Source organism: Malania oleifera, chromosome 12 (genome assembly GCF_029873635.1).
Source record: "Malania oleifera isolate guangnan ecotype guangnan chromosome 12, ASM2987363v1, whole genome shotgun sequence".
NCBI classification, from domain to species: Eukaryota; Viridiplantae; Streptophyta; class Magnoliopsida; order Santalales; family Ximeniaceae; genus Malania; species Malania oleifera.
In genome coordinates, this window is record NC_080428.1 from 54997876 (window position 1) to 55142054 (window position 144179).

At 37.4% G+C, this 144179-nt stretch overlaps 5 protein-coding genes across 14 annotated transcripts; 1 reads left to right on the forward strand and 4 right to left on the reverse strand.

Moving 5' to 3' along the window:
• Positions 1 to 12800: 12800 nt before the first annotated feature.
• LOC131145056 (cyanidin 3-O-galactoside 2''-O-xylosyltransferase FGGT1-like) lies at positions 12801 to 15027 on the reverse strand. Its single transcript, XM_058094096.1, has 2 exons — positions 13983 to 15027; positions 12801 to 13420 (listed from the first exon to the last, which is right to left on the reverse strand). Exons 1-2 carry the CDS (start codon positions 14866 to 14868, stop codon positions 12927 to 12929), a joined length of 1380 nt encoding a protein of 459 aa, XP_057950079.1. The 5' UTR covers positions 14869 to 15027; the 3' UTR covers positions 12801 to 12926.
• A 19174-nt stretch (positions 15028 to 34201) lies between these two features.
• Positions 34202 to 64670, reverse strand: LOC131145057 (uncharacterized). Of its 7 annotated transcripts, none has more exons than XM_058094099.1 (8): positions 64122 to 64670; positions 54751 to 54954; positions 54117 to 54611; positions 43420 to 43530; positions 42904 to 43092; positions 35073 to 35300; positions 34715 to 34835; positions 34202 to 34624 (listed from the first exon to the last, which is right to left on the reverse strand). In XM_058094099.1, exons 1-8 carry the CDS (start codon positions 64524 to 64526, stop codon positions 34512 to 34514), a joined length of 1866 nt encoding a protein of 621 aa, XP_057950082.1. In that variant the 5' UTR covers positions 64527 to 64670; the 3' UTR covers positions 34202 to 34511. The 7 variants fall into 7 exon arrangements, with proteins under 7 accessions (XP_057950082.1, XP_057950083.1, XP_057950081.1 ...); XM_058094100.1 differs by having other exon boundaries at positions 54117 to 54608; positions 64122 to 64654; XM_058094098.1 differs by having other exon boundaries at positions 43402 to 43530; positions 54117 to 54608; positions 64122 to 64654.
• An 11649-nt stretch (positions 64671 to 76319) lies between these two features.
• Positions 76320 to 79054, reverse strand: LOC131143933 (auxin-responsive protein IAA13-like). The gene is made up of 2 exons (XM_058092287.1): positions 78807 to 79054; positions 76320 to 76437 (listed from the first exon to the last, which is right to left on the reverse strand). Exons 1-2 carry the CDS (start codon positions 79052 to 79054, stop codon positions 76320 to 76322), a joined length of 366 nt encoding a protein of 121 aa, XP_057948270.1.
• Positions 79055 to 108681: 29627 nt separating this feature from the next.
• Positions 108682 to 123613, reverse strand: LOC131144204 (transcription factor VOZ1). 4 transcript variants are annotated; one of them, XM_058092679.1, is made up of 6 exons: positions 123444 to 123613; positions 122849 to 123095; positions 122162 to 122320; positions 109769 to 110288; positions 109163 to 109650; positions 108682 to 109069 (listed from the first exon to the last, which is right to left on the reverse strand). In XM_058092679.1, the coding sequence occupies exons 2-6, from the start codon at positions 123071 to 123073 to the stop codon at positions 109031 to 109033; spliced, it is 1431 nt and encodes a 476-aa protein (XP_057948662.1). In that variant the 5' UTR covers positions 123074 to 123095; positions 123444 to 123613; the 3' UTR covers positions 108682 to 109030. The 4 variants fall into 4 exon arrangements, with proteins under 4 accessions (XP_057948662.1, XP_057948659.1, XP_057948661.1 ...); XM_058092676.1 differs by having other exon boundaries at positions 108682 to 109062; positions 123444 to 123612; XM_058092678.1 differs by having other exon boundaries at positions 123191 to 123505.
• Positions 123614 to 139171: 15558 nt separating this feature from the next.
• On the forward strand, positions 139172 to 139822 carry LOC131143934 (uncharacterized). The gene has a single exon (XM_058092288.1). It carries the CDS (start codon positions 139172 to 139174, stop codon positions 139820 to 139822), a length of 651 nt encoding a protein of 216 aa, XP_057948271.1.
• Positions 139823 to 144179: the final 4357 nt, after the last annotated feature.

Consider the following 144179-nt stretch of genomic DNA (forward strand, 5'->3'; position numbering starts at 1 on the left):
CCGTACAAATTCTGCTATCTCGCTCTTCATACCACTCCACCAGAAATAATCTCGTAGATCCCTATGCATTTTCGTACTGCCAGGATGAAGTGTATAGAGATCTGTGTGCCTCCTCTAAATCTTCCTCTTGATGCTATCATCTGCAGGCACACACAATCTGGTGCGGAATCTCATAGTCCCATCATCAAAAATACTGAATTCTTCCCCCTGACCATCCCGTACTCTGGTTATCACCTCCACTAACTCTGGATCATCTCTCTGAGCAGCTTTAATTTTTTCATACAATGTGAGCTATACAACCAAACTGGTAATAAGCGCCTGAGGATCATCCCCCACTAATTCCACACTGAGTCTTTCTAAGTCCATCTGAATCAGATGTTGAACTACTGTTGCTAATTGTGCTGTGTCTCCTGATTTACGGCTCAGAGCATCAGCCACCAAATTTGCTTTACGTGGGTGGTAACTGATGGTACGGTCATGATCCTTAATGAGTTCCAACCACCTCCTTTGCCGCATATTCAACTCTTTTTGTGTAGAGAAATACTTGAGGCTCTTATGATCAGAGAATATCTCACACCTCTCACCATTAAGGTAATGCCTCCAGATCTTTAGTGCGTGTACAACCGCAGCCAATTCCATATCGTGAGTAGGGTAGTTTTTTTCATACTCTTTCAACTTCTTGGACGTTTATGCTATCACCCTACCATGCTGCATCAGTACACAACCAAACCCTTTCAAAACGCGTCACTGTAAATAACATAACCATCGCCTCCCGATGGAATCATCAGAACGGGTGCAGTAATGAGTCGCTGTTTTAATTCCTAGAAGCTCTGCTCACATTCTTCATCCCACACAAATCTGGCATTTTTCTTAGTCAATCGCGTGAGAGGTCCTGATAAAGCTGAAAATCCCTCAACGAAACGACGATAATAACCTGCCAGCCTTAAGAAACTCCCAACTTCCTGCACATTTCTTGGCCTAGACCAGTTTACCACCACGTCAATCTTGCTGGGATCCACTAAATACCGTCCCCTGAGATCACATGGCCTAAAAATGCTACCTTCTCAAGCCAGAACTCACACTTGCTAAACTTAGCATAAAGCTTCTCTTCCCTAAGAGTCTGCAACACCTGCCTCAAATGCACCTCATGCTCCTCAAAACTCCTCGAGTACACCAGTATATCATCAATGAAAACTACTACAAACTGATCTAGATACTGGTGAAAAACTCTGCTCATCAAGTCCATGAACACGACTAAGGCATTCGTCAGACCAAACGGCATAACGAGAAATTCATAGTACCCGTACCTGGTCTTGAAGGTTGTCTTCGCGACGTCCTCCGCTTTTACTCTCACTTGATGATACCCGGATCTAAGGTCGATCTTGGAATATACCCGTGTACCCTAGAGTTAATCAAATAAATCATCTATACGGGGTAGAGAATATTTATTCTTAATAGTAACCTTATTTATCTCCCTATAATCAATGCACATCCTCATGGACCCATCTTTCTTCTTTACGAACAACACTGGAGCTCCCCATGGCGATACACTGGGTCGTACAAACCCATTGTTCAACAAATCCTGCAACTGATTTTTCAATTCTCCCAACTCAGCTGGAGCCATACGATACGAAACCTTAGAGATCGGAGTAGTCCCTGAAGGTAAATCTATAGGAAAATGTACCTTGCGCACAGGAGGCAACCCTGGTAACTCCTCTGAAAAAACATCTAGAAATTCTCGTACTACTGGAGTGCTATCAATCTTCGATTCATTTTTATATGCTTCTTACACAAATGCTATAAACCCCTAACCTCCATCCAAGAGTAATCCACTCGCCTGCACGACTAACACTAACTGTGTTGAAGCACGTACCCGTGAACCAAAGAATCTGAATTCCTACTCTCCAGGAGGTGAAAATTACTTCTTTCTGGAAACAATCGATGCTAGCATGATTGACAGCCAACCAGTCCATAGCCAGTATTATATCTAACCCACACATATCAAACACAATAAGATCTGTTGGTAGTACTTTCTCCTGAATTTCTATCGGATAGCCCCTAAGTACCCTTTGACATATGATTACTGATCCTGATGGTGTAGCTACCAACAGTGCTATATCTAATGATTGGGTCTCACTCTTATATAATTTAACATAAGATGTAGAAATAAAGGAATGAGTAGCACCCGAGTCAAAAAGAACAATAGCTGCATGCGATAAAATAGTAAATGTACCTATCACCACATCCGTAGTAGCCTCTGCATCACCTGGTGTTAACACATAAACTCGTGCTAGGGCCACATTCCTCTGCTGGCCACCCTGAGGCGCCTAGTATCCTCCCCGAGCTGCCTGATGTCCTCCCTAATAGGGCCTGGGTGTTGGGACGTGCTTTTGCTGACTTGGGCATTCATGTATCACGTGACCGGTTCTCTCACAACGATAACATACACCTCTGCTTACTCGGCACTCTCCTGCATGTTTGACACACTGGGTACGTCGGTGCACCCTGGTTCCCACGAGGTCCTACCATCTGCCTCTGGTCTTCTCTATCGTGACCTCCTCTCCATGCACCCCTACTGGTGCTAGCCTGAAAACCCTGAGGCGTAGGCCTCATCCTCTTCTGACTCTGAACTGCTACACCCCTCTGAATGCCACTCTCAATAATCGCAGCTCTGTGTACAACCTCTGTGAATGTCTGAGCCCTGAAACCAATCACCTACTCAAATAGATTTTGCTTCAATCCTTCTTCAAATTTCCTTGCCTTTTTTCTTTATCGGGTGCTAGATGTGGAGCAAAAAGCGACAACTCGACAAATCGAGCCGCGTACTAGGTACAATCATCTACCCCTATGCCAAATGTAGAAACTCTGCTACCTTCGCACTCCAAACGATAGCAAGGAAATACCGCTCGAAGAACAGATCCTTAAATTGGTCCCACGTCACTGGAACTGGAACCGGCCTCTGCTCCTCTATTAGACACACTACCCTCCACCAGCACTTCGCCTCCCCAGTCAACTTAAATGCTGCAAATACTACCTTCTGCTCATCCGTACAGGGCAGCACAACCAACGTCTCCTCGATATCCTGAACTCAATTCTCATCGACAATCGGGTCATCTCCTCCAGCGAAGGATGGGGGCTTCATACGCGTAAACTTCTCAATTGAATAGCCACGCTCCCCAGAACTCCTAGCCATCTCAGCCATCACCTGCTAAGTGACGCTGTGCAACACAACATCTGTATCTCCTCCGCCTATGCTGGAAGGTCCTGGCCTATCCTCCCTAGCATTCGTGCCACTATTTCCTGGGTCCATCTTGAAACAAGAAACACGCTTAAGCACTTTATCTCCTATACAGACCTATCTTGTACTAACCTAAAATTAATTACCTTCCCTAACCTTAACTCAATATCCAGTTCTATCACCCAGACACACGACCCGACAATATTTTACTATGGTTTCCCTGAAATCGTCACCCCAGGAAAAACACAGAAACCACAACGGAAATCCTGTACCCAAACATAGAACAAACCTCAAATCATTATTCCTATACTTTGGTATTGCTTTTGCTGCACTCTATAGTCTACAGAACCTAACAACCTAAGCTCTGATACCAAATTGTAACGACCTGCTTAATAAACTGGGGTTTTTTTTTTATATATATACTATGATAATCTACATGCTCTGATACCATACTAGGGTAAACCCAATCATTAACCTAAGCAGCGAGAAGCAGAAATCAAATAAACATAACCATAGGTAAATATATATACAATACCAATACCAGAGTACTAACATGTTTCCCCAAAATATACATATATATCTGTTTCCCAAAATACCCTAAACTATACTGGAATATACAAAAATCCTCCACAATACTCACTTCACTGACAAGGCACTACTGAACCCCTCTATTTGTGAGCCTGGTCTGCTCGCCTACCTAGACCAAGTGAAAAATGATTCAACACTGGGATGAGCCAACGCTCAGTAAGACGAAATATGCTATTACTAGTGTGTGGCATATGAGTTACAATATTATGAAAATATGTTTCTACATAATCATGTATAACTGGATATATAATTACAGTACAAGTAATAAAATCTACCACCCTTACCATGTTGCTTAACATAACAGTATTGTAGGTTACTATTCAAAATACTTCTAATGTACATAAGTATGTTCCCTGTTTCTGTAAATCTGTATATACGTAATAGTAACTGAAAACTTTCCCTGTGGATAATTGTGTGTCATGATTTAACCCCTCATGACAGGGTTGTGGGCCCGTAGGCGGGATCTACATTGGCTGGCCAACCAGGGTAAATCACTATACTCTATCGGTCTGATCTGCCCACCTCAACTCATATCTGATGGGGAGCCTGTCCACGTCAAGGGCCTAGGTGATCGACCAACTACCACGTATTATCTAAATAGGTGGTTGCGCTCATAACATAACATAATATCTGTAGCAGTGGTACTGTGCTCTGTAACTTCATAGTCCAACAGGGTTGATACTATATAATATATCTTTATATACAACTATCTGATTTACCATGATTCTGAAATAACTGTAACAACCATGATACTGAATAAACTGTAACTGTAATTCATACATCATAATATTGAGAATTGTATAATCATAACATTGAAACTACATAATCATAATACTGAAATTCGTATAATCATGGTACTAGGATTCATATAATCATGGTATGGAAATTCATAAAGTCATGATACTGGAATTCGTAAACATATCTCTATACTATATTCATATTCTCAAGCCACACCATAATTTAATACATAATATTCATAATTTAATAAACTGTATAATATTTTAAAAATACCTAGCATAGCATATTTACCTTACCTGACTACTAGAAAGCCCCTACGATTTACTGGCCTAACACCCGCAGGGCCTTCTACATAACACCTTGAAAACAACGTTTGCCAGAACAAAATATCAGTATTTCTCCGCTTACATCAATCCTATAACTGTCATAAGGCCAAAAGTAGACTAAAAGGCCTTACCCTGAATTTGGGATGAAATCCAACTTCGTTTCACCAACGATCCGCTCCGCCGGACTTGCATAGAACTTCGCCAGGAGCGTCATGGTAGCTTTAGACAATCGATCTGGCAACTAGTGGGGCCAAAATTCAAAAGAGAAGTGAGAGAGTCCGTAGGAGAGAGAGAGAGAGAGAGAGAGAGAGAGAGAGAGAGAGAGAGAGAGAGAGAGAGAGAGAGAGTGGAGATTGAAATTTGAATAAAAATCCGAGTTTGCTCTATGTATAGAGCCATATTCGTCTACAAGACACATCACCTCGTCGACGAAATTCAGAGTAGCCTAAATTTGTCTCTCGGTATTTTATCGTCAACGAAATCTTGCCTTCGTCGACGAGGTCCTGAAGACCTTCGTCGAAGAAACCATGTATTCGTCGACGAATTTCCTTATACACTCGTTGACGAACCCCTGTATTTGTCGACGAGTCCTGGCAATTCCATGAAATTATTATTATTATTATTATCTCCAAAATGCGATGTCGTCGATGAAGTCTACTGCCTCCTTCTGTTCCTGTTTCCATTTTCCTCCCTCTTTATTATTAAAATAATATTATTTTTCAGGTCGCTACACCCTAACATTTCTCTAGATGAGACCGAAGAGTTTGTGGAGGAAGGCGAGGAAGGAAGTAATGCTGGTGATTGAAGATTCTAGCTCAATATTTTATTACTTCTGAGATTGTACTCTCACTTTGAAGCCTTTTAACTCGATTGTACAACTTTTGCAATAAAATTTTAAGAGTAGTACTTTTTCAACATATCAAAGTTCCATGTGTTTTTTTATCTCTCTTCCCCCTAAATCCTCTAAGGTGCATGTCCTCGGTTTGATTTCTGACGCCACTCGATTTGGTCCCTCCCAATTCGACTTCAGCTTGTTCACTCCAGGCTCTGTTGGATTGGTTCACATATTTTTGAGGACCAATTCTCCTGGGCGGAACGTTTGTGCTCTAACACTAGTGTTGTAGTACATGGCCACTTTTTGTTGGTATGTGGTGATTCTCATATGTGCTTGTTCTTGTCTCTCCTATAGGAGGTCTAATTTTGCCCTTAGTTCTTCATTGTTCTTTTCATCAAAATGTTGCCTTCTCCAGGAAGGGAATCTAACCTTAGAAGGAATAACTGCCTCTGCTCTAAAAGCGAGCATAAATGGGGTTTAACCTATTGCTGCTCATTGGGTCACGTGGTAAGCCCAGATTATGGACGGGAGCTCTTCCACCCATCTACTTTGTGAAGTTTTGAGTTGCGTTCTCAAGGTGTGCAGTATCGTATGGTTTATGTTCTCCACCTGGCCATTGCTCTAGGGATGTGCAACTGATGCGAATAGAAGTTTTATGGATAGGTCGGCGCAAAATTTCTTGAAGCGCTCATTGTCAAACTGTCTCCCGTGGTCCATGACTATGGCCTATGGGATTCCGAACCTACAAACAATTGAAGCCCATACGAATTGGGTGATGTCACATTCTATTATGTGAGCCATGGCTTCTACTTCTATCTACTTGGTGAAGTAGTCAATCGCCACCAACAAAAACTTCCTTTGTCCCGTCGCTTGAGGTAGCAGTTCAAAGATCTCCAGTCCCCATTGGGCGAAAGGACAAGGACTGGTCAGGGGGAGAGAAGGTTGGATGGCATGTGTGGGATTCCCGCGCACCACTGGAACTTATCGCACCATTTGACTATTTCAATTGCATCTTTCATCATTGTGGGCCAGTAGAACCCTTGTCGTAGGGCCTTGTGGGCTAAGGCTCTACTGGCCAAGTGATTTTTTCTTATTCTTTCGTGAATTTCCCTTAGCACATATTCTCTCTCTTCGGTACTTAGCTACCGTAGGTATGGTAGTGTCAGGGATGGCCTGTACAACTCTTTTTCTATGAGTGTGTACTTCGCCGCCCTTCTTCTTACCTTTATAGATTATTTCTTATCCTCTAGTAAGGATCCGTCGCGAAGGTACTTGTTGACCTTATAGGTCACACCCGGTTTTGATAATGACAAATAATTGTTATATTTAATGGGTGTTTGAGATTATGTACAGGAACTCGAATTGACAGATCATAATGCACAAAGTGAGATTGAAGTTGAAGACTTAAATTTCTGTTGTATTGTATTTCATTTTTATGCAAAGGGTTTGTAATAGTAAATAGGGATTGGTTTGTAATAATCACACACACATCATATGCATGATCTAATAAGTAAGCTTAAACCAAACTCAAACTAAAAAGGATAAGCTCAAGATCATAGTTGGACCTTAGGGAACAGTCGACCGACACCAGATTTTTTCGGTGTCCTAAAGAAGACCTTAAAATGACCCTAGGACACTCACTCATGCATACACATGTTTGATTATTTGAAATGGAGTGCTTGTTGAGTGAAATAGGATCGAAATGCACAAAATGTGCATCTTCGGTCGACCAACCTTTCAAGTATATTTTCAGCCCAGTCGACCGATCCGGGTCTGGGTCAACCGGTTGACTACAGTCTAGTCGACCGAACTACTATAGTTCAAATGATCCCAGTTGACCGAACCTCCGTGAAGTCAACATTTTGACTTCCTGATTTACCGAGAGAAAATTGTATACCACCAACCTGGTTGATTAAGTTCCCACGTGTGGGAACCCAACTGTCTGGTCAACCAACCAGTCTAGTTCATTTTCACCCTAGTCGACCGAACCTTGGACATACTGAAAAATTGCCTTGGGCATACATATCCGGTCTACCGAACGGGCAGTTCATTTTTGGCCCGGTCAACCGAACCCCAAGAACTTGGGTCGACCAAACTTGTCCTAGTCGACCAGAGCTCTCGGGTTGGACTTATTTTTTACCATGGTTAACTCAGTAAAACAGGGTTAAAATAATTAAAAATCATTAAATATTTTCTAATTATTCCACCGATGTCCTTAACGGTTATATTTCAGGGGAAGTTTATAAATACCCCCTCATTTGGAATAATTAGAAAAGGATTAGAAATTTTAATTAGGAGAAATTCTCTGAAATTCTCAAAATCCATCATACACATCTCTGAGCTCCATTCACTCATACTTACCTTCTACTACTGCCAAAATCCTTCGTAAGCTTGTTTTGAGTGGTTGTTTGTTCTAAAGGATTGCTCTCCTTTAGTTTATGCTTGATTGATTCGATTTTATTTTAGAGCAAAACCTTGAGTATTCTTAGAAGACTTTATTAATAAGTCTTTCCTAAGAAGACCTCGTTTGATCTTCTGAGATTGCATATTCACTACAACATCTTGAGAAGCACGTATTTTATCTTGGTTGCAAAATCTTTTCAAAATCATTTACAAATATCTATTGTGTTTTATCTTGAAGAATATTTGAAGAGATATTTGTTTATGAGTTAAAAATCTTTGTGGCAATATTCATTGAGTTATATCTTTTGCTGATTACAAAGATTCAAATTCTTTTTGCAAACCCAATTTATACTTTGCTCAAGCTTTATACTATTGAGAAGATCTGCTAGTTATAATATATATAAGTATTGGCTGACATCTTTGTTTGAGCACTTTGATTGAATACATCTTGTGATACAAAGATTATACTGATTGCACTCTTACGCACTGATTACATCGATAACAAATATTTATTTGAGAGTTGAAATATTAAACCACATTGAGCTTACATATGAAATCATTTGGTGGTGTATGTGATTGAGCTTAACTAGGTACATATCTACTTTACATGAAAGTATAATCACTGTACCATTTCATTGATTGAGCAAATCTGTTGTATTTCCAGACACAGACCTGAAGAGGGAGACTAGTCCTGTGAAATAGTCCCGGATTGGCTTTGACTCGGTTAGGAAAACTAGGTGCACAATCCTATTAAGATGTAGGTTGAGGTCAGCCCTGCTAATTGACTTGGTTGTAAAGGTTGAGGTCAGTCTTGTGCTAATTGACCTGGTTGTAATCGGTGCCGCTCCACCTGTTAAGTGAGCCTTTAGTGGAATCCTCGGGCTTGCGAGCTAGAGACGAGGACGTAGGCACAGTTGGTCGAACCCTGATAACATATCATGTGCCTTGTTTATATTTTCACACTTTATATTTACCGCACATGTATGTTATGATGTGAATGATGCGCTTAATTTAAATTTCCACACATTATATTATTGACGTATTTGGAATTGCATAAAAAGACCCTAGGTTGTATTATACGAGTATTTCATTTAACCTAGGAGATAAATTTTAAAATTCCAATTCACCCCCCTCTTTGGAATACACCAATTCTAACAATACTGCATCAAAAGGGGTTCTCCAATCCCCTTCGTTAACTTCAACTACCATCAAGTTGACACTGGCCTCCTCATAATAGGTTTCTCCAACTCACTCCAAGTAGATTGCATTATTCCAGTTTGGCTTTGTAGCTGAGACTAATTTTGCCAACGCATCAGCCTTTGCGTTCTTCGTTTGTGGCACGTGCTCTATCTCAAACTTAGCGAAAGCTTTGATGTGTTCTTGGGTTTTGGCTAGGTATTTCTTCATTTTCTGATCCTTAGCCTGAAACTCTCCCTTCACCTGTTCCACCACTAGCTAGGAATTGCTCGTTACATGAATTCGCGCTACCCTAAGTGCCTCAGCCAAGTGTAGCCCTACTAGTAGGGCTTCATATTCGACGTCATTGTTGGTCGTCGCGAACTCTAACTTTAGTGCGTATAATGTCTTCGAACTGTGTATTGCAGTGAGGATTAATCCTGCTCCTCCTTCGGCTACATTAGACAATCCGTCCACATGTAATGTCTGTAGAAACACTACCTCACAAAAGAAACACCAACCAATCAGCTAAATACAAAGGAACCAAATCATTAGGTGCATCTTCCCAATTTACTTTTCATCATTTCTCCCATGTCCCATCTTTATCCTAAGTTTGTCGAGAGTCAACACATTGATTACCTTTTTTAAGAACAGTGTCAGTAGTTGACTTAGAGAATTCTAGTCAATTAGATGTAACACCTCAAAAAATTACGATTCTAAGATAACTTGACATAAATCTTTTCTTCAAACTAGTCGAAGCCCGTATCTAACTACTACAAGTTGTGCTATTATATTTGAAGTTATTCTGTCGGTTCCAAAGAATCCGTACTCTAACTATCAGTTAATTTCATCTCAAATGAGTCACCTTATTCTAGTAATTATTTTCTGTAATTATGCTTACAATATGTTAATATATGACATTAAAAATGCTTTTAAGTTTGCATTGAAAGTTTCATTTGTACGCGTAAAGATTACATTATTTGCAAAAATTATTTTTGCAATTACTAATAACCTCCTTAGTTGGAATGGTTTGAAACAAATCTATGATCTTGTAACTATCATGTGATGACTTAAAAATATACAAATACAACAAATCAATAATTTGAACAAGTACATAATTGTTCTAGCACCATTAGGTTAATAGCATCTTTTGCTTGCAACATTGGTGTAATTTATGCTAGCTAATCAAGTATACTAAAATTATTCTATCAATGACTAGTAACCTAATAAATGATCGCTTGAAACTTACACTACAATGAGTTATAATCACTCTTGTCACTATAAATTAGAACAAAAAATCATGGAATAATTAAAATATCATTAAATTCATATTCGGGATAATTCAAAACTACTTGATGACTCGACTCTCTATGTCCCCAGTGGAGTCGCCAAACTGTCACGACGTCCCGCAGGCGAGCGAATGAAATATAATTTTTGAATATTTTGAATTTGAGTTGCTACTAACTTATTTTTTTTTCTTTAAATTTGGTGTAGTGAAAACACCTAATTACTAATTTGATTGGTCACTCGACTAATCATAGGCCCAGAATCAGTAGTGTCGGTCTGCGTATATCAGGATTAGGATCGAGAGTTCAGTTATGCGAGGGAAAGGTATTCGCACCCCTCCACATCCATTCTATGGACGGTACCTAATTAATTAAGAATTATCCATAAATTGAATTTGATGGTCTTTAATTAATTCCTTTTAATTAAAATAAGCAAACAAATAAATAATAAATGTACAAATTTAATATATGTGTGTATATATATATATATTTTCTACCATCGACTCTTACGGTTGTAATTGCTCACAGTACGTGCTGGCCCAGACCCATGCACGTGTGTCTCCATCTCCCCCTGTGTTATTTTTACTGCCCATTTTTATTATTTTGCCAATAACCCCGCCTAGTATTTTATAAAATACCCTGAATTAATCATAAGTGCTCATAAACTTAAAGGTAAAAATTAGAATAATAGTTTTAGGGGTGCGTGTCACATGTGTTGTACTTATATTTTAATTTTTTTTGCATGTGGTAATAAAAATTCCTTGTGTTATAATTGATCCGAACAAAATGAGGTGTCAACATAATGACTGATAACCTAATTAATGACCATTTGAAACTTACACTACAATGAGTTATAATTACTCATCACTATAACTTAGAACAAAACGAGATTTATTAATTATGTAATATGACCTACAACTATTTACAAAGTAAATTTATAATTTTGTCTTGGTTTCCTTAAGATCCCACGTAATCAGATAATTCAAGAAAAATAAGAATTACTTCAAACATAAGAAAAATAGTTATCCATTGACAAGAGCGCATAATCTATTTTTACATTGTCGTAAACCTGAATTAAGATAATTTTAATCCAAAAGGATAACCTTGAACCATCTTGCATTTTAAAGTAATAATTTTACCACAAATTCAAATTTAAAAATTATTTGTTATTTTTTGTAGAAAAATAAATAATGTATTCATAGAATATGACTTATTTAATTTTTGATCGGTGAATTTCAAAATGATATGGTGCTTGTTACTTGTAGCTAGAAAGAGGGCAAAAAATTATTGATAAATATAAGGAAAAAATTTATTAAAAATAATATGCATAAAGTAGAAAAGAAAAATTAAAAGACAAAATTACTGGCTTCATAGTGTGTAACAATTTTTAATTTTCTTCTAAAACACTCTATAGTGTTTTATTGTAAATATTTTTTACATACTTCACATAGACTATTGAAATGTACGAGAATGCCAATAATATGATGATAGCGAAATTGATTTATTATATAGTTAATATAGTATTAACATTTAAAATTTATTGATTTCAAAAATTTTTTATTATTGTTATAATTACAAATAAAAAATATTTACAATAAAACACTAGTGTTTTAGAAGAAAATTAAAAATTGTTACACACTATGAAGCAAGTACTTTTGTCTTAAACTGATACAATAAATTGTTACACAAAGAAAATCATTTATTGCTTTCTTATTAAACTTAGCACTACTAAGTTTTGATCGACTTTATTCTTAAAATGAAGGGAAAAAAACAGCCCACAAAAAGAAAAACTTAATAAAGGCGATTGACTCACATGATTTATCAATCTTCTTTCTTTTAATTTTGTAATTTAATGATTATGGGTATACGTCAAATCAACTCACAAGAAATGTTTCTTTACTTTCTTTATTGGAATGCTCTTTGAGCCTAACGCCCTAACTATACAACATGAATAATAGATCCCTATACAACATGAATAATACATCCCTCAATAAATCTTTCATCCTTTTTAGTGTTATAATTTCAAAATCTACAATATAAAAGTTTCTTAGATACTCTAATCAATATGGTAGAGTTTAAGATTTGAAAATCTATAATATAAAAGCTTCTTATATACTCCAATCAATATGATAAGAGTTTAAAATTTCAAAACCTACAATATAAAAGTTTTGTATATACTCTAATCAATATTGAAATCTCCCATTAAGATATGACAAAGGACAATGATTTATTTCTAACTAAATATGTCATCACATGAAATCAAAAGGCCAATGAAAATTTCGTTTATTAGTTATTCTATGACTTACCCTTGCACTTCCCCTAGAACTAGAAGCCAATCACTCCAAAAGGCCATGCAGCTTCTGAACAAAACTATCGATGTATGATTTCTCAAACCCGTCGCTCAACAAGAACGCCCTCAGCTTGGCATGGTTGGCCCTCGCCTCCTTCCCCACCTCGCTGCCTTCATCCATCACAGCCCTCACTGCGTCGCACACGCCATCTCTCTTGAACAACCCATCTTCTTCCCCTTTCACCACCTCCACCCCGACCCTCAGATCTCCGCCCATCAGCCTTGCGTTGATAATTTGGTCACCCACATGAGGCAGAAGCACCAGCTGGCACTCGTTCACCATGGCCTCCGACAGCGACCCGCTGCCGCAGTGAGTCACGAAACACCCCACCGAAGGGTGCGCCAATATCAGCTGCTGCTGAATCCACCCTCCGCAGACAATCCCTCTTCCTTTCACCCTCTCCTCGAACCCTTCCGGCAATGCCGACTCCATCGTCTGCGCCCCCGCCGGCGGCTTCAAGGCAACCAAGAAGGGCATACCTGTAGAAAATAAAATCAGGGCGCGCTTTCGAAGTTGTATAAAAAATTAACAGAAGACAATACTTACTGTAATAGACTATGCATGTGAGAGTGAGGTTTGGAGGTAAGAATTAATATTAGTTCGGTTTTTGATAAGACCTGGATAATTACTCTCTCGAATTATTCAAACTGGACTCGAGTTTAAATTATTTGAATATGATCTTAGTGTACTGTTACTTAAGTGTCTAATTAAACTTTTTAATTTTATTATTTTTATATTATATAAGTCATATAATATTAATATATAATCGATCCAGTTTAGTTGAATCAACTCAAGTTTGAAACAAGTTTTGAGGTTTGAATCAAATCAAGTTTGACATTGCATGCATTGAATATGACTCAAATATGCTCCTACTCTTGGAGATTATGGGTAGTAGAGAATTAAAATTTGTAATGTAATCTTTTGAAGCCGGATAACTTCATATTGAGACAAAGTTCTTGCACCGTACTCGGTATGGTATCAAATATAAAAGAAAACAGTTAAATTTTTATATATAAGCTGTATACAACTATATACGTATACCTGTAAGTTCAAAACCCAAAACCAACTCCTGAAACTGATCCATTTTCAGAACGCACTCGCTCCCAAACGCACAAAAAATCACAGACCCACCGCCAAACCCGTCAAGATATTTTCTCCACCGCTCCTCCAAAACCGAAGTGGGCGGCTCCGGTACCACCGGTCCGGCCAGAATCACCGGCTTTCCGAATTGCTTCTCCACATAATCACAGTACGCACCTTCGATCTCCCTGCAAGTCTTGAACCCAATTGCGTCACACTCGCTTAACGAGGTCAACTGCCGCTGCACGAAAGTCACACCGCGACCGTACTCCTTCACCGTAACCGCCGCCAGTCCACGTGCTTCGTGCGCCCGGAGCTTGATAACCGAATTGGGAAATCCCGGCGGAGGTTTCATCAAATCAGCCGCCGTCAACTTTTTCTCGAGCATTTTCCGTTCCGGGCTGAGAAGGTAACCGACGGTGGCGGAGCTGATGGTGCAGTAGTGGACGGTCTTGATGCCGAGCCGGCGGGCCGTAGCCGGCAACCAGTGAGTGAAGTCGAAGAAGACCAAGTTGGGTTTGAGGTCGCGGAGGGAGGCTTCGATGGCGGGCTCCGTGAGGTCCATGGCGGTCATGATGAGGGAGTGCAGGGGGAAGGGGACGTCGGCGGTGGTTTCGGCGCCGGGAGGGAGGCCATCAACTGCGGGGAGGGCGACGGGGAAGAAGGTGATGAAGTGGGGGTGGAGATTGAAAGGAGCTAATTTGGGTTGGGTGTTGGTTGGGAGGAAGAAGGAGACTCTGTGGCCTTTCTCTGCGAGTTTGTTGGAGATGTGGAGGAAGGAGGTGAGGTGGCCCATGGCGAACCATGGATACATGGCTATGTGTAAGGTTTTCTGATCGCCGGCCATTTGGGTTTTCTGCTAGCTACCTGTTTAGTCTGATGATGTTGACGACGACAGAGTGGTGCAGAGCAAGCTCTGCGTTTGGAAATTGGGAAGTAGCATGCAGAAGAAGTTGGATCAGAGCAATGGCGGTTTATGGATCAAAAGGGAATAGGAATTAATGGGGTTGATTAATAATTACTAGTGTGTCTGTTTATACTAATGTGGGTTTAAGTAGTTTAAAGCTTTGGGATCATGAATGCAGCAGCGGAAGCAATTAGCATGGGGTATTTAACTTTTAAGAAAGGGGAGTGAAGGAAGAAGGAGGAGGTAAGAGGTAAGAGAAAAGACGGAAAGAGATGAGAAATATTGGTGCAGTTGGAGAATGAAACGGGCTCGTGAATAATGAACAGAACTACAAAAGACTTTGACAAGTTCTTATTGGTACCTCTTCTTTGATTTCCTCAAAATAAGAGAGTAGTTAACACCTGGTGATTATTATTATTATTATTATTTTGTCATTTTGTGAAAAAAAATTAACAAAAAGGGTGACGTGAAATATTTTTATTTATTATATTGGATGATTGAGTAAATTGTAATTGTTATTTATTAATTATTTAAGCAATTCAAAGAATCCAAAGAAGAATTAAAATTTGATCTTGATCCGTGTGAGTCACTTAGGTATGCTGCATTAAGGAGATTAGAATCCTCACTATGCTCCATATTCCATATTCTTTTTTTTTTTAAGTGACGTTCTGGGTGTCCACGTCCGTTTTAACGGTCCGCGACTAATCCCACGCCCCATGGAGTGGCCCCACAACATATTTCATATTCTTTTTTTTTTTTTTTGGAATACGTACCGGGTATCCACGCGTCCATTTTACGATCCACGTGACTAATCCTGTGACCCTTGAAGTTGACCCCACAACTCTAAAGGGAGGGTAAATTCAGGAGTCCAGGGGCGAAAACGAGCTCGGAAGAGTTTGAACACCTGACCTCATGAAAGGCACTCTCGCAGCCCGCACTACCACCTGAACCACACCCTGGAGATAACATATTTCATATTCTTGATTCAACATTAACTTGTCACGTGTAATTATTTTTAGGATTTGTGTTAGAAATTTAAACATTTTGAGTAAATGTTGTTCAGGTAGTCTTGTTGGATGAATAATATAATTAAGCATTTTCTTACGTATGTATTTCGGTGGTTGTTTATTGTATATATTGATGCTCAATACATATTTGCACGCTTATCACTCTTTCTACTCTAAATTTGTGGTTTTGTAGAATCTAGTTTCGGTATGCATATGATGTCGTATATATAAGTTTTGAATAAATGAATGTTGGCTAACTTGGTTAGGCGACAACTCTAAACAAGTGCCACATGACCCTTCCTATCAGCTCTAATATTTCATTAATTTAGTTTTAAGAATAACAAAACATTTTGGTTTAAGAGTTAATGCGTCAACAGGTTTTTTAAACCATTAAAGTTGGATTACTAAGAGAACTTGAACCTTTTATTTGTTGTTATGTACTTCTCTCTCTCTCTCTCTCTCTAAATTTTAATTTGACCTCAAATTTAATGAAAAAGATTTTAGGTTTAAAAGGAATTTGAGATGAGGTAAGGATATTGTCCCATGCATAGTGTTAAGAGATAAGTCGTCTCTCTCTCTCTCTCTCTCTCTCTCTCTCTCTCTCTCTCTCTCTCTCTCTCTCTCCGACACACTAAATTGCTGTTTTATCTACTTAACTCCATACTTTCTATCATCTTATGTCACAAGGAAACCATTTTTAAACCTCAAATTTAAGTTTAAAAGGAATTTGAGATGAGCTCAGGATATTGTCTCATGCATATGCAAAGTGTTAAGAGATAAGTCCTCTCTCTCTCTCTCTCTCTCTCTCTCTCTCTCTCTCTCTCTCTCTCTCTCAATTGTAATTTTATGTACTTAAACTCCATACTCTCTATCATCTTATGTCACAAGGAAACCATTTTTAAACCTCAAATTTAATGAAAATTTTTTAGGTTTAAAAGGAATTTTAGATGAAGTAAGGATATTGTCTCATGCATAGTGTTAAGAGATAAGTCCTCTCTCTCTCTCTCTCTCTCTCTCTCTCTCTCTCTCTCTCTAAATTGTAATTTTATGTACTTTAACTCCATACTTTCTATCATCTTATGCCACAAGGAAAACATTTTAAACCTCAAATTTATTGGAAAAGTTTTTAGGTTGAATAGGAAATTGAGATGAGGTAAGGATATTGTCCCATGCATAGTATTAAGAGATAAGTCGACTGATCCTAGGGATAAGTCAATTAGTTCAACTAGAAAGTTGAATTCTTAACCAATCCAAGTGATGGATTAATTAGTGATGTTAGTAATTGCATAACAACTAGTGAAGGGTTGACTAGTTGTAGACATCAAATTTCGTCTGGGGTGTTGAAAAAAGGGCAAGGTGGTCCCGAAATGAGAGGATTGAAAAAAAAGGTAAAACAATGAATCACATGACATGGAGTCACCACTTTTTTTTTATTTTTCAAGAAAACACAGGGAAATTAAACAAAAACCTTGAAAAGGTTTGCGAAAATCAGACTTTTGAGTTCGAGAGCATATTTGTGTGTAAGAAAGGTGATTGACCAACCATCTTAATGATGATTAGTCTTTCAACACCTCTATCGACACTCATTCAAGGAATGGTAAGAGTACTTGTGTGTGTGTGTGTGTGTCCCAAAAAAAATGACATTTCCTGAGACTTATATGTGGACTAAACTCCATGGAGACCCCACCACCCATCCTTTTTGAAAACGAGTTGAAAAGAAGGAAGGAAAAAATGTATTCGGCCAGACATACAGTTTTCAGATAAGTTGCCTATGTACCTAAGGCTTGGGATTGTTAAAGACTTATCCACAGCAACAACCGGCGGATCTTCACAAAGCAGTTACACGAAGATCAGTTCAAATATTTCCCAGGATTTTTTATATGCAGTTACACGAAGATGAGTTCAAATATTTTTCCCAGATTCTTGATATGTTTGTTTAGATATGTAATCTTTTTCAATTCAAATGTTTAAATTCAAATGTATTCCTCTGTTCCTATCTTTCCATGATTCAGTTGTAACAAGAATATATTTTACATATCTATAAATACACGCCTATACCTGTGTTTAAGGTAAGGCAGCAATTCTCCAAATATTTGAGATTTTACATGGTATCAGAGACTAAGTGACCAACGTCTGATCCCAATGGCCTCCTCCTCCTCTGCTCTTGTTCCATCCCCACCCACCTCTCCTACTCCTCACTCCTTTATCACCGTCAAGCTAAGTCGAGACAACTACTTACTTTGGTGTGCCCAAATTGTTCCCTACCTTAAAGGCACTTGTCCATTCGGCTATGTTGATGGCTCACTATCGGCACCACCTACTCATATTTCTGAAAGTGACAACTCAACCCAAATCATTCCAAATCCTGCCTTCCACTCTTGGCACCTTCAAGATCAACTCATCCCGAGTGTTCTTACCTCCTCCCTCACGGAAAAAATTCTATCTCATGTAGTTGAGTGCACCACCTCGCGCGAAATATGGCTTGCACTAGAACGCATGTTTTCCTCCACCTCTCATGCCCGGATCTCACCAATATACACTTTTAGCTCGCTACTCTAAAAAAAGCCAACCTCTCAATTGCTAATTATTTCCAGCAATTTACCAACCTCGTCAATACCCTTGCTACTGTTGATCAACCATTAAACAATTATGAGCTTATTTCTTTTCTTCTTGGAGACCTTGGACCGGATTATAACTCCTTTGTCACATCTGTTACCACTAGAACTGAACCTCTATCCATTGAAGACCTCTATGGTCTACTCCTTACTCATGAAAAGCGATTGGAGCAGCATCAAACCACGGTTGATTTAACTGTCGCCAATGCCAATTTCACATCCTGCAACACCACAAATTGTGGTGTCGTGGCAATCGTCGCAGCTCTCCAAGCCACAATGGACGAGACAATTATCACAACTCACCATCTCGGAACAACCGAGGCAGGTGGCGTGGTCGAAGTTCTTCATCCTCTTCCAACAACTCTCGTCCCATTTGCCAAGTTTGCAACAAAACGAGTCATGTGGCGTCGGAGTATTATTACAGGTATGATGAATTGTACTAACGGGATTCCTCTCAAGGTCAAGCATATGTATCAACTTCCAAAAATTCGACTGATGCAACTTGGTACCCGGACTCAGGTGCTACACATCATCTTACTTTGGAACTTGCCAATCTGAATATTAAAGCTGAAGAATACTCAAGATCTGACACAATTCGTGTAGGCAATAGTACTGATCTTCCTATTCATCATATTGGAACCACTCAAATTTCCACTCCCTCACTTAAAATTCAACTCAATAATGTGTTACATGTTCCCCATATTTGCAAAAATCTGCTCTCTGTCCAGCGCTTCACCAAAGATACTAATACATTTTTTTGAATTCCACCCATCTTATTTTTCTTTTGATGGATCGAGCTACGGGGAAGTTGCTGCTCCAAGGCCCGAGTAACCATGAACTTTATCAAATTTCAGCCACCAAAAATAAAAGTGTTTTGTCCGCTTTCTCAAGTGAATACTCCACTCTCTCCTTATAGCATGCTCATATGGGTCATCCTTCGTTTCAAATTGTTCATTGCATCCTTCGTCAAATGCAAGTCCCAGTACATCGCCCCTCCATCTCTAAAAAATGTTCTGCTTGCTTGCATTCAAAGAGTCAACAATTACCCTTTTCCGCTTCTTTAACTCAAGTTACATAACCTTTAGCATTGATCTATACCGATGTATGGGGCCCTGCTCCTATTTGTTCGAACACTGGCAATAAATATTATGTTTCTTTTTTGGATGCATTTAGCAAGTATTCATGGCTTTATCCCATTCCTTTAAAAAGTGATGTTAGTCGTATTTTTCTCAAATTTCAATCATATGTTGAAGGATATTTTAATACCAAAATCAAAGCTGTGCAATCTGATTGGGGTGGCGAATATCGCTCGATTCATAAAATTTTTCAAGATCAAGGTATCGCTCATCGTATTTCTTGCCCTCATATGCACCAACAAAATGGTGCTATTGAGTGCAAACATCGGCACATAGTGGAGACAGGTCTTGCCTTATTGTCCCAAGCAAACGTTCCTTAACATTTTTTGGGACGATGCTTTTGTCACAACCTGTTACTTAATTAATCGAATGCCCACTCCCACACTTCAAAATCATAATCCATATGAGGTTCTTTTCCCTCTCGCTATCTTTATCTCTCGTGATGTGCAATTTGATGAATTTAATTTCCTTTTCAAAAATAGCACAGTGTGCCACTCTCCTCCATCTCAATTCCATCATGGTCATCTTTGAGTCTATCAGATACAAGGGTCTCGACAGCTGCAGCTCCTCAAAGTCATCCCTCAATGGACCATACAGACACTCCTCACCATAGCCAGCTCCCAAGCAAAGCAAATGCACCCAGTCCAGAGCTCTTCGTAACCTCACCTCATGCCACCGACCCAACCTCTTCTCTGCACTCAGAAAACTCATAAAAGTCCGACAATTTTATTTTAGAAAACCCAACCTCTTCTTTGCACTCAGACAACTCTCCTCCGTCCACCATTGATGCCCAAATATCCTCAATACACCCAATGACCACCCCGTCCAAAAATAATATCCAAAAACCCAAACATCTTCCTGAAGACGTGATTTGATACCCAATCCCAAGAGCTCTCTTTACCGAATCATTCCAACAGCCTACCGAACCTACCTTCTATACCACAACCATCAAAGATCCACTATGGCGCCAAGCAATGAAAGTTGAATTTGATGCATTGCTTCATAATCAAACATGGACACTAGTTCCTCTTGATTCAGCTTCTAACATAATTGGCTCCAAATGGGTGTTTCAAATCAAAAGAAATGCGGATGGTACTATCGAACGCTATAAAGCGCATCTTGTCGCCAAAGACTATCACCAACAACCAGGTATTGATTTTGGTGAAACATTTAGCCTTGTTGTCAAGTCTACAACGGTACGTACTATTCTTTCCTTAGCTATATCGGCTGGTTGGGCTATTCATGAAATCGATATTCAAAATGCCTTCTTACATGAGAATTTATCAGAGGAAGTATATATGTATCGGTTTTCTTCATTCCCATTACCTAAATCATGTATGTAAATTACAAAAGGTTTTGTATAGTCTCAAACAAGCCCCCAGGGCTTGCTTTGCTAGACTCAACAACAAGCTTCTTGATCTTGATTTTAAAGGTACTCGGTCCGACACTTCCTTGTTTGTTTATACATCCTCCACAGTCAGAATATTTATGCTTATATATGTGGACGATATTTTCATCACAAGTAATAAACGGTCAACTGCTGATGATTTGCTATCAGCTTTACATAATGACTTTACTGTTAAAAATCTGGGTCCTCTACATTTTTCTCTTGGGGTTGAAATGATTCAAAATTCCAAAGGCTTCATTCTATCGCAGCATCGATATATCATGGATATCCTGAAACGTACCAATATGCTAGAAGCAAAACCGATTCAGACTCCTATGGCCATAGCAACAACACTCTCGGCTTATGAAGGTGAAGCATTTTCGAACCCAACACTTTACAGAAGCACTATTGGTGCTCTTCAATATCTCTTAATCACCATACCAGATATAGCATTCACGATTAACAAGCTCTCTCAGTTTCTTCACAAGCCCACAATCCTCCATTGGCAGTCAACCAAGCGCTTGCTGCGCTACCTCAAGCACACCGTGGATTTTGGTCTCCAATTTCACAAGTCACACTCCCTTTCACTACAAGCCTACTCCGATGCAGACTGGGCTGGAAGTAGGGATGATCGACGCTCCACAGGTGGTTACTGTGTTTTTCTTGTGGGCAATCTAATTTCTTAGAGTTGTAAGAAGCAAGCTACTATAGCCTGCTCAAGCAAAAGGAGCTAAATATAAAACATTAGCAAATACCGCAACTGAGATCACATGGTTATGTTCTCTTCTGACTGAACTTGATATCCTTCCCTCTACAACTCCAATTCTTTGGTGTGACAATATTGGTGTCACATATTTATCCTCAAATCCGGTTTTTCATGCTCGAACCAAACATGTTAAGATAGATTTTCATTTTGTTCGAGATATGGTTTCTTGTGGTACATTAGACATCTACTTCATTTCTACCAGAGATCAGATCACTGATATCTTTACCAAGCCACTATCTTCCTCTCGGTTCTCTCTTCTTCGTGGCAAGCTGAACATTGCATCTGCATAGTTAACATTGAGGGGGCGTGTTAGAGACTTATCCACAACAACAACCAGTGAATCTTCACAAAGCAGTTACACAAAGATCAGTTCAAATATTTCCTAGGATTCTTGATATGCAGCTTTCCATGATTCAGTTGTAACAAGAATATATTTTACATCTCTATAAATATACGCCTATACCTGTGTTTAAGGTAAGGCAACAATTCTCCAAATATATATATTCTCGTGTTTTCTTTTTCAAAATGGTAACCCTTGAGGAATTCCTTTTAAAAATGTCAAAACATATTTGGAGAATTGCTGCCTTACCTTAAACACAGGTATAGGCGTGTATTTATAGAGATTTAAAATATATTCTTGTTACAACTAAATCATGGAAAGATAGGAACAGAGGAATACATTTGAATTTAAACATTTGAATTGAAACCGATTACATATCTAAACAAACATATCAAGAATCCTAGGAAATATTTAAACTGATCTTCGTGTAACTGCATATCAAGAATCCTGGGAAATATTTGAATTGATCTTCGTGTAACTGCTTTGTGAAGATCCGTTGGTTGTTGCTGTGGATAAGTCTCTAACACGCCCCCTCAAGCTTAACTATGCAGATGCAAAGTTCAGCTTGTCACGAAGAAGAGAGAACCGAGAGGAAGATAGTGGCTTGGTAAAGATATCATCGATCTGATCTATGGTAGAAATGAAGCGGATGTCTAATGTACCATGAGCAACCATATCTCGAACAAAATGAAAATCTATCTTAACATGTTTGGTTCGAGCATGAAAAATCGGATTTGAGGATAAATATGTGGCACCAATATTGTCACACCAAAGAATTGGAATTGTAGAGGGAAGCATCTCAAGTTCAGTCAAAAGAGAACATAACCATGTGATCTTAGCTGCAATATTTGCTAATGCTTTATATTCAACTCCTTTTGCTTGAGTGGGCTACAGTAGCTTGCTTCTTACAACTCCAAGAAATTAGATTGCCCCCAAGAAAAACATAGTAGTCATGTGTGGAGTTTCGATCATCCCTACTTCCAGCTCAATCCGTATCGGAGTAGGCTTGTAGTGAAAGGGAGTGCAACTTGTGAAATTGGAGACCAAAATCCACGGTGTGCTTGAGGTAGCGCAGCAAGCGCTTGGTTGACTGCCAATGGAGGATTGTGGGCTTGTGAAGAAACTGAGAGAGCTTGTTAACCGTGAATGCTATATCTGGTATGGTGATTAAGAGATATTGAAGAGCACCAATAGTGCTTATATAAAGTGTTGGGTCCAAAAATGCTTCACCTTCATAAGCCAGAGTGTTGCTGCTATGGCCATAGGAGTCTGAACCAATTTTGCTTCTAGCATATTGGTACGTTTCAGGATATCCATGATATATCGATGCTGAGATAGAATGAAATGAAGCCCTTGGAATTTTGAATCATTTCAACACCAAGAAAAAAATGTAGAGGACCTAGATTTTTAACAGCAAAGTCATTGTGTAAAGCTAATAGCAAATCATCAACAGTTGATCGTTTATTGCTTGTGATGAGAATATTGTCCACATATATAAGCATAAATATTCTGACCGTGGAGGATGTATAAACAAATAAAGAAGTGTCGGACCGAATACCTTTAAAATCAAGATCAAGAAGCTTGTTGCTGAGTCTAGCAAAGCAAGCTCGGGGGCTTGTTTGAGACCATACAAAGCTTTTTGTAATTTACATACATGGTTTGAGTACTAGGGATGAAGAAAACTAGGGGGCTGAGACATATATACTTCCTCTGATAAATTCCCATGTAAGAAGGCATTTTGAATATCGATTTGATGAATAGCCCAACCAGCCGAGATAGCTAAGGAAAGAACAGTACGTACCGTTGTAGGCTTGACAACAGGTCTGAATGTTTCACCAAAATCAATACCTGGTTGTTGGTGATAGCCTTTGGTGACAAGACGCACTTTATAGCGTCCAATAGTACCATTCGCATTTCTTTTGATTCGAAACACCCATTTGGAGCAAATTATGTTAGAAGCTGAATCAAGAGGAATCAATGTCCATGTTTGATTATAAAGCAATGCATCAAACTCAACGTTCATTGCTTGGCGCCATAGTGGATCTTTGATGGCTGTGGTATAACACGTAGGTTCGGTAAGCTGTTGGGATGATTCGGTAAGGAGAGCTCTTGGGATTGGGTATCGGATCATGTCTTTAGGAAGATGTTTGGTTTTTTTGATATTATTTTTTGACCGGGTGATCATTGGGTGTATTAAGGATATTTGGGCATCAGTGGTGGACGGAGGAGAGTTGTTTGAGTGCAAAGAAGAGGTTGGGTTTTCTAAAATAAAATTGTCGGACTTTTCTGAGTTTTCTGAGTGCAGAGAAGAGGTTGGGTCGGTGGCATGAGGTGAGGTTACGGAGAGCTCTGGACTAGGTACACTTGTTTCGCTTGGGAGCTGGTTGTGGTGAGGAGTGTTTGTATGGTCCATTGAGGGATGACTTTGAGGAGCCGCTGCTGTTGAGACCCTTGTATCCGATAGACTCAAAAGATGACCATAATGGAATTGAGATGGAGGAGAGTGGCATGGAGGAGAGTGGCACACTATGCTATTTTTGAAAGGAAAATTAAATTCATCAAATTGCACATCACGGAAGATATAAACATGGCGAGAGGGAACATGGGGACACTTATATCCTTTGTGTAAAGGACTATATCCGAGGAAGACACACGTGAGAGAACGAGGTTGGAATTTGTTTGCATTGTATGGTCGGAGGTTAGGCCAACAAATGCAACCAAATATCTTGAGAAAAGTGTAGTCGGGTGGCGATTTGAAAATAACCTCATATGGATTATGATTTTGAAGTGTGGAGTGGGCATTTGATTAATTAAGTAACAGACCGTGACAAAAGCATCGTCCCAAAAATGTTGAGGAATGTTTGCTTGGGATAATAAGGCAAGATCTGTCTCCACTATGTGGCGATGTTTGCGCTCAATAGCACCATTTCATTGATGCGTATGAGGGCAAGAAATACGATGAATGATACCTTGGATCTTGAAAAATTTTATGAAGCGAGCGATATTCACCGCCCCAATCAGATTCCACAGCTTTGATTTTGGTATTAAAATATCATTCAACATATGATTAAAATTTGAGAAAAATACGACTAACATCACTTTTTAAAGAAATGGAATAAAGCCATGAATACTTGCTAAATGCATCCAAAAAAGAAACATAATATTTATTGTCAGTGTTCGAACAAATAGGAGCAGGGCCCTATACATCGGTATAGATCAATGCTAAAGGTTCTATAACTTGAGTTAAAGAAGCGGAAAAGGGTAATTGTCGACTCTTTGAACGCAAGCAAGCAAAGCATTTTTGAGAGATTGAGGGGCGATGTACTGGGACTTGCATTTAACGAAGGATGCGATGAACAATTTGAAACGAAGGATGACCCATACGAGCATGCCATAAGGAGAGAGTGGAGTGTTCACTTGAGAAAGCGGACGAAACACTTTTATTTTTGGTGGCTAAAATTTGATAGAGTCCATGGTTACTCGGGCCTTGGAGCAGCAACTTCCCCGTAGCTCGATCCTTCAAAAGAAAAATAAGATGGGTGGAATTCAAAAAATGTATTAGTATCTTTGGTGAAGCGCTGGACAAAGAACAGATTTTTGCAAATATGGGGAACATGTAACACATTATTGAGTTGAATTTTAAGTGAGGGAGTGGAAATTTGAGTGGTTCCAATATAATGAATAGGAAGATCATTACCATTGCCTACACGAATTGTATCAGATCTTGAGTATTCTTCGGCTTTAATATTCAGATTGGCAAGTTCCGAAGTAAGATGATGTGTAGCACCTGAGTCCGGGTACCAAGTTGCATCAGTCGAATTTTGGGAAGTTGATACATATGCTTGGCCTTGAGAGGAATCCCGCTGGTACGATTCATCATACCTATAATAACAGTCCAACGCCACATGACCCGTTTTGTTGCAAACTTGGCAAACAAGACGAGAGTTGATGGAAGAGGATGAAAAACTTCGACCATGCCCCCTGCCTCGGTTGTTCCAAGATGGTGAGTTGTGATAATTGCCTCGTCCATTGTGGCTTGGAGAGCCGCGACGATTGCCACAACCACCACGATTTGTGGTGTTGCAGGATGTGAAATTGGCATTGGCGACAGTTAGATCAATTGTGGCTTGATGTTGCTCCATTCGCTTTTCATGAGCAAGGAGATGACCATAGAGGTCTTCAATGGATAGAGGTTCAACTCTAGTGGTAACAGATGTGACAAAGGAGTCATAATCCAGTCCAAGGCCTGCAAGAAGAAAAGAAACAAGCTCATAACTGTTTAATGGTTGATCAACAGCAGCAAGGGTATCGATGAGGTTGGTGAATTGCTTAAAATAATCAGCAATTGAGAGGTTGGCTTTTTTTAGAGTAGCGAGATGAAAGTGTATATTGGTGATCCGGGTATGAGAGGTGGAGGAAAACATGCGTTCTAGTGCAAGCCATATTTCGCGCAAGGTGGTGCACTTAACTACATGAGATAGAATTTTTTCCGTAAGGGAGGAGGTAAGATCACTCAGGATGAGTTGATCTTGAATGTGCCAAGAGTGGAAGGCAGGATTTGGAATGATTTGGGTTGAGTTGTCACTTTCAGAAATATGAGTAGGTGGTGCCAGTAGTAAGCCATCAACATAGCCGAATAGACGAGTGCCTTTAAGGTAGGGAACAATTTGGGCACGCCAGAGTAAGTAGTTGTCACGACTTAGCTTGACGGTGATAAAGGAGTGAGGAGTAAGAGAGGTGGGTGGGGATGGAACAAGAGCAGAGGAGGAGGAGGCCATTGGGATCATATGTTGGTCACTTAGGCTCTGATACCATGTAAAATCTCAAATATTTGGAGAATTGCTGCTTTACCTTAAACACAGGTATAGGCGTGAATTTATAGAGATGTAAAATATATTCTTGTTACAACTGAATTGTGGAAAGATAGGAACAGAGAAATACATTTGAATTTAAACATTTGAATTGAAACCGATTACATATCTATACAAACATATCAAGAATCCTAGGAAATATTTGAATTGATCTTCGTGTAACTGCATATAAAAAAACATGGGAAATATTTGAACTGATCTTCGTGTAACTGCTTTGTGAAGATCCGCTGGTTGTTGCTGTGGATAAGTCTCTAATAGTAAGAAAAAAATGACATTTTTCATGTAAAAATAGAATTTTCTTATGCTAACGAAAGATGACGTGGGAGAGGAGGAAATTGTATTTACCAGGGCATGTTGATTTTCCAAAAGAGCCTAGAGGATGAGATGGGGATGAGAGAAAGAATGAGAGTGTGAGAGAGAGATAATGAGCTAGGGAGAGATGGACGTGAGAGATAATGAGGGAGAGAGAGATAAGGGGATAAAGAGAGAGATTAGCTAGGGGGGAAATTTGGGAGAGACCTCCCTAAAAATGCAACCCCCCAAAAGGGTCTTATAGAGCAAGAGAAAGAGGGATTAGTGGGAGAGGAAATGGGGGAGGGTGGAAGAGAGGAGGGATTTGGAAATTAGAAGAGAGTGGGGGAGCATTTAAGGGAAAAGTTTAGGGATATGAGACTAGTTTTTAGGGATTAGAAAGTTAGAAAAGGGTGGAAGAGGATTTCATGGAGAAATTAGAAGATATGTGACTAGTTTTTAAGAATTAGGAAGTTAAAAGAGAGTGAGGTGGTCAAATAAGAATAATGAGATTAGTTAAGGATCATGGGAGAGTGGCTAAAACTAATGGAAGGTTAGAATGGATATGAGACATGTGGGGTCCATGGATGGGTGCATGTGCACACATACCTGCCCTTTTCATTTTAAAAAAGAGTCGCATCAAAACGACATCATTTTGTGCATGCGTGTTTGCACAGTGTGTGTGGGTTGGCACACGCTAGCGTGTGCAATCACTAGGAAGTTAAAAGAGAGTGAGGGGGTCAAATATGAATAATGAGATTAGTTAAGGATCATGGGAGAGTGGCTAAAACTAATGGAAGGTTAGAATGGATATGAGACATGTGAGGTCCATGCATGGGTGCAATGTGCACACACCCGCCCTTTTCACTTTAAAAAAGAGTCGCATCAAAACGACATCGTTTTGCACATGTGTGTTTGCACAGTGCACATGGCTTGGCATACGCTAGTGTGTGCAGTCACATTAGTGTGATTGATTATTGACCATTGACTATTCAACCAAACCATGCATGTTCGCACACACTTTCTTTTTTTCTTAATATTATTTTAAATAATTCAAAATATTCTACTTTTTAAAAAATTTATAATTCACTAAAATGGGAAGATAATACTGACAAAGTCCAAAAAAATTAATTAAACAATCCAAAAAATATAGAAAAACACGAAGAAGGGGAAAAACTCTAGAGTAGAAATTTTCTTGATTTTTGTGTGGAAAACTCGAAATTTGCTCTCAAGTTGCTGCTACTTTTTTTGGACAATTTCAAATCACGCGAGATGGTTAAAATTGGTCAAAACAGAGCAAAAACACTTAAAATGGATTGGGTGATTTTCTTAGTTCTCGCGCCGAAAACCTGAAACCTGCATGAATCACTCGTAACCCTTTCAAACTATTTCAAATCACTCGATATGATCAAAATTAGTAAAAAAGGAACAGAAAGCACTTGAAATGAGCTAATGGACTAGGATCAATCTCTAGTGTGAGATCTTATCGCTTGGTTTTGATAGCCTGATCAAGAAATGACTATTAACGACTGCTATTCTTTTGTCCACCACTTTGAATGAAGAGGTAGAGAAAAGATAGAGATGTCATTTTTACACACTTTCCAAAAAAAAAATATTCAAAAAGAAATGTTTTCTTGAGACACATATTTTAGAATAGCCATTGATGAAATGCATGCTAATGTGGCACATAACGAGTTAATTCTCTACTTTATGGTATCAACTGATTTCCTTCCTTATTTACAAATATAATTATAAACTCAAATCTTTTTAAAAAAAATTCTTTTACCTTTTTTAAAAAAATAATAATATGACAACTCTGTTTTGAATCGATTTGCCAATTTTATTTACTTAGCCTTGTTTCTAGATTATTGGCTAAGTGTCAACAAGTTTCATACCTTATTAGCTCTTATGTTCTCTGCTCTTCTTTTACTCATATCTATCTTGAATAACAATAACAATAACAACAACAACAAAACCAAGCCTTAGTCCCACTAAGTGAGGTTGGTTATATGAATCAATTTCCGCCAATTTATGCGATCATAGACCATTTCCTTTGATAGATTCAAGGATATTAAATTCTTACTCACTATCTTCTCCCAAGTTATTTTAGGTTTACCCCTATCCCTTCTACTGCCCCCCACAGTAACTAAGTCACTCTTCTTCACAAGTGCACTATAAGGCCGACGTTGCAAGTGTTCATACCATCTGACTCCCTTATCTTATCTTTTATAAGAGCTACACCTAACTTACCACGAATATGTTCATTCCTTAATTTACCTTTCAATGTTATACCACTCATCCATCTAAACATTCTCATCGGCAACTTTTACTTTTTCGATATTATGTTTCTTCGTCGCCCAACATTCCGATCCATACAGCATAACTGGTCTTATAGCTATCCTATAAAACTTCCCTTTCAATTTTAAGGGTATTCTACAATCACGTAGCACACTTGAAGCACTTCTCCATTTTACCCAACTTACTTTAACTCTATGCATTACATCATCTTCAATTTCTCGTTCAACTTGCATAATAGATCTAAGGTATCGAAATCTACAAGTGTTATTTATTTCTTCATCATCAAGTTTAACTTTGTCTCCAATATCCCTCCTATCATTACTAAAATTACATTTTATATATTCTGTTTTATTTCTACTTATCCTAAAACCTTTAGATTCCAAAGCTTCTCTCCATAATTCTAATTAATACAATATCATCTGCAAACATACATTATGGAACCTCCTTTTGAATACTATTAGTCAATTTATCTATCACTAAAGCAAAAAGATAAGGACTCAAAGCAGATCATTGATGTGCATCTATGGTAATTGGAAATTCTCTAGTTTCTCTATCTATAGTATTTACACTAGTCATTACTCCATCGTACATATCCTTAATGACATCGGTATACCTACAACATACACCTTTTTTTTTCTAAAACCCACCATAGAACTTCCCTAAGTATCCTATCATATGCTTTCTCAATGTCAATAAATATCATATGTAAGTCCCTCTTCTTTTTCCTAAACTTTTCCATTAATCTTCTTAAAAGATAAATAACTTCTATGGTATATCTCTCAAGCATAAAACCAAATAGATTAACTGAGATTTTCGTTTCTAACCTTAATCTTTGTTCAACTACCATTTTCCATAGTTTCATCGTATGACTCATAAGTTTAATTCCACCATAGTTATTACAATTTTGAAAATCTCCTTTATTTTTGTACATAGGTATTAAAGTACTTTTCCTCCATTCATCTGACATTTTCTTAGTTTTTACAAATTGTATTAAATAAATTAGTTAACCATATAATTCTGTTATCACCCAAACATTTCCAAACTTCAATTGGGATGTTATCTGGTCCCATAATTTTCTCATTTTTCATCCTTTTTAGTGCAAACTTAACTTCGTTAACTCTTGCGAATAAATCTTATATTTTTAGTTTTTTTCCTCATTTGACAATTTTAAGTTTAAGTCTTTTATTTGGTTTTCGTTAAACAACATACTAAAGTAACTTCGCCATCTTTCTTTAATTTTTTTGTCCTTAACCAAGACAATATCATCCTTACTTTTTATACATTTTACATTTCCTAAGTTCTCGCTCTTCCTTTCTCTAAATTTAAAAAGTTTAAATATATCTTTTTCCCCTTCTTTTGTACCTAATCTATCATACAAATTATTAAATGATCTATATTTAACTTCACTAACGGCCTTTTTTGCATTTTTCTTGCCTCCTTATATTTTTCAAAATTATCTCTATTTTTACATTTTTGCCACGTTTTGCCACCAACTCTCTTTACTATTCGAGAATCTTCCCCTTGATTCACCTAAAATCTCTTTTACTATCTTTTTAATAAAGCTAACTAATCTATTCCAAAGAGTATTTGTATCTATCTCATCCTCTAAGATTCAATCCCCATCTTTGATCATTTTATCTTTAAATTTTATTATATTTTCTCTTTTTAGGTTCCACCATCTAGTTCTCCTACACTGATTTATTTTATCTTTTTTCTTCCATTTTTTAATACATATATCTAACACTAAAACTCTATATTGTGTGATTAGACTTTCACCTCGAATAACTTTACAATTCTTGCATGATAAACAATATACCCTCCTAATTAAAAAAAAAAAAAATTTATTTGACTTCTATTTTGTCCACTTTTAAAGGTTATTAAGTGTTCTTCTCTCTTCTTAAAGCAAGTATTCATTATACTAAAATCATATGACACAGCAAAGTCTAAGGTCATCTCCCCAGACTCATTTTTGTCTCCATATTCATATCCTCTATGTATCCTCTCATAATTTTTATTATCTCTTCCAATGTGTCCATTCAGATTTCTTCCTATAAATATTTTTTCAATCCCTAATATGCCTTATATAATAATATCCATATCTTTCCAAAATTATCTCTTAAGATTTCCTGCTAAGCCAACTTAAGGAGCATAAGCACTGATGATATTTATTATTTTTTATCCTAATACCATCTTGATTTTTTATAATTCTATCTCTTACTCTACTTACAACCACAACGCTATCTTTTAAGTTTTTGTTTATAATAATGTCTACTCTATTCTTATATTTTTCTTTTCCAGTGTACCAAAGTTTAAATCCTGATTTATCGAATTCTTTAGCTTTCTCCCCCACCCACTTAGTTTCTTAAAGGCATATTATATTAATTCTTCTTCTAATCATTGTATCTACAATTTTCATGTTTTTACCCGTAAGTGTCCCTATATTCCAAGTTGCTAACATAATCCTAATTTCCTGAACTAACATCTTTACCTGCCCACGTCCAAAATGATGCAGGAACCCTCATATATTTGACAGCGTACTTGAGTGACGACCTAGCCCACCCTCGCTTACTTTTCGCCACCTAGGTGGTTCAAGTGCAACGCGTCACTCGTTAAGGACACCCCAGCAAATATTCGATAAGGATTCATATCATAGTGATTTGATAAATTTTACGTTAGCTATTAGCTACCTAACGCAACCCTCCTCCTTAACCCGGGTTTGGGACCGACTGTGTGTGAATGCCTATCTTAATTTTGGATTCCAATTTTCTAACCATCAATTTCACCTGTGCATTTGGACCATCAAATTATTATCCACTCCAAAAAGGATTCTATCCTTGCGATAAAGGAGACAATCAAGACAAGCTCTTTGTATTTATAAATAAGAGCTTTATTTGTTTTTAGGATAAAAAAAAAGTGTAATGAATGTATTAAGACTTATTTAGTTTGACAAAATACATACTTTTGAAATAAGATTAAAAATATATAATTTAAATTTTAAGACTTTAGGGAATAACTATTCCTTATATATTCCTAATCATTTCATTCAAGATGTAATGTCAAAGGAATAAATGAGACAACCCCATGGCAAAATTTGAAATAATTATTCATTATATATTTCATACTATAGACTTATAAAAAGTTTCACATTGTGATCTATTTTATAATAACAATACAATTTCTTGTATAAATAATTAAAACAAATCTATTAACACTAATCTATTCTTGAGAATAGACATTCCGCAAACCAAAACTAACCTTAGATTGTTGTTCAAAGTATAAGGCTAGTTAATTTTTTTTTATAAGCTAGCAGTGGCTAAAGATGCACCAATTTTTTTTCTCTCCTAGTTTTTGTTATGTTGTTAGCAATCTTGTATTTGAGAGCATGAATCTTGAATTTTAAATGTGAATTTATGAAAATTTGAACAAACACAGTATAAATTGTATTAAATTTCTAAACCCGCACAAATCTAAATTCAAAACTCGAAATTCATGCTCCCAAACACTACCCAATTCATTAGTACTTATCCTCGTCTTGAGTAGGAAATCAAATCCACAGCAGTTCAAAATTCATATAAAGAGGAAAGCATAAATACCAAACATATATGCACAAAATCAAAAAGAACATGAATTCATGATGTAACCAACGCAGCCATCGTAGCAATACAAGGAATGGCACATCAAGATTATAATAACAGTAAACTAAATCCTTGTCAAACTTCTACACATTAATCAAATAAATCAAAAAATCAAACGCCCAACAGTGTAACTCTGATAAAAGAAAAGGGCTTATAAAAAGAGATCCATCCAACCAGCTTAACAACTTCAACTTTGTAGCCTTTAACAGTAGGATTCTAGTAGAGTTCAGCTATTGATGATTCTATTATTTTGTTCACTGTAAATGATTATCCAAAAGCACTACCCCAGATCCCTATCTTATGGGCAAACAAAGACCAAAAACATAAGGTAAGCACAAGAAGAAGAATACTGTTGACACCCAGGTGAATCATCCCTTGTTTTTGGCTTTCAATTTCATTTCAATTTAATCCAAAATCACACTTTTCTTTGGCAAGCTCATTCAAGAATAGGTTTAAATTGTGTTCTTTCATTCATTTTATATCAAAGACACCTTTATAAAGTGAATTCAGTGACAAAAATAAACACTTCCACACCATAACTAAAGTTGCATTTGGCTCAATGAATGTCTATTCTAAGGAATAAACACTAGTCCATGTGTTTCATTAATCATAGACAGTTGAAGATCCAAGTGGCAAGGCAAGCTATCTAAAAGAAGCAGGCACTCCCTTTGGCTGCATTCTAAATGACATTTTCATGCATATATACCAACTAAAACAAGTGTGTTAACAGCAAACACCACCAGAAGTACTTCCCATCTTCAGATAGTTGTGCCAGAAGCCACCTAATTCTCATCATTATATTTCTTGACCCATATTCCTAGAGAACTAACATATTTGCATCACTGACAATATCCACAATTAAAACCATTCAACAAAAACACACCAGTTTAGACCAATCAGAACTAGCAACACAATATGCACTAGATGTAAAGTTGGTAATGAGAGATGAAAATAAATAAATTTTGTTGAATATGTCACAACAAATGTATTTAACATCCTCTATACACATTTCAAAAACCAAAATTTTCATATGTAAGACTTGGAGAAAGTTTCAACAATCTGTTTGGGAGTTTTAAATAACGGAATGTCAAAGCTAGAGGGAACAAAAGAAAAGGCAAGTTTAGGGATTCACAGAGGAGAACTCTGTGGTAGGATATAATCTAAATTTAACTTAGCTTTGTTAGTTTCAAACCTCTCAACAGCATGAACTAGTTTTCACCGTATCACCGAACAGCAATCATTGGGCAGGCCGAGCCAGTGCAAAGCGTGCATCGGGATTTATCGAAATCAACAACTCTATTACGATAACCTCCTTTGGACATTGGGTTTTGAGACCAGTTTCTATAAAACCTAAACCACCTCAAAATAAATAAATAAATGAAAAAGTGAACCCAACAAGCAATACCAACACAACCTCTAATTAAAACATATGATTCTTACCAGGAGAAAGCTTTCTCCCACCATATAGCTCCTTTGATAAGGGATTAGCTGCCCAGTGATTAACAGCTACTCGGCTTGTTGGCTGGAATCCCACTATCCTACCATTAGTTGACAAAACCACCTGTTGTGACAAGGAAAGGAAGCAAGCCAATTAACAATGTGATTTCCCCCTTTTCTGTAACAACGAGAACTCTTGTGCAAGCATGATTATCAACGAAAGGAGCAGCATATAATCACAACTGTGTTAAACCAAACATTATGCCAAAACATATAGGAATAACAGTCACATATAAAAGTTTAGAGGTTCACATCAACCAAAGATTGCATCGAAGAAAAAATGGCAGAAAAATAAAAGTACCTGATAACTAGCAATATCCTGTGCAGTTGCTTTCATGTCTGCTTTACTTTTCTCTAATGAAGTGGAACCAGTTAAAATGTCTTCACTGCAAAAGCCGCTTTCACTCACCCTCAAGTAAATGGGGACTTCCCCAATCCACGCACCAACATTTATGTCTGTCCTTATATCACCAGGCCAACCTAAAGCATCCTTGATCTTTTTGACAATTGAAACACAAAACACTTCCAACTACATTTGTAAGAAGATCCAAGCATTAGAGTACCACACAAAACGAACAAATGAGACTTCCATGAAAGCTACAAAAGAAAATTAATGGCTTCCAAAACACTATTTGGGCATGAGCTCACATGCAAAACATAAGTGTGCTGGTGGTGCAAGATTTTTGCAGCAGGTCAAGTGACAAGTGTCAAATTTTATGCCAATTTTTATTTTCTACAACAAATCAAAGCTTAATTAAGTCACACACATCATAAATTAAAATAACATATATCATGGTAATGCTAATTGTCTCTTCTACACAATTTACAAAGGCTAAGTGTCACAGCCTCACATTCTTACATCCTTGATGAGCCAGAAAGCTGTAAGGCGGCCTTGGAGGGGCACAAGAGCATACAAATGTGTCAAAAAAACTCTTGTAAAACATGGATTCAATTAGGAGATGTCATAGATGCATTTTGAGTATTGCTATGAGTCTACTGTGAGTCTATGTCTATAGAGAAATCGGACGGATACCCAAGTGGTATTGTTGGTAATAAGAGTCGTATGATTCTTGAGAGTAGTGCTTGAGACCTATGGATGGTTCCTCATGCTAAGATTAAGAGCGAGAATGGTATGGAAAGCTTCTTTATTTCTGGGGTGGGGATCACTTTTTGAACATCCTAAAGGGAACTAAGTAAGCACCCTAAGGCACACTTGTAGGCAGGCTATTAACATCCTTGACGGGTGTCTTGGGCTTTTGTGAGGCATTGGAAGCCCCACTACACTACGGACTATGACGTTGCATGTAACTCTTGACATAAAGGTTCGGATGGGTAGCCCTTGGGTTTACACTAGGGTGGCGCTGTCTTAAACTAATTGGGCCACCAAAAGATACACCTTTGTGTGCCTATGTAGTGCAGGATGCCGCTACCACCAACTCTGGCTTATGGATGTTTGCTGGCAGGTACGCTCACCCAAGGATTGTGCTGGGGAGGCAAGTCACCCTCAGTGCTTGTGGGATGTTAGTACAACACCCTTATGTTTGAACCATGACTCCTTAGCAACCATCCTAGTAAGACAAGGGCTGTCATGCCAACAATACGACTGGATCCTTAGTGTTTTCATGTATTTGGATGAGTGGGACGAGACTTGATGTAGCCTTATCGGCGCACGGGCGTGCTTCCCTCAAATATTTAGCAAATCAAGGTAAAGGTGATTCTTTTGGTCATGGGGAATTCTGCCACCCTGTGACACTAGCAATATCAATCAATCACAACAATGCATACCAAAGGGATTGCAAACAAGTTTAGTCCAAGCAAGACAGCCTCATATGCAGAGTGCACACTTATTTTTCTTACTAATCAACCCAAATACCCAATTGCATGAAATGCAATACAGGCATAACAAGAATCAGTTAAATTCTGTCAATCGAATGCACGAATCTTCAACTTCAACTTCCCAAGAAGGAAGAATCCAAGTAAAAATACTCCATATTTCACCAAGAGGTTGTTCAAAGTAAGAAAACAAAAAATGCAGTTATTTTCCTGTGGTTTGAAAACTAAAATAGTCAATGTTCATTTAGGATTAGTGATCATTGACGAAAGAGCACATCAAAAGTAGGGTAACTACACGGTAAGCAGAAAATAAGTTATGCTAGACCTGCCAAGAAACCCTGCAAAAGACTCCATGAAATAGTCGACTAAACAAGTTTTCATATCTGACATGTATAGCAATAGGCTAACTTATCCTTCAGCACCTCTTCAGTATTTTTGTTTTTCTTTTTTTGGATAAACAAAGAAATTTATTAGAGACAAGAAGAAAAGAGTAAAACAAGAATAAAGGAGAACAATAGGGAGGATAAAATAATCCTCCTAAAACAACAGAAAAAAGAACAAACTAGAACACCCGAAAACAAAGATTACAAAACAGATCTACTCAAGCAAAGCAACCCATTCCCATTTGCTGAAACCCACAGCAACACAAGAAAAACCAATCAATTCCAAAGTTAAAAATATCAAAGTCCTTAAAATTCTGGAATTTTTCTCCAATCAAATACACCTGAAGATAGCCAAAATCAAGCACTGCCATTAAGATTTAAACCTCTCTTTCTTCCCCTTTCCAAACCCCTTAACCAAGAATTTAAAACGCCTCCAAGGAGGAAGAGACACCCAACGCTCTCCAAAAAATGCCAAACAATTTACTCCAGAGGGTCCAAAAGAATGAAAAAAGTAAAAACAAATGCAAACAGGTATTTCCAGTCCTAAATAGAGAGCACACAAATCAGGCAAGAAAAACTTGTTAGGTCTCTCTTTCTGAAGCAAATCATTGGTATTATTTTCCAAGATCGCTGACCACAAAAGGCCCTTAACCTTTAAAAGGGACATTGACTTTCCAAATGAAAGAGTGAGGGGTTAAAGGAAGTAGCATTAGGAGCATGAGTCCAATAAGAAAAGAAGGATTTATGAGAAAATTCCAGAGAAGAACTGAACGCCAAACCTGCCTGTCACTCCCTAATTGGGGTAGAAATGACCCACATAGAGCAAAAGAGCAAGCTCGCTGTTGAGATAGGGAATCATGAAGAGAAGATAAACAGAGACAAAGATACGTATTAGCCAAAGGAGCCTCCCCTAATCAATGATCCTCCTGAGAAACAGATTTTCTCCCCGTTACCAACGCTTTACCGAACATGAGAGGAAAGAAAAGAATAATAAATCTAAGGCATAAACTTCCAAGAAAACAAACCGGTGATATTAACCCCAACTTTACCATCCCATCCGTTTTGAATTATTGCAAATTACCATGTGCCTAAGAGAGTCAAGTTGTAAAGGGAAACACCACAAGCAGTATCCCCCACCAAGAAAATGTTTTTGGACACCAAATTACCTAGATCCAGACCTCCCTCCTTTCACAGTTGCCCAGCTAACAAGATGATCTCTACCACACTCAACCAACTCGTGACACAAGAAGTCGTCACTCATAAGAATTTTGAAAAGGGACATGCAGTACAATGTGGTAGAAGAAAGGAAGGCATGAATAAAAGTAATGCAGCCCCCAAGAATGAAAAGGCCTCATTTCCAACCATCCAACCTTCTGGAAACTCTCTCAAAAACCAAGTCCCAAAAAGAATTAGCAGTAGGCCTACCACCTAAGGGGTCACTATATAAGTGATAAGCCAACTCAGTACCCCACAAACAGCTAACCTAGAAAAAGGACTCAGGTTGATTCCAATACCCACAGATTCACTCTTACAGAAATTAATCCTTAGGCCTGACACTTTTTCCAAATGCTTGCAATATAATTAAATATTGGAAAAGCTACCCATATCCTGTGAAAGAAAGAGAATGATGTCATCAACAAATAGCAAATGCAATATGGGTAAGTGTCTATTTATTTTTTCATTTTTTTATTAGTAGAGAGAAATATATATTAGCAAGCCATCAAGGGGATGCCAACCTGTGGAACAAAACATAAACCACACTGTAGAGTGTCACAAAAAGCAAGGATTACTTTATGATCATTAACAATCTGCCCACTAAGTCAGCTGGAAACAAAAATCCACTTCTCTTTGCAAATCTGAAGCAGAGTAGTTGTATCTTTAAAGGCTCTCCTATTGCTTTCTTTCCAAGCACACCTAAAGATGGTGAGAGGGATGAGGTTCAAAGCCTTTTGCTTCTCCTTGGTGGCTCTGATGCCTTTCCAAGCACAAATCTCCCCTCCAACTGAATTTTCTGTAACTGACTGCTGTCTACTCAAGGATAGAACCAAACAAGTTCCTTGTCCAGGGGCAGTGGATAAGAATGGCTATATGGGTAAGTTTCTATCTCATCCCCCTGGTGCCTTTTCACCAAGCCTCTATCAATCATTCTACTCATAGCCAACCACAATAGCAAAAAGGAAGGGGAAAAAAGGATCACCCTGCCTTGGATATAACCGAACAAGTTCCTTGTCCAGGGGCAGTGGAGAAGAATGGCAATATGAGTAAGTTTCTATCTCCTCTCCCCCCTGGTCCCTTTCACCAAGCCTCTATCAATCAATCTACTCATAGCCAACCACAATAGCAAAAAGGAAGGGAAAAAGAGGATCACCCTGCCTTGGACCCCTAGAGGTGCTAAACTAAGGTTCAGCATACCTGTTTACCATGATAGAGAAGTCAATGAAAGGCAGCCCTGAAACATATTTCTCCATCTAGCTCCAACACCTTTTCCCTCCAGCAATCTATCCAAGAAATCCCAGCTAACACAGTCATAAGCTTTTTCAAAACCAGGCCCCTCTTATTGCTTCTAAGAGCATCTTCAACAACCTTATTAGCAACGGAAGCCGCATCTAAAATCTGTCAAAACCATTTTCAAAACCAGACTCCTCTTATTGCTTCTAAGAGCATTTTCAAAAACCTCATTAGCTATCAGAGCTGCATCCAAAATCTGTCTATCACATGAAGACGCACTCTGACTATGGGAAATAGTTTCCAATAAGACACTAGGCAGTCTCTTAGATAACACTTTGACAAGGATCTCATACAAACTGAACACCATACTAATTGGCCTAAAATCCTTGACTCTAGTGGCAAAATCCTTTTTATGCACCAGGGAAAAGAAGCAGAATTATCCTACCAACAATCCCACTGTGGATAACTCATGAAAAAAAGCTCTAAGAAGATCGTCCTTTAAAAAAACTCCAAACAGGAAGAAAGCCATTGTGAATCCATTCAGCCTAGAGCCCTCTCTCTTTCCAAATCAAATACAACACTTTCAATTTCCTCCTTAAAAGGCCTCTCAATCCACACTGCTTTCTATATGGAAATAGGGTAACAATTCAATCCCTCAATCATAACCTTACCTCATTGAAAAAAAAGAAAGGATTCCTGTAAAAATCAGTAATAGTACTTGCAAAGCAAAGAGAGTCCCTATTAATCATGCCCCTATCATCCTCAAATTCTTTTATAAAATTCCTCTGTCTCCCCTACTCGCCACCCAATGAAAGAGTCATGTACTACAGTCTCCCCCCTCAACCTAATTCAATCTAGACTTCTACCACCAGTTAAACCCTTCCCTCAAATAAACCTGCTCAAACTAATTAGACAAATAAACCCTTCTACCCACTTATAAGTCTCATTAGAGAGGCCCCTCCTCGTATAGCCAATCTATAGCACCACCTCATATAGCCAATCTATAGCACCAAGTTACTGAAAATGTCTTCTTCGACAATGCACATCGCCAAAAACTTCCAAGCATAGTTGTCAGAATCTTACGATTCACGATTCGATTCATACAATTCGAATCACTTCTACACCAAATCAATTTGAATCGTACTAGTGAATCTAAACACAACTGAATCATTGCTGAATCTATCGATTCACCTCGTGAATCTAATTTGATCCGAATCTATCGTTTCACATGATTTTGGACCTATCATTTCCTGACAAGCCCAACTAGTTTTAAACCTCCAAAACAAATTTTCTTTCTCTTTTCATTGCTTTTATTTTTACACAATTACCTTAACCATTCCTTGTCTATGTTAGTTTGGTACTAAAAAAGAGGAGAAAAGAGAATTTTAGGTCTCATGTTGTCTTCACAAAATCATTCTTCACTCTAGGAGTATGAGTGTTCTTCCATTGAGAAGAAGCAGCAGAACACTCACCGGCTATGGTGGTACTCTTGTTTTGTCGTGTTGTTAATATTTAGTTGGTTTTTCAATAGTTTGTTCAATTATTATCATTTTTTGGTTAATTTTTTTTCCTTTTAATCCGAGAAAGAATACGCATGCGATATTATTATTTTTTAATTGAAAATTTAATTATTTTTTTCTTGATTCCTTTCTTTAAACAACACTAAGTTCAATTTTTTTATTAATATTTCCTGACTCATTCTCTTACTTCTCATTTGTTAAAGGAAAGCATACAAATGAAATATGATTTTTTTTGTTCTCAAATTTTAAATATATTTTACTATTTTTCTTGTTTGTATATCAATATATGTATGTCATTTAGAATTAATTTTAGAAATTTATACCGAATCTTACGATTTAATTCGATTCTCGATTCTCGATTCCTAAAATTGAAATTTCGATTCATGATTCAAATTTCAATTTGACAACTATGCCTCCAAGTTCCAAATTCTAAGTTTATCTTTCAAAAACTTCAATCCTCTAAAGCAAAAGCTTTCCCATCCCTCCACATTACACTCTCCCCACCATTTTCTAGCTAATGTCCAAAAATCATGCTGTGTCAACCACATGTTCATAATGAAACAGAGTTGGGCTGCACTTTGTATGATTTGATTCAAGTACTAAGGGGCAATGATCAGAAATCAATCTAGGAAGCACTACTTGAGTAAGGTTAAGAAAGGCATCTTCCCAATATGTAGAAAACCAGATTCTAACAATCCTAGTAGGTATTGGCATATTACCAGCAACAAATCAAGTCAACTGAGCATTAGCAAGAGGAATATTCCCAAGATCACAATCCCTAATAAAGAATCAAAGCCTCACATGCTAGAAGTAATCCTAGAATCCTGCAATTTTTCATTAGTGGATCTCATGGCATTAAAGTCATCTGCAAAGCATTAATTATGAGAACACAAAACAAAAACAGAAGCAAGCTCATCCCATAAAAACCCCCTCAATCAAGGACATTTGGGACCATAAACCAAGGTAAGCCACCTCTATCCCTCACCCTTACTGTCTAAAGAAACAGCGCAAAAAGGAACCAGGCAGAATATCCAACTTGCAAGCAAACCTAGTATCCCAAATAATCAATATAGCACCCAAAGAACCAGAAGATGCTAGAAACACCCAATCCTTGAACTTGGAATCCCAAAGACTTCTAACAGGATACCCATCCACACGCTCTAACTTAGACTTGCAACATGACAATATCAGAAGCTTTACAGATAATTTACTTGATCTTCAAAAATGTTTCCTCAAACAACCCAACCCCCTAATATTCCAACTCAACAGCTTCATCTAGACACCTTACTAGCTCCACCTCTATGGCCATTCCTACCTCCATAATTGACTGAGGAGGCCAATTTAAGCAATTCTCTCTCCACTCTCTTCCTTTTCTCCTCTCATAGGTTCTGGAGGACACAATAGCTTTCAAAGGAAGGGTTAACCAACTTACACTGGATTTTAACCAACACCCCCTGGGTGTTCCAGCGGCCCCTCTCAACGCCCAGCAGATCCAAGCTCATGACCCTCCCTTCAATTTCTCTTTAGCACAACGAACCTTTTCAATAGAGACATTAACAAAAGCAGGCAGAATACATTAATCAAGGTTAACAGACTTATACTGACTGACAAGGGATTCATGCCCAGAAATAGGAGCAAAAACAGTTGATGAAAGAGGAGTGAAAAGAATCAGAATTTCTCCTAGAGTGAAACAGTAATTGACATTTCAACAGGCACTGTGTGCACAGAGGCAGGATAAACTGCCAATCATATGAGCATAATTCCTTTTGAGAACTTGTATGACAGCCTACCCTAACATTTCCCATGTGCCAGTAAGACTTCCTAAACCAGCCCCTCACTATTTGTTGACCAACTGCCAGTGTGTATTTTATGTACGCAAGTTATGCGTTAAAGGAAATGCAAAATAGTATGCACATATAATATTATCACTGCATGTCTAGTTCTCTACCTCAGTAGCCTCCAAAGACTGAAACCGTGGAGAGTCAATTTCTGATGATACAAATAAAGTAGGTTCCCTGAGAGATGATCTTCCCCTGTGTAGATGAGGCAGACAATGTTGACACAGAACATTGATGGCAAGGAGAAAAATTCCACTTGCAAAGATGACAGACAGCATTTTCAACAAGGAAGAGCTTCTCTGTAACAAACAAAATGAAAAAAACAAAACTTAGTAAACTCAAGAAAAACAGTTTTCCTGCATAGCGCCCCCCCCCCCCCCAAAAAATAATAATAATAATAATAAAAGGGACTTTAAATTTATGAGTAGTTGCACCAAAGAGATTTCCCAATTTTAGGAAACATTTGCCAATGTATGCTTCTTTGTTCTCAATTAAGTGCATAAATTTCCTCCCACTCAAATTCATTTCCAAATTTTTCAAGCATTGCCAGAGGTAACACCATCAAGTCATCAACTTATCTAAATGTGAAAGTAGATAAAGCACGGCACCTTGAACCTCTCGAGTACCTTGCCCTTAGAAAAGTTGGTAAATTTTGCAACCATGTCACATGAGAATTCTTTATCAGGCAGTGTGTATACATCTTCATAGAAGATGTCTAGAATGTTAGCCAGTCCAACCTGCAAATATCTTGAATTAGAGACAACCCAGCCACAGTCAAAGCATCGATTCAGGAAAGCCCTATAGCAACTCTGAAAGTTTCATATGAAAACAATCCTCATAAAGACACATCCATCAAGCAGGTTTCATTAATTTCAAATTTTACACTCATGCACTGAAAAAAAAAGACATGGAAATGGACGTCACCACTCTTGCTTCAGAAAACCTCTTCACAACCCTGTTAATTAAGACAAATATTTTTTAGCTTGTCTCCAAGGCTATATGATCTTGAACTTGATGGCATCTGATAAGTTACTGCACCAGCACAAAATAAAAAAGGAGCAGGAATGGAGAGAAAATTAAGTAATGAATAGGACTCCCAAAATTATATATGGCACATGATAGATTAAACACGAAGATGTTTTGGTGGCAATAACATTACACCCCTCGTAGCTAGAGAGCAAATGCCCTCAGAACAGCACTCATAGAATTTGTTGCAACTTGAAGCCTTTGAGAATACATTTCTCCAAAGAATTGGGCATTCTATCATGTTGAGACATTCTGACCCAGCAAGAGAAACTCTTTCAAACAACAACAATACTACAATTAGGCCTTCATCCAAACTATTTGAGATCAACTACATGATTCCTTTTGTCATCTTTTTCTGCATTTAGCTCAGTTTAAGACTCTCCCCTTTGATAAATTAAGTTTTTATTATTTCTTTTTTCTCTCTATCTCTCTATTAGCTCAGTCTAACACTCCACCTTTTGATAAATTAAGCTTTTATGCTTTTTTTCCTCACTATATGAACCCTACAATTCATTGAAAGAAGTAAGAATAAAAAATTTAAAAAAAAAGAGAAATGTGTAGATACCTAATTTTGTCCAGATTGAAATTAATTGGAGAATAGGAGAGGCTAATTGAAATCTCTCTCCTCTTGCCCTAGACTATTCTTGGTAAATTTGAATTTGGGTCTTTAATTGCACTTTTTAAGCCTTAATTGGGCTTTAATTGGGAGTTATCCTATATAAGGATAAGCTTCTAGCCTTGGAAGAGCTAATTTTTGTTGCCAAATGCTCATTTAGGACAAGGAAGGGTTTCCCTTGTTTTAAAAGGGAATTTTTGGAATTTTGAGGTTAGTGCAAGCTCCCTTACTTCTTTATAAGAAGGAAGCTATAGCCCTTGCAAAAGGGGGAAACATACAGTAAAAACAAGGGGGGGAGGACACATATGTTGAATCACAAAAAGGGGTTTTACATTCAGTTGAAGTAGAGACTCCAAGGGGACAGCTTGGGAGCAAGAGAAGATAGAAAGAGAAGGAAAGCAAAGAAGACTCCATTAAAGAGAGAGAGTTTAAAGCTTGAAGAAGGAATAGTTGAGAAAAAGACCAAAGCTTGCTCAAGGCTTTCGAAGATCCAAAATCTTAAAGAAGAATAAGGTAAATCTACTATCTTCATACACCTTTACATGATTTCACAAACTTGGGTTTGAGATTAATGGTATGCATAGGTGAATGGTTGGAAAAATCCTTTTCATTACATGCCAAAGTTAAAATTTTTTATGATGTTCTTCATGTATGAAGCAAAGATTTAATTTTTACTACATATGCGGTGTGAAAGTTCCAATCTTTTAAAGAATGTTCACAAAAAATAAGCCATTGAGAGCAAGTATGTGGTTACTTGATGTTCATGAATGTGACCTAAGTCGATTCATGTTAGGGTTTTGAAAAAAGGAGAACAAACTCAGCTCGATTAATTTTTTAAAAATTATTTTTCTTATTTTTTATTATTTATTACTTTATAAATATTTTTTAAATAAAAAATTGTAAAAATCCAAAAATTAGCTAAAAATTTTTATTTTCTATTATTATCATTATTATGCTTTTTTGTGCATTATTTTTTTTATAAAAAATTTAAAATAAAAAGAAAATTGAAGAAAATATTCCTAGAAATTATATGGTTGATTTTCATATTCTAGGGTTTTCTTTTATGTTTTTAACCTATTAGGGTTTTCTATTTGACCAATAAAAGAAATTAAAAATCAAGAAGGAAAGGTTTCCTTTCATACATAAAGAGTTGATTTGGTATATTTATTTTCTTTCTTTCTTTCTTATTTTAGTAAGATTAGAATCTTAAAATTTAGGAAAATTGTATTTTAACTTTACGTAGTATCTTTTATATTATAGTAACTTGATATAGATCTTGGTTTCCTTATTTTCATTATTTTAAAAGTCATAAAAATCATAACTACTCTAATTGCTTTTTAATAATTTAAAATTCCAAACATTCATAAAATTGTAGGAAGGGTATTTAAAATTTCTAGGTTATTTTCCTAGGTTTTTTAGAGTTTTGAGGGCCTTCTTTTCTTAAATTAGGATTTCCAACCTTGGCAAAAATCAGAAAAAAATAAAAATAAAAAATGAAAAAAAAAAGAAAAATGAAAAAAAAAAATCAATTTCCTTGTACATTAAGCTTGGACTTTTTTTGCTTTCTTAATTTAGAAAGGTAGAATTATCTACCTTAGGTAAGTTCTTTATTTCTTTAGATGACTTTTTTTTTTATTTTAAAAATTTTGATTTATCTTCTTTACTTCAGGTAATATTTGATTTTCAATTCTAGCAATACTTGCCTTTGAGGCTTCTTTGGAATGCTTAGGTAAGTTAATTTACATGAGATAATTTACTTACTTTACATATCTTATTTCCTATGTGAATATTTTCTTGTATAGTTGTATCTCAATTGTATTTAAAGAAATCCTAGAGTATTTTAATGAATCCGATGATGGATGTCATACGGGGGCGCAATAGCACTCCTTATTGGTTTTCTTGAGGTGAGGAAGGCCTTGCATTCTAAATCAGGATACCGTGGGAATGCAAAGTGCATAGGAGGTGTTAGTATCTTTCCCTCGCATAAATGTACTCACGAAGTTAGACTTTGGTTCATAGACCTTCGACCATCGGTTATTTGGACCTCAAGATAGCTAGTTGACCAAAATAATGGCTAGTAATTAAATAGATGTTCTAACCTCACCTATAACAAAATAAGTTAGTGGCGACTCCATTGACATATTTTTTACCCATATATCATCCCTCAAATACCAATTTCAAAATTCAACTTCTCTATTCATGTCGATGCAATTCGAAGATCACCCTAGTAGAGGTGAGCCTTTGGAATGTGTAGACAAAATGTACACACAAAAAGAAAACCTAAGGAAAAACAACATCAAGAAACAACTAGCCAGGCACCCTACACTCCGCCCCAAAACCTAAATACAGCCTCTCCCACTAAGGCTAGCCAAGAAAAAAGGGGTACTGTCTTTACTCCCTATCCTATTTGAAGAAAGAACACTAAGTAAACATGAGCAAGTTCCACGAACAGCTCCCTTTCAAGCCTCCATATTTGTTCGAGCTATAAGATTAACCCAGAGCAATGTTACCTTAAACATGTAACATGTAACAGTTTGTGCAGTGGGATGAGATCGCAGTGTGGTGCATACTCTAAATGCAGTAAGCTGGGGGTATACTTTCATAAATATATTGGTGAAAAAATGTGTAGTGCACTTGTATATTCTGGAGATGATGTTGAGGTGCTTCAAAGCCTATAAGAGATTTTCTTCTGAAAAAATAGATTATTGAGGACTGCAAATTAAATTATAACCCAATAAATCTCCATTTTCAGTAATAAAATGTCGTGGAAAATATTGAATTAAAATTCTGGATCACTGGATTTAATATTCTGGAATGTGCCATGTTTCGAACGTTCATATCAATGCATAGTTCACAATGTCAGCTTTTTTCTGGTAAATATGACCCAAATATAAATCAAACCTTAACTTAAGATCATTTAAACTCAAAACTCGAGAAACATTAATTCCACAACCAACAAACGCTGTGTTCAAAACAACCGACAAAGGCTGTGTTCAATCCAATCATCATAAAAAGGTTCAATCTCTACAATCAACTCTTTCAACAGACCAAACAAAAGAAACCCAAATGAGACTATGCCAACCTATCATTCCTCATGGGGATAGGGGTTTTAAAATTCTGGTTCATTTGGTTTTCTTTTATGAAGAAATAAAATCTCCCTCTCATCAATCATCAAAGATTTCAACCAAAATATCAAGATATCCTTAACCTAAGTACATCAAGTGAGCTACAAGGATCCTTCTTCATTTGCATATAGTCTAAGGTCATAATATCATAGACCATCCACCTTAAACACAACCTAGAACTCTCCCAAACCTTTTAAATTCTTGATGGCATTTTGATTCTTGTATATAACCAAAATCTTGCAACTTGGTAGTCCTACAGCAAGGCCCACATGTTATTAAATCATGGTTTTCTATGGAACCATCGACAAATTAGCCTAGTAAGTCAATTTTTTATATATATAGAAAAAGATTCATTGATATAGATAGGAGAAAATAACAGATCCTAAAAACAACCAAAGCAAAGAAACAAAATCAATTACTTCAGAGCCCCTTTCCAATCCCACTGAAGATCCAACAACAGAATTCCTTGAAAGAAACCTAAAAAATAAGTCCATAAGAAGCTAGGGAAGTAACTCTATCCAAATAAAATGCAAGGGATTTGTTTTGCATTGAAGATCCCCACTTTCCTTTCAGTCCACAAGGTCCAAAATGCCAAAAACTGCACATCTCCATTTAACTATTCCCCTCTTACTCCACCCAAAGCGTCAACACCGCAACAAGAAGCAAACATCAAAAGTCTGTGACAGCACCAAAGTCTCCTCAAAGCACTACCCATTTGAGGAACAAAATATTCTGGCACTCGCAAAAACATAATCATATCCTCAATCTCTCTTTCTGAAAAAATAAAAATGAAAATCTCAAGAAAGAGAGCCCCCCTCAAAAGAATAAAAAGCAATGATTGAGCCATTATGCAAGAGAGACAATATGAAAATATAAAGGAACAAAGATTCCAATGAAACCTCATCCACCCAAACATCTTCAAAAAACTGAATATGAATCCCATTCCCAAAACGAAAATAGGTAAGAGAATAGAAGAAATGAGCAACCTAAGAAATAAATTTTCTAGGACTAGCATAAGAAACATTATCATTACCATTACCCCTAGTACCACAATAGTTCTTGTGGAATCCATACTTGCTTCTAGTAACCATGTGCCATAAGAAATCAACCCCCAAGGGCCAATTAGCGAGATGTTTTCACACACCAAATTCAAAAGGCCCAAACCCTTTAAACTTAGGTCTCCTAAGCTTCTCCCAACTAACTGGACGATCAAGAAGGTTTTGAGCCTCCCAGTTGCCCCTCTCATCACGTAGAAGATCCACAATATGGAATTCGCCCTTTCGATTGACTCCCTATGTCACAAATAAGATTTAAAAGAAGTAATAAAATGCTTAGGAGTGGGAATAATACCTTCAAAATTGGCAACATTTATCAAGTAGGCCCCAAGAGATTCATTACTATATTGTGAGCTTCATTCATACAAGGCTCAATATTGAATGTGAGACAATTGAAATAGATGCACTCAGTCTTAATTTTCTCGAAATTATCAAAATTTCCATCAAATTTTTTTCTTTTCATCGCCCCCGAAATTGAAATGGCAATCGATTTCCATCTTACATAATTTTTGTCAAATTTTCAAAGGTTCATCTAAAATTCATCAAAATGCCAAAATTTTATTAAGACTTGTCAAAATTTTAACTATAGAATGAAATTTCCTTAGAAATCAAATGTAAGATTTAGACACAATGTGAAATTTCTCTCTTAATTTATCTCTTTTTTTCTAAAACAAAAGATTATTACAAGGGCTTTTGAAATTACATGAAAAATTAAACTTTCAGCAACATTTTATTTAATCATTCATATATAATTTATCTTTGTTTTTTTTAATAAATATTATTTAATTGATTTATGAATTTCATTTCTCTTAGCCTAACACGTTTAATACACATATTATATTACAAATATGTTTAACACACTTTATGCTATGAATATATTTAAAACGCATATTATATTACAACTATTGCACCTCATACATGACATAGATGTATTTAATTTGAAATATGTTAGTCCTAAAACTTACATTGTTACGTAGTATTAACCATTTGTAAAGTTTCATAAAAATAATTCCATGCTTTACTACTAATTTTCATCATTTTTTCAAATCGAAATTGAAATTGACATCAAAATCAAAATTTCCGTACTTTTGGAGCTTAGAAATTTTAATCAAAATCGAAATTTAAGACCTTGTGCACTAAAATTAAACCCACATGAAGCTGACTATGTTCATCTAGATTCCAAGCTTAAGCTTCCTTTACAGCTTTAAAACCAACAATTCGCTGCTTTGAGGATTCAAATTTGAGTCCAAACCCACCCTTCTCCACCTCCTTAAAATCCACTTGACATCAGACATCCTATTGCAAAGACTCCCCATCTACAAAGCTGGAAATATTTGTATGTCGCAAATGATCCAATAACAACCCCTCCTCCTTAGAATCGTAAGATTGTTATGATTTCGTTTACCTCATCAATTTCTTTTAGGGATAGAGGTTAAAATTGATTACAAATTAGGACCTCCTTCCCTATGCTCTTCGTCTTTTCATCCTCTACCATCACTATTTCCGCTACCCTCCTTCCCTTTCCTCTTTGTCTCTTCATCCCCTACCATCACTATTTCCATTGCCCTTGCGTGAAGCTCTGAAAGGCGATGTAACACCAGTCTGGTCCAACAAAGCTTCTCCATTTTTGCCATCTTCATCGCTCTCTTTGCCGCCATAACTCTCGTCTCTGATTTCCCAATTCCCTGAACAAAACAATTCTGTAAGTGCCCTGCCCACTGCTAATGAGTTCCAGTGAAAGAGAGGATTCTCTTATATTTTCCATGGACCCCTGGAAAAAAAAAAAAAGCAGCTGGTGCACAAAGCTCCTGCATATGCAGAGTCCGGGGAAGGGTCAGATCACAATGGGTCTACAGAACACAGACTTACCATGCATTTTTTGCAAGAGGTTGTTTCCATGCCTCTAACCCGTGACCTCTATCCAGGTCACACAGCGACAACTACACCATTGCATCAAGGTTCCCCTTCTATAGACCCATGGGAACTTGTATCTAAAGGAATTATCAGTGGCCTACCTGCAAAAGCCCCCATAGGCTGAGAGCTTCTCAAGTGGGCCATAGCTTATTAAGGCCTCATGTTCAAGCTGAATGAATTAGGCCCTTTACTTATTGACTCTAGCCTGATCTTATTATTAAATAAGATATGGGCCTTACCATGATAACTGAGCTGACACCCCATGAAAACTTTCCCATCACTAAGCCAAGCTCTCATTGGGCTCTTATGCTATTTTGCTACGGTTCCTCCACTACTTCTAAAAATTCCCCTTAATTAGCATGATCTGCTGGCATCATACCTTGATTTGTTTTATTTTTTTATTTTTGGTGAATATACCAACCAAAATTGTGATGTTGCCATCATTTCCTCCATTCGTTGGAAGAACTCCACCACCACCAAGGAACCCTGAACGGCTGAAAATTGTTCACCAATGGTTCAAACACTAGTCAAATACGGCGATTCTAACCCATAAGACACAACCCCAATCCATGCATCTAGCTTCTCTCATCTTAAACCTTCTTTTCCTCATTTATTTCTGTCTGTTTTAGCTAGTTTTGCTTGCGTTTATGCACCCCTCCAACATTTCAAGAATGTTCTTCCACCTTGAGGCTTCCTTACAGCCTGGCTCACAAATCATTTGGATGGTCCCCTTATTCTTCTTTAGAGAAACAAAACAACCAAATCCATTTGCTCTTAACTGAGCCAATTAAAGGTGGCTTGATGACATAAGAGATTTCACCCAAGGAGATGGAGTTTTGGTGAATAAAAAATCACAAAGCTCCTTCGCATGCTATCTCCACCTCCTCTAATGAGATGATGATGGAAGAAAGGCCCTGTGTCACGGACCCCCAAGTTAAACTCAATTAAGGGGCCGCGCGGCACTCGTCGAGGCTCTCCCTCAACAAGGTCAGCCAACAACTACACATTCAAAACTACAGTCATGAGCACCAGATAGGTTTCGAAAGCCATTCGTAATCATGAAATATTAGTTCCAACAATATTGAATCATGAAGGCAAGCAACATTCATGCTCAATGATAAGTGGAACTATTTGTTTTATTTTTATCAATAAGACAACCATACAAGTCATCATCCGAGTAATTCGACATCCAGTATAAAAATCCCTGGAAAATATAGGTGACACCATCTCTCCTCTTCATCTAACCCATATCACACTGTCAACCCCTAACACTCCCCCACTCACTCTATCGACGTCCTCGTCAATGTACTGAAAGAAGTCTTCCCACTATTGTTGTTGGTGACCTTCGCCATTGACTACTTGTCTACAAGACTATACTCTACATAGTTAGTCTCTACTCTGTATGACTCATCCACTGTGTGAGGTAACTATGACTACTGACTTGTAAAAAGCTAAAAAGGTATACGACTCATTCATTGTGTGAGGTAACTACAACTACTGATTGGTAAAGAGCTGAAAAAGGGATACAACTCATCCACTGTGTGAGGTCACTATGACAACTGACTTGTGAAGGGATGAAAAGATATACGACTCATCCACTATGTGAGGTAATTATGAAAAGGTACTCTAGTTGGTTGTCTTTTGGGTATTGAAATAAACCAAATCTCTCATCATACCATCATTCAAGTCATCAGACGCTTCCAAGTCCTTCTCAATATTAACTGGCCAGAACGTGCAGCGCTCACCCTACCTACCCTTTTTAGCACTTGGCGTGACACCCTGCCAACTATCTTGGGTGCTTGACGTGAACTAGTACCCTTTCTTTGCCATGTTGACTTACCAGAGCATGCAACGTTCACCCTGCCTACCTTTGAGCCCTTGGCATGACAACCTGCCTACTTTCCTAGGTGCGTGGCGTGAACCATTATCCTCTCTCAGTCTCTTTGTAGTCTTACTAGAAGTCCTCTACCCACTTACCCATCAAATTGTCATGGATTCTTTTACATTCTCTACCCGCACAAAAATGAGCAATGATCTCAATTAACTCATGTAGGAAGGCCTCAAGCTCTATTGGCTCCACCCCTTGGGATTATGGATGGCATCATGCCCTCGATGTGTTTCAGCCTATTCAAGGCTTCCAACAGCTCAATACTCTCTGGCAGACCTCAAGCTCTATTGGTCTGCTTCCCTTAGGGAGGCCTCAAGCTCTATTGGCTCTCTCCCTTGGGATAATGGATGGCATCATGCTCTCAATATGTTTCAGTCTATTCTCAAGGCTTCCAATTGCTCAATACTCCTCTTGAAGACCTCAAGCTCTATTGGTCTTTTTCCCGCATAAGATGGAAGAGATGGCATCATGCCCTCAATGCATTTCAACCTATTCTTAAGGCTTTCAACTACTCCATACCAGGGATTTTCATACATGGAGTGAATTATTCAAGTTCCACAATTCTATTTTCAAAATCAATTACACTATAGAGGTTCTCTCTCAGTGTTTTCTCTTCGGTGGCCTCAAATTATATTGGCACGCCTTTCTCATTTGTCATCCCTTGCCTCGCATGCTTCAACATTGTCTGTCTATACAAAAAAATTTAAATTCTCATTTTACAACTCATGGTGCTCAGAATAACCATGCTTTGATACCAACTGTCACAAACCCCCAAGTTAAACTCAATTAAGGGGCCACATGGCACTTGTCGAGGCTCTCCCTCAACAAAGTCAACCAACAACTACACGTTCAAACCTGCAGTCATGAGCTCCAAAGAGGTTTCAAAAGCCATTCATAATCATGAAATATTAGTTCCAACAATATTAAATCATGAAGGCAAGCGACGTTCTTGCTCAATGATAAGTGGAACTATTTGTTTTATTCAATCAAATAGACAACCATACAAGTCATCATCCGAGTAATTCGACATCCAGTATAAAATCCCTAGAAAATATGGGTGACACCATCTCTCCTCCCCATTTAACCCAGATCACACTGTCAACCCCTAACACCCTGCTTGTTTGTCCCAATGATGTTGAGCAAGCTACTTTTCTTGTTGATTAAAATGCTGAAATCACCCATAAAATCCTTATAATATATATATTGAAAAGAGAATTTTGAAAAAAATCAAAAGCAGTGCTGAAAATTAAACGCAAGTTTTCTGGAACCCATCATCAGAAAAAGATGGATCAACAGTTATGGCTCATGAGAGAAAACACCATCTCCCAAGAAGCTGATTCCTGACTTTTAGCATCAAGCTACAGCAAGCACAATATGTGCTCCATGTGCACCTATGAATGCATGCAACAAAAATAACAAATTAATTTCATATGATTACTCACACAAAGCATGCACAGTATAAATTAACAAGGATAGCCTCATGATTAACTAATTTTATTCTATTTCACTGATAAAATACTAATATAGCAGCATACTAAAAGAAAGCCCCAATTATGCAAAAGAATTATAGATCTAATCCATACAGCATGTTACTCTTAAAAACCGAACTGACTTCACTGACATGGACAGAATGTTATATTAATTGTAGGGTTTACAACTATGGATTGACATCCAAAAACAAGAGGAAAGAATGAAGTACCATTTGGTAGTGAGTCAAAATAACTTCCCACCTATTCTCCGCAGATTTCTTCCAGCCTTCAAACTTTACGTGTTTAATTTTATCAGCATCAATTTGCAGCATGTATGCAGGAACATACTCGCTTGCCCAATTACTGAACTTGGGGCCACCAATCTTTTCCAATTTAGAGTATTCTGATGAAGTCCACCAAAAGTACTTTGGTTTTGTTTCCAAAGGCTTATAATTTGCTTTTATTGAATTAAAACTGTCTAGCAGACTCTGCATATTTTTTACAACCACATCTTCAAATAATTTATACAAGACAACAGAGGAATCTTTTGATACAATTCTCTTGGGCTTGTTAAGCCAATGGAAGACATTGATTGAAGCTTGGCCTAATGGGATATCATAGAAATTTCTTTTAGTGCTTTCAAGAGCAAAAACGCAAACAACTTCTGCAATTTGAGCAATGACACGTTCATCTGAGGAGCTGAGGGAGAAATATATGGAAACCTGCTGTTAGGAAAGGCACAAGAGAACTGAACCTATCAGTACCAAGTGGCACCTGCAGGAAAGACACATTAATATGGCATTACAGCATGAGTATCATTACTGTTAAAATCCAAAAGCAGCAGAGATAAGGAGTGCAACAAACCTCTCTTGGGTTTTCAAGATCTTCTATATTTCTTTCAGTTCCAGGCCTAAACAGCATCAATTCAAAGTTCCAAAGCTGTTGTAGAACTACTTGCCTAAATGTCATGGCAAGTATATTTCTAGATGTGGTGCTGGACAAAATATCATCAGTGAGTGAACTTTTGAGCTTCTTGGCTCTCTCTTTTACTTTTCTAGCAGGCAGAAACTGGCAAAACAACAAACTTTAAAATAGTTAATTTAAATAAAATAATTCCACCATATTTCAAATAATAAACTTAGCAGAGTTCATGGTCGCTTGTCTCAACCAAAGAAAGATGGATAGGTAGTCTAAACATAAAGACCCCACAAATGGTTACTAACATCACATGCTTTCTATTATAATTGATCAAAAACTTTCCAAATGATGCTATTTTGAAGCTAAAAGACAGAAATTTCATATTTTTCACTGACCATCAACAAATATGTGAAATAAGGACAAGCAATAGCCAATTAGCCACCAACTTATTTAAGACAAAAGACAGTCCAAGGCTAATCATATTTGAATCAACCAATGAAGTTAAAAACACACAATCAGGTAAACTACGCCATATTCATTGCACAAGGCTTCCATGTAACATCAAGGGACAAGGATCTGGGAAAGGCATGATGTATGTAGCACCTTTATCTTTGCATCTTGAAGTGGATATTTTTGTGATTCAAACAAGTAACCTCCAGGTTTTGGTGTAGTACCCTTACCATAGCCAAGGTAGGCTTGCCCTTCAATATAGCAAATTAGCAATTACAAAGTTCTTATGTGTGTAGTGATGACAATTATAACCCATAACCATTAACCCACCCAACCCACCATAAATGGGTTACAGTACACCCATATCATTATGCAGTCATAAATGGGTCATTTGGACCCAAAAATTAAATGGGTGAAATGGGCGTAACCGCTTAACCCATCAATTCATTTAAATTTCCAACCTAGTTAATTGTAATAATAATTGGTTTAGCACACCACATTTAAAACTATACAAAGATTATGTAATTAATATTGTAATGTGGATATCTATGTATGTAATTACATAATTGTAGACAACACATTAACATAATTAATACCAAAATTCAGAAATATATGTACATGTTTTTAAATTATGGACATTTAGTTCGAATACGTACGTAATTACAAAATTACGTATGTACATAATTGATTTGGTTCAGCTTGCCACAGTAATTAATATGCATGCATGTATGTGATCACGAAATTTGTTTAGTTTTGATATGTCCTTAATTATGTATATATGTAATTATAGTACTGGTTACCCCTATCATTTGAAATTAAACAACACAATTACATAATTAATACTATAATTCAAAAACCTATGGGCATTATTTTATAATTATGGACAATTCCTTTCGGATATGTACATAATCATGCAATTATGTATGTACGTAATTGGTTTGGTTCAATTTTCCATACCAATAAATATGCATGCATGTACATAACTACACAATTAGTTCAGTTTAAATATGTCTGTAACTTTGTAGATATGGAATTATAGTAATGGTTACACCTATCACTCAAAATTAAACAACACAATTACATAATTTTTTATAGTAAATATGGCTTTGGTTACACCTATCATTTGAAATTAAACAACACAATTACGTAATTAATACTATAATTCGAAAATCCATGGACATAATTTTATAATTATGGACAATTCAATTTGAATATGTATGTAATTACGCAATTATGTGTATACATAATTTGTTTGATTCGGTTTTCCAAACCAATTAATATGCATACATGTACATATTATATAATTAGTTAATCATAGTATTGGCTACATCTAGCATTTGAAATTAAGATGCATAATTGCATAATTAATTCTATAATTTAGATATTTATGGAGTATGGACATAATTTTGTAATTATTGATAGTTTGGTTTGAATATGTAAGTAATTACATAATTATATATATGCATAATTGGTTTGTTTCAATTATTCAAACCAATTAATATATATTTGTGGAATTACATAATTGGTTCGGTTTATATATATACATAATTATATAGGTACACTAGTTATAATATTGACAGCACCTATCATTTAAAATTAAAATATGTAATTACATAATTTTGTAATTACTACTATAATTTGAATATTTTTTAATCAAACAACAAAATAACACTTAAGGATGGCAGGAAGATGTGCAACAATAATGTTTGAAGTTAAGAGTTTGACCTAGTACCTAGCAATTGGCATCACATGTTTAAAATTAAATGGGTAAATAGGTTGACTTGTGTGTAAATAAGTAGTGTCATAAATGGGCCAAGATATTTTATGTAAGTGGATTATAAAATGGGTAAATGGATTACTAATGGCCCAACCCATTTTGACCTGACTTTGACTCATACCCAACCATTTAACATGTCTAGATGTTTGCAAATACACATAAGAGAGATAGATAGAGAACTTAAGATGAGCTAATTGCTCAACGCACATGTAATTTTTTTATATAGATAAACCTCGTTCAACCTAATCATCTTAAAAGAAGAAGCATGTGTCTACCCCAACTCAAGGCCATACCCAACCAACAAAGCAAATTCCATTTGTTGCAATGTCTTCAGCTCCTTAATCTCAAGCCCAATAGTAGATGGCCCTTTCCTATGCTAATGTAGCGGAGAAAAGTATAGCCTAGCATGGGAATGGGCTCAACATGATTCTTTCATTTTGTTTACACTTTGTCAAGTTGGACACGGCCAATAGGTTAAAAATCTAGGGTCCTAAAATATACTTCGTTATTTTGGGGTGGCCAATTCTAGTACTACCCAAGGTGGGTTGGGATGGAGAATTTGTAATCTCTAGTTTGACATAGTGGATCCCTTGCACCAACTTAGCTCATGGACGTAGGTCCATTAACCGAACCATGTAAATTTGTGTGTTCTTGTTTTAATGCATTTGTTATTTCTTCTTTTTGTGTGAGCATCCGAACAAGTGGCATCAGCCATCAAGGCCTCAATTTCATTGAAGGTTTCTTGATGTCAACCACATTATTCAAAGTTTTGATGTTCAATGGTGCCAACGAATTCAAAAGCTGATGGCTTAGGATGCAAGCCATCCTAGTTCAACAAGGTTAGTAAGCATTGGAAGATAAGGATAAGTTTCCAGCATACGCAGAGAAAGAAGCTTTGTTGTGCCCCCTAGAACATGGCCAATGGTTAGGGCTGAGGATTTCCATGTTGGAGATCTCGAGTTCAAAACTTGGGAGAGGATGGGAAGAGACATGGGATGGAAGATGGGCTAGCATTACCTATAGTTGTTAAAAGTGCGCCTCAAGGAGCGGGGCACAGACAATCGAGGAGGCCAACGCCTCATACCATGCGAGGCAAGGCGACTTGCAAGAGGCGCGATGAGGCACAGAGGGGCATCAGGCGACGTGAGGTGCGCCTTGAAATTTGAGCATGTTTAAATAAAGAAAGGCCAAAGCCCTACCCTCATTCAATTCGAACCAACAGAGCCCTAGACCTCTTTGACCCTTCGAAGCCCCAAGACCCATCGCAAGTTCGTCTTGCACTATTGCACATTTCGAACCAGCAGGAGCCTTCGCGAGCCTTCGAACCAGCAGCGCGAATTCGTCTTCGAGCCTTTGAACTAGCAGGAACCTTTGCGAGCTCATCTTCGAGCCTTTGAACCTTCATCCTCAACATTTCGAACCAGCACAACCCTTCGCAAGTGTGTATTCCACATTTCGAAGCAGCAGGAGCCTTCGCGAGTTTGTCTGCGAGCCTTCAAACCAGCAACGTGAGTTCGTCTTCGACATTTCGAACCAGCAGCGCGTCTTCAAGCCTTCAAACCTTCGTAAGTCATCTACTTCCTTTTCTTCTTCTTCAATTCTTCTTCTTCTTCTTCTTCTTTCACTTCTTATTTTTCTTCTTTTTCAGTTCTTCTTCTTCTTTCTGCTGCCTGCTACTTCTTCTTGTAATATTATATAGAGAAGGTTGTTTGAGCAACACAACTTAAGAATTCACTAGTATTGAATTAAACTTAAGCTGATATTTAGATTTTAGACTTTGAAAACATTTATTGTACTCTTTTATTTTGATGTTGAATTATGTTGAATTGTTGATGCTTTTGGCCTTGGCAATTTCATTTAAATTTCCAATTTTTCCATTGAATGATTTGGCATTTTAAATTCTAATATTACTAGATATTTATTTGTTCATATATCAATTACCCCAAATAGGCATTTTACAGCATTTTAATAGTTGTTCGCCTCGCGCCTCGGCTTCAAATACCCTTTGCGCCTCGGCTCGCCTCGCGCCTTTGACTACTACGGCATTACCTCCCATTGCTCGAGCCTCGAATGGACCCAAAAGAAAAGGTAGAAAGAAGCTACACAATAGAAGGAGCAACTCAATTATGTTTATTAGATGAGGAGCTTTGCCAACAAAAGGAGCACATCCTAGCTGGGTTATGGAAGAAATTGGAGGAATGGTACATATCTAAGTTTCTCACTAACCATCCCTTGCATGAAAGAAGATGAGCCAATTGAGGATCATGCAAATGAGGTTTATACGGTTATCCCTGGTTTAAAGAGCATTGGTATTAAGATTGAGGATGAGATCCTGCCCTTATTGTGTTCTTGATCTCCCTCCCATAAACTAGGTGTGAATAGTGGATACCACATTATATGGAAGGGAGACTATATTTGCTGGTGATGTTAAGGTTACCCCATGATCTAAGGAGATGCAGAAGAAAGTCTCAAACAGTTATATTGAAGAACAACTAGACAAATTGGTTGCCAAAGGAAGAGTGTAAAAGAAAGGGTCTAGCAATAGAGGCAAGCCAAGGTTGAAGTCCAAACACCAAACACACAAAATTCAAGGGTATTTATTTGATCTGAATGGCCTCTGAATAGAGGCTATGTCTGAACCGGTTCACTAATTAAGGGAACTGGTTAGGCATCAAAGCATTTGGTGGCAACTCTTAATTTTCCTAAAATTCCTCTAATAGAACCAGATATTGAAACATGTCTAATTCGGATTCAGAGGTATCTTTTCCAATTTTATCTCTTATAAAAAATGAATATGACAAAAAAATTCAATACCAAGTGATTAAATTTTTAAAATAATAAATTTTATTTTTGTGAGTACAATATTTTTCTTTATAATTACTAATTAATTATATCACAAGAAAAAAATTATTTATGTTAATTGAAAATTTTAGCATATGTAATTTTCTTATTAATTTTATCAAATAGTTATGCTCCTAAGTGTTGAGAAGATTAAAATTGAAAAACAACACATATTCAGATATTAGATATCAACAGTTAAAATAATTCAGATTTTGGATTTAGTGACTGGTTCAAGCTCAAATCAGAACTGGTTCATAAGGTCATACTCGAATTCAGTATTCAGCACTTAACACTTAATTTTACCAAACACCCTTCATTTGTCAAAAGGGAGACACAAGAAAGAACTGTCCAAAGAGGAAAAGAAAGAACGAGACTATTTCAGAAGTAAATGCTACCATTGTGCAGGAGAATTCTAATGATGGTGAGATGCTGTCAATCAGTGTCAGTAGCTCAGACAGCATGCATCTTGATTCTAGTTGTTTGTTTCACATGACACTGGAAAGAAGACATTTTCTACCTCAGAAAAGGCACGGAGACATGCTTTTCTACCTGGCATGTTACAGGACTGAAAAAGAGTCTTATTTTTGGGCACTCCCAACATATGTGTGAAGGTAGCATAATTGAATCCTGTGAGCACTATGATGCTGTGTGAAGGTAGCAGAACTGGATTCTGTGAGCACTATGTATACGACAGACAGCATTGGGTGAAATTCAGTACTGCACATCACAATTCCAAGGGTGAGCTCATATTCATTCAGACTTCAACTTGTTTCTGGCAAGGCGGGATCAGTATATCATGACATTTGATGGCAATTATTCCAGGAAGATCTGGGTGCATTTTGGGGATCATAAAAATGAAGTTGTTTTTGTTAAAATCAAATAGTGGAAATATAGTTGAGGATCAGATCAGGAAAAAGATTAAAACATTCAGAACTGAAAGTGGTTTGGAGTACCATTCCATATTGTAAGACACCACAATATACAGAAGATGCCACAACAGCTGCAGCGGATGAATAGACTTCTCACTGAGAAAGCTCATCATGTTTGGGAGTCGGGCAGTAAATACAAAATGCTACATGGTGAATGAGTCCCCAACTGCAATTGAATTCAATAAGAGGTATGGTGAGACATCCTGTTAATTATTCTGGTTTATGAATCCTTTCTTCTTCTGTTCACGCTCATGTACATGACAGTAAACTTCAGCACAGGACAAGAAAATACATATTTCCAGGGTATGCAGATAGAGTGAAAGGTATAAGTTCTTGTGCAGGTCCCTGTCCACCCAAATTATTTAATACCAAAGAAGTAATGCTCAATGAACCTACAATATTAAACCAGAAAAAGGAGTCTTTGACAGTTGAAGAAAAGACCACAAAACCAGCAAGTAGGCGGAGCCTGATGTTGAAGCTCCAATCAGAGTGTCTAAAAACTTATACATTCAATCTAGAATTCCAGAATAGAGGACTCTGTACAATACATGAGCAAGCATCACAACAACAGCAGTATAAATGTATAATATAGCTACAAGCAGGAAGTGGGGCCAGTTACCACTTACCATCTCAGTGGTATGGATATGTAGATATGGTTAACTATGCCTTATGGTCCTTTCCAGTGCCTGATAGTGTTACAGATGGTGAACCTACCACATAGCAGAGTTCAGCTAACAGCATTGAGTATGAGGAATCTCTTATATCAATGAGTGAAGAGATGGAGTCACTTCAGAAAATCCCACTTTGGAGTTGCTGCAATTGCCAAAGTGAACGAGCACTGTTGGGTGAAAATGGGTCTTCAAACATAAAGGAAGGAATCTCAGGGTTTGAGCTGACACAGTTCAGACATGATTAGTGACAAAATATCACACAGAAGAAGATGAAAACTTCTATGAAAGTATTTTCCCTCATGGTGAAGCATGGTTCCATTCATGTTTTACTTGCCATGATTTGTGCCTTTGATTATTTGCTTGAGTAGTTGGATGTGAAAAGAGTGCCCCTGCCTGGTGAGTTGGAAGAAGAAATTGTACATCTCAGCCAGAGGATTGATGGTTCCTGATAAGGAAGATCATGTGTGTGCTTCCAGAAGAGGTCCCTGAATGGCTTGATGGAGTCTCCTTGGAAATGGCATAAAAAAGGTTTGATGCTTCCATAATGAATGGTGGTTATTTCTTTCTGATAACTGTGATTATTACTGCAAGCTTCCAGATGATTCTGGTGTCCTTGTTGACATGCTAATTGTAGCTTGAGATAAATATGAATTAGCACGTTGAAGGCTCAGTTGAATTGGGACTTTGAAATGAAAGGTGCAGGTACAGTTAAGGAGATATTATGAATGAACGTCAACAGAGACAAAACTAAAGGATGAGACATGCAGGCAAGTGGTATTTGTTTCAATAGCAATATATTGAGGAATATCTTGAGTGTTTTGGCATGTATGACAGTAAATACTCCTTTGGATACACAGTTTAAATCACAATCTTCTTCATCACCACAAATCAATGTTACTTCTGCTAATGCAGTTTGTAACTTTATTTATGCTATTTGCACATTAGACCTACTATTTCACATGTTGTCAGTGTGGCGAATCGTATATGAGTAAATGAGTAATCCTGAGACGGCCATTGGCAAGCTGTGAAGTGGGTAAAGACTATTTAAAGAGATATCTTAGAGGCTCTAGAAATGTTGGTTTGGTCAATGACTGGAATAGGTTCAGTACAATTCAGATTTCACTGGTTTAACGGCGGTTCATTACGTGTGTATTTTTTATATTTCTGGATGCGCTATCGGTTGGAAAGCTACATTTCAGCCTACAGTGTTGTATACCACTGAGGTAGAGTACTACATGGCATTGAAAGAAGTTGTATAGGATGTTGGTGGTTGTTTTGGTATGATTGGCAGTTTGGGTTTACAGCAGGAGTCGTTGTATACTGTGACCAAGTGAGATTCACCTTGTCCAGAATCCAATCAACATGCATGGCCAAGCTCTGTGATGTTGTGATTAGAAGCTAGCTACTGCAGATAATTTGACTGGTCAGTACAGTTTTGGGCTTGGTTGGCGTCAATAGATGTTGAGAGTTGAGATACCCTTGTTGGGTAGTTAGAGGAGATTATATTTAAATTCTCAATTTGGTGGAATTCAAGAAAGGTGGAGATTTTTGTGTAATCTAAAGCTCAATGTGGCTCTTTCATTTTGTCTGCCGCTTCGCAAAGTTGAACCGGGGGTGCATGGCGGCTCCAAGGTATATACCCTACCTGATAAGGTAAAACCTTAGGGTTGTATATTTGTTTTTTGCCAGCCAACTAGTTAGGGAGCTACAGTGTTTGGAGTCTGGGGGTATTTACTCTCCAATTTGACATAGTGAATCACTTGTGTCATCTCTGCGTGCAAATGGACATAATGAACCACATAAATTTTCATATGCTTATTTGTTCATGTTTGGTCTTCATTCTTGCGTGCCCGTATCGTGACAATATCAAAACAAGAAGTTCAGGCTACAGACACATTATATCTTGGCTCCTCCCTATTTCATTTTTATACAAAACGCATTGATCGTTACTGTTTTACTACTTACAAAATAGTTAACCTCCAAATCCTAGGCCCCAGAAAAAGGGGTGGGGGGAACATCAGGCTTCTGGATTTTCGGCATAGATCGATTATCATAATGGCAGCATACCAAATAACAATGTCCCGTAGGAGATGCAATGACCAACCAGGTAGTGAATGTTACTCTATTTGACGAGTATAATTCAATCTCAACTCAGCCAACAACCTCTTATGATTCCACTCAAGTGATTGCTAAGTTTGTCAAGCAAAAACAATTGCACTGGTATGCTACAACCTGAACTCAGCTCTTCAATCAACGCTACAGAAGATGCATGAAAAATTATAATATCTTTTAACGTTTCAGAAAAGTATTTCTCTGCTTAGTATTTGCCTATTTGGTACCATTGTTTGGTCAACATTCCTCAGAGTGGTCTCTGAGAAAATATAAGAAACGGTGAAAATATAGGAAGTTCGAGGATACTACTTCCAATGTTTTGAGAGAATAAACAAACAACGTTTCAGCGTCCAGAAGATTATAGTCTCGGCTGAACTTAGCCAATTCGTTGCAATTTGTTTAGCAAAGCAGATACCACTTGTGAGCCTCAACCCTATATTTTTCCATTCCCAATTTTCAACTTCTTTTGTTTTCTTCACTTCCTCAGCAACAAAACATTCTAAAGAAGGACTCAGGAAACCATAAAACAGAACTGACCAGCCGCGTCGAGACAGTGCTGTGCTCATCGGAAGGACCAGGGAAAACAGTCTCGACCACCATGGCCGGCATATCAGCGTCAATATGCTCAGCCGCAGCCTCACCACCGTCGGCGGCAGCTGCCGTCAGAGCCTGCTCAAAATCTACGGCTCCGACCAACGTGAGCCGAGCCAAGTCGTTCTCGTACGACCTCACACAGGGCAGGCTTTTGTCTTCGGATTCTGACACCGCCTTGAGGAACTCTTGCTCGGTGGTAAGCAGAGTCTTCGGAGAGGTACAAGTGACGACCTGGAGGGGTTTTCTAGGGTTTATGAAGGGTAGGGAAGAGCGATTTATGGGAGGTAGAGAACGAGGTTTAGAGAGGAACGTAGGGCCATGGAGAGAAATGGTGTCAAGGAACGCCATCGATGGAAGTTCTGAGGTCTCCAGTCGGGCGGGAAGGTGTTTCAGGTGTGCAACATTTTATTAGGGTTTTGCATTTTCCGAACGTTGGCAGGCAGAGGTCCGGAATGACGAGGGAATCCGGACGGAGCAATTTGACGCCGTTTTTGGGTAAACAAACACACGTGCAGTAGTTTTAAAAAGAACCGACCAACCCCGTTCCAATCGCGTACAACCAAAGATTTTTAAAAGTATTATCCCCCGGAGTGTGGTTGATGTAGTAGTGCGAGTTGTAAGAGTGTCTCTCATGAGATCAGGTGTTTAAACTCTCTTGAATTTATTTTCACCCCTAGATTCTTGAAATTTACCTCCCTTTGAAGTTGTGGGGTCGGCTTAAAGGGGTGCGGAATTAATCACGTGGACCGTAAAACGGACACATGAAAACTCGGTACGTAATCCAAAAAAAAAAAAGATTTTAGAAGTATTTGAATTTTATAAATTATGATTTTTTATTTTTTTAAAGCCTTAGTAACCAATTGAAGGTGCAAGCCACAGTTTCAACCTAACAATTCAAAATATGGGTTTGAAGGTGCAAGCCATCTAATCCAACCCAACCCATATATAATAATTGTAAAAAAGTTGAAGAAACAAAAAAAAAAAAAAATTAGAGGAAGGTAGGTTAAAGGTTACATATCCTCCTATTTTAAGGCTAAATTTTTTGAAGAAATTCTTTTTAATTTCGTCTATATATTTGGAGCCACTAGGAACTTAAGTTACTTGCATATCTTCCGAAAATTTCAATTCTACCTATACTATTTTTGTGCTATTTGGTTATTAAAAAAATAAAACTGAATTGTCTATTTGACCCAATTTATCGAGCATCAAATCAATTCAAAACAATCACGTCCAATATTGTTCAATTTTATCAATGGTCATTTTTGGACTGGACTAGCATCGTAATGCAAAATTTTTCTTTTTATTTCTGGAGTCCATCATCCTCTTTGCTTTCATTTCATACACAAGGAAAGACCCAAGCAACACCTCCAAGAGAGTTCTTGTAGGTCCTTTGAATTTACAATTGCGGTCTTCTTGGCCTCTCATTCTTTTGGCAAGCACCTAAGTATTCTATGCACAAGCTCAAATTTGTATAATTCTTGCCAAGAGATTTTAAAGCATTAATAATATTAGTAAACTTTGTAAAAATATAATTAATTTTCTCATTTGGATGTGTTGTTATATGGATAGGATAAATAGGATACACAGGGGAATAAAAATGCAACAAGCAAATGAAACACAACCAGAAAATAATAAACAATAAGAACAATAACAAAATTTACGTGGTTCGGCAAAATCTACATCTACGAAAGTAATGGCACAAAATTTTCACTAAAGAAATCTTAAAGTACACAATACACTTCTCAAATGATCACTCGCACTCAATACATGCCCAGAATAACATATATAACAGTCTCTCGGAGATTTCCCCCCAATTACCCAACCACCCCAACGTTCAAATTCAAAAAAAAAAAATTGCTCACAGCCTAGACGCACTCGTCGACGAATACAGGGGATTTGTCGACGATCCAAAGAAAAACACTCGTCGACAAGAATAGGGCATTCGTCAACAAGCCCATTTTCTGCTCCTAGTATCTCCAAAACTCTAAGATTCTTCTGCTCTCGGGATCTACTCATTGACAAGCATAGGACACTCGTCGACAAGTCCCTGTTGTGCTACCCCCTTATGTTTTCCTTCCTTCTTTGTTTATGAAATCTAAAGTATAAAAATCACACCATAAACAACAATATCCACCTTGATGATTATACGCCCTTTAGGAGAATCCCGAAAAACTGCTCCACCTTGAACTTGAACCACTCAGTGGGTTTGCCTCCCTTCCATCAATTGGAGACATGGAGTAAGTCCAAGCAATGCTTGAATTTCTTAGAAGTAACTGATTTTGTCAAAATATCTGCTGCATTTTCAAACATATGAACTTTCTTCAACACAAGCTCACCCAAAGCAATCAATTCCCAAACCCTGTGGAATTTCACATCAATGTACTTGGTTCTAGCATGGTATATATGATTTTTGGCCAAGTGAATGACACTTTGACTATCACAATGCAACACCACTCCATCTTACTGTAACCCCAGCTCTCTAACTAAATCGGTAAGCCATAAGGCTTCCTTTGCAGTTTCGGCAACTGCCATATATTTCACCTCAGTCGTGGATAATGCTACCAGAGACTGTACCATGGATCTCCAACATATTGGTCCTTTTACAATGGTAAATACATATCCTGTTGTAGACCTTTTGTTATCCATATATCCAGCATAATTAGCATTTACAAACCCCATAACTAAATGACAACCCTGTTGGTCGTCGAACATAATGCCATATCCCAATATACCCTGTAAGTATCTGAGTATCCATTTGACGGCTTCCTAATATTGCCTTCCTGGATTAGAGAGAAACTTACTTTCCACGCTCGCAGCATAAGCCAAATCTGGCCACGTACATACCATGGCATACAGTAAGCTCCCCCACAACACTAACATAGGAGACCTTTGACATGTCCTGGATTTCCTCATTCGTACTTGGGCAATCTGCAGTAGATAACTTAAAATGATTCACTAGAGGTGTACTCACCAGACTTACATCAATCATGCTAAACCTCTCCAACACCTTATGCACATAACCACCCTGAGATAGTCGTAATCTCGTTGCAATTCTATCATGGTGAATCTCCATCCCAAGTATTTTCTTGGCCGAACCAAGATCCTTCATGTCAAATTCCTTATACAACAGGTCCTTTAACTAATTTACCTTAGTTAAATCTTTTGCAGCTATCAACTTTTCATTGACGTACAATAACAAGAAAATAAGAGAACCATCCTTAAGCATGTTCACATATACGCAATAGTCATACTCACACCTTTTATAGCCAATCTCGATCATGTAAGAATCAAAACATTTATACCATTGCCTTGGAGACTGTTTCAGCCCATAAAGAGATCTTTTCAACTTGCAAACTAAATTTTCTTTTCCCGGTTCAATGAATCCCTTCGGCTATACCATGTAAATTTGTTCCTCCAAGTCATCATGAAGAAACGCCATCTTCACATCCATTTGTTTCAAATGAAAATCATAATGGGCTACCAACCCTAACACAATTCTGATAGAAGTTTGTCGGACCACTGGAGAAATGATCTCATCATAATCTATCATCTTCTTCTGTGAGTATCCTTTTGTCACCAACTGTGCCTAGAATTTCTCTCATTCTTTTTCTAAAACTGTCTCATTCTTCATATATACCCATTTGCAACCTATCGGTCTCTTCCCATCTGAAAGCTCTACCAAATCTCAAGTTTGGTTCTTATGTAGTGATTCCATATCCTCAATCATCACACCCACCCACCTATCTTTCTCCTGGTCGTGCATTGCCTCTTGAAATGTAGTTGGATCATTGCAACTAGTAAGGAAAGCATAAGATACTAACTCTTCAAATCCATACCTTGGTGGAGGTATGATAGTGCGTATGGATCTCCGTATAGGAATATCATTGACTTGTTGTTTCCCGATCTAGAGCTCCCTGCAACCATAGTGTAGCGACCCAAAAATTATACTGCTATAAATTTAAAAATAATAAATATGATATGATATCAAACTGTAATGACCCTGTGAATTCTGCTAAAAATATGTTTCGATGCCAACAATAATAATATCTACAATGTCAATCCGGACTCAAAGTGGGGTACCGGGGGTATTCCTGTTCTTAAGTACATATTATTCATACAGCAAAAAACATAATATACCTAAACCTCATATACAATACCAGAATTCTACTATCTCCATAAATATACATACACGTCCCGAAAAATCCACAACATATCCTAGGGATTACACAGACATATACCCCAACTCAAAACACTTGCCCTGATACTATAGTACCAAGGCCTCCTCTACCTCGGAGCTCGCTCTACACGGCTGTCTGGGTTTCCTGAAATGTTTAAATTCTTGAGTGAGACACCTCTCAGTAAGATGGGATAGATTATCATTAGTGTATGGCAACATGAGTTCAATTGTGTTATAAACGTACACTGTACATAATTAACTGTATTTGATAAATCAAGTAAATTTGTACTCATACTTATATAAGTTTGGTGAAATCATATTTTCAACATAAACATACTGTGTCATAATAAATTTATATATACATGTAAATCATCTCCTATATCTACATAATACTGAAATTTTCCCCTAGATGGATAGCTAGCTGATATCATGTTTTACCCCCACATGATTGGGTTGTGCAACCCATAGGCAGGACCTAGCAGTGGTTGGTCTACTATGCTAAGCCAAAACTAACTCGTCTGTAAGTACGATTGGCCTACCCAACCTGGTCTGGATTGTCAGGGGGGCACACTACTCTCCTTTGGGCTTAATCGACTATCCAATCACCAACACTTTATCTGAGACGTATGATGGCACTAATATGACATAATAGCTATGGTGTCGTACTATGAATCTAAACTAATCCATCAGGGTCATGCTATCATATAATACATTTCATATAATATAACTATAACATATCTCATTTTCACATTTCTTGTTAGAATTTGTGTATTCCCAAGAGGGGGGGTGAATTGGAATTTTAAACTTTTTCTCCTAGGTTAATGTATTCAACAACAGTATATGCACAACCTAGGGCCTGTCTATGCAATTTCCAAATGTGTAGATAAATATAATATGAGAATTAAGTTATACGCATCATTCACCCATAACATACTTGTGCGGTAAATGTAAAGTGCGAAAATGTAAGCAAACACACGATATGTTATCGAGGTTCGGCCAACTGTGCCTACGTCCCCGCCTCAAGCTCGCAAGCTTGAGGATTCCACTAGTAGCTCACTTAAGGGTGGAGCGACACCATTTACAACCAGGTGAAATTAACACAGGGCTGACCTCAACCTTAACCAAGTCAATTAGCGGGGCTGACCTCAACCTACACGCCTTAACAGGACGATGCACCTAGCTTTCCTAACCGGGTCTAAGCCAATCTGGGACTATTCCAGGGCTAGTCTCCCTCTTCAGGCCCGTGCTTGGAAATACAACCAAAGTGTATTATAATGAAATGGTACAGTGATTGTGCTTTCAAGTAAAGCAGATATGTACCCAAATTCGCGCAATTACAAACATCACAGTATGATTCAATATGTAAGCTCAATGTGGTCTAAGATGTCAACTCTCAAATAGATTTACTATCGTTGTAATGAGTGTGTGAGAGTGCCAAACAAACAATCTTTGTATCACAAGATATTCAACAAATAGGTTCACACAAAGATGTCAAGTCTTATGTATTTCAATCATTAAGATACCTCAAGCATGTAAATATTAAACGATGTATATGCTTGGTTTGCAAAAGACGTGTAATCTCTGTATTCAGCAAACAATATATGAGTGAGAATATTGCAACAAAGATCACAATCACACAAACAAATATCTCTTCAAAATATTTTGCAATATAAAAGTATAATAGATATTTGGAAGTGTTTGAAAAGTTTTTGCAAGCAAAAACAAATACACTCTTCTCAAGATCTTGCAATGAAGGTGCAAGCTTAGAAGATCTAACAAGGTTTTCTTAGGAAATGCTTATTAGCAAAACCCTCCTAAGAATCCTTAGGTTTAGCTCTTAATGAAGATAAATCAATCAACTATGAATGGGAGAGCAAACCTATTGAATATAAACACTCAATCGACTTACAGAGGATTTAGGAGATTAAAGAAGGTAAGCATGAGTGAATAGGGATTGAATATGAGTATTATAGGGTTTTGATTTTTCAAAGAATTTTTCCTAATCAAGGTGGCTAATCTGCTCTTAATTTTTGCAAATGAACACATATATATAGCCATGGAAGGAAATATGATCGTTGGGGACCTATAGGGTATTATTAGAAAAGTTTAATGATGTTTAAGGCATTTTAACCCTGTTTAGAAAAATATTAACCACGGTAAAAATGGGACCAACCCGAGAGGTCCGGTCGACCAAAAAGTGGTTCGGTCTACCAGGACTCAAGTGGCTCGGTCGACCAAGGGCATTTTGAACTGAGTGGTCGGTCGACCGGGTAAGGGCGATTTTCCAAAACTCCGAGGTTCAATCGACTGGCCCCTTTTTGAGCTGCATGGCTCGGTCGACCATACCGTTGGGAATCCTCCCAAGACCCCTCGGTCGACCAGATAGTTGGAGTACAAATCTGGTCGGTCAACTGGGAGGTTAAAATGTTGACTCCCAAATGGTTCGGTCGACTGGGGCCAAATGAACTGTAATGTCTCAGTCGACCGGGCCTTGGTCAAACAGTTGACCCAGAGCCGGTTCGGTCGACCAGGCCAAGAATGAACTGTTTTGGCCAGTCGACTGAAAGTGCACCAAGTGTGCATTTCGGTCCCTTCTTGCAACATATAAACCCTATTTAAGTGCCTATCACATACAAGTGCAAAGGTGAGTGTCCTAAGGTCACTTGGGGTCCAATTTGAAATTACCGAAAAAGTCCGGTGTCAAGGTTCACCCTAAGGTCTTTCTATGGTTCGGTTTGAGCTTACAAATTAAATCATTCATGTGATGTGTGTGAGCTTATTACAAACCGAAAACCCTAATTACTATTACAGACAACTTCACTGAAAATTATTACAATTAAGAGTTATGAAATTGTCTTCAAGCCTTTCTTGCTTTGTGCACATCTTGATCTTATCATTCTTGATTCCTGCACAAAACTTAACCACTCATTAGATACAATGAGTATTTGTCATAATCAAAATCGGGCGTGACCAATAAGGTCAACATTTCTGCGTAAAGTCTTTCATATCATAATTTCTGAAAAATGTTGTTATATCATAACTGATCACAACATAAAGTCAACTGAGATGTCATAGCACTGGGCTGGCTAAACTGTCACAGCACTGGGACAACTGAACTGTCACGACATTTGGCCGATTAATTTGTCACGACACTAAGCAGGCTGAAACTGAACTGTCATGGCACTAGGCCAGTTGATCTGTCATATTTTACTGAGCACTATCATAATTTCTGTAAGGTTTATAACATTTTCTAAAAATCATTATCTAGCTACACATGTTCTGCATAATGATAAAATATTCTAGTCTGCTGATATATATATATATATATATATAGAGAGAGAGAGAGCGTTTTTTTTCCCGTTTTAACTTTTTTTTTAAAAAAAATATATTAAATAATACCCTATCCTGGGAAGTATTTCCCAAAATGACCCTAACATAATCTCGTTACTTGGAGTAGCGAGATTTACTTTGGATGAAGGATGGTGCAGCAGATGCGTGGCAAATCTCGCTACTCCATGTAGCGAGATTTACTTTGGATGAGCTTTAATCCGATGGACACGTGGCAAATCTCACTGGTTTATCTAGCGAGATTTTGTTGGGAACATTAAATACTTAACCACTCGGCGTTGGACGCGTGGCAAATCTCGTTGGTTGAACCAACGAGATTTGCTTTGAAATTGAATTTCTTCCTTGTCTGTGCTCGTGGACGAACCAGGAAGAGAGGAGCAACACTTTGTGCAGAGGAGACTTCACTTTTGCAGAGCTGCCGGACGATATTGTAGGAGAGCAGAGCACGTAACCGTTGGAGATTGCCCGTTGCTCGTCGAACGTTGGGAAGAAGTCATAAAAGGGGGAGATGAGGTACGTGATTCCTACATAACCCTTTGCTACTCATTTTTTTTTTTTTCATTGAATCTGTTATTTTGAATGAAGTTTTAATTATTTTGTTGTTGATTGGAAGCATTTGTCGGAAACTCCCAATACTAAGGTTAGGATTATTTTGATTTTCTTTTTTATTTTCCTTGAATTTTATATTGATTTTCTAGCCATGTATTTCATGTGTCTTTCATTTCAGTCATGTATTTCAGTTATTATTATTAAGTATGAAAATTTTTATTTATAATTATGTTTATAATGTTATGAAATTATAACATTTTGAATGGAGGTGAGGATTATTCAAAATAATAGATTCAAAATACATTTCAGTTATTATTATTAAATATGAAAATTTTTATTTATAATTATGTATGTAATGTTATGAAATTATAACATTAATTTCTATTTATGAACTTATTCCTGCCATGAACCCTTTCTTGCTGTTATGAATTTAATATTAATACTTATTATTATTAAGTATAAACCCTTTCCTGCCATGCACTTCTGTATATTTTTGCATATTCTGAAATTGTTTAAAATTTCATTAATTGTTATGAATGTGAACAACCTTTTTCTTTAATTTTCAGGGAATAGTTATGAATTTTAATTATTGTTGTTGAAATTGCAACATTTTTTTCGAAAATTATACTCTTGTAGGAATTTTTCAGAATTTGTATATATATAATAATAATAAAAGGTAGTGTTTGGGTTGTTTGTTGAGTAAAAATTGAAAAAAATAAATAGATAATCATAAATTGGCTTAAATCCTAACTACACTTACAAGTTCAACATGTCATTAACTTGTGATTTTCCTCAGGCCTAACTACCTAAAATTTTTTTTTTTTTTTTTTTTTTTAAAATGGGTGGTTTAGCTACATAGGAAGTTTCACATTTTTTTTTTTAGTTTTTTAGAACGAAAATACAATGTCATGTAAGAATAATCATAAATTTAACAAGCAATTTTTATACCTATCTCACACTTTGAATATGTTATTATACGTACCTCTTGAATGCTCTTGTTTTAGGCTAAAATTTGATTTAACAATCCAGTTATTATGTTTATAGGTTTTAGCCTAAACCTGATTTGACAATCTATTTCTTATGTTTATAAGTTTTGACATTTTTATTCTCCTTGAGGCTAGGTGTGTTGGAATTAAGGTTCGAACATTGAGTGCTATTTTTGTTGTATCACAATTTGATTCATAATGAATAAAAATATTTTCTCCTTCCTCAAATGTAGGAGTAGTCTTCAAAGGTTAATTCACACAAATCATGGTGTTAATATTATTTACTTAGTCTTTATTGAGTTGCCCCTTATACTTAGAAAAGTCTGTCCACTTGAAACCCATTACAAGTGTTACAATTAGGAAGTTTTATGTTTTCTCCTCCTCCTTCCACCCCACCTAATTTGCACAGTACAATAAATTTGAGTTAGAGCGTGGTGTCATTATATTACTATATGAAGACATTAGGGTTTTAATTGTTGTGTTATTATTTTCTTTTTTTTGTTTTACTTTTCAAGTTGCTACATGTAACCATAACTTTATTAATTTGAATTAACATTAAATAAATTAATATGTTGAATTAAATTAGTAATATTCATTTATATCATAGTAATATGTTGTAAATAAACATTAATAACAAGATTATTGTTAATTAAATATAATAAACTGATCTTATTTATTAAGGTATTAATTATTAATAAAATATAATTAAATAATACACTATCTATATTCCTTATTTAAATGTTGAGTATTCAGATTGTTAACCTAAGAAATCATCACAACTTATGAAGTAAAAAAAAGATCCTAACTATATTTTAAAAGTTCAAGAATTTTCCTAACTTATGAAGTGATTTGTACTTAATTAAATAACATTCTGACATGCATATATAAATTAAATATTTTTATGATAAAAAAATATTATTGCCTTATCTTTGGGGAGACCTCGGAATTGAATGTAAATTTACATTGGATTTAAATAAAATGTAATGTATATATTAAAAATTACTCAAATACATTGAAATCCAAATCTAAGGTTTCAAATTGTTTTAACGAAATAAAGACACTCCAAAATCTATATACTTGAAGGTTTAAAAGCTATAAGAGAGTTTAATGATCATAATAGAGTTATAAGATGACTAAACTTAGTGAAATTAATTATTGATTACTATTAGTAAAACGTAGCACTTATACATACAATTTTGTTTTGCGTAAGTTTTTTTTTTATTTCCCGAGCGCCAATCTAAATGGCAGGAAGCTCAAGTAGTGTTCTGGTGACAGTATTATTGTACATAGGGGGGGACATCATAACCGAAGTAGATGGTGTTAGTTATAGTAGTCCGTCAGTTTGACCAATTCGAATTGGCCATAGGCGTAAATTAAATAAATTATATACGAAGATATATAAATATTTGCATATTGATCCAGATCAATATGCATTGTGGGTGACCGCAAGATACCCTTTGCGAGGGTTCAATAATACAGTCCTCTACGAGAATGTTCCCATATCTGATGATTATGGTTTGCGCATTATGTTGGACGCACACTGCGTAGGTTCGACATATTTAACGGTGCAATTATATGTCAAAATCATTCCTCAAATGAGTGTAATCGTGGCTACGCAGCCAGAGGCGTCTGCCGAGTATTTGGATGGAGTCGAGGAAGACACCCAACAAACACGTCATCTCGATGTGAGTGCGGAGGTTGGTGGTATGCCTAGTGTCAAGTTTAACGAATATCCAGGATCATCGTTCGAGGCACCCGCGTATGAAGCACCTGTTCCTGACACGTATCCACAGGGAGGTTGCGAAGAAGACCCAAGAGAGGGTCCAGGTACTGAGAAAGCCGCAACCTTCGTATCCGTATTTTGGTCGTTCGCAGCATCTATTCAAGGTTTTTGTCACTACCCTCCCATTATATGTGTGGACGGGACACACTTGTATGGTAAGTACAAGGGCAAACTCCTTATTGTGACGTGCCCCAATGCAAATAGGTAAATATTTCCCTTTGCATTCACTTTTGTGCAAGAGGAAAGCTCGGACACATGGAATTGGTTTCAGTGTTGTCTTCGTACCATCACCAATAGGGATGACATTTGCCTTATATCAGATAGGCATCCAGGAATTCTCGCTGCAATGTAGTGTAATCCTAATTGGCAACCACCATGTGCCCACCACTGATTCTGCCTTCGACACGTGGTGAGCAACTTTAATACGAAAGTACGGAGTGTCAATCTGAAGCAAATGGTTGAGCAAGCGGGAAAGGAGCTTCAGGTGAGATTGGTGGCCGCTTTTCGACATGGGGGGTTGATGTACGTGGGGACGACCTACACGAGATTGATGGTCGCAATCGGGGGAACACGGATTGGGCTGCCAAGCACGCAATATACGTGACTATGTGGGGGCATCAGTGGGAGTACATTGTTCAAGGAAAGGAGGCGGAGGGTCCAATGGGGTTGGAGGACCCATATTACACATGGTATCAGTCGATCACACGACACTTCGTAGATAGGACCGCGGCAGTTTACATGAGCCTCGTAAGAAAACTTTAATGCATACATAATTTTTTACCATTTACGTTAAGTTGTCAATGTGATAACCCCTTTTTTTCGTATGCTGCAGGCGGACATACTACACCAGGTCGACCAGCTCTCTTCAGATCCTATTGTGAGCGATTTAGCGAGAGCAGGTTTGGACATTGTATACAAGGACGGGAGATGGATCCCTACACCACGCCGGACCTCGGCACCACGAGGAGGTCAAGCAGCTCCAGTACGAGGAGGTCAAGTAGCTTTCGCTAATCATCCGTCAAGTTCGTCCTTCTTGCTGCCCATTGTACAGGCGGAGTACATATTCAGGCCGTCCATACCGTATGCCTCATTGACAGCCGACAATATTGCAGGCCCATCCAATACACAGGCGGACGCCTTGTCTGGATCTACCGCCACCTCGTCGATGTCGTACCTGCTAGATGACCCTCTCGATGCCGATGAGATGGATGCACCTGCGTTGCCACCTTAGACTCATCCAGAGACTTCATACAACTTAGTTACCCATACGCTTTGCATGGAGATAGATGATCCACTACCTATGGGTGGAGATGACGGACATGTAGCACATCGACAAGGTCGGACGCCAGATGCAGAGGAGCAGCCAGGAGAGGGTAGACGCAGACGACAGCCACCCCAACACCGGATACGACCTCCCTACGACACCGAGTAGGAGATCATTGTCATATTATTTCACTTGTACAACATGTATATATTCATTCTTTCATTTGTGTATCATGTATTTGTTCATTACTTAATTTGTACATCATGTGCTTGTTCATTGTTTCATTTGTATAGTTCATCGTATTATTTGAAGTGGCAAGCATGTATTTGTTCATTTTTTAACTTGTATAGATCGTTGTATTAATTCTTTTGTACAATATGAGGATGTCCATTATTTCATTTGCATAGATGAACGGTCTATTATTTCATTTATATGACATTATATTATTTTCTTCTGATCTAAAAGGATCATTGTATTATTTATCTATAATTTCAAATATTTATTCATTCTCCACAGGATGTATATGTGAATGAAATTTGGTTATGATAGGTTGGATGTGTATGTAACTGGTGGATGTAATGTAGTGAACATACTGATATGCCAAATGTTGTGTAGGATAAATGTTTTTTTTTAACAGGTACATGGATGGATATGCTGAATGTTCCAAATGGGACTCTGCCGAATTTTTTATAGTAATTTGATAGGTTGGATGTGTATGTAACTGGTGGATGTAACGTTGTGAACATACTGGTGTCAATTGTGTTTGATAAATGTTTTCTTTGAACAGGTGCGTGGATGGAAATGCTAAATTTTTAAAGGAGACTCTGTCGAAATTTTTATAATAATTTGATACGGTCAATGTGTATGAAAGTGGTGAATGTAACATTGTGAACATACTGGTATGCCTTGTGTAGGATAAATGTTTTCTTTGAACAGGTGTGTGGATGGAAATGCTAAATTTTTAAAGGAGACTATGCCAAATTTTTTTATAGTAATTTGATACGTTCGATGTGTGAAAGTGGTGAATGTAACGTTGTGAACATACTAGTATGCCTTGTATAAGATAAATGTTTTCTTTGAACAGGTGCGTGGATGGAAATGCTAAATTTTTAAAGAGGAATTTGTCGAAATTTTTACAGTAATTTGATAGGTTGGATGTGTGTGGAACTGGTGAATGTAACGTTGTGAACATACTGATATCGAGTGTGTTGGATAAATGTTTTCTTTTGACTTCCAATACTCAGATTACTATTATTCATATTATAGAATATTGAGTCAACAACAACTAAAGAACTCAATATAACAATCATACGTTATAAATATACACTAACTCATTGGACATATACCATGGTTTATGTGAAAACAATTCATGCCTGTAAAGTAGGTCAAGAACTACATACTTACCACAAAAGAAAAAAGAAAATGACGTCAAACCTCATGAATTGTCAATAAAAATTGCTGCCAAATGAGCATAACATATTAGTGGAACTGCATACATGAAGGTTGACAATGATTAGAGGGCTCAACTTTGTTCTTGAAATTTGAACCCTATATCTCTCTTTTTTAGGCAACATGCCTGCACATATGAAACATTATTACAAAAATTTATGATCACGTATCTATTTCAAATTAATCCTACGAAATAGTGTACGTAACAAGTGTAAAAAAAAAAGGACTTCGATAAGCACAAACACCTCTATAATTTGATCCAGCTCAATGTTCAAAACTTGGACGAACTGATACTTGCTAACCCCATCCCTCAATTTCCAACTACAATATTGTCTTTTCTTATGATGTTATATTTGATATGCACTGCCCGGAGTACCTAGGAACTTGAATGAAACAGGCCTTAAAAGCATGGTCTAAAATTTTTAATATTAGGTTACTAGTAATGCAGCTACTACTCCTACACCTAAAAATGTTGCTCCAAATAAATCAACTAGTCTTCCACAGGCCTAGCCTTGTCATTCGACATCATTCCATTTGGGGCTTAGTAGTACATATACAAACATTATACATAAATATGTGCATATATACACACAAAGACACATTCACACAAACATATATACATAAGTATATATATATATATATTGCACTGGTATAATCATTTAGAATGAAATGAAAGGTGCATACTCCCAAGGAACATCTCCTACGAGCATCCAGTCCACCTCCTTATCTTCATAAGTAAGCACAAATTCGGATGATCCATTTAAAAGCTTGGAGGCCATTCTTGCTTGCTCACTCTCTCCACTCGAACGTAGTTACACAATCATAATTACATTTTAAAACTAGAACAAAATTATATATGCAACTCATTACTGTCCTAGTCCTACTAAACCACTTGGTTCTAAAACCTAGTCGTTAGATTGAGGTACAACAATGATTTAACAATAGTCTCACATCAAAACTTTTAGGATCAAATTGATAGAGAATAAGTAAATTACACATTACTGATAAAAAATATAGAAAATAAAGAATACACTCGTGAATGGAAGTGATGCCCGTGGTTGGATTAACAAACATGTCCTCCAATGCTTGGGTTAAAGTCTCATAGCAAGCGTGAGCATTTAGATCCACTTTCCTCCCTATTGGCAATCCATCCATGTTAACCTTAACAAACCCAAGATGTCCTTTTTCCATAGCAGTAGTATTGTTCTTATTGCTACCATTGTACACTTTTTTCTTTGAAGTATCCTTCAATTTATCATCCTTGCATGTCTCATCTTCTTCAGAGGTCAGAGTCTTTGCCTGGTTAGCCAAGTTGTTCATCCTATAAGCCCTTATAGGCGGCTATCCCACAACCTGACTGCTCCCAAGGAACAAAATTAATCATAGTAATGACTAATGAGTAATATATTAGTTCAGACATGGAGAGAGAGAATAAACAGTGACATGAAGCGTCAATTATCCCAATCTTTTAGTTTCAGCCATGATCCCAATCTTTTAAAAATCCAAATTAATAGGTGCATAGGAAAATCTATGTGTGATACACAACCATGATTGAGTTTTAGAAAGGAAGCATTCCAACCATAAATGGCACCAACTATTGTTACCAAAATCTGTCTGGGAGAATTTGTATCAATTACAACTTCGATCACTTGCCAAGAATGAGAGAAAAACGGCTTAGAAGACCCAAGGTGTACTCTGGGGGATTACTCTAATGCCTAAGTCAAGGAATCTGAAAGGATTATATGATGGCAATAGTAAATGAGTGAGTGGTAATGAGATGAGATGACTTACCTTTCTTAGGGGGTCCTTTATATAGGTATTTAGGGTACCTTCTTATTGATTTTCCTACCAATGGATATTTATTTGGATCGCAGGAGTTACACTTTGGCTATGGATACGTCATTAGGGAGTAAAGATTGATGTGCTAACCACTTGCTTTAATTTAATGAACGTTACCTCCTTTGTACTGATCCCTTGATGTTTTTTCATTTTTAAGTTTTATATAAGTTACTGCCAAGTTTAATGCTAGGGTCTCTTTTAGGTTATATCGCCCCTGAAATGACCAGTCTATAAATAGGAAACTCTTGGGATTAGCCTTGCAGTCCTTGCACTAGCATTACACATCATGTATATTCTCAATGACATCTAAACATACCTACTCTATATTCTTGTTTTCTAGAACCCTCTGTTGAACTCCCTTAAGTGTCCTGTCATAGTATTTTTTAACATTAATAAATAAAAAATTGCTTCATTTATTAAAATCTAGGATATTTTTTCTATAAAGTGCATGAGTTGCTACCACGCATATTTAATTAATTATTAATATTATAAAGGGAAAACCTATGCAATAGGGGCACAGAAAATCTCGCGACTTCGTGTAGCGAGAAATAGGGAAATCTTGCTACTTCGTATAGTGAGAATTAAGGAAATCTCGCTATTTCGTGCAGCGAGATTTAATTTCTAGGCCCAATCTGGCACTAATGCGTGGCAGCCAAGAGAATGCATACGTGGGAGATCTTGCTACTCCGTGTAGCGAGATTTAATTGCGAGACCCAATCTAACACAAATGCGTGGCAGCCAAGAGAATGCATACGTGGGAAATCTCACTACTCCGAATAGCGAGATTTGTTTAAATCTTGCTACTTGAAGTAGCGAGATTACGTTAGGGTCATTCTAGGAAATACTTCCTAGAATAGGGTATTATTTAATATATATTTTTTTTAAAAAGTTAAAACAGGAAAAAACTCTATATATATATATATATATCATACTTATGCCACACAAGTGAGTGTTACACTATATTATACTATCTGCCTGGGGAAAACATATTTTGTTGAAAAATAATATTAAAACATCTTCTTCTAGGGTTTACTCAATTGAATCACCTGGTTTCTCAAAAACATACATTAATTTATAAACATCATTTCCATAGGCCTGATTATCCAGAAAAATCATACATATAACTTTTATAATCAAATACTGCATTTTAACCGGTAAATTTTCTAAAAATACCTGACATAATCTATCCCCTAACCTGATTCCTTGAGAAATGCCTGTAGGGATCCTAAGGCAGTGTCTGCGGTGTTCGCACAAATCCCTGTATTCATATACCCTAGTTTAATCAGTTTAACCCTGGGATGATAACCATATTAACATTCCTAGGCCCACATACTTCCAATAACTAGTTAAATTCTAAAAACAACTGATTTAATTTATCTTCTTTACCCTAAATTTGGAGTGGTGCCTAAGATCTCCAAACCACGAATCTGCTACGATTAAAATGTTGGTGGTCGAATTTGGAACCTAGGGATATTTTTCGTCCTTCAATTAATGTCGGTTTCACTGAGAAATTAAAGAGAGAGAAAGTGACAATGAAAAGAGAGAGAGAGAGAGAGAGAGAGAGTTGGCGAATTGGGGGGTGGTGCCTCTCTGGATGATTCAATTTGAATCAGGAAGGATTACTTATATATATATATATATATATATATATATATAATATTATATTATATTTTGTTAATATATTATTATTTTATATTATATTATTTAATTAATAATAATTAATTATTTATTTATTTAAATTTTATTTTTTTTTAAAATCACTATACATAGGACCATGATCATTGTCGCTACCCTGAGCTTCCAACTCCACCTACACAACATGTTCATCACTGCCCCAGCTTTCAGGCTTCTGTTTCTGTTCATCACACTCTTGAGTATGCTTCACCATAGGCTTCTCATTAAAGACTACATCCCTACTGATCACCGTCTTGTTTGCCACTAGATCCCATAGCTTGTACCCTTTTACACCTTTTAGATATCCCAAAAAGATGCAACGATGAGACTTTGGGTCAAGCTTAGACCTCTCTCACCAGATACATGAACATAGGTTGGACACCCGAATACCTTCAATCCGGAATAGTCTACTGCATTTCTCATCAAAACCTCTTCTGCCACTCTACCCTTTAGTGATGCCCTTGGTGATTGGTTTATCCGAAAGCAAGTCATACTCACTGCCTCGGTCTAGAAGTTCTTTGGTAGCCTTGCATTAAGCCTGAGACACCGTGCCATTTCAGCAAGAGTTTGGTTCTTCCGTTTTGCCACGCCATTTTGCTGAGGTGTCCGATGAATTATAAAGTGTCTCTTGATGTCATACTCCGCACAAAACTCCATAAACCGAGAATCAGCATACTCGATCCCATTATCCGATCTTAAGTATTTGATTCTCCTTCCTGTCAGGTTTTCCACTTCAGCTTTCCAAATTTTAAACCTAACAAACGTATCTGATTTGTGACGCATGAAGTAAACCCAGAGTTACAGTATAATAGCATTTTATATACTGAATTGTGGAAATGAAATCATGTTATTGTATTGTTTTATAAATCGCATTATATGGTTTAAGGACCTTGATGAACCAAAGCTAAGTATGGTACCATAGCTTCATAGTTACTGGTGCAGCCACACTGTTGTGAGAGTGTTGGTGGTATATAGTCGATTTGGCTAGTGAAGAGTAGAGTTACCCCCTGGAGTCCGGACCAGTTGGGTAGGCAAATCGTACTTACAGTTATAGATACAGATATAGATATAGATACAGTTTGACTTAGCCTGGTGGTAGGCCATCCATGGCTAAGTCCAGTCTTCGAACCGTACAACCTAGTCGTATGGGGTTAATTTATGACGTCATATGTTTATCCATCCAGGGAAGTTCTTTTATACATATATATGTATTTACGTATATAGAGAAATTTATATGCTAGAGCATGTTTTGGAAAGAAAGTAAATATTCTGAAATATATATATAAAGATATGGGTATAGTTTTATATGATTTCACAGTGAAAGAAAAGTTAATTAATGGATGTGTTTTCACTATAGTAAAACTCATGTTGCCACACAATGATAATAATTTGTTCTGTCCTACTGAGATGTGTCTCACTCCTATAATTTCTAACCTTTCAGGAAATTAGAGGAACCAAGCTTAGAGTCTCTGAGGCAGGGTTGGATAGTGTTTTATTTAGGGTAAGTATTTGTGAGACACAGATATGTATATGGATAGAATTCGTGTGTTTAGGGATGTGTTATGAATGTTATATGGGGATTTATGTATATAGGTATGATGACATTATAACTTTGGTATTGTGGTTGGGATTTATTTATAGTTGTGCTTCCATTGAGTTTTATGATATGAGTTATAGACAGGTGATCCTAGAACCCACCTTGGGTAACAGGATGTTCTAGTCGTGGTACCAGAGATTATGTATGGGAAATGGCACTCTAGGCCCCACCACGTTCGAGGTGTTATAGATATGATATCAGAGCATTTTTATATTTGTAGTAGTATAATTTTTTGGGTCGCTACAATTGTGGTATCAGAGCCTAGAATGCTAGGTTTTGCAGACTTTAACAAATAACAATATCAGAGTATAGGAATAAATTTTGATGAGAGTTGGAAATGGGTAGATTTGGAGTCTAGCAAGTCATTATTGGAAGTTAAAATAGAATTTTGGGTTTTGGTTTTGTAGCCTGGAGATAGAAATCCATTGACGGTCTTTTGTGATTTTCTTGAGACGAAGGCTTCAAGAAAATTATGGCAAACCATTGACAGTTTTGTTTCTGAGCAGTGAGACTGGAACTTGAAATGGGAAACTTGGACGTTAAAGTTTTTGTTGGTGTGAGGGAAGTTCCTAAAGGGAAAGCCTAAGCATTTTAGAATGAGGATAGAGTGCATTCTATAGTTTCTTAGTTAGATAATCGTATTAGTCATTTTGAGATATTGGAATTCTAAGATGGGTTTCTGTCCTATTTTCAAGATGGACCTCGGTAATAGTAACGCGAATGCTGGAGGTAGTAGCCATGTGGGAGCTTCCAGTATGGGTGGCAGCGATTCAAATTAAGTGTTGCGTAGCGTTGCTCAGTAGGTCATGGCTGAAATAGCACAGAATTCTAGGGAATAGGGTTGCCCACCAGTTGACTAGGGCTGCACCATAGAGTAGTTCACTCGGATGAATCCCCCAACTTTTCTAGGAAGTGCCAACCCAATTATTGTAGAGAATTGGGTACAGGAGATTGAGAAGATTCTAGCAGTACTGTGCTGCACTGATGAGCAAAAAGTTCTCTATGCCACATTCAAGTTGACGGGTGAGGCCGAGCGATGATGGTTAGCGGTGAAGTTATTGGAGGAGCAGAGGTCAGTACCTATAGCACTAATCTAGGGTCATTTTAAGGAGATCTTTTTCAATTGGTACTTCCCTATCTTTGTTAGAGATGCTAAGGTGGAGGAGTTTCTGAGCCTAGCCCAAGACCACATGACAGTGCAACAGTATAAAGCCAAGTTCGTGGAACTATCTCGTTTCTCGCCATACATGATTCTAGATTAGTCCAGAAAGGCACAAAGATTTGAGCAGAGCCTGAGACAGGAGATATATGAGCAGGTGGCAGTATTGTAAATGTGGGATTTCTTAGAGCTGGTGGATAAAGTTACCTTAGTAGAGACGAGTCGACAGAGAAGCATAGGGTTGCAAAGCTAGAGAAAGAGGCCCATGCCTCCTAGTTTTCAAGCAAGTACTAGCTAGGATTAGTGGAGGAGAAACAATGCGGGCCATTGGCAGGTAGCGAGATATCGAGTTCCTTAGGGTAATCCAGCACCCCCTCTTTGTACTAGGTGTGATCGGAGGCATTGGAGGGAATGCCGAATTGGGACGAATGCCTACTATCGGTGTGGTCAACCTGGCCACATCGCCTGAAACTGTCATGCAACGCCAATCAATGCACTCGCTCCTAACCATTACTGGGAAAATAACCAAGCACACTAAGCCAACAAGCAGAGGAACACCGCCCCAGCGCGGATTTATGCACTTACATCGGGGGATGCAGAGAATGCGAGTGACGTGGAAACAAGTACCATTTTTATATTATCATATAAAGTTGTTGTGTTGTTTGACTCTAAGGCAACTCATTCATTTATATCTCGAGAGTTTGTCAAATTATGTGGGATAATAGCTCAGCCACTGGATGTTGATCTATCAGTGGCTACACCGACAGGAACCGTAGTGATGTGTAGGAAAATACTCAAAGATTATCTAATCAGTGTTCAGGGGAGAATACTGCCTACTAATATAGTGGTTCTCGACATGCATGGATTTGAAGTGATTTTTGGGATGGACTGGCTAGCTTCTAGTTATACTAGTATTGACTGCTACAAAAAAAAAAAGAGGTAGTGTTCAGACCCCCAGGGAAGCAAGAGTACAAATTTATTACGATGTGCGTGCTCTCCTCACCACAGATAATGTTAGTTTTTCAGGTGAGGAGGCTGCTTCTGGAGGGATGTCAGGGGTACCTGGCTTGTGTGAAGGAAGCACTAGAGGGGGAATTAAAGTTGGAATATATCCTAATAGTGAGGGATTTTCCTGATGTATTTCCAAAGGATTTGCTAGGGTTACCTCCTGATCGTGAAGTCGAGTTTGTTATCGACCTATCTCTGGGAACAGCATTGGTCTCTAAGGTTCCGTACAGAATGGCTCCAGCGGAGTTGAAAGAATTAAAAGAACAGTTACAGGAGTTGTTGGACAAGGGGTTCATCAGGCCTAGTGTGTCCTTATGGGGTGCACTAGTATTGTTTGTTAAAAAGAAAATGGGTAGATGAGAATATGCATTGACTATCAGAAAATCAACAAGGTGACGATTAAAAATAAATACCTACTACCCCAAATTGATGATCTATTTGACCAGCTTCAAGATGCACAGGTTTTCTATAAAATTTATCTCTAATCCGGATACCATTAGGTAAGGGTCAAGGTAGAGGATATTCCAAAGACTGCATTCTAAACTAGGTATGACATTATGAATTCTTGATTATGCCATTCGAACTGACCAATGCTCCTGCTACATTTATGGACCTAATGAATAGGGGTCTTCCATTAGTATCTGGATTGGTTTGTGGTGGTGTTTATTGATGACATTTTGGTTTATTCAAAGAGCCCCGAGGAGCATGAGAATCATTTGAGGATGATACTTTAGGTGCTTAGAGAAAGGAAGTTGTATGCTAAGTTCAAGAAATGTGAATTTTGGTTGGAAAAAGTGGCATTTCTAGGACACATAGTATCTAGGGATGGTATTTTAGTGAACCCGAGCAAGATAGAGATCGTAGTTGATTGGACGAGACCAAAAATGTCCACAAGGTCAGGATTTTCTTAGGATTGATAGAATATTATCGCTGATTCGTAGAAAATTTTTCTAAGTTATCAGGTCCTCTGACAAAGTTGACCAGGAAAGGTGTAAGATATGAATGGATAGATGAATGTGAACAAAGTTTCCAGGAATTGAAACAGCCACTTGTCACTGCTCCGATTTTGACCATCCCAACAGTAGATGGTGGTTTTGTGATTTATAGTGATGCGTCTAAGAGAGGGTTTGTAACGACTTGCTACAATTTTATAAATATTTTATAATTTCTCAATAATAAATACTATGAAATTCCATATCTCTGATACCTTCTGATGTATATATAATAATTATCAACCTATGCAGCGAGAAGCTGAATTCATAAAATTATGAACACAAATATACAATAACAAAGCGCTAAAATGCTCCCAAAATATACATATACTACTGTTCCCAAAATACCCTCAATCGAACTAGGCTATATAGAAATAATCTCCCAAAATACTCACTCTAATGACAGGGCAGCATTGTAACCCCTCTAATTGCGAGCCTCATCTGCTCACCTTGCTAGATCACCTAAAAAATGTCAATTTATTGGAATGAGACAATGCTCAGTAAGACAAAATATGCTATTTCTAGTATGTGGCAGATGAGTTACATTTCCATAAAATCTAATTCTATGTAATCATGAATTACTAAATCTGAGAATACAGGTACAAATAATAAATAATACCACCTTATTCACGTTGTTTAACATATCTTTCTTTATACGTTTTCTATTCATCATACTTCTAATATACATAAGTATACTCTCTGTTTTTGTAAAACCATATATACATATAATAACTGGAAAACTTCCTTGTGGATAACTGTATGTCATGATTTAACCCCTTATGACAGGGTTGTGCAGTCCGTAGGCGGGATTCATCACTAGCTGGCCTACCAGGATAAATCACTATACTCCGATAGTCAGATTGGCCCCCTCAACCCATATCTGATGGGGAGCCTGTCCACAACATAGGCACAATCGACTTCTATATACCACCTATTATCTGAACAGTGTGGTTGCACTCTGAACTATATATATTTACGGTACCGTGTTTTGTAACCTGTATCTGAAATGGTCCATCAGGGTCTGATACTATATAATACGTTTCTATATACAACTATCTATTTTACTACTACTTTGTAATAACTGTATTAACCATGACGCTACAATAAACTGTATCTATATTAACTGTATTTCTGAAATAAACTGTAAATTTGTATGTCATGGTATTATAAAATTGTAAAATCATGGTATTCTGAAAAGTACTGTAAAGCATGTTCCCTGTTTGTATATTCTGTAACACATAATCTTGAAAAAACTATAAAACATGTTTCTGTACAAATACTATAAAACATGATTCTGTACTATAATCATTTCTCATGCCACACAGTAATTTAAAACATATTAAACATAATTGATAAATTGTATAAATTCCTGCTCTGGATAATAATCTGGTAAAACATATAATTTATACTGAAATCATACTTGAATTGCCTAGTATAACATATTTCCCTTACTCGATTCCTACAAAAATCCTCTACTGTGACGGGTCCTACTCCCACAGGGTTCCCTACTCAACATCCTGAAAGCAACATTTCCCAGAACAAAATATCATTATTTCTATGTCTATTACATTTTCTACAACTATTGGAAAGCCTAACTTTGAATAAAAGGCCTTACTCTGAATTTGTTTAACTTCGTCCCACCAACGATCCGCTCCGGCAGACTTGGAGAGAACTTTTCCAGGAGCATTGTGGTGGCCTCAGATCGTTGATCTGACGACTCACGGAGCCGAAATCGAAGTGAGAGGATGGAGAAATCGTAGAGGAGAGAGAAAGAGAGAGAGAGAGAGAGGGAATTTTCGCTAAAATTTCTGTGTAAAAATCTGAGTTTAACACTATTTATACCTTGGGCTTCGTCGACGAGCCACATCATCTTGTCGATGAGGTAAAGAAAGAGGTTCGTTGATGAATGCTATCTTCTTGTCGACGAAATTCAGAACTTAGAAAAACCGTCTCTCGGTATCTTATCGTTGACGAGATGTGCCTTCGTCGACGAGATCCTCATGTATCCTCATCGATGAATCCCCTGAGTTCGTTGACGAGGCCCTGATGATTTTTTCTGGGTTATTACATTCTCCCCTCCTTATAAAATTTTATCCTCGAAATTGCTATTCATATGATCTGTCATCCTTTTAAAATAACGGTCTACTTATTTTATTACTTGCCCTCAATTATGGCGGAGGAATACCGTGATTACATGGGTAGTTCTGGGAGATTACAGCTATAAAAGAAAATTCCCCCAAAACCAACATACTATCTATCCTATACTCTACATTTGCAATTACACTGTATTTAATAAAAAAAAAATTACTATTACCTTAACCTATACATCATTGCTATAATTCACTAAGCAAGTGGGGGTATTTTTTTATGATCTCATCGTTGAGCTCCTAAGAAGCTTCTTTTATCATGTGATTCCTCCATAGGACTTTCACTAATGGTATTTTTTTGTTGTACAATTCCTGTTCTTTTCTATCTAGAATCTGTACTGGAGCTTCTTCATATGCTAAAGCATCACTAAGTTCCAATTCTACGTAACTGATAATATGGGAAGGATCTGAGACATATTTTCTTAACATAGAAACATGAAATACATCATGAATCCTGTATAAAGATGGTGACAGAGCTAGCCGATAGGCAACTAACCTAATCTTCTCAAGTATCTCAAATGGGCCAATAAACCTAGGGCTCAACTTACCTTTCTTCTCAAACCTTATGATTCCCTTCAGTGGTGCTATTTTTAGAAATACATGGTCGCCCACTTCAAATTTCACCGGCAGCGAGTATCTGCGTAGCTTTTTTGCCGACTCTGTGCTACATTGATTCTATCTCAAATGATTCAGACTTTATCGTACGCCTATTGTACTATTTCTAGCCCTAAAAGTCACCTCTCATCCAGCTCATTCTAGTATAAAGGAGAATGACACCTCTTACCATAGAGCGCTTCAAAAGGTGCCATGCCTATGCTAGCCTGATAGCTGTTGTTGTAGGCAAACTCTACCAGCGGCAAATATTGGGTCCAGCTACGCCCAAAATCCAACACACACAATCGGAGCATATCCTCAAGCACCTGTATCATTCTCTCTGTTTGACCATCTGTCTGAGGATGGAAAGCCATGCTGAATGCTAACTAAGTCTCTAAAGCCTCCTACAAACTCTTCCAGAACCGCGATGTAAATCGTGGATCACGGTTTGAGACTATAGATATAGGCACTCCATGGGATTGAACAATCTCTTGTATATAAATCTTTACTAGTTTGTTCATAGGGTAGCCAACTTTAATAGGTAGGAAATGAGCCTTCTTTGTCAGCCTATCAACAACCACCCATATAACATTCTAACCACGGGACGCCAACGGTAGCCCAGTAAAAAAATCCATGGATACATGGTCCCACTTCCACTCAGGAATGAAAAGTGGCTGCAACTGGCCAGCTGGCCTCTAGTGCTTAGCTTTAACTTGCGGGCACGTCAAGCACTATTGCACAAATTCTGCAATCTCTCTCTTCATACCGCTCCACCAGAAATATTCTCGTAGATCCCTATACATTTTCGTACTGCTAGGATGAACAGTGTATAGAGATCTGTGTGCCTCTTCTAGAATTGTTCTCCTAATACTATCATCCGCAGGAACGCACAATCCGGTGCGAAATCTCAGAGCCCCGTCATTAGACATGCTGAATTCTTCTCCTTGAGCATCCTGTATTCTGGCTATTACTTCTACTAATTCTGGATCATTCCCCTGACCTGCTTTAATCCTTTCATGTAGTGTAGGCTGTGCAACCAAACTAGCAATAAATGCTTGAGGATCATCTTCAACTAACTCCACACCAAGCCTTTCTGAGTCAATCTGAATTGAATGCGGAATTGCTACTACTAACTGCACTGTGTCCTCAGACTTATGGCTCAATGCATCAACCACCACATTTGCTTTACCTGGGTGATAACTGATGGTGCAATCGTAATCTTTGATGAGTTTTAACCATCTCCTCCGGCGTATGTTCAACTCTTTTTGCGTAAAGAAGTACCTTAAACTCTTATAATTAGAAAATATTTCACATCTTTCACTATATAAGTAATGTCTCTAGATCTTCAGTGCGTGTACCACTACAGCCAATTCCAAATCATGAGTAGGGTAATTCTTTTCATATTCTTTCAACTGTCTGAAAGCATACGCTACCACCCTACTGTGTTGTATCAGTACACAATCAAGACCTTTCAAATATGTGTCACTGTAAATCACACATCCATCACCTTCCGATGGGATCGTCAATACTGGTGCAGTGACGAGCCACTACTTCAATTCCTAAAACTCTACTCACATTTTTCATCCCATGCAAATCTGGCATTTTTCCTGGTCAAACGTGTGAGAGGCCTTGATAAGGCTGAAAACCTCTCAACAACTCAACGATAGTAACCAACCAGTCCCAAGAACCTTCTAACTTCTTGTACATTCTTCGGCCTGACCCAATTCACCACCGCATCAATCTTGCTGGGATCCATTGAAATACCGTCTCCTGTGATCACATGACCCAAAAATGCAACTTTATCAAGCCAGAACTCACACTTGCCAAACTTAGCATAAAACTTCTCCTCCCTAAGAGTCTACAGTACTGTCTTAAATGCACCTCATGATTCTCAAAACTCCTCGAATAGACTAGTATATCATCTATAAAAACCACTACAAACTGATCTAGATACTGGTGGAAGACTCTATTCATCAAGTCCATAAATACAACTGGGGTTTTCGTCAGACTGAATGGCATAGCGAGGAATTCATAGTGCCCATACCTGGTCCTGAAGGCTGTCTTCGCAACATCCTCTGCTTTTACCCTCGCCTAATGATAATCTAATCTGAGGTCGATCTTGGAATACACTCGCGTACCCTAGAGCTGATCAAACAAGTCGTATATACGAGGTAGAGGATATTTGTTCTTAATAGTGACCTTATTTATCTCTTTGTAATCAATAAACATCCTCATAGTCCCGTCTTTCTTCTTTACGAACAACACTGGAGCTCCCCACGATGATACACTGGGTCGTATAAATTCCCTATCCAACAAGTCTTGCAACTGATCCTTCAATTCTCCTAATTCAGCTGGAGCCATATGGTAGGGAACCTTAGAAATCGGTGCTGTCCCTGGAGGTAAATCTATAGAAAAATCCACCTCACGCTTGGGAGGCAACCCAGGTAGCTCTTCTGGAAAAACATTTGAAAATTCTTATACTACTAGTGTACTATCAAGCTTCGATTCATTTTCTGATGATTCCTTTATAAAAGCCACAAATCCCAGACCTCTGTCCAGGAGCAATCTACTCGCTTGAATAGTGGACACTAACTGCGACAGAGCACATGCGCGTGAACCAGTGAATCTGAATTCTTGCTCGCCAAGGGGTATGAAAATCACTTCTTTCTGATGGCAATCAATACTAGCGTGATTATCTGCCAACCAGTCCATACCCAGTATTACATCAAATCCACGCATATTTAACACGATCAGGTCAGCTGGTAACACTCTCCCCTGAATTTCTATTGACCCTGACGGTGTAGCTATTGACAATTCTATATCTAATGATTGAGTCTTACTTCCAGATAATTTAATATAACATGCACAGATAAAGGAATGAGTGGCACCTAAATCAAACAAAACGATAACTGGGTATGATAAAATAGCAAAAGTACCTGTCACCACATCCGTAACAGCCTCAGCATCACCTGGCGTCAAAGCGTACACTCTCGCTGGGACCACATTCCTCTGCTGACCTCCTCGAGGCGCCTGATATCCCCCACGATAGGGCCTGGGAGCTAGGACCTGGTCTGGCTATCCTAGGCATGCACGTGCCATGTGGCCAGGTCTCCCACAGCGATAACAAACATCTCTCTCTACCCGGCACTCCCCCAAATGTCGTCGTCCACTTGTTTGACACTCCGAGTAAGACTGCCTACCCTGATTCTCCTGAGGTCCTATCAACTGCCTTTGATCTTCCCTGTCACAGCCTCCTCTCCATGGAGCCCTGCTGGAACTAGCCTAAAAACTCTGAGGCACAGGCCTTTTCCTTTAACTCTGGGCTGCTATACCTCTTTGTATACCACTCTCAATGATAGCAGCTCTGTCTACAACCTCTGTAAATTTCTGAGCCCTGAAACCAATCACTTGCTCAAACAAGTTCTGCCGCAGGCTCTCTTCAAACTTCCTTACTTTTTTCTCTTCATCTAGTACTAAATGTGGGCCAAATCGTGACAACTCGATAAATTGAGCTGCGTACGAAGATACTGTCATCCGTCCCTGTACCAGGTCCATAAACTTTGCTGCCTTCGCGCTCTGAACGATAGTAGGAAAATATCGCTCGAAGAATAGCTCCTTGAATCGGTCCCACATCACCGATACTAGAACTTGCCTCTACTCCTCTATCAGTCGCGCTGATCTCAACCAGTGCTTCGCATCTCCCGTTAGTTTAAATGCTGCAAACACCACATTCTGTTCATCTATACATGGAAGCACAACCAATGTCTCTTCAATGTCCTAGACCCAATTTTCAGCTATCGCTGGGTCATCTCCTCCAGCAAAATATGGGGGCGTCATTCGCGTAAACTGTTCTATTGTGCAGCTACGCTCCCCTAAACTCCTGGCCATCTTAGCCATCACCTACTGGGTGACGCTGTGCAGTACGACATCAATATCTCCACTCCTTATACTGGAAGGTCCTGACCTGTCCTCCCTAGCATTCGTGCCACTACTTCCTGAGTGCATCCTGAAAAACAAAGAAAGCACTTTAAAACCTTATTTCTCCTGCAAGCCTATTCTATTCCAATTCATAATTAACTACTTTCCCTAATCTTAATTCAAAATCCAGTTCTGTATCCTAGACACACGACCCGAAAATAATTTACTATGGTTTTCCTGAAATCGTCACCCCAGGAAAAACACAAAAATCACCTCGGAAATCCTGTACCCAAACTACAGAACATACCTCAAATCCTTTCCTATACTCTAGTATTGCTTCCGCTGCCCTCTAAAGTCTATAGAACCTAGCAACCTTGGCTCTGATACCAAACTATAATGACCTGCTACAATTTTATAAATATTTTATAATTTCCCAATAATAAATACTATGAAATTCCATATCTCCGATACCTTCTGATGTATATATAATAATTATCAACCTATGCAGCGAGAAGCTGAATTCATATAATCATGAACACAAATATACAATAACAGAGCGCTAAATTGCTCCCAAAATATACATATACTACTGTTCCCAAAATACCCTCAATTGAAACTAGGCTATATAGAAATAACCTCCCAAAATACTCACTCTAATGATAGGGCAGCACTGTAACCCCTCTAATTGTGAGCCTGATCTGCTCACCTAACTGGATCACCTGAAAAATATCAATTTATTGGAATGAGACGACGCTCAGTAAGACGAAATATGTTATTGCTAGTGTGTGGCAGATGAGTTACATTTCTATAAAAATCTAATTCTATGTAATCATGAATTATTGAATCTGAGAATGCAAGTACAAATAATAAATAACACCACCTTATTCACGTTGTTTAACATATCTGTCTTTATAGGTTTTCTATTCATCATACTTCTAATATACATAAGTATACTCTTTGTTTCTGTAAAACTGTATATACATATAATAATTGGAAAACTTCCCTGCAGATAATTGTATGTCATAATTTAACCTCTCATGACAGGGTTGTGTAGCCCGTAGGCAGGATCCATTACTAACTGGCCTACTAGAAAAAATCACTATACTCTGATAGTCAGATCGGCCCCCTCAACCCTTATCTGATGGGGAGCCTATCCACAACATAGGCACGATCGACTTCTATATACCACCTATTATCTGAATAGTGTAGTTGCACTCTGAACTGTATATAGCTATGGTACCGTGCTTTGTAACTTGTATCTGTAATGGTCCATCAGGGTCTGATACTATATAATACGTTTCTATATACAGCTATTTGATTTACTATGACTCTGTAATAACTGTATTAACCATGATGCTGCAATAAACTATATCTATATGTCATGGTACTGTAAAACTGTAAAATCATGGTATTCTGAAAAATACTGTAAAGCATGTTCCCTATCTGTATATTCTGTAACACATAATCCTGAAAACACTATAAAACATGTTTCTGTATAAATACTATAAAACATGATTCTATACTGTATCCATATTCTCATGTTACATAGTAATTTAAAACATCTTAAACATAATTGATAAAATGTATAAATTCCTACTCTAGATAATAATCCGGTAAAAACATATAATTTATACTGAAATCATACTCGAATTTCCTAGCATAGCATATTTCCCTTACCTGATTCCTGCGAAAATCCCTTACTGTGACGGGTCCTACTCCTGCAGGGTTCCTAACTCAACAACTTGAAAGCAACATTTTCCAAAACAAAATATCATTATTTCTACGTTTACTACATTTTCTACAACTATTAGAAAGCCTAACTTTGAATAAATGACCTTACTCTGAATCTGGGATGAAATTCAACTTCGTCCCACCAACGATCCGCTCTGGCATACTTGGAGAAAACTTTCCCAGGAGCGTTGTGGTGGACTCAGATTGTCAATCCGATGACTCACGGAGCCAAAATCGAAGTGAGAGGAGGGATAAACCGTAGAGGAGAGAGAAAGAGAGAGAAAAAGAGAGAGAGAGAGAGAGAGAGAGAGAGAGAGGGAATTTCTTCTAAAATTTTAGTGTAAAAATCCGAGTTTAACACTATTTATACCCTGGGCTTCATCGACGAGCCACGTCATCTCATTGACGAGGTAAAGAAGGAGGTTCGTCAACGAATGCTATCTCCTCGTCCATGAAATTCAGAACTTGGAAAAACCGTCTCTTAGTATCTTCTCGTCGACGATATGTGCCTTTGTCGACGAGATCCTTATGTACCTTCATCGACGAATCCCCTAAGTTCATCAACGAGGCCTTGATAATTTTTTCTAGGTTATTACAAGGCTTGGGTGCATATTGATGCAACAAAAGAAGGTTATTGCATATGCTTCTCGGTAGCTCAAGGAATACGAGAAGAATTACCCGACACACGATCTAGAATTGGTAGCAGTAGTTTTCACGTTGAAAATTTGGAGGCACTACCTGTACGGTGAAAAGTGTGAGATTTTCACAGATCATAAAATCCTTAAGTACTTTTTCATGCAGAAGGAGCTGAATATGTGGCAGAGGAAGTGGCTAGAGCTAATTAAGGACTACGACTATACCATCAGTTACCACCCAGGGAAGGCTAATTTGGTAGCTGATGCCTTGAGCCGAAAGTCAGGGAGTGCATCAGTATCAGCAATGGGAGCTCAACATCAGATGAGGATGGATTTATAAAGGCTTGGTGTGGAGCTGGTGGAGGGGAATCACCAAGCATTTATTGCTAATATGATACTTCAACCAACTTTACTCGAAAGGATTAAAATCGCCTAGATGAAAGATGTAGAGTTGGTAAAGATCCTGGATAAAGTGCAGAGTGGATTGAGGGCAAATTTTAATATCTCAGATGATGGAGTTTTGAGATTTCGTACCAGGTTATGTGTACCTGATGACGCTGAGATTAAAAGAACTATTCTGGAAGGGGCGCATCGTTCCCTGTATACAGTGCATCCAGGAAGCACTAAAATGTATAGAGATCTACGGAAATCCTTCTAGTGGAACAATATGAAGAGAGAAATTTCCCGATACGTGGAGTAGTTCTTGATATGTCAGCAAATAAAGGCTGAGCATCAGAGGCCAGTAGGATCATTGCAACCACTTCATATTCCTGAATGGAAGTGGGAACACATTTCTATGGACTTCGTCATGGGGGTTGCTACCAGCATTGCATGGGCAAAACGCCATATGGGTAGTTGTTGACCGTCTGATCAAGACTGCCCATTTTCTTCCAATCAGGGCTAACTACTCCATGAATAGGTTGGCCGAGTTGTATATCTAGGAGATACTTAGACTTTATGGAGTTCCAGTGTCCATCGTATTAGACTAGGACCCACGGTTCACATCTCAGTTCTGAAATAGCTTACAAAGAGCTTTGGGCTCCCAGTTGACTTTTAGCACGACATTTCACCCCCAAACCAATGAATAGATAAATAGGATCATTCAGATACTAGAGGATATGTTGTGAGCTTATGTGCTGGACTTTGGGGGCAGTTGGATTCAGTACCTGCCACTGGTGAAGTTTGCTTACAATAATAGCTATCAGGCCAGTATTGAAATGACATTGTATGAAGCGTTATATGGTCGGAGGTACCGAACTCCATTATACTAGAATGAAGTTGGTGAAAAGCAGATTTTGGGGTAGGAGATTGTGCAACAGACTTATGGGAAAATCATTCTTATTCAGGAAAGAATTAAAATAGCCCAAATTTGACAAAAAATTTATGCAGATACCCGCCGTCAGAAGCTAGAGTTTGGTGTAGGAGATAATGTATTCTTGAAAATTGTCTCAATGAAAAGAGTTATAAGATTTGGGAAGAAGGGTAAACTAATTCCTAGGTATATTGGCTCATTTGAGATATTAGAAAGAATTCGTCCATTTGGCTATAGGTTTGCATTACCCTCCGCATTATCAAGGATCCACGACATATTTCATGTGTCTATTTTGAAGAAGTACGTCCTAGATCCGTCATATGTAATAAGTTATGAGGCACTGGAGCTTGGAGATACTTTATCCTACGATGAAGTGCCAGTTCAGATCCTAAATCGAAAAGAGCAAGAATTACGTACTAAGAAAATTTCATTGGTAAAGGTACTTTGGAGGAATCATGCAGTTGAGGAAGTCTCATGGAAATTAGAAGAGGAGATACACTAGAAGTATCTACAATTAATTGATGAGGCCCAACACTAGGTAGTTTAGTGCGACTATTCAGGTAAGTATTCGTTTGAATGTAAGCATCATGTTTGAATGAGCTAGTGAGTGAGTGTCGAGCACAACAATAAGGTGGATGACCATATGTAATAATCCTAAAATAATAATAATAATAATTATTATTATTAATTAAATAATATAATATAATAAAATAATATAATAATATTATTAATATTTTATATATATATATATATATATATATATATCATTGAAGGATCAGGAACTTCCTAATCCTTCAGGAAAATCAAACCCCCCCTTTTCTCTGTTCTCTCCCTCTCTCTCTCAGACGTGCTCTCTCTCCCTCTCTTAGTTTCTCTCAGTTCCTCTCAATTTTCCATTCCTTTTCTGTGTAAATTGAAGAGCGAAAATCATTCCCAAGTCCCAATTCTGCTCTCCAAAGATTTGACCACAGAAATTTCATCTTTTGCATGCCGTAGGCACCACTCCATAACTAGTGTAAGTGGACTAGATTATGTCAGGGTTTATTTTAAATATATTCCTGATTTAAATTGATTATGTGAATTCAATTATTTTCATATGCTTGAGCTAAATTATATTTTGGGAATTTGATCATATTAGGTTTTTGGGAATATATTGGGATTAAATTAAACGGTGGGGATTTGATCATATCGAGTTTTTCAGAATATATTGGAATTAAATTATACTACGAGGATTTGATCATATTTGGTTTTTATATATATATAATTTCATAGGTAAGTTATGGAATTATAATTATTATATAAATTGTGTGGCATGAGTTTATTTTATTTTATTGCATAATTGAGCTAGTTTGGAATTTTACGATGTTATATGTATTACGTGTTTGATTGAGAATAATGATGAGATTTATCACAAATTTTACGTAGGGAAAATGATGAGATTATTATACTGTTGTATTGCATAAATTGCAATTATATATTTTAAGAATCCTGATGGCCCGGATGTGGTGAATGCTCAGCACCGTAGCTATGGATGAATATTAGTGCAGTCATACTATTGTGAAAGTGTTGACGGTGGATAGTGGATTCGGCCTGAGTAAGGGAGTGCACACTTATTTCCAGACCAGGATGTGATAGGCAAATCGCACTTATAGATGTAATGTTTTGATTTAGCTTTGGTCGGCCAACCAAGTTAAGTCTAGTTTTTGGACCACACAACTCGGTCATGGGGGTTAAACAAGACATGCATCGGTCAAATGGAGTCTTATATATATATATGAGTATTTATGTTATTATGACCCTTTAATAGGCTTAAATGATGTTTTGGAATAAAGTATGCGTATTTATTTATATATGTGATTGACACATTAAAAATGAAATTTTTATTAAAGCAAAATGATGATTAAATTATTTTTTTCACCAAAGCTCATTTCAGCTACACACTGATAATAATCTATTCCTTACTTATTGAGAGTTGTCTCACCCCAATAATAAATTCATATTTCAGGACATTCTGGAGATTAGTCCTAGCGAGCTTCTAGGCGAGGTTAGAAAATATAATTTAGAGTAAGTGTTTGTGTAATATCAGTTAAATATGTTTTTATGTTTCACGTGATGTAAATATTGTTACTTGCTAATACCTATGTAAATTTGGTGGTTTAGTACTCTAGTATTATAATATTTGAGGTTTTAGATCATTCCCGCTGCTTGCATTGATTTTATTTATGGAAAGTGGCACCCTGCACCCCACTGGGTTCGAGGCATCACAGTTGTGGTATCAGAGCCTAGCATATAGGTTTTGTAGACTTTAGCAAATGATCTTTCCAAAGTGTAGGTATGAATTATGATGAGGGTATGATAACAACATGAATGTTGAAGGAAGTAATAATATGGGGGCTTTCAATGAAGAAGGTATTAACTCTATTTTAATGCTGCACGAGTTGGCCCAGCAGGTTATGGCAGAAATTATGCGGAGCTCCAGGGGGTAGAATCGTCCACCCACTAATCATAATTGTACCATTGAGCAATTTACCCGCATGAACCGCCCAACTTTTGAAAGGGGAGCTAATCCAATCATTGCATAAAATTGGATCTAGAAGATGGAGGAGTTACTGGGAGTCCTTCATTGTACAGACGAGCAGAAGGTACTATATGTAAAATAACAATACCAAGATCCGCTTTGAAGAAACGATTGAAAAGATAACACAAAGTTTTCTTTCAACAATCAGATTACAACAATATGTCCAACCATGCACTCACTAGATGAGCTTCAATGGCAAAAGGACAACAAATAGAAAAACCATAAGAGGACACAACCATTCGAAATGTGTGTGCTTTGCTCTGGTGGGGGGGGGGGTCTTATTTATAGTCTCTGGTTTGTGGAAGAAACACATGGGTGGTTCACCTACCATGGTACGTGGTGGCGGCTCACCTACCATAGTCGTTGTTGACATTAGTGACTGTCATTCACCAACTGCGGCTGCCATTCACATTGGTGGCCGTTTGGGGGGGGGGGGGGGGAACCACCAGTGGCACTGCCCTCGGACCCCCGTGTCTCAGAAGAGAATGTATTCTGTATTCATAGTACCATTACGGCCTACCGCTTTGACCTTATCTGAGCCACACATAAGGTGAGTATGGCAATTAACTCATAGGAGGTGGGCATTGCACACATATATAACAACACTATATTCCATATTCAAAATGACCGGTAAGGCCAAATGCTGGTGGATTTCCATGAAGCTACTCGAGGAGCAAAGGCCAGAACCAACAACCCTTACCTGGAAACGCTTCAAGGAGATATTCTTTGATTGATATTTCCCTGCTTCCACCAGAAATGTCAAGGTGGAGGAGTTTACAAATTTAACCCAAAGGAACTTGACCGTTCAGCAGTATGCGACTATCTCAATTCGCCCCGTACTTAGTTCTGGATGAAGCAAAGAAGGCTTGAAGATTTGAAAAAGGCTTGAGTCTAAGGATTTACAAGTAGGTGGTGGGGTTTCAAGTCCAAAACTTCTATGAGTTTGTGGATAAAGCAACTGTAGTAGAAAAAATTCTACACAGGAGTGCAGAGATATTGAACCAGAGAAAGAAGCTCGTGCCTCCAAGTTTTCACGCTGGTGCAAGTAAAGGTCCTTGGAAGAGAAACAATAATAATGTGGGCTAGAGGCAAATAGTGAGGAATCATGCTTATTAGAACAATCCACCACGTCCCCTTGTCCTAAAAGCAATATCAGGCATTGGGGTGAATGTCGGGTTAGAGTAATTATCTGTTATCGGTGTGATAAACCCGACCACATTGCACGAGATTTTCATATACCATTGAATAATGCACAATCAGGCACCCCGAGGCAATATCAAAGGAACACCGCCCAAGCACGTGTCTATTCTCTTACTCCAGGAGATGCAGAAAATGCCACTGATGTGGTGATAGGTAATATTCTTATATTTTCAAAGAAAGCAATTATATTAATTGATTCTAGAGCAACACATTCTTTTATATCTATGGAGTATGTTAAAATGTGTGGGGTGGGAACTCAACCATTGAATGCTAAATTATTTGTGGTTACACCACAGGGACCATAGTGGCATGTAGAAAGATACTTAAAGGCTATCCAATTTTTATTCAGGGAAAAATGCTACTTGCTAATTTAGTAGTGTTTGATATGCATGGATTTGATGTAATTTTGGGGATGGACTGGCAAGCCTTCAACTATGCTAGTATAGATTATTACAAGAAAGAGATGGTGTTCAGGCCTCCTGGAGAGTAGGAATACAAATTTGTTAGTTCATGCATGCGCTCCTCATCACAAATATTGTCAGTTATTCAGGCAAAAGGCTACTATTGTATGGATGTCAGGGATACCTAACATGTGTGAAGGAAGCACCAAAGGAAGAATTAAAGCTTGAGGATATCCAAATAGTGAGGGAATTCTCGGATGTATTTCGAAGGACTTACTTGGGTTGCCTTTCGATGGTGAAATTGAGTTTGCTATCGACCTACTTCCATGAATGGCACCGATCTCTAAGGCTCCATATAGAATGACAATAGTAGAATTGAAAAAGCTGAAGGAGCAGTTACAAGAGTTGCTAGATAAAGGGTTCATCAGACTCAGTGTGTCACCATGGGGAGCACTAGCTCTATTTGTTAAAAAGAAAGATAGGTCAATAAGAATGTGTATTGATTACCAGGAAATAAATAAGGTGACAATTAGGAACAAGTACCCACTACCTCATATAGATGACTTGTTTAACTAACTTCAGGGAACACAAGTCTTCTCTTAGATTGATCTCTAGTCAAGGTATCACCAAGTGAAAGTCAAGTTAGAGGATGCTCCAAAGACCGCATTCCAAACTAGATATGGTCATTATGAATTTTTAGTTATGCCATTCGGACTGACCAATGCTCTTGTTGCATTTATGGACCTTATAAATAGGGTTTTTCATGAATATCTATATCAATTTGTGGTGGTATTAATTGATGATATTTTCAATTTATTCGAAGAGTTCTGAGGAGCATGAGAACCATTTGAGGTTGGTACTCCAAGTGCTAAGAGAAAAGAAGTTTTATGCCAAATTTAAGAAATTTGAGTTTTGACTAGAAAAAGTTGCATTCCTAGGAAATGTGATATCCAGGGATGGTATTTCTGTGAAACCAAGTAAAACAGAGGCAGTAGCGAATTGGGCGAGAACGAAGAATGTTCATGAAGTCAAGAGTTTTTTAGGTATGATAGGATATTATCGCTGATTCGTGGAAGGGTTTTCTAAATTATCAAGTCCTCTGACAAGATTGATAAGAAAGAATGTGAAGTATGAATGGACTAATGAATGTGAGTAAAGCTTTCAAAAATTAAATTAACGACTCATCACTGCGCCGGTATTGACAATTCCTTTAGGAAGAGGTGGTTATGTGATTTACAGTGATGCATCTCGAAAAGGACTTAGGTGTGTATTAATGCAACAGGGGAAAGTCATTGCATATGCTTCTTGACAACTCAAAAAGTACGAGAAAAATTATCCTATGCACGATTTGGAACTAGTAGCAGTGGTATTCGCGTTAAAGACCTAGAGACACTACCTGTATGGTGAAAGGTGTGAGATTTTTACAAACCATAAAATTCTCAAGTACTTCTTCATGTAAAAAGAACTGAACATGAGACAGAGTAGATGGTTAGAACTAATCAAGGACTATGATTGTATCATCAACTACCACCCGGAAAAAGTCAATATGGTAGCAGATGCATTAAGCCGAAAGTCATTGAATGCATTAGTCTTAGTATTGGTAACCCAACATTAAATCATGATGGATCTGGAAAGATTTGGTGTGGAAATAGTGGATGGAAATCATCAGACTTTCTTTGCTAATCTGGTAATCCAACTGACATTGCTGGAAAAGATTAAGGCCGCACAGATGAAAGATACAGAGTTGGTGAAGATTAGGGGTAAGGTACAAAGTGGACTGAGGGCAGATTTTAACATCTCATATGATAGGGTTTTGAGGTTCCAAGTCAGATTATGTGTACCCAATGATAGAGAGATTAAAAGAACAATTCTGAAAGAAGCTCATCGCTCTTTTTATATAGTGCATCTAGGAAGCACCAAGATGTATCGGGACTTGTGAGAATCTTTCTAGTGGAACAACATGAAGAGAGAAATTGCCTGATTCGTAGAGCAGTTCCTTACGTATCAGCAAGTGAAGGCTAAACATTAGAGACCAGCAGGGCCATTGCAACCGTTCCATATTCCTAAGTGGAAGTGGGAGTACATTTCTATGGATTTTGTAACAGGGTTACCATCAGCACTTCATGGGAAAAACACCATTTGGGTAGTTCTTGACTGTCTAAAAAAAACTACCCATTTTATTCCAATCAAAGTTAACTACTCCATAAATAAACTAGCAAAGTTGTATGTTCAGAAGATAGTTAGACTTCACTGTGTACCAATGTCCATCATATTAGATTGAGACCCACGATTCACATCCCAGTTCTGGAAAAGTTTATAGAAAGCCTTGGAATCTTAGCTTACCTTTAGCACAACGTTTCATCCCCAGACTGATGGACAATCAGAGAAGACAATTCGGATATTGGAGGATATGTTGCAGTCATGTGTGCTGGATTTCAAAGGAAGTTTGATTCAGTACCTGCCCTTGATTGAGTTTTCCTACAACAACAACTATCAGGCCAGCATCAAGATGATACCGTATGAAGTGTTATATGGTCAGAGGTGTCGATCTTCATTGTATTGGGATGAGGTTGGTGAACGGAGAATTTTGAGGCCAGAGATTATACAGCAAACTTCTGAGAAAATTAAACTCATCCGGAGTAGAATTAAAACAGTTCAGAGTCGACAAAAGTGTTATGCTGATATCCGTCAACGAGAGTTAAAATTCAATGTAGGAGATAATATATTTCTGAGAATTTCTCCAATGAAGGGAATTATGAAGTTTGGAAAGAAGGGTAAGTTAAGTCCCAAGTATATTGGGTCATTCAAGATACTGGAGAGGATTGGTCTAGTCGCTTACAGAATAACTTTACCTTCAACATCATCTAGGATTCATGATGTATTCCACATTTCAATGCTAAAAAAGTACGTTCCAGACCCTAGGGGTGAGCATAATTCAGGCAAACCCGAATTAACCGATCAATTTCGGTTGGTTCGGTTCGGTTAACAAATAGGGGTCGGTTGGTTCGGTTATGGGTTCGCTAAATTTCGGGTAATCGATTATCAGGTCAGTTATGAAAAAATTTAATTCGGTTAACCGAATTACCCGAATTAAGAATTAATTAAAAATTAAATATAAAATAGATATATATGCTAGGTCCTCTCCAGTCTCCTCTGTGCCAGACGGCCCCAAGTCCCCGACTGGCCAACTGTTTGTGTCCTCTCAAGTCTCATCTACGTCACAGCTTCTCAATGACTCCGTCTTGGCGTCTCGGACCCTTAGTTTTCCTTCTCCAGCTCTCCTTCAAAGTCTCCTCTACGCCATAGCCTCTCCAGTCTCCCCTCTCGGTCTCGGACCTCAGTTCTCCTTCTCCTTCAGATTTCAATCCTTCTTCTGTTTCCCTCCGCCAGACTTAGCAGGCAGTCCTTCTCCACTTCTCCTTCTCCCTCTTCGCAAATCGTATCTTCAATCTTTGTTGCTTTGCTTGAGGCTTAGGCCCTAAGCGCCGGCGGCTAAGCCCCTCTTCCCACTTCCCACTTCCCACTTCCCAGTTCTCTGTTCTCGTCCCGATCCCGATCCCAAATCCCACTTCCAGTAGCTGGATGGATCGATTCAGTGACTCAGCCTGAGTCACTCAGGTACATATTCCATTCTTTAATAATTAATTTTAATTATTTCGGTTAGATTCGGTTAACTGAATTACCCGAAAAGGAATTCGATCAGGTTCGGTTCGGTTAACAGAATTTATTAACCAAAATTTTTGGTTAATTCGGTTAATTAACCGAATCTGGCCGAACTGACCGTTTGCTCACCCCTACCAGACCCTTCTCATGTGATAAGTTATGAGTCGTTCAATGCTAAAAAAGTACGTTCCAGACCTTTCTCATGTGATAAGTTATGAGTCGTTGGAAGTCAGAGACACCCTATCATATGAAGAAGTGTCAGTCCAGATTCCAGACAGGAAGGATCAGGAGTTACGTACCAAGAAGATTCCGTTAGAAAGTACTCTAATGTAATCATGCAATTGAAAAAGTCTCATGGGAATTAGAAAAAGAAATACATCAGAGGTACTCACATCTGTTTAACGAGGCTCAATCCTAAGTCAAGTAACCACGACTGTTTGTGTAGTTGCTTGGCTGTTTTGATGTAAGCTTGTTTAGTTTAGGCCATTGGGTTAAGTTTATTTAGTTTTGGTTTTTTTGTTTTGGGTTATGGTTATGGTTGGTTTTTGAAGGAGTTTTATTGCCTATTTGTAATCTCCCAAAGACTTTACTTGTAACCATGGTTTTCCTTCGCCACAAGTGAAAGTTTTTAATAAATTTGGGACAGAACCGTTATGTACGTGGCTACCGACTCTTTTTTAGAGTCACATAACCATTTAGATAAATTCTATAGATTTATGTTAGATGTTAGGTTAACAATTTCGAGGATGAAATTTTTATAAGAAGTGAAGATGTAATAATCCTAATATTAATAAATAAATTAATAATTAGTTCAATGATAATAATAATAATAATAATAATAATAATAATAATAAATATTATTTTATTATTATTATTATTATTATTATCGTAGAAGGATTAGGAACTTCTTGATCCTTTAAGAAAATCAAAACCCCCCATTTTTCTCTGTTCTCTCCCTCTCTCTTTCAAACGTTCTCTCTCTCTCTCTCTCTCTCTCTCTCTCTCTGTTTCTCTTAGTTCCTCTCAATTACTCTCAATTTTTCGTTCCTTCTCTACATAAATTGAAGTACGAAAAATCATTCTCGGGTCTCAATTCCGCTTTCCAAAGATTTGACCATGGGAATTTCATCTTCTGCACGCCGTAGGCACCATTCCTGAACTAGTGTAAGTGGACTAGACTATCTCAAGGTTTATTTTAAATATATTCCTGATTTAAATTGATTATATGAATTCAATTATTTCCATATGTCTGGACTAAATTATACTGCGGGGATTTGATCATATCGAATTTTTTGGGAATATATTGGAATTAAATTAAACTGCGGAGATTTGATCATATCGGATTTTTGGGACTATATTGGAATTAAATTATACTGCAAGGATTTGATCATATTTGAGTTTTATATACATATATATATATATATATATATATATATATTGGGGATTAAATTTAAATATGGGGAGTTGATCATACCCGCGTTTTTTATTAAATCTACCGACTATATATATATCTATATATATATATATATATATATATATATATATATAAGAATTTCACAGGTAAGTTATGGAATTATAATTATTATATAAATCGTGTGACATGAGTTTATTTTATTTTATTGCATAATTGAGCTAGTGTGGAATTTTACGGTGTTTGGTTGGAAATAATGATGAGATTTATCACAAATTTTACGTTAGGAAAATGATGAGATTATTATATTGTTGTATTACATAAATTGCAATTATATGTTTTAAGAACCCTAATGGGCTAGATGTGGTGAATGCTCGGTATCGTAACTATGGATGAATATTAGTGTAGCCACACTATTGTGGAAGTGTTGGCAGTAGATAGTGGACTTGGCCTGAGTAGGGGAGTACACACCCGTTTCCAGATCAAGATGTGATAAGCAAATCGCACTTACAAACGTAATATTTTGATTTATCTTTGGTTGGCCAACTAAACTAAGTCCAGTTTTCGGATTGTACAATCTAGTTATGGAGGTTAAACGTGACATGCATCAGCCAAATGGAGTCTTTTATACATATTTAGGTATTTATGTGATTATGACCCTTTAATAGGCCTAAATGACGTTTTGGAATAAAGTACGGGTAAATATTTATATATGTGATTGACAGATTACAAACGAAATTTTTATTAAAGTAAAATGATGATTAAATTATTTTTTCAGCAAAGCTCATTTCAGTCACACAGTGATAATAATCTAGTCCTTACTTACTAAGAGTTGTCTCGCTCAAATAATAAATTCATATTTCAGGACGTTCCGGAGATCAGGCGTAGCGAGCTTCCAGGCGGGGTTAGAAAATATAGTTTAGAGTAAGTGTTTGTGTAGTATCAATTAAATATGTTTTTATGTTTCACGTGATGCAAATATTACTTGGTGATAGCCATGTAAATTTGGTGGTTTAGTACTCTGGTATTATAATATTTGAAATTTTAGATTATTCCCACCGATTGCATTGATTTTATTTATGAAAAGTGGCACCCTGCACCCCACTGGGTTCGGGGCGTCACACCATAGCACTCCTTAATTAGAATTAAATATTGTCACTAAATATGAACTATCTATCAACAAAAGTCAAAGTCACTCGTTGCATAAAAAAATTAAGACAAATTGAACAAGATATCATCATGGTTGGATATATAGGCAGGAAAACATGAACAAAAAGAACTTCTGTTCTTAAATATTATAGGTAAAATAAGATATATATATATATATATATATATATATATATATATCTCTCTTATAATTACACTGTATAATTATACTTAAGATAATTAAATCTTCCTTTGAAGGGATATTTATTAATCATTTAACTATTATGAGTTGGCTCATAAGTAAATATGAATTATGTATCAACAATACCTCAAACAAAATCATTACACAAAACTTAAGACAAAATGAACAAGATATTATCATCACACACACACACACACTAGAGAACATAAATGAGACAAATTTCTATTTTAAAGTATGATATATAAAACATGTCATATATATATATATGATTAAAAACAGCTAACAATAATTAATAAAAAGTATAGTTTTACTATCAATATGACAAAAAAGCACTGCTATTCATCATGTCGTGGACCCATGATGGCACAAGAACAAGAAGGATGGAGTAGAGAGACACTACAATACAGAAACCTCTCTTTTGTAATTTCTCTCTTCTTCTTTTTGCTCTTCAAGTGATTTGAGATGGTCATAGACTCATAACTAAGCCTTTTTGGAATTTAGGAAGTTGAGTAAAAAAGTAATCCCAAAATAATTCAACAACATACAAAATAATACAGTGCCTAAATAAATTTTCATATACAGTAAAGTGAAATGATGTGTCTACCATCCTAACACAAGGTTAAATGGGAAATATGTCTGATCGCTGCGTCTAAATCTATCCTGTTGTTTACAGTCTGCACGAGCTCATAAACTTTCTTCTTTATTTTCACCTGAATTCATAATGTCCCTACATTTTCCTATTCATAATGTCCCTACATTTTCCTTTTTGGTATTGTAACTAACGAAGTTATGATGGTAAGAGGGAAGGACCATTTGCATATATGATTGAAGCAATGGAGGAATCTTTTGACATTGACAAACTGCCAGTTGCCTCTTTCTCTCTCTCTCAATGAAGGAGATGGTCACGCCAGAGCTGGCCCATACCCTATCCTGAACTTGAGTGGGGAAACTTCTTGGCGTTCCAGCAGAGCAAATTCAGCTGGTAGTCAAGCTTGGGAGGATTTAACATTTCAACGTTCAGCTGTCAGACTCGTGAGTCAGAAAAAACTTGTACTCTATTTAGAACACCATCTTGCATTTGAAGCATAAATTTGGGGCTTAATTTTAAATATGTAAATTTAAAATATATATATATAATTATATTGAACTTAAAATTCACACAATTTAGATTTAAAACTTAAAATTCATACTCATTATATACAATAAAATTTACTTTTTGATATTTAATTATTAAGAAATAATAAAAAATAAATATATAAAAAATCACCAAAAATTGAGGTGAAGACATTTTTATTTTTAAAATATTTAATATAAAAAACAGTAAATAAAATTTTTTGTTTTTATTTTTCTTTCCTTTCTTTTCAAAGGAGACTTTAAGGACATGGTTAGCCTAAGATTTTAGCTTAGAGAAAGGAAAGAAAAAATAAAATAAAAAGAAAATTTATTTTATATTATATTTTCTTTCAATATTAGATATTACTGAAAATAAAAATATATTTTAATATAATTAAAGTAAAAAAAATAAATATCAATGACATGTAAAATTAAATTAATTTTTTATTGATTTAACATATTTTCTTTTATATATAACCCAAACACAAAAAATAAAATAGTTTTTTGTGTTTTCTTTCCTTTCCTTTATTTTTCAAGTCTTTGAAAACCTAAAGGGACGAGGGAGGTGGGAGTGGGGGGTCCTGCATTTTAGAATGAGATCACACAAAGTAGATTAGAAGGCAGGCCTTTCCAACACAGAAACAGGGTGTTACATCCCAAATTATGATCATTTACACATTCCAGGTGATGATGGCATGATAAGATTATTCAAAAATCTCTGTTGAAAGACAATATTATATACCCAGCCGCGAGATAATACAGGCTGCACCCAAAATCTTTCATGAGCAGCATCTACCAGCAGAATTAGCATGGAAGCAGTGGCCAGAGTGACTTGAGGATAGCACAGCAAGGTTGTGCAACCACGAAACCCAGTTCCGGTGATGCTTTGATTTTTTGTGTTCACCTTGACGCTGACCGGTTAAGAAAAAGCACCGATCAAAACAGCTGTCTTTGAACTTTTTTTCCCTCGTAAGAGTTAGAATTGCCTATAGTTGAATGCTTCGGCGACTGTAAGCTAAACAAAAGACACATGCATCCATGTTTTCCCTGATTATGTCAAATAATAGTCATTCAAATTCTCAACAAGGTATTCATATTGAGCACCAACCTCATAATCGAGTGCTTCAGTCGTAGGTGCAACCTGATTTGGAGCAGAATAAACATTTCCACCATCACCCTTCATATTAGCTTTCATCCTTCCCTTCAAAGTGCGCTTGTTATCTGAAGCATTGAGCCTTCCCATCTGCTTCTGCAGATCAGCAACTGAATCATTTGTTACTTTTCCTCTTGGATTCTTCTTCCCATCAACGAGTTTCAGCTCCAACCGATATAAAGCACAAGCATCGCACTTGTTAATCTCATATTCATAAAGATGCCATTCAAAATTGTTTAGTGGCTGTGGATCCATGTAGTAGGATCTCTTCAGTCCTCCAAATTCATTCATCACTTGCTTTCTCGACTCATGCCAACCGCGCCCACAATAATCTGGCAACGACCTCTGCTTTCTATTCCCGCTCTCAAATGCTCTTCGAGGCTTATCAAAAAATAGCCATTCCCTAATTGTTTCGCCCTCAAGGACTGAGAGATCAAAGAGCTCTGCAAGAATCATTGGCCATATGAACTCCAAAACAAATCAAGAAAAAGGCATCATAAACCACAACATTTTACCTGTGCAACTGCATTGACATACATGCATGCAATACTAAAAACTTACCAGGAGCATTCCATGGAGACTTGGCAGTTGCAGCCCCCTCACATTCTGGAATACCAACATCTTTTCTTTCGGCCTTTGCATTAAGAGCAGCAAAAAGCAGACCATCCTTCAGGCCAATGCCTCCAGGTCGCAGAACTGGAGTCATACCAGGTGGACCTTCATTCAATGCTAGAGCTGCGTGAAAGCTACTGCAATAGTCCTGACACCAATCTATCCCTTGAGCAGGCCTGGGACAATCCCATAGCGCACATTTTGGTCCCAGGAAAGCAGAGGGTGGAGGGCAAACACTTGGCAGAAAGCCAGAAATATGAGGCATAGCATCCTCTTCACACAACCCCACATTAGCAAAACCAGCAAAATAGTTTTGCCCAAAATCTAGGGGCCAATCAAACTGATGATAGTCCAACTGCACTGTGCCTTCCAAACTATCATCTGTCATATTGCGCATCCCTGAGGGGGTACCTTTGCATTCCTCAACCAATTGGAAGCCATGTAGTGGCCCCTGATTAACAATATAGTCCTGAGACAAATAATTAGAATTCACACATAAGTATCAATCCAAACTCTCAAGTTTAACCAACCTAAACACACATGCAATAACTTACTAAACTAAAAGGAAGAAGAAAATAAAGAAAAATGAAATGATGATATTCAGAAACAATCAAGAAAAGAAATGAGAATAGCAATGACATGCTCTAAGTGAAGAGGGGGAATTTTTTTTAAAAAAAAAAAAAAAGAGTAAAAAGGGACCATTAGAAGACCAACTCCATGAACATGTCTGGTCATAAGATTGCAACCTAACCTAGGAACCCAATTCTCTGTAAGGTTGAGTGCGTTTAGTGCATGGATTCAGGCAATCTGCATGAAATTCGCAGATTCAAATTTTGAATCTCACGTCATGACAGCTTGGCTAAATGAAATGTTAAATTGTTAGCTTGGGATTTGAATATACTACTTTAAAGTACAAATAACCAACTTACAAGTGGGATGAACAAGGCTTATGTTTTATCATAACATGATTCCAAGGCTCTCATTGAAAATGGGGCTCTAATTTTACTTGATGAATTACACTAATCCTCCTTCCACCCTCGAAAACCCCAAAAGGGAAAAAAATTCTAGAAATATACTGCCCATAAAACCACCCAAGCCTCATCAATCAAAGAAAATAAAATACTCCAAAGCGATCCAACCATGTAGCAATGAAGGAAAACACGCATAGTAACCTCACTAGAACCCACACACATCGCACAATATCTGGAGCAGTCAGAGCCGAAGTCCAAGTTAATGCCCAAATCATAATAATCTCAGCCTTCAAGGTTGTTTTCTCCAGAGGAAAGTGAGAAGGGGTTGGAGACTTCTAGCCAATGGAAAAGATTTGAGGACATTCAAGATAATAATCATATTTTAAAGATAGCTTCTGTTCTGCTCCTGCTCTAAGCGTAAGTATCATGGGGCCTAAAGATATTTGTCAATCCAAAACTCAGTTTATTTGCCCTACAATGCTACCTGATCATGCGTATGTATTAACACTTTAATACCATCTTGTTTGTCCTAGAATAATAGTCATTTACACTAGAATAAATTCTATCATTCTTCACCTTAAGCTAAGAAGCACAAATTGACCAATTACTCAATCTCAAAAATTGAGCACAAGAAAGGGAAACCAAAGGAATAAACAGATACAACCAGAAAGTAACCAAATTGTTGGGTTAGAGTTGAATGCAATCCTGCAAAAGCTTCCAGGTCATTGACCAAAGAAAAGCATAGGGCACAACTCTCTGCCATAACAAAATTAGGAGGCAGGTATGCAAAAATGCCAAAATGCCATTAGCTTTTTAGCCATGGCGGAAATCATTTGCCACACAAAATCCTTAACTTTAAAAGGAACCCAGGCTAATACCATTGGCAAGAAGATAAGAAAGACACCAAACTCTTTACATCTGATAAAGTGGAAACCCAACAGGAATCAAACATGTGAACTTAATAAATGCAATCCTCTGGCTTTCTATCATGGAGATTATATTAAAAATGCAAAAACGAAAATTCCATGAAAATTAAAAGAAAAAAGCAATCCCCTGGCTTTCTAGTTTCTATAATGGATATTATGAACCAATGATTTTCAAAAAAATGGTAACTTCAAGCAACAGAGTTCCCATCCAAAATGGTTCACAAGCAGCAGAAAGACAGTAGAAAGGCTACACAAAAGGGAAGCCCCCCTACCAGGGAAAATTCCTAAAAATGAATTTTGACCCATCATCGTCCATTAGGCACACATCTAGTCAAACAAAGGAAGTAGGGATAATGATCAACTTTTGAGATGAATTTCCATGAACTAGCATCAGTGACATTCTTCTGGGCTCCAACATTAACATCCCGCCCAATCTCCTAGAGACCATAGCACCTTGTGCCAATGAAAATTATTATCATAGGAACAACAATATTTTCAACAAATGAACATTGGTTACAACTAACGACCCTCAAGAACGTTCAATCTACCATGAAAAACAATTGCATATACATATCTACTAATGACAAGGGCAATCAAGTTCATGCAAGGTCTTAAATATCGATTTCAACTAAAATTTCGAAGCTACAAAAGTACAGAAATTTCTATGGAAATTCCAATTTCAATGTCAATTTCGATTTTGATTTTAAAAATATGAAGGAAATTAGTAGTAAAGCATGAAATTCTTTTATGAAACTCTAGAAATGTTTAATGACATAACATTGTAAGCTTTAGGACTCGTATATTACAAATTAAATACATCTATGTTGTGTATGGGGTGGAATAGTTACAATATAATATGTGTATTAAACATATTCGCAATACAATACATGTATTAAACATGTCCAGTTAATATAAATGAAATTCATAAATCAATTAAGTATTATTTATTATACAAATAAAGATGAAATGTTGTTGTAAGTTTAATTTTTCATATAATTTCAAAAGCCCTTATAATAACATTTTGTTTCAATAAAAAAATAATATGATGAATTAAGAGAGAAATTTCACTTTGCACCTATATCTCACATTTGAATTCCAAGGAAATTTCATTCTATGGTTAAAATTGCAGTAAGTTCTCTAGAGATTTCGAGATGTCAATAAATTTCAGATGATTTGTTGAAATTTCAACAAAAATTATGTGAGACGGTAATCATTAGCCATTTTGCTTTCAAAGGTGATGGAAAGCGAAAATTTCAATGGAAATTTATAATCATGAGTTTATGTAAGCTTCATTAAATGTCAATTTTTATTTAAAGTTTAAAAATATTCCCCACATACTTTTTTTTATTTGAACTACGCTACTTTCCAAAGCTTCTTGGTTGGGAAGAAAGAATCCCAGTGGATGGATTGTTTTGAAACTATATATATATATATTTAGAAAGCAAAATAAAAGGCCTCTTTGGCTTCCAAAGCTCCAATGCTAATTTATGGTAATTTTGAATTATAAATAAAATAAATAGCAAATTTATTATAATGACCCACAAAATTTATGACACTCATCTATTGGGCATTTTCAAAAAGGAAACACATTCATCAAATGTATTGGTTGACATAAAGATTAATTGCATGTTTTGCTCAGAAACTATCTTAAACTAGTCAAATTAATTTTTCATTCTTCATTCGCGATCCCATGCACTCCACGGTCCATAGGGCATTAAACATTAGGGTAGCTCAACTATAAAGTGGTATCGCCCTTGAAATTAGAGCCCAATAACCTCCTCCAGCTTAAAGGCAAAGGGCATTAAACATTAGGGTAGCTCAACTATAAAAGGACTCTTGGGGAGCTCAGACATCAAACTCATTCTTACTATTGCTCTTGCATTTATCTCTTCCATCCCTAACTTTGGCATTGGATTGATCCTCCAGATCAAACAATGGGTCCTCCCAAGCTTATTTACTTTTTTGCAAGTGATCAAGATTGCAAATTGGTGCTACAGATTTTAGTAGCAACGCACATCAAGTACAAGAAGGATCATGTCGACTTCCTACAACAATTCCCATCCTAATCAATCTGAAGGAGTTAATTCCCCTTTGCCAGTGCATTTCCCACAAGCCAATGCATCACATTAAGAGGGAACGATCTCAATGGAGCAATTTTTAGCCTTCAAAAGACGAACAAAGGTAATGTTGGGAGAAATTCTAAACAATTGAAATTTGAAAGATTCATAGGCAAGGTATAATCAGGAGACACCACCACCATGAGTCCCGTCAAAGGAAGGCAAAGAGGTTGCAGCTCTAATAAACTAGGATCAAAGCCCAGAAACACTTTTGGGACCGATTAAGAAAGTTGCACAAATGAAAGACTTAACATGGTTCATGTAGACGAACACCATTCTCTGGCATAGGACAAACTCAAGAAAATAGATATATCGGTTCAAGCATATGATGAAAGAAATTTGGGAATTGACAATGCCTGTAAAATGATCTAGCCTTCTTTCACTCGGGAGGTGATGAGGAGCCCTTCTCAACAAAGTTCAAAATGCCAAGTCTTGATAATTACAATGGCACCATAGATCCAATAGATCACCTAGATTTGTTTAGACCATTGATGCAACCCAAAGGGGCTCTTGACACAATTGTGTGCAGGGAGTACATGGCTACATTACTAGACATAGCCAGATCATGGTACCAGGGGTGGAAGGCATGGGTTCATTAGCACCTTCATAGAGATGGATAGGCAGTTCATAGAAAATTTTGCCAACTGTAAAAAAAAAAAAAAAGAAAAAAAAAAAAAAAGAAAACTCATTTGATCAACTAATAAACTTGGTCTAGGCGAGAAAGAGTCCCTCAAAGACTTTATGCATAAATTCAAGAATATCACACTCAAGGTAAATAGTTGTGGTTGCATGTGCATTAATTGTCGGACTACGACCTAGAGAGTTTTTTATCTCCCTTGAGAAGAGACCACGAGAGTTGATGGCAAGGGCCAAAAAAAAATTAATCTAGGTGAAACGATGATTCAAAACAGCATGACTGAATTGAAGAGAAAAGACCCTATGAACTTTCATGGAGTGAGGAAAGAGGAGGGGCATCTCGAAGCATCATAGGACAGCTAGGGAACCTCTAGCCAAATATCAACAGTTCACCTTTCACCCCTTAAAATACGACTCACACTCACATTTTAATGTCAATAAAATGGAAGAATTATGTCACTTGACTGAACTGAATATTTTAAAAGGCTCTATCAAGGCTCGTCTCAAGGTGAGGCATGCTTAAAATGCCATGGAGCTTAATCTAAGATACCAAGTTCAAAAAAAGCTAACGCATTAAATGTTGAGCCTTACTCATTTGTACAAAAGGCACACGTTTTGCACCTTTTTAGTTGAGGCTATGCATTTTGGGTGTGTAATTCTCAACTTAGATTTGGTTAGAAAATTTTAACTACATGTTTATATAAAAGGAAGTTGTAATCCAAGTTGATTTCTAAAACTCTTGAACGTCACCCTTTCCAAGATAATTGAGAATTGTGCCTAAGATCTTGAAAACAATTTGAACTTTGCAATGTTATGGCTATCTCTTATCATGATATACATAATGAATTCAAGTTAGTGGTCAACAAGTAGAATGCAAATTATACACACACACACACACACACATGTATGTTGCATTTTTTCTATAAATGACTTAATTTTGCTTCTTCTTTTTTTAAATATTGGTAATTTATTTACATATTTTTGTCTAAAAATGAAAATTTCAAAAGGCTTACACCTTGCCTTTTAAGGGTTAAAATGCTTTGCCTTGCGTCTTCACCTTTTAACACACTGGCAAACCAACGTGCAAATAAACAAAATACCACAAAATGAGATAGTCACTTTGATCCAACGAGGCCATCTCTCCAAGTTTGCTCCAAAAAAAAAGAAAGAAAAAGATCACAGAAAGAAGAATAGAACTTCAGAAGCATGCATGTGGAGGATCCAATTGCCAAAGAGATTGGGGTGGTTTTTTGGGGGCCCAAAACCATGAAAGGGAAAAAAATGTGGGGGGAGGAAGTGATGAAAGGTATAGCTAATGTATAAGAGACTGGCAACAAAATATATGCAGGAAACTTTAGATGTTATGATGACCCCAGCTCATCTCCTTTGAAATAATTCTCTAAAACTTGGATAAAGAGTTCCATTTTATTTCTCTCTCCCACAAAAATTACAAAAGTTTATAATTTCAAAAATCCTAGTCTGCACAAAAAGCAGGACTCCAACCGGCAAGAAAGATCAAGTCAAGCTCCGGCTTGGATTTGAAAAATGAACTCTGCTTAGAATAAACAGCTGAGCCCTACTCAAATTTGTCAACTGAACTTTACTCAGGATTGACAGCTAAACAGCTGGCCTTTGCTCGGATTTGCTCAAAATAGACATTCGAGATCAAACCAAATAACTGATCTCTGCTCAGATCAAATAGATGAGTCCTGCTCGGATTATATAGCAGGTCTGTTCAGATTTGACAGCTGAGATCTGCTCAGGATTGATAGATGAGATCTGCACAGGATTGACAATTGAACTCCGCTCAAGATAAACAACCAAGCTTTGCTCTCTTCAGATAAATTGTTGAACTCTGTTTGAATTTGAGAGCTCTGCTCTGATTTGATAGTTGAGCTCTTCTCAGGATTGGCAGGGTCGCAGTTGAGTTCTGCTCAGAATAAAGAGCCGCACTTCGGTCAAATTTGACAGCTAAGTTCTGCTTAGAATATTCAGTCAAGCTTTGTTTGGATGAGAAAACTAAGTCCTTCTTGGACTAAAGAGTCAATGTCTACTTGAATTTGACGGCTTAGCACTACTCAGATAAGATAGCCAAGGTCTGCTTGGCTCGGTGAAGAGACCAAAGTCTGCTCTGCTTAGTCGAAAAATCATGGCCTGCTTAAGCTGGTCAAAAATTAGGTTTGCTTGGTTGAAGGAATCAATACCTGATTGACACGCTAGAGGGATCAAGGTTTGCTCGGCTCAATCGCAGGAACCAAGGTAGATCTACTTGGCGCAGTCAAAGGAAATGAGGTAGATCTACTTGGCTGGGTTGAAGGAACCGAGGTTTGCTTGATTCGGTGGAGAGGCTGAGGCTTGCTTGGCTAAGTTGAAAGAACAAGTCTGCTCAGCTCAGTCGGGGCACTAAGGTCTGTGGACAAGCCAAGGTCTGCTTGGCTCATCGGAGGAACCAAGGTAGCTCGACAGTGTGCCCAAGGTCTGCTCGGATTGAGATGAACCCAATGTGGTATGGAATGAAAAGTATTTGATTTTTGCCTAGTAGAAAAAGCTCCTAAGCCTGAAAGAGACTTCCAAGGGTCAGGAGTGGTTGGGGGGGGGGGGGGGCATCTGATGGAGATAAAAGTAACGTCTACAAAGATTAGGTCAAGGAAGGTAAAGGGTTATAATCCTAGATAAAGATGTAACTGGATAATTTTGGAGGGGAATGAAGGGTGTGACCCCTAAATTATGGAGGGAAATGAAGGGGTACAACCTTAGAAATTAAAGCCCCAAACTTCCTCCAACTTAAAGACACGGGGCATTAAACATGAGGGTAGCTCAACCATACAAGGAGGACTCTTGGAAAGGTAAGACATCAAACTTATTTTAAGGGTTGCCCTTTCATTGTTATCTCTTCCATCCCTAACTTAAGAATCAAAATGATCCCAAAGTACACCTCAGGTTCCCCCAATGTTCTATATATTTTGCAAATAATTGAGATTGCAAATTGGTCGCATGGATTTTGGCAGAAACGAAAGATATGTACAACAGTGAAATGGCTCGTCAAGAGTCATGGCTAGGACTACAAATGAAGAGATAGGGAATTTGCAATCACAATGGGTGTACATAAGGGTCTTCTTTGAGTTATCAGCTTTCACTTAACTTACGGATAAACTTATCACACATATCCAAAATGAGGACTTTGTGGTGTATGTTGTTTGCAAACGCCATTGTCTTGATGGATGAAACTAAAATTGGGAAAAGTCCAAGTTAGGCTTAAGCAGGTTAGCATTAGAAATTAATTTTTTAATATAAGTAGCCTTAACATAGAATACATGAACTTTGCACCTAGTTCAAGAAATCACATGCTTCGAATCCTATGCAAAGGACCAGGTTGTCATTCCCACCAGAATGTAGATTATCAAAAAATTATTTAGAGAGTGTTTTGTGAACATAATGGATTCCCAAAGAATCCCAAATGCCTATTGTGTAGGATTCCTCAAATCAACTGAGGCGCCAAGTATCCCCATCTCACATTCTCAAGAATCCTCAAAGATTTTTTTTAATCAAATAACTAGAAAATGAAATTTCTGTAACTCAAATTATGCAAGTTGGAAGAGAAATTGAAGAGGATGTGATACACAAAGTTGAACCAGGTTGGGTAAGGCTGAGAATTTCTAAACATGTTATGTGATTGTAGAATAAGTTAATTGAAAAGAAAGTTCATGGGGCAGTCATAAGAATAACAGTATTTTTTTTATTAAAAAAAATGAAAAAAAATAAATCATAAAGATCAACTACATGATATGCATAAGAATGCTAAGGAAAAAAAAACAATATATCCAACTAGGGCTTTTAGATAAGGTGTTAGATAAAAAAGGCTTTGTACTCATTCATCTATCATTGTCAATGGTAAACTTGGAGAGTGGTTTAGGGCCTCTAAAGGTCTTAGACAAGAAGATCCAATCTCCCCATTCTTCTTCACCCTAACTTTTGACACTCTTAGTAGTATGCTTATCCACACTAGGGTAGGGGAGCTATAAGTGATCAGTAGAGGTGAGCTGTGAACATAATTCGGTTAAAACTGAACTAACCGAATTAACCGAGTAAATTTGGTCAGCTTGGTTCAATTAAAAATTTATTTGGTCCAGTTTGGTTTACATTTTCATTGAATTTTAGTTTTTGGTTTACGGTTCGGTTTTTGAGTTTAATATATTCGATTAACCGAATTAACTGAATAGTATAAATTAATAAGTAATCATTATATAAATTAAAAAACTTTATAAATCATATAAAATACTAAAATTTTATATATTTTTTATATGTTATATCTTAAAATTATATATATTATATGTATTATTTATATTTTATATAATTAAAATATTAAATCGATTGAAATTCGGTTCGGTTGGTTTTGAGTTTAGTTAATATGGGATTTCAGTACAGTTCGGTTAATGAGATTTTTTAACTAAAATTTTTTGGTTAATTCCATACCAACCAAATGTTCACCCCTAGTGATCAACATGTGGGAAGGGAGTGTGTAGATCTCTCATCTCCCGTTTGCTTATGACACCCTACTTCTTCTCAAGGGCAATTCTACTAAACTCTGAAAAGTCTTTTTGTTGCTATAAATTTTTTTATCAAATCTCGTGCCTTAAGATTAACATGTACAAGAGTGGGATTGCAGGCATCAATATGGGGAAAAGAGCTCTTCAGAATTTCATTTCACTAGTGGGTTGTGATTTCCTTAAGTTGCCCCTATCCTATCTCGATGTCCCTCTCGAAGGGAACCCAAACTTTGATGTCTTTTAAAATCCTGTGCTAGATAAGGTCTCTGGGAGATTAGAGGGTTGGAAGATCGCTTATTTCTCTCTTGGTGGCCGAGCCACTTCAATTAATGCCTCACTCTCTAACATTCCTATTTTTTATCTCTCCCTGCTTGGTATTCCCTCAAAAGTAGCCAAATCACTAGAGAGGCTGACGCATTATTTCCTTTGGTTAGGTTCCAAGGAGGGTAGGATAGACAACCTCGTCAATTGGGGTGTGATTAGCAAACCTAAGCCTGAGGGGGATTTGGGCATCGGGAATGTGGTATCCAAAAACATCTCTCTTATAGTCAAATGGTTTTGGAGGTTCCCTTTGGAAGTTGACTCCCTATGGCATAAGCTGATTAAAAACAAGTATGTGATCAAACAAAACGAATGGGATATGAGACGTAGTGCCATTACCTCTCACGCGCGTCCAATGAAATCCATGTCTTAGGTATCTTGTCCATCCTCTCCTCATATTTGGTTTGAAGTGGGTAATAGCAAAAAAGTACGCTTTTTTTGAAAGGGCGTGTGGGTTGGGGAGTCTTCATTCAAGTTGAAATTTCCTCGTTTATTCAATCTTTCTTTGCTTCATAACGCTCCCATCAGCTCCATTTCTTCTAAGGGGTCCTCCTTATTGGGATTTCCATTTCTATAGAAATCTCGATGAAAGAGAGATCGAAGAGCTCCCTAGCTTTCTTTCTTTATTGGACCATCATGTTCCTACCATTCATGAGGGTGGAAGAGTGTGGGAGGGTGATCCTCTCAGGTACATTCACTTCTAAATCCTATCTTACTTTTAACACCCCCCACCCCCCCCCCCCCCCCCCCCCCAAAAAAAAAAAAAAAGTTTTTTCCCCTTGGAACCACATTCTTTGTAGGGCTAAGGTCCTTGAGAAAATTTGAGCCTTTGGTTGGTTGAGCTGTAATCCTGGAAAGCATTAACACGCAAGATTTGCTTTGGAGAAAAAGGCCCCATAAAGTTTTCATCCCTAAAATGTGCTTCATGTGTTATGTAAACAACAAAACAAATTCTCATCCTTTTTGTGCATTGCAAGGTAGCATTGGAGCTCAAGAATACACTTTTTTCTCTTGCGGGGGAATAGTGGTGGCCCTGAGAAAGTTGAGAGATTTGTTAACGGTCAACTTTTTGGGTTTGAAAAGAATAGAAATGGAAGAGCCCTTTGGTTTGTAGCTGTTTTTTCCATCCTTCAAACCCTGTGAATTGAGAGGAATGCTAGGATTTTTAGAGAACGCTCAACTTGTCCACAATTACTTTGGGATAGAGCCATTTTCTCTAGGTCCCTTCGAGTGCACTCTTGGTTTTTTTAGGGATTACCATTGTCCGACCCCATGAGAGATTGGAGGGCAGTGCTCCTGTAATTCACGCTTGTATTGTTGTTCCTGGTTCCTTTAGTAGCTTATAGTTTTTTTTTTTTTTGGGTATCTTTTGTTATCTAGGGAGGGCTCCTTGTCCTCTATTATGAACTTCATTTATTGCTTTAATAAAATTGTCTTTATTCCCCCACCCCCACAAAAAAAAGAAGGTAAGACGAATCCTTAAAAGAACTAAGAAATGGAAAAATAACAACTTAATAGAACATCCCACCCTCCAAAAAAAAAAAAAGCCATTTTTTCAAACCCTTTCCACCATAGTTAATAAAGCATTGGAAGTTAGCCAATTCCTATTGTCCCTTCTTGCCTTATAGCCAATTCTTGTTGTCCCCTCTTACCCTTACTTTTACCACCATCCAAGCAGACTTCATTCCCCTCCGGATCAACTAACTGCAAAACCATTTTATCTCACAAATGTTGAAAATGAGACCCAAGGAGAAGTAAAATACCAATCAACCTAATTTCTTTCCTTGCCCATTCTTGTTCTTTGAAGTGTAAACTCCCTCTAAATCATCTATTAGAGGTGGAGGCTTGTAGAAAAACTCACCCGAGAAATCAAAAGAATCTTATCCAAGCACTAGTTGTTCACAAACCTCATCTATAATCAAAATCACTATCCATACCACCGTCCTTGTTAGATAGATCATCCCATTTCTTCTTCTCAAAAAGATTTCCCTCACTAACCTTCTTTATTAAATCTATTTTCGATCCATTTGAAGGCACTCAATGTAAAAAACAACACAACTATGTCATTTCAAAAACTTCACCACCCTCGCATCTGCATTGACTAGCCTCTCATCTGAGGATTCCTTTTTTTTCCAAACCCTTATGCCCCGACGAGAATAAACTTGTGTTTAGAGGTACCCCACAACCCAAGATTTTATCACCTCTTCAATCTCCACCTAAAATTTAGCATAGATGTTGTTGAGATGAGATAAGTGAAGAGGCAGAAGGCATCTAAGATGCCAATGAAAAAGGTGATATGGTTTATGTAAATAGGATATAAGAGGGGAAGAGGTGGACATAGAATAACTTGAACCCAAATGTAAATAAAGAATTGACAATACAAGTCTCCACCGTGTTTATTAGATAGGATACCTCGATGTAGAAGATATTAAAATCCTTATGATAATGATGATTTGGAATGCAAGACCTTGTTTTTGTATCTTGATCGACCAAAATGTAGAGAAAGATTCGTATAGCCAACTGCCATCCCCATCTAGTTGTATTAAAAGACTTTGCTGCTGCTGTCGTACAGTTTCAAACTTGAAAACTAAGAATAAGCTAAACAAATTAATGTACAATTAATAAATCAAATTTCTTGATATATTTTTCTAACACTTGTACTTATTAAAGAGAATGCAAACCTTACTAGATCTTTAAAGTAATAAACATTATCTGTATTAGCATGCAATTTCAGCAAAATCCATTGTAAGTACAGACCCTCTAATTTTATTAGAGAACACTACATAAAGGACAGAAGAGATAATTTTTCTAACAAAAAAACCACCTGTTGGAAGATAGCTGTATCACCGACTTGAAGAACTTGAACATCAGGCTCAGGCTTTGGGGCAGCAACATCTTTTAAAGGACTGATTGCATCATCCTCCTCCTCATAAAGTTGCAAAAGCCGACAAATGTCGGATGGGAAAGACCCAAGACTGCCACCCTGCAATCATCCATTAAAATCAGCAGCACCCATGTGAGATCATGCTACAGAATACATCACAAAAGTTTTCGGGAAAGGAAAGAAGGGGAAACAATTTCTCAACTTACCTCACCCCAAGGCCCCAACCCAAACCAATGTTTAAATGATGGAATTGCAATTAACAGCCCCGATGTTATAGGCATGAAAGTTTACATGCAATTCAAAAAACACTTCCAGAACTAAATAATAACGCCTCCAGCAACCATGGCGGAAGCAGCCCATAGCAAATCACCAAGCTGAGTAAGATAAAATTATTATTTTTGTACTCAAGGAAGTAAAAACTGCATAGATATCATCCCTGAAAGACAAGCAAAGTATTTTCCAAATGCTAAAGAAACTGTCCCCGAGTGTAAAATACGTCCCTCGTCAAAAGTGTAATTGAAGTGTAGAAGATTTCCTTGACAATTTACAATTGCATTCTGATCAAGGAATGGAAAATAACAATCTATTCGTCAGGTACAGCAAGGAGCACGAGAAAAAGACACTCACGTTCAAAGAAGACGCTGGAGACGGCTCGTTGAGTTCAGCTTTCCATTCGCGAAGCATCTGATGCACCTGCTCTTCGAGAACCGCAACGTCGATCGTCCGGCTCTCCTTCCTTGCAAACTGCAGATCGATGAACATCCCTTGCAGATCATCCACTCGATTCTTCGCCTTATCCTTAAATAGCTTATGTGAAGCAGACTTGCAATAGCTCTTCGAACCCTTCCCCATAGCAAAAACTCCCAAAAACCCTCTATAAGAACCCACAACACAAATTGAAAAACCACAATTTCAGAGTCAAAAACAACCAAAACAACACAAAATGACTACAAATACTCCAAAATTCACCACAGCTAAGCCTTGAAATTAAAATTGAAGGAACAAAACCCTAATTAAATCCGACAATAATCAGAGAGAGAGAGAGAGAGAGAGAGAGAGAGAGAGAGAGAGAGAGAGAGAGAGAGAGCAAAGGTCTAGGCCGGATTTGATTAGGGGGAAGAGAATCGAACGCTTTATCTCTGAAGCTTCGGGTATCGAAGTCGCAAAGTAGAAGAAGTGGAGAGAGAGAGCGGAAGAGGAAATTGAAGAAAGATATGCTTACCAATCTCTGAATTTGGGAAAGTGTGAGAGAGATTCTCGAGAAAGAAAAGGAGAGAAAATTTGGCCTCGTCTTTTTTCTTCCCCCTGCTAGCTAGCTTCTTCTGGCTTCCTCTGCTCAGAGTCGTCCACAAAGGCACAAACAAACAACGTGGCAATGTGGACGCGGCAATTGCTTCGGGCAAGACGACGTCACTCTGCATTAGATTCCCCTGCAGTCGGCATACATCATCCATTTTCTAACTAAACAGAAGAAAATTTTCATCCTTTTTTAAATATTTTCGTGGCAGTAAAAAAAAAAAAAAGACATCACCTTAATCTAATTTTGTATTTAGAGTCAAATTAAGACTTTTGCAATCGGTTCATTCCCTCACTCTCAAGTAAGTGATTTGAAGTTTTAGTCAAATGATGGAGACATGAGAATGTAAGATTAAAGAAGATTTAAGATAGAGTAAAAATAATGAGGCATTTTGTTTGGTTAGAAGTGTTTATGTAGAATATTAAACAAATGTGAAAAATAAAATGCAAAATGTAGATAAAAGTTTATGCAAAAAAAGTTTATATATTTGTTTTTTAAAATACAAATATAATGCTTCAGCAGCACTAGTAACTAAAACTTGAAATTATTTATTATTGTATTGATGCTCAATTAGAATAAAAATAACTTGAAGTAGTGTTTATTATAATTGAGTAATTTTACATACAAATGATTTTACGAAGAAATAGTTATCACTGTATTTTAATTGTTGAACGTAACTCTTGATACTGTTAATAATGTTAGATAAATATTTGTGACAAGTCTTGCTAATAGCCTAAATGATTTTGTATTCTCGCAATTTTATTCTTTACAGTAACTTTCTTTTCTTTTTATATTTCCTTCTACGCCTATGTTACTAGTTTGTTGGGGTGTACTTGGTTTGATGGTTATGGTTGACAAAACTAGACTAAATTGAATTGGATTGTACTAACTTTACTTTCCCAAGAGACATTATAACAACATGGTAGTTATTCAAAAGAGAAAAATCTCCCCACCAAAAATCACAATTCAAAATACCTCACAAACTTTGCTCCTTCATCTCTATAGGAATTTGCAGTGCTTGCACACATATCCTCATTAATTTTTCTTTATTATTGTCGCAACGTTTTGAAAAAATGGTCTAAAATGGCAAGGAATAATAATAATATCAAAGTTCGACAGAGTTGTCACTAATCTGTTATTTTTCTAGGTGGGGTTAACTTACCCTGACTACTACTTGTTGATTGGTCTCTAAAATATTCCTAAGGTTAAGGAACTAGTAGTCTCAGTCTGCATTTATCAAAGTTGGGATCGGGTGTTTAGTTATGCGAGAGAAAAGTACTAACACCCCCTACACACTCGTTTGACAAACGGTATCTAATTAACTATAGATTATCCCTAAATTGAATCTAATGGTCTTTAATTGATTCATTTAAATAAATAAATAAATAAATATTATAATATTAAAAGAAAATTTAAAATAAGGTACGATATAGGAATTTTTAATAAGACTTCCAAAGGAGGGGATCTTATTAGATGAACCCCTCCTACCTCAAAACTAATATATGTGAGGTTTGAAACACTTCTTTACCTTTTATTTAATCATTGGGACGCACACACACAAAAATAGAATATATATATATATATATATATATATATATATATACAAATAATAATTAAACAATTTGATTAAAAAAAAGAATCTTTAAAACATTTTCATATTTTTCCCATTTTTTTTAGAATTTTCTAAAAAAATTTCAACATTTTTCTGCATTTTATCTAGGATTTTTAAAGACTTTTTCCTTCATTTTTAATATTTTCTTTTTGCATGTTTTTATCTGAGTCAAAATAGCTCAAATAATTTTTATTTATTTATTTTATAATTTTTAAAAATATTTTTATGATTTTTTCTAATTTTTATTATTTTCATAATTTTTTAAAAAATTTTAAAAGTCATTTAAAAATCAACTTTTTAAATTAAATTGAACTAACAATTCGAAAAAAAAATCAAATTGGTTCAACTAGTTTAAATCGGGTTTGATCCAATTGGGATAAGTGGCTACATGTCAGCCAACAGTGGAGACATATGGCTCTTTATTATTATTATTATTATTATTATTATTATTATTATTATTATTATTATTATTATTGCAGCAGGATGATGTCATCATGATGTCACTTGCCCCGTAGCATGTCGTTGTTAGCTTTGAGAATTCAATGCAGATCGCTGAAGTGGCAACAATCCAGTTATCTAGAGAAAATACACATTAGACGGCCAGGATTGCGCCACGTCGCTTCCCAAATACATTGCCCTTGTTGTACCACATATCACTGTACGAACGGTGACATGTGTCTCATTAATACATATATAAAAACCCTTTTTTTCCCTCTTTTCTTCTCTTCGCTTCTGTCCTTCTCTCTTTCTCATGCAAATGGCTCTTTCTCTTTCTCTTTCTCTCTCTCTCTCTCCTCTCTCTCTCTCTCTCTCTCTCTCTCTCTCTCTCTCTCTCTTCTCTCTCTCTTTTTCTCTTCCTCTCTATTTCTTTCTCCAAATTCTTCTCCTATTCTCTCTCTCTCTCTCTCTCTCTCTCTCTCTTCTCTTCCTTTTCTGTAACGACCTGCTTATCTCACTACATAATTATGTAGTGACACTCTGATACCATTAACTAATAACATAATAAAGTCAACCTGAAACCCATAGGTAAGGGGGATACACCTGTCATACACAGCGGAAAACTATGCAGCAGTAAACATAAATTTCAATCACTCAACCATATAACACAGTATACCAGAGTACCTACATTCCACAATATTTTGTTTAAATATACAGTCCTCAAAATTACCAAAAGATGAACTAGAAGCTAATACCAAAATCTAGCTTATCCTAGCTAAAAACTTACCCTCCCAGCAAGGTAGTAAAATTGTCTCAACGGCGGGTTGGGTCCACCTGTCTTTCTGGGTTCCCTGAAATGATTTAAACTGGGGTGAGACACCTCTCAATAAGAGAAATAAACTAAATACAGCTGTGTGATAACATGAATATTTAGTGCTATAATAGATATACAGTACATGTCACATACTTGACACACCGTAAAAACACAACTAAGTAAACATATAATTTCATAATTCTACTAAATCATATTGTATCTAACTGTTCATAAAATCATTTGATATAACTAGTAATTCTGAAATTTACCCAAGATGAATAACTAGCTGAAGTCATGAATTACCCCCCATGACAGGTTGTGCAGCCCGAAGACGGGACCCGACAATGGCTGGCCGACCACTGCCGAATAAAAAATGTTTATAAGTATGACGAGTCTGCCACACCTTGGTCCGGACTGCCAGGTGGACGTCTACAACTCTACACTAAAAGTCACATCGACTATCCATCTCCCACCCCCTCTACTAGTAGGGGCAGTTAGCACAAGTCTAAACTGAACTTAACTGTATAGCTACGGTACCGTACTCCTAAAACTAATATGAACTATCATCTGGGTTCTGATAACATATAGTACATGATAATATACTGTTTAACGTGAATAAATTGATAGCATTTCTAAGTTCTGTAATAACATAAATAATTACAACCTTGCGCCGAAAACAATCATAACTACAACCTTGCGCCGAAAACATGCATAACTGCGGCCTTGCGCCGGCTATCAATCACGGCCTTGCGACAAACATAACATACATACTGATCTGAATAAGGGTATTATTTATCGTGTATTCTAAAATCATAGTGTACAGCATTATCCTGTTATTTCTGAAAATCATTGAAACATACTTCAATTGTAAAATTGATTTAACATAATACGATATGTGTAAAATAACATTCATGCCACACAATACTAAATAAAATCATACATTCTAATCTAAAATCATATTTCTTGACATTTTATACTAGAAATATGCATTTTTGTATAATAGCAGTATTTTCCAAAATATACATTTTCTCACTAATACTCATATATAATACATGCTTCCTGAACATAAATCTACTAATAAATAATAATAATTTTCAAGAAAAATTTCTGTTTTAGTTTACTTTCTTACCTAACTACTGAAAAGCCCCTATAGTGTCTAGTCCTACACCCGCAGGATTTCCCGGTCAACACCCTAAAAACAATATTTCTTTGAACAAAACTTCAGTATTTCTTCGAGTATTACATTTTATTTTTAACTGTAGGAAAGACAAATATTACATTTTTACCCTGAATTTGGAATGAAATCCAAGTTAACCCCACCAACGATCCACTCCAACAAACTTGAAGAGAACTCTCCTAGGAGTATCGTGGTGGCCTCGGATTGTTGAACCGGTAAGAATCTAGCCCAAAATCTTAGAGATAAGGGGAGGGGATGAACAGGAGAGAGAGAGAGAGAGAGAGAGAGAGAGAGAGAGAGAGAGAGAGAGAGAGAGAGAGAGAGAGTGAGTGATTTTTCGTGAGATTTTTTGTAGAAAAATTGAGTTTAGGCTATTTATACACTTACCTTCGTCGACGAGGCCAAGAAGGAAGTTTGTCGATGAACACTTGTTTCTCATCGACGAAATTCAGAGTTGAAAATAGTCTCTCGATATCTTCTCATCGACGAGACACCTACCCCCGTCGACGATATCCAGAAGCCACTTCATAGACGATCGCATTCCCCTTTCCTCCCTCTTTTATTATTTAATCATTATAATTTCTTTGGGTCTCTACATTTTCTCTATTTCTTTCTTTCCGTTTTCATTTTATTTTCGTCTCAGATATCACTCCTTTTTTCTTTATTTTGCAGGTTTGGATTGAAAAGAAAATATGAGCAAAGAGCTTTGGGCTCTCTACCTTCAAGCTTGGATCAAAGATTTTGAAGATACGTCTTGGTTCCTTTTCTTTTGTGTTTTATTTATTTATTTATTTTTGGTTGTTTTCTTGAATTTTCTTGGCAATTTTCCTGTAAGCCAAACGGGTTAACACTCATTTGACCTAGGTTCTAACCTAGGTTAGGTGGCTAGCTAGGTTAGGTTAAATTTAGGGCTCAGTTGGGATTTGGGTTATATTGAATTAGGCTTGGCTCTGGTTGAATTGAGTTAGGAGCAGGGGTTTGGGCTATGGTTGAATTAGGATAGGCCCAGGGATCAACTGGATCTGTTGCGGGGCAATTGGGCTTTGGGTTTTAATTAAATGGACTTCAACCAATTGGGTCGAGCCCAATTGGCCCATATTGGAAAACATGTTTATGGGTTTTAGTTCAATTGAGTTTAGGATTGGGTGAAAGGTCAATAGTCAATGGTCAATGGTTAATGGACCTAGGTCTTGGGTCTTCGGGTCAGATAATTAGGATCTGGGTCAAGTTGAATTGGGTTTGGGTTATTGGACCTAGGGTAATTGGGTATGGATATTTTAAATTTGGGTCAAATCCTGTTTGGAAAAATTATCGATCTCTGTTCTATTTGAATTCAAACTCTAATTATAGAATCAAAATTCAACATTTCTAGAGAATTGAATTAAAAATTAAACACAAAACTAACAAGTGCCAATCTCTAATTTTGAATCCTGATTTTGTAACTTCTTCTTCCTTTACCTCAAGCCCCTTTGAATTCTTCATTGCAGTTCTCCCAGTACTTCAGCCTTTTAGCCTGCCTTAAGCTCTCCAGCTCTCCTCAAGTTCTACAAATTCACAAAAAAAGCGATTCTTTTCTTTATTCTCTCAAACTCTCAGTTTTTGTATCTATATATCTGTGTCTTTATCTCTTCTGAAGCCCACTATTTATAAGCTTATGGGAAACGAATGAATTAAATTTGATTGATCAATCAATTTTAAATTTTTCAATCAAACTTAAAACTAATTAGTTAATTAGATTAATTAATCAATCTTAATTTGCTCAATCATATTTAAAAAAACCAAATTGACATTCTTTTGTGTGTGTGTGTGTGTGCAGGTGCAAGCATGGAGAATCAGACCCTTTTTATTTTATTTTTCATCTTTTCTTTTATATATATATTTTTTATTTTTCAATGTAAAAATTCAATTTTCTCTGTATTTTTTCCCTATATTTTATCTTTTTATGGGATTAAGAAATTTTGTCTAATTTTTGTTATATAAGCCCCATACAAAATAGGGTATATTATCTACGCCTTTTGCAAGACTTATGCCCCTTTCTTAGAATCTTCCATGGTTGTACCTACTATTGAGAGAGAGTGAGTGAGCCAATACAAGAGAAGAGAATCGTATTGAATAGTGTGATTTGTATATAAGAGGTGTATCCTATTTATAGTGTAACGCCTCGAACCCTTAAACCCGGGCCTGGTGCGTTATACCTGATCATATCCCTAATAAATCATAATTAAACCTAGCATACGCAGCGGAAAACATAATCATAATCTCCATGTAACATAATACCAGAGTTTACTAATTTCTATCTATAATCCAAAGTATCCATCCAACACCTGCATTTCCATATAGACATATATCTCCAAAAGTATTTCAGTATTTTCACAACCCTTCTGTTCTCAACAGGCTTAAAACATAAAAACTTAAAACATAAATATTTACATTCCCCCAAAGTGTTTTGAAAATATACCCTTTCTCTTTAAGTCCCTCAAAATGCTAAATACCCTCGAGCTGCCTAAGCTCGACCTCGAGGATGTCCTAAAAAAGAAATAATCATATTCGGGTGAGACACATCTCAGTAAGGGAAGAAACATACATATTAAAACAGCGTGTGGCCAACATGAGATAAATAGATATCATTTTTATTTCATTTGCAAATCATCATATAACATTGAAATCGTTTTTTGAACCTAAACAATCACATGCAAATATTTAACCCATGAGATTACCCAAGGATAGGGGTGATTACCCGCCCATACAAGTAGCACCTCTCTGCTATGATACTTAAGTAACCCTAAGGTCACAATTAAAACATATCAGAGCACTCACCTTACTCAGTAAGCCCTCAAGTGGTAAATTAATCTCGTACTCACACAGTTCAACAATAGTTTACTGACAAAGGCCCTAAGGATAGGGAATTATACCCGCTCATACAAGTAGGTTCTCTCTGCCCTAGTGTGTTATGTAGCTACTGCCACATCTGAAGCTACTAGTGCATTCGCTTTACTCAGCAAGCCCTCAGGCAAAGAGTATGCCTCGCCCAATCGTAACATGTTCTACGTACATACATACTTCTATTATCATAATACATCATTCTGTTCTGTCGTTATACATTCATGCACATTCATTCCTATTCATAACTTAACTTTGCATTTCGTTTCACTTTAATTAAAATTTTCCCATTTACATCATTTACCTTTGTCATTTCATTTCATTGCCATTTCATCGTCATTTCATTGCATAACATTTCATTTCATTACTTCGTACTACAGTTGATCTTTAGCCATCATCAGTTAGTCTACGTAGAAACGTGCTAAATCTGCTAACACAGCTCCTTTTACCTGTCATCAGTTAGTCTACACAGAAGTGTGCTAGATCTGCTAACATGATTGTCTTTCAGCTGTCTTACATTTACATGGTTGCATTTAACATACACAGGCAACATTGTCTATATCATATTTTATTCTTTTTGTTTTACTTACTTAGCCTGCATCTTATACATTTAACATATAATTTGCACAGATTCTCATGCCACAAAATTTAGCAGTAAAATTCATACATATTTCTCATAAAATAAGCCAACCCACATTTAACATTTACATGCTCAAAATACACTTCATTTCTTACATAATTCCTTAGAAAATTCATTTCACTTTCGTTCGTTGACTTTCACACATACATAACTATATCGACAATCCTACGCTCAGAAAACATAAATTTCATGGCTGACATTTTAAACCCACATAAAAAAAACATATATACATAAATAACACATGCTCATTTTTAATTCATGAAAAACCTGATTTAATATATAAATTTCCCCCTTACCTTGTTTCTTGAACTACACCGACAGGGACTCCGGAAAAATACCTGCGGTGCTCACCCGGATCCTGAATAAAAAATTCTAATCCCATGTAATTAATCCCGAATAAAATATTATTTTAATATTTTCTAGGCCCATAAATTCTAAATATATAAATATATCCTTAAATATAGTCAAATTACCAAATTTCTCAAATTAATTAATTCATTTCCCCAAAATACTACTCATCTAGCCTTCCCTAGGCTCCACACACCTCAAATTAACATTTAGACTAATATTTAATACTTCCACTTAATTTTCTAAATTATGCCTGCGGGACCCAAAATTACACCTGCGGCGCTTACCCGAGCCCTGATTCAAAAACCCTAATTCCATTTAAATTATTTCTAAATAACGTACTATTTAAATATTTTCTAGGATTATAATTTTCAACTTACAGTTATACCCGTAAATTTAATTAATTTGCCAAATTTCCCAAATCTCACTCTTGCTTTGGAGTAGGGCCTAAAAAATCTTAATTGAAAAATTATCTACGTCAAAATGACGACGATGACGATTAGGACCACGTGGTGGTACCCGTTCGCCGATTTAACAGTAGATTTAAAGCAAAATTGAGAAAATGGGGAAAAATTACCTTTTCCCAAGAGCAGTGCCTAAGTCGTTTCTACGACCAATCTGCTTCAGTAGAAATGTCGGCAGCGGAACCAGGAATCCAACGACACCTTCTGTTTTTCGATCCGCCGCAAATTTGCCGAAAAATTGAGAGAAGGAGAGAGACGGAAGATGGAGGTGAGCCGTGAGCGTGCTGCGCAGGAGGCAGAAACAATTGCAGAGACAATTGCAGAGAAGAGGGGGGGGGGCGTGAATCAGGACATTTGAAATTGTATCTTAAATTATTTTTATATATATGCTTATTACTTTAACCATATATATATATATATACCCATTATATAATTTACTCAATTTATTTATTTAAATAACGTTTAATTAATTTATTAATTCAATTAAATAATATTCAATTAATTAACTAATTAATAATTAGTCTAATTTCATTTTATTTCATATATTTTTTTATTATTTTTTTTCATACTATTTCTTTTATCTGTTCATTTATTATTTTATTTATTATTATTATTATTATTATTATTATTATTTCTAATTATTTTAATTATTTTAATTTTTCAGGTCTTTACATATAGTCTAGTCTAAGGGAAAGATTTGTTTATCAAATTGATATGGGACAAATGTTATATACATTAACAGCCTCCCTCAAACTCAAGGTGGCAAAATGGAGACCAATTTGAGTTTTGAAACTAAATTTAGAAGGCGTCCAAGAGGATGCGTTTTAGTGAAGATATCTAAAGTTTGATCGATAGAAGAAATTGATAATAGTCCAATGGTGCCACAAGTGAGATGATGACGCACAAAGTGATAATCAATCTCAATTTGTTTTGTGCTTTCATGGAATACATCATTGTGAGTAATCTGAATAGCACTATGACTATCGCAGCTGATGATAGTAGTAGTAGAATGGGAGGCGCCCATATCTTCAAGTAACTAGCAAAGCCAAATAAGTTCCTGAGTTGTATCAGCAAGAGCACGATACTCAACTTTTGTGCTTGAATGGGCGACGACTGTTTGCTTCTTACTGCGCCAATAAATAAGAGAGTCACCAATGAAGAAGCAATAGCCAGTGGTGGATCTATGATCAGTGCGGTCACCTACCCAATCTGCATCTGAGTAGGCATGATGCTCAAGTGAAGAGTGGGCAGAGAAATGGAGACCATGAAATAGGGTCCCCTTGATGTACCTGAGAATGTGAAGCACTGTGGCATAAATAGGGTGCGCGAGGAGCAGAGAGAAATTGACCAACAAAATGGACAACATAAGAGAAAAAAACTCCTAACCAATTGGCAAAATGGGTGGGGTTATCTAAAGGTGTACCATCCATAGGAGTGAGTTTTGAGTTGAGCTTGAGAGGAGTGGTGCATGTCTTACTATCTGTGAGTCCTGCTTGAGTAAGAAGATCTTAAGCATACTTGGCTTGAGAAAGATAATATCCTTCAGAGTTAGAAGTGATCTCAAGTTCCAAAAAGTAACTAAGCTTTCCAAGATCTTCCATCTCGACATGTTGGCTGAGATGGGTCTTAAGAGCCGAAATTCCGGATGCATCATCGCCAGTGATGATCATATCATCAGTATAGAGGAGAAGTATAGTCCCTTAATCTAATTTTCGGATGAAAAGGGCAGAGCAAAGGTCTCCTCATAGTCGATCCCATACTCCTGGGTAAACCCTTTTGCTACCAAGAGAGCTTTTACTGCTCAATGGACCAATCAAAGTGAGTTTTGATTTTGTAAACCCACTAGCATCCCAGAGCATCCTCAAAACCTAGGTATCAAGGAGAGAGAAAGAGAATTAAGAGGATCTTATACTGGCTTGGAACTGCCCACAGAGGCGATATGAGACTAGACACAGACCAACACTCCCCCTCATGGGGGAAAAAAGGCGAAGAGGAGTCTAGCCCACAAAGGAGCCAAGCAGCCCAAGGCCCAGCTCCGATACCAAGTTAGAGAGCTCATCCTCAAAATCTAGGTATCGAGGAGAGAGAGTTAAGAGGATCTTATACTGGCTTGGAACTGCCCACAGAGGCGATGTGGGACTAGACGCACACCAACACCTACCACCCATAGCTCAATAGTGTGCAAGAGAAAAAAAAGATCATGAATAAAGTTTGCTTGAGATTGAGCTCCTTGGGAGTCAAATGCATGTTGGTGTTAGGGTTCTGGTAAAAAATACTTGTGCTCGCTATCAAATTCGAAGGTGAAGAAAGCAAGGGTGATGCAAAGGCCTTTCTCAAAGTTGGCCTCTCTCTCTCTTTTTCTCTTTTTGAGGGCAAGCCATATTTTATTAACTGAATATTTCCAAATCTTATATTTTTTTGTTAGTTTTTCTTTCACACTAAATTTCTTAAAGACTAACAAAATATCAAGAAAAGTAAGTAAACACACAAGTTTCAATCTCATTGTCAATATAAATTAAATAATATTTTAAAATTGAAAAATGTGTTTCTATTTAGCACACTACAAATACTTAAGAAATGAATGAAAAATATTGAAATCAACAAATTCTTTATATATCTAAATATTAAATTTTTAATGATTATTTAACAAATAAATATCACATAGATAAACTAAGTCAAGTTTGAGAGAGGATGAATTTCAAGGCTCTAATCTATAGAAAATTTGTATAATTTTTTTAAAAAAATCCTAAATAACGAGACAATAAATTTTTAAGAGGTGTTATACAACTATATATAACTAATGTGATGAATAAATAATGCTAAACTAAATGCTGCAGTAGTACCTTAATTATCTATGTTCCATTTAAAAACTAAATGGAGTCGCCAGTAACCTATTATTTAGCTTGGGGCGGTTAGATCACCTAATTACTACTCATTGATTGGTTTTAGACTAATCCTAGGTCAAGGAACCAGTAGTTTCTGTCTGATTTATCATAGTTGAGATCATGAGTTCAATTATGCAAGGGGAAAGTACTAACACCCCCTACACACACATTCTATGAGCAGTATCTAAATAATCATGAATTATCCCTAAATTAAATCTAATGGTCTTTAATTAACTCCTTTGAAATAAACAATTAAATACATAAACAAAACAAATAAACAAATAAATAAATAAATTTTGAAGGAAAATGAAAATCAAAGTGCGATTAGGAATGTCTAATAAGATCTCCAAATAAGGAGATCTTATTAGATGAACCTCCCTTATAGCTAATACATGTGAGATCTGAAATACTTCTTTACCCTTTTTAAAATCATTGTGATGCATACACATAAAAATCAAGTAACATCATCAAAATTATAAGCAAAAGTAACTTTAAATACGTTCTTAGATTTTTCAAAGTTTTGTAGATTTTTTTTCAAAAATTTTTAACTTTTTTTATAAAAATGTTATGGGATTTTTAAAGACTTTTCCTCATTTTTTGGTATTTTATTTTTCCATTTTTTAAAATTTTAGCCAAAATAATTCAAATATTTTTTCTTGATTTTTTATTATTTTTTCCAATTTTTAAAAATTAAAATTCAATTAAGAATTCAAATAAATAAAATAAATAGTAATATTAAAAAAATGGTTCAAGAAAACAAACAGGTTCAATTCAGAGAGTTAAGTGTCGACCCAGAGTGATGACACATGACACCTTCTATTCACTCTAAAAAAAAAATTACTATAAGAGGGTGACGTCACCCTACCATGTGGCATCTCTTGAGTGGTTAGGGACAAATGACAGGGATTGCTGACATGGCAATAAGCCTATGGACTTGGACCTAATAGGCTAAACTCTCTTAAGCCCAATTGGGTTTTGGTTCTAATTAAATGGAATTAAATAATATACCTATGTCCAAAATGGACTTGGGCCTTAGGCTTTCAGATTGGATTCGTATGATGGGTCCTAGGTTATGGGTCAATGGATTTGATCTAGTCCAACGGGTCGAGTTAACGAGTCGGATCTAATCCACTAAGTTGGGTCAACTAGTCAAAATACCATATTAATTTCAGAACACAAATATTTCAAGTCACTAGATTTATGAAATTAATCACAAAAAACGTAAATGAAACCAACCTCAGTCTTCAACTCCTTAAATCTTCAAGCCTGATGTTAGTTGTTCAACTCCTCTTTGATTCTGTCTGCAATCCTCAAATCTTAAATTCTAACTTTTAAAACTTCAAAACTTCTAAATTCTGCAGTTCTTCAGTTTTCCAGCAATTTCCTCAAACTTTTGATTTACTCTGAATTGTAATCAGAATTCTCTATTTTTCCTCACGAATTGCTCTCATTGCCTTGTCTCTATATGATTGTGTGTAAGACTCGATTATTTGTCTCTGTGTCTTCTCACCCTTAGAATGCCTCTATTTATAGGCTTTGTAAACCAATCACTTTAATGTTGACTAGTCAATCAACACTAAATATATCAATCACCATTTTACTCAATTTTTCACATTTCTCACATGTTTATTTGTTGATTTGCAAGTTTGAATTTTGGAACTTGAAGATGCTGGCTCATCTCTTTTTATTTTTTCCTTTTCTATTTTTTTATTATATTTTTTTTTTACAATTTATTTCCCTAAATTTTTTTTAATTTTTGTATTTCCTCTTTTTTTTTTTGTATTTTATCATGAAAGAATGAATGAAATGTTACTTATTTTTATTATATATAAGCCTAGACAATTTAGGGTGTCTAATTTTCAAAAGTATTAAATGAACTTAATATATTGTCATAATTTTTCAATAAAAATATGGAAATTTTTTTATTAAATATTATTATAATTTTTTGGCAATAAAATTAAAGATTACTAAACATTATTTTATAAATTTGAACTTTAATGAAACAATGCTACTTTCACTTTATGTTAATAAAATAAAAAATCTCTCAAAATTATAGGACTAAATTTTTAGTACTATAGTTGTAAAGAATGAGAATAAATCAAAGGAAAATATGAAAAATATAATTATTTGGGCGCTTAATTTGTAATGTATGTATATATGTAATTATCTATTGGGTCTATTCATTATCAACTATAGTTTATGTAATTATAAATTATTTCGTCTGTACTTAATTCTTTAATCGTGTTGCATTATTTTTATATTAATCAATTTTTTTTTTGCCTCTTGTATCTTTTTTATCGTTGTCCATCAATATCTCAATATTTATTGTTGAAGTGGTAGACTTTTCTCCAACATTTTTGGTTCTCATATTTTAACTAAAATCCAACATTTGATACGATAGAACAAGTTAGTGTCTATAATCTTTCCAAATATAATTTTACTTCTTATATTATTTTTTCTTATGTTTTATATACTTACCTTGTCGTTTGATTTAAAATTATTTAATTACTCATGGAATTAAAAATGAAAATGAAAATTTCAAGCTTAAAAGTGGTGGTTTTTACAAATGACATCATAAAATTATAATTGAAAATAGTAATATTATTAATTGACTACTACAGTATTAATTATCTATATGCACATATTCTTGAAAGGGAGTTTAGGCGCAACAATAAGGTTGTCACCGTGTGACCTAGAGGTCATAGGTTCGAGGTGTGAAAATAGTCTCTTGCAAAAATGTAAGGTAAGACTGCGTATTATAAACCCATTATGGTCTACCCCTTCCGCAAACCCCACATACACGGGAGCTTTGTGCATCGGGCTCCTTTTTTTTTTTTTTAAACGTATTGCACAAACACATTTATCTAACGTACATAACACACTGTACCATATATCCGCCCTCAACATAATGCATAATATATGCTTTCCACATACACAACAGGATTGTTTAAAGTTTAGGAAATAAGATAATAAAGTTTTTATGACATAACATGAATGTACAAATGTTATTGAATCAAATGCTTTCAATTCATAGAATTTCATAACTTGTAAGTAGATTTTACCTTCATTTGTTATCATTCTATTTGCTCAAGTAATAAAAGGTTCCATCTTAGTAACCTAATCAATCCTTAGAAAATATATTCTATTACCTTAATTGATAATAGTTATTGATACGCCCAAAATAATCTAGCTAATGAGGGCAGATCAACGTCTATCTCGCACCTTCTCCGGGTCTGACATTCTGACGAGTGATCAGCTCCAACCCAATAAAAGGAGGAGAGATCCACGTTAACGGCTTTAATAACCGAGTAATAGGTGCACACACTTACTGCTGGAGAGCGATTCACGCTCCCATGCAATAAATTCGAGCCAACCTGCGGTCAACTCGAGCCCCTATAAGAAGGGACCTAGAGAAAAGGCAAAGGCAAGTCATTCAACACAATTATACTGTTGCATTCAGCCTCTCTAAAAGCATTTCTCTTACTTAGCCATCAGAGTGATCCCCCGGAGTACACCCTGGGTCCTCGAAGCCTTTCTTTTCTTCCTCTTTCAGGTCAACGGGAGTCGAAGGAGCATTCCTGCTATTTTTACCCCGCAACAGTTGGCGCTGTCTGTGGGAACCTGCTTTTAGGAGGCGATAATATCTTGCTCTCGACTTTCAACATTCCAGTAATGCCAACATCACATAGTTCTACCTCCATCCCTGCTGCAAAAGAACTATCCCAGTCCATCCAATCCACGCCCGTAGAGTCATCGGGTGTCAGTAGGGAGGAGTTCCTCGCTTTCCAAAAGGAAATGAAGGATATGCTCAACCAACTCTTACAACAAAAGACTTAAGAAGGGCATGTCCTCCACCAACCGCAAGAGAACCCCCGCGCAGACAAGCAAGCTAAAAAAATAGTGGAGAACGAGGAGAAAACCTACCCCAACAAGAAGGTAGAAGATGCAAACAGCGTGGACGTCAACCAACAAAGATCCACAGAGGTCAAAGAGAGGATCAAGAAGATAGATCATATAGAGAAGATGATGAAAGAGGGAAGAACCAAACCCTACTATGGGGAAGCATCCCTAAGGTCCTCAGAGCCGCCATTCAACAAAGAAATTATGGAGGCTCCATTGCCCAGTAGATTCAAGATGCCCACCTTTGAAAGGTACGAAGGTTGGTTTGACCCAATTGATCACTTGGATAATTTTAAAATGTTGATGCAGTTGCAAGGGGCTCCAAACGCTATCATGTGTCGAGCTTTTGCAACCACCCTTAAGGGCACTGCCAGAGACTAGTATCGAACTCTTCGACCAGGATCCATTGGTTCCTTCCAAAAGATGGAACAAATGTTCACTGGCCAATTCCTTAGTAGCCGGAGAGTTGCTAAAACAACGAGCCATCTCATGAGTATGGGGCAAAGGGAGCAGGAGACTCTAAAGAACTTCATGCATCGATTCAACATGACGACCCTTAAAATTCACAACTTAGACATGGGGGTGGCTTTGGCAGCCTTGACAACGGCTCCCCAACCCAGAAGCTTCTTATACTCCCTAGGAAAAAAACCGCCATTGGATATGGGGGAGCTAATGATCCAAGTAGAGAATTACATCAACCTGGAGGAGATGATGGATACGAGAGGAAGTCGCATAGAGCGGAAAAGGAAAAACAATAGCAGAGAATCTGGAGACTCCTTTAGATCCGTAAAAAGGCATGAGACTAGTGCGCTACACCCAGGCCCAAAGATGAGAGGACAAGACAACAAGTTCTCCACCTACACACCCCTGAATGTACCGCGCTCGGAGTTACTGATGCAGATCAGAAAGAAGGACTACATCTCGTGGCCTGAACCTATGCGAACGCCTTTACACAAGCGGAACATGTCCAAGTTCTACGCATTCCATAGGGATCATGGCCACGACATAGAAGAATGCATTCAGTTGAAGAAAGAAATCGAAGTCCTAATAAGAAGGGGACACCTGTCGAAGTTTATAAAGAAAGAAAATCCACAAAGGGAATCTCTCGAGCAGAGGAGACATGAGGCAAAAGAGAAGGAAGAGTAGGTCATAGGGGAAATTGCGATGATCTTCGGAGGATCCGCTAGTGGAGGAGATAGCGGGAGTGCCTGCAAAAGATTTGCTAAACAGGTGCTGTCCATGGAGAAGGGGGAAACCAGTAGCAAACGAAACAAAAAAGATGACATCATAACCTTTGACAGCAGAGACGAAGAAGGGGTGCAGCAGCCACATGATGACGCACTAGTGCTCTTCCTACTTGTGGCCAATTACATGGTCAGACGCATATTGATAGACAATGGGAGCTCGGCTAACATCATGTTCTGGTCGGTCCTGGTTGGAATGAAGATCGGCAAGGAATGACTCAAACCGGTCTCGACCCCCCTGGTAGGATTCGGGGGAGATATTGTTCACCCCTTAGGTACAATCATGTTACCGGTGACAATAAGGACGACCCCGCAGTAGGTTACGACGTTGACAAAATTCCTCGTGGTCGACCGACCTTCGGTGTACAATGTCATCTTGGGTCGCCCTTTCTTTAACGTAGTTCGGGTTGTAACATCAACGTACCACCTCAAAATCAAATTCCCTACACCACAAGGGATAGGATTTGCCAAGGGAGATCAGGTCGCTGCTCGGAGTTGCTATGTAATGGCTCTGAAAGGGAAGATGGAGGCTAGAGAAGCTCTAACGGTGGAAGATCTAGAAGTAAGGGGAGAGTATCCCCAGATCAGTACAGTAGATGAAGACATCAGGCATATACCACTGAAGGGCCACCAAGAGAGAAGTATACAGATCGAAAATCACCTGCCCGACACCTTGAAAGCAAAGCTGAGTGAACTGTTGGACGAATTCGCTGATTTGTTCGCCTAGTCGGCGGTAGACATGCCTGGCATCGACCGAGCAGTTATAGAGCACAGGTTGCAGGTCGACCCCAACCACCAACCTGTGAAATAGAAAAAAAAGGAGTTTCGTAATGAAGCGAATCAAAATAATCGATGAGGAAGTGATGAAGTTGGTACAAGCCAACTTCATCAGGGAGGTAGACTACCCGGAGTGGCTGAGCAACGTGGTTCTAGTAAGAAAGCCGAACGGAAAATGGCGCACGTGCATAGACTTCACTGACCTGAATAAGGCATGCCCAAAAGACAGCTTCCCTCTTCCCCGAATCGACCAGCTGGTGGATTCAACCTCAAGGCACGAGCTCCTTAGCTTCATGGATGCCTACTCAGGATACAACCAAATCCCTATGAGTCGAGCAGACGAAGAAAAAACATCTTTCATCACCGAAAGGGGTTTGTATTGTTACCGGGTAATGCGCTTCGGGCTAAAAAATGCAGGAGCCACCTATCAGAGATTGGTGAGCAAGATCTTTAAAGATCAGCTCAAAAAAAAAAAAAAAATGGAGGCGTACGTGGATAACATGCTGGTAAAAAGCTTGGAAGCAGGGCAACATTGTAAAGACTTGAGAGAAACATTCGAACTTCTTCGTCGGTACCACATGAAACTGAACCCATCGAAGTGTGTGTTTGGTGTTTCCGCAGGAAAGTTCCTGGGCTTTATGGTGACTCATAGAGGTATAGAAGCAAACCCAGATAAAATAAGAGCGCTGCTGGAGATAGAGACCCCACGGACAAAAAAGGAGATCCAAGTTTTGACAGGGAGGATAGCCTCCCTCAGCAGATTAGTCTCCTGCTCAGGGGACAAAGGCTTACCTTTCTTCAGAGCACTACGGAAGAAGAGAGGATTCGAATGGGGGGAGGAGCAGGCCAAAGCCTTCGAACAGCTCAAGCAATACCTCGAATCCCCTCCCCTTTTGACGAAGGCAAAGAATGGGGAAGACCTCTACCTGTATATAGCATCCACGAAAAATGTCGACAGCTCGTTCCTGGTTCGGGAAGGAGGCAGGAGGCATCAACCCATTTATTACACTAGCAAGGTGCTCAGTGGAGTCGAAAAGAACTACTGCCCAGCGAAAAAAGCCGCTTTCTCCATCATCCGTGCAGCACAAAAATTGAGGCCCTACTTTCAGGTGCACAAGGTAATTGTGTTAACAAACTTACCGATGAGACAAATTCTACAGCGGTCGGAGAGTTCAGGAAGGATGACGAAGTGGTTAATCGAATTAAGTGAGTTCGACATACAATATCAACCAAGGCCCGCTGTCAAGGCCCAGGTGCTCGCTGATTTTACAGCAGAAAGGCTCTCTGACTCATCCACTAAGTCAGACGTATGGACACTACATGTTGATAGGTCGTCTAACGCTGCTGGAGGGGGAGCTAGATTCATTCTTTCAGCCCCAAACGGCAGTGAAACTCTTTTCGCACTAAAGTTGGAGTTCACAGCAACCAACAACGATGCGGAATATGAAACTTTGCTAGCAGGCCTACGCTTGGCAATAGTATTAGGGGTGGCACAAATAAAGGTTTTGAGTGATTCCTAGCTAGTGGTAGAGCAGCTGAAAGGAGAATTTGAAGCTAGGGATCCAAGAATGAAGAAATATCTCGTTAAGGCCCAAGAATACGTGAAAGCATTCGTTCGGTTCGATATAGAACACTTACCAGGGGCAAAGAACAAAAAGGCCGACGCACTCACAAAATTGGCCTCAGCAACCGGTTCAAAATAGAAATACGCTATTTATCTAGAGCGGATAGGGAAACCCTCATACGAGGAGGACAGAATTAACTCAGTGGAGTCCGAAATCAACAAGAACGATTGGAGGGCGCCTTTATTCCTATACCTCTAGGACGGATCCCTACCAGAGGATAATAGGGAAGCTTGGAAAGTGAGAAGGAAAGCAGCAAGATATACACTGATAGGGCGGGAGCTGTACAGACGGTCCCTAACACTGCCCTACCTTCGTTGTCTAAACAATGAAGAAGGGTAATACGTGCTAAGGGAAATCCACGAAGGAGTATGCGGAAACCACCTTGCCAGTAGGGCCCTGGCCCACAAGGCCATGCGGTAGGGATTTTACTGGCCCACAATGAAGAAAGACACAGTTGAGCTCGTCAAAAGATGCGATAGATGTCAACGATGCGCAACAGTACCACACGTACCCTCTAGTCTACTCTCCCCTTTGACCAGTCCCTGCCCTTTCGCACAGTGGGGAATAGACATCCTGGGACCTTTACCGCAGGCGACTAGCCAAAGAAAGTTTTTGTTGGTAGCAATAGATTATTTCACTAAGTGGGTAGAGGTCGAACCTCTAGCCACCATAATAGAGCGGAACATTACGCGCTTCATGTGGACGTCAGTGGTTTGCTGTTTCGGAATCCCCTGGGCGATAGTTACAAACCATGGGAGGCAATTCGACAACGAGCGCTTCAAAAAGTTATGTTCGGACCTATCTATTAAGCTCCTCTTCGCGTCAGTGGCGCACCCCTAGAGCAATGGATAGGTAGAGAACATGAACCGGATGAGACTCGAATTTATGCAAGGTAGATGGGCAGAGGAACTCCCTTCTCTCATCTGGGCATACCACACCACCAAGAGAGCCGCAACAGGGGAAACCCCTTTCATGCTTGTCTTTGGCGCAGAGGCAGTCATCCCAACAAAGGTAGGGATACCTTTTTAGCGAAGGCAATATTTTAACGAGCAGACCAACAACGAAGAGCTTAGATCAGAAATAGACCTGCTAGAAGAGAGACAAGATCAGGCGGGTTTAAAAGTTGCAGCGTACCAGCAGAGAGTAGCGAAGTACTACAACAATCGCGTCAAAGTACAGAATTTCCAGCCAGGAGACTTAGTCCTGAGGAAGATGCGGAACAACCCGTTGGAGTTAGTGTCGCACAAGTTAAAGCCAAACTGGGAGGGTCCATACAGAGTCACAACCGAGATAAAGCCAGGGACATACAAGTTGGAAGATGTAGGGGGGAAAGAGATTAAGAACACATGGAACTCAGATATGTTAAAAAAATACTATTCTTAAAAAGTGTTTCTTACAGTGCAGTAATAAAAGTACCAATTACAATAGTTGTACTACATCAATAAAGTTTGAAAAATTTATATTACAAGTCCAGTTCCTACAGACTAGTTGGCTTTACTCCCCTCTCCAGCTTCCTCCTCCACCTCCAATTCCTCATCCTCATCTAGATCTTCCGCGAATTCAGGACTCTCATTGCCATAACCGTGTGAGCTCACACCGTCCAGCGGAAGCTCAGGGTGTTTTGTTTTGACTTGAGCCCGACACCTCTTGAATCCCACCCGATAAGCTTTGGAGGTATCAATGACGAACTGGTTGGAGTCCTTATACTCCTTTACTGCAGTTCGGGAGGTAGTAGCAACAACGACAGCTTCTTTGGTAGGTAATTCCTCCATACGAAGGCACTCAACCTTAGCTTGCAGTGCCCGCTCACGGACCTCGGCCTCACGCAGTTCATTCTGAGCAACAACATACTTCTCC

Bases quoted from the DNA above. Each gene is read 5' to 3' on its own strand.
- LOC131145057 (XM_058094097.1), bottom strand. From the start codon at position 64,526: ATGGCGTTCCTTGACACCATTTCTCTCCATGGCCCTACGTTCCTCTCT. The intron at 35,301-42,903 runs GTAGAGAACTAG...TTACAAATGTAG, and splicing joins AGTCTTTGGAGGCTACTGAG to TTGGAAGTGTTTTGTGTTTC. The intron at 34,625-34,714 runs GTAAGAATCATA...GAGGTGGTTTAG, and splicing joins TGGGAGAAAGCTTTCTCCTG to GTTTTATAGAAACTGGTCTC.
- LOC131144204 (XM_058092676.1), bottom strand. From the start codon at position 123,073: ATGGGGAAGGGTTCGAAGAGCTATTGCAAGTCTGCTTCACATAAGCTA. The intron at 122,321-122,848 runs GTGAGTGTCTTT...GGATGATTGCAG, and splicing joins CTCCAGCGTCTTCTTTGAAC to GGTGGCAGTCTTGGGTCTTT. The intron at 109,063-109,162 runs GTTGGTGCTCAA...TTTAGCTTACAG, and splicing joins CTGAAGCACTCGATTATGAG to TCGCCGAAGCATTCAACTAT.
- LOC131143933 (XM_058092287.1), bottom strand. From the start codon at position 79,054: ATGAACAACTTGGCTAACCAGGCAAAGACTCTGACCTCTGAAGAAGAT. The intron at 76,438-78,806 runs GTTTGTTAATCC...TCGGTGTCGTAG, and splicing joins ACCCAAGCATTGGAGGACAT to GGAGGTCGTATCCGGTGTTG.
- LOC131143934 (XM_058092288.1), top strand. From the start codon at position 139,172: ATGGGGCAAAGGGAGCAGGAGACTCTAAAGAACTTCATGCATCGATTC.
- LOC131145056 (XM_058094096.1), bottom strand. From the start codon at position 14,868: ATGGCCGGCGATCAGAAAACCTTACACATAGCCATGTATCCATGGTTC. The intron at 13,421-13,982 runs GTATACGTATAT...TATTTTCTACAG, and splicing joins TTTGGGTTTTGAACTTACAG to GTATGCCCTTCTTGGTTGCC.